General features: G+C 34.5%; 1 protein-coding gene across 1 annotated transcript; it reads right to left on the reverse strand.

The window, feature by feature from the left end:
• Positions 1 to 15058: 15058 nt before the first annotated feature.
• LOC308640165 (disintegrin and metalloproteinase domain-containing protein 5-like) lies at positions 15059 to 121593 on the reverse strand (the record flags this gene model as incomplete). The annotated part of the gene is made up of 21 exons (XM_081312175.1): positions 15059 to 15235; positions 15280 to 15551; positions 44767 to 44878; positions 45483 to 45569; positions 57234 to 57453; positions 58188 to 58278; positions 60332 to 60530; positions 74334 to 74429; positions 93237 to 93426; positions 98906 to 99042; positions 101403 to 101465; positions 108244 to 108325; positions 109184 to 109347; positions 109538 to 109609; positions 114340 to 114408; positions 115213 to 115390; positions 116913 to 116989; positions 117099 to 117177; positions 119793 to 119848; positions 120756 to 120835; positions 121539 to 121593. The coding sequence occupies 21 exons, from the start codon at positions 121591 to 121593 to the stop codon at positions 15059 to 15061; spliced, it is 2556 nt and encodes an 851-aa protein (XP_081168301.1).
• Between the last annotated feature and the right edge of the window lie 12778 nt (positions 121594 to 134371).

Genomic DNA, 134371 nt, shown 5'->3' on the forward strand with positions numbered 1-134371 from the left:
TATGGAAATTTATCAAGCTGGTAGCATGTAAGTTAAACACACATAAGTGAGATGATCTCCAGATGATAAAAACAAGCAAATGGAAGATGATTTTTAAACATAGTAGTAGCATTTGCTCCAAAGGAAATGAAACATTTATTTGTACACCTTAAAATATAAGCTGAAGGTGAAAAAGGTAAATTATAAAATTCTAATGAAAGACATAAAAAAAACCCCACAGAGATGGACAGACTGTGTTTTGGGGGAGGGAAAACTAAAGATGTTGATTCTTCTCAAATTGACCTACAGATCTAACAATTTATAGCTCAATCCTAGCAAGTAGAGTTATTTTTTCTACATATGGAGTAGCTTTGTCTAACATTTATGTTAAAAAGACAAATCTTGAAATATAACATTGTAGAAACCTTGAGAAAGAATACAGTAGGATCACTGTAGTCTATATAAATATTTAATGAGCAAGCAGAGTAAAGAAAGTGACATTATAGAACTGGACACACACCTAGAATTGGACAGAATAAACAGCACAGAAATATATCCACACCAATGTGCCCAACTGATTTTTGACAAAAGTGCCACAATATTTTCTTTTAATGTTAAAAGACTGCCTTTTCTATCAAAGTTATTGGACAGTTACATAACCAGTCAAGAATGAACCTTGACACAAACCCTGCACACCTTAATCAAAACTGTCTCAGACACAGAATTAAACAGCATGCATATAACCATAAAACTTTTAGAAAAAAATAAGTTGTCATGAAATAGTCTTACTTTCTAATCAGTACTTCACAGGCTGAGAGAAAATACTTCCGACAAAAGCATCTGACAAAATGTGGATTTAAAATATATGCATATAATAGCATAATAGTTTTAAAAGGCAATCAATCCAGTTAATGAAAGAAAAACATAAATAGACCTATCTCAAAAAGTGACATGCACATGAGAATATATCCATCACTCACTAGCCATTAAGAAACACAAATCAAAACCACACACGAGATACTGCTAAATGAGAGAAGCTAATATTTTCTCTCTGTGTGTGCATAATTAAAATGCCAAATGTTGATAATTATGAAGAGCTCTATCCCTCATACTTTGGTTGTGAGCATATAAAAATTCTATAGACATTCTGGAAAATAATTTGGTATTTTCTTAAAAAAAATCACCAAAACACACTTTTATTTACCACTGGATCTGGTAATCACATCCTTACCCACATATCCCAGAGAAATAAAATTTTACATCCACACAACTATTTGTACATGAATATTCTTGGAAGCATTATTTTTAATACCATAGCTGCAACAGCCAAGTCACCTCTCAATAGGTAATATCCTCTCTTCCTCAGAACATGGGGAATACACTAAAGTGAGATTAACTAAATCTGGGAAAGTAGGTGTTTAAAAATTCAAATTTTAAATAAATGTCAACTGAGATTGTTTACTTTTTCCTGTCTAAATTTTGATAAATTGTCTTTATCAAACAAATGATGGAATTTTGGGGCATGAAACCATTATAGAATTGTAAAATATTTTGGTTTACATATGACTAGTAATAATGATTCTCCATCCTTAATATTTGTAGATATTTTTATTTTTGTTCTAGAGAGTTCTTACTTGGGATTATTCTCACTAATCCTCTCAAGGGATTCAAGGTTGGTCTTGTAGATTGTTTTCCTATTCTTTTCTATGTTTCTGTCTCATTAATTTCTGTCTTTATCTGAATGGTTTCCATTCTATGTTATGTGTAACCTCTCTATATACAGTATTGCATTTTGTACAGAAGGCAATTAATTTAATGGTAACTCAAATTAACCTTCTTACTGCTGGGTTTTGACTTTGGGTTAGAGGGTTGAGGGTGATAAGGTGGACCTCCCTCTAGACTTTAATATTTTCTCTTAGTAAAATCTTTTCTTATCTTAGATGAATGCCTGGGGACTTAGCAAGATGATTCCACCAGACCTCAGCTGATACCCAATATATCCCAATAGTGTCTGATATTTATATCCCTATTTCACTCACAACAATTCAGCACATAGGTGTAGCCAAATTCACAGTCAAGCAAGGAAGCACGGACTAAGGACATAAAACAATTAACATAAAGGAAGACCTCTTCAAAAATCTATAATTAGGTATACTGTAAGACCCAGTGATTCCCAACTCTGGGTATATAGCCCAAGAAATGGAGTCAATATTACAAAAAGGCCCCTATATGCCCATTTTATTGCAATAATATTGATAATAGCTATGATATGGAATCAGCCTAACTCCCCTTACAAAAGAAAAACGGAAGAGAAAAATGCAATTTGTGTAAATGGTGGAATATTCAGATGTCAACAAAAGTAAAATTCTGTCTATCAACAAAACAGATGCAAGCGCCATCAGTTCAAACTGTCATCACTGGACCTTACCTGTAAGCAGTTTTTAATAAAACATACATCTTGCATGCCCTCTCTGGGTGCTTTCTTTGGTCTCTTGGCAACCCATTCCACTACCCTAGCAAAGTGGGCTGCAGACAGTACACCCCCACATCTCTGACAATGTGCCATGCAAGTTTCAACTGCTTCAGTGTCTCTGAACTCAGAACTCAAGTTCTGCTTCTTTCCAACGCCTATGCTGTAGTCCAGATAGTATCCCCCTACAGAAAGCCAAATTGAATGTGAAACTCACTTTCTATACCCTCTTTCCAATCAGCCTATTGTAACATATCTCTTTCATTTTGTTCTGCTTACTATTGCATAAGGTAAGGTGAACCAAACAGACTATAGTTACTATATTTTTAATCACATTATCTCTCAGTTCTGATATAGTAAAAGAATCTGATCCATCACTCTCATTTGCCTCTTACCAATCTGTTCAACCAAAATAAATATCTTACACACTTATTTTCTCACATATTTCCAAAACCTTCTAGCTCCCGAAAGCCTTTTGGAAACCATTCACGTTTCAATGATTCACATGTGAACCTACTTAAGATTCTGTGCCTGTTTTTGCATCCTCACACTCACCATTCTGGTTTTTTTCTCTAAAAAGATAGTCTTGTGCTCTATCACGTACAATTTCTCAGTATGTCTGAGCCCCTTGGCCCACTTTTATTTCCCCACCTCAAACTTCTCATATACCTAGATCTCTCCTTTTTCTTCTTCTTGTTTTATTTATTTATTGATTGATAAATGATTTGTGATTTCCAGTAAAGTGAAAGTATCTGTTTTATTCAATATGATTTCCAAGAAATTTGCCATATTTGCCTGGAGGGGGAGGTGTTTGTGATCTGTTTCCCCAACAACATTATAGAGTATAAAGTGTCCGTTTTCTTGCCAACACTAGCACCTTAACCAAATTGAAACACAGAAAATATCAAAACTTACCTTAACAAATAAAGAATTTTCTTGTAATGATCCCCACTTGCTGTATGAAAACACTGGGAAATTTGGGGCTAAATATGACCTATTTCAAACAAACATTGAAATTTCATCATATTAATATCATTAATAATAACTTCTAGAACAGTGAAATGAATCAAGATTTACTTTCAATGTTTTTAAGTCCAAATATCTAAACTAAAATAGACTCACCTGTCTTAATAGTGTATTATCTACATAAGAAAAATTTCAAAACAAAAGTAACTACTATAACCAGGACTAGTATGGAGCTTTGATGAATTCAGAATGATAAATTGTTCAATGCAAACTTACATGCAATAATAGGAATTTCAGATTTCAAGAGACTTTTATTTAAGATCCACCTTCAATAGATACCATGGGATAAATATCTTAATATTTGCTAACACTTAAAAATGGGTTAATCTCCTATTTTTTCATTAAATAGTTTTCATGAAATTATACTATGATTAAAACAACCTTCAATTCCTCAGTGCCCTAAAAAGAACAATGAGTGTTCATGATTCTCCTGGAGTCTCAACTTCTTTCTGGAATCTAGGAAAGTCATGCCTTACCCTTAAACATGCCTTTTTGTAGCAAGAATGCAAAAGAAGCTGTGTAAGCATATGTTAGTCCTAAAGCTTAGTTCACAGGGGATACTGGTATTTTGCTCAAATTTAACAAGCCAAACAATTTTTGTGGATGCACTTGACAAAAAGTGGTGGGAGGTATTATTTTCCCATGGGATGAAATGAAGATTAAGCAGCAAGCTATCAGGATTACAGGCACCAAAACACATTTCAAGGCCAGACTAGAATAGATGCTGGGGCACTCACAGACTTCTTTCTTTCCCCCTTCTCTCTTTATATTTATTTCATTTTCTCTCATTCCTGACAAATTTTTCTTCTCAATTTAGAACCAAAACTGTAATTTTCCCAATGCAGAAAAAAATCGTTATTTATCAGTTTATTCAAGGAAACTGAATGAATGTATAGATTCAAGGAAAATATCTAAATTTAGGTGCAAGATCCTGGATAATAAATAATGGCATGAAAGCAGAGTCACATTTTTGTATCTGTAAAGCATGCAAATGAAGGTAGTGGAAATAGGATACAGACGTCGTATTCAGGGGAAAAATATATGTTAAAAGAAATCTAACATAATTATAACACTTCAGTTTTCAAGTTTATTCACCTTAGGCCCTCAGAAGTATATTTTTTACTCCTACATGAAACTAAAAAGGAGTCTGGCTTAAATAGCAAAGGGATAATTGATCACTAAAAAACCAATATTCCGTGTAAGGAAAATAAATAAGAAATTTACAGCTACTTTCTATTGAAGTAGCAATGATTTAAGAGTAAAATTAGAATTTGAATGAAAGTTAATTGATTTCAAAGGAGATCATTTCAAGAAAAATAAAATGGGCATTCTAAATCTGAAACATATCACACTGAAAATTTTTAAATTAATAAATATATCAAAGAGATTTTGGTGGCCAAGAACTGAATTGGTAAAGCATAAATACTTCAAACTTCACACATATGCATACACACACAAATATAAACAACAAAACATGTACTGAAAAATTCACTTAAAATGAACTTTTAGAACAAAAAAATATATGAATGAATATGATTCATGAGGTATTTTTCAATGAAAACAAAAGGAAAATTTGCAGAAACACACCAATTCAGAAAGCATTCTATGCATTTATTTCAACTGAAGAAAATAATCTGCAAGTTTTCTGACTAACCAATATCTATCTGGGTCTGCATAAAAGTTGCAATATCAAGAAAAATAAGAAGCACTATATTTTCATCTGAAGTGTATGAACACTTTTAGTATGACTGAAGGACCATTATGATACAAATTCAAGATGTAAGAAACATAAGTGGGAAATTCTAAAATCAATCAGACAAAATATGAATAGAACTGTTGAAATGAAAATTAAATTTTTATAGCAGTAAATCCTACAAAGAAGGCAATCGATAGACTGGGCAGCATAACTGCAACATGTAGAACAAATCAAAGGGTTAATATACACAGAAAATATAATTTCTCCCAAGCTGATTGTAAAAAAAACTAAAAAGAAAAATAAATTATATATTAAAAATAAATATTTCAAAACCAAGGGAATAAAAATAAAGCCACAAAGAAAAAGCTAAATCTAGGGGAAGGGTTCAATTAGAATGGTGGACAAATATTTGAAAACATATAGCATGCTCTTAATAAGTAGTGAAAAAAAAGTAGGGAAATATATCTTGAACTGTTTTACTATGAAGTGGAATCCTTCATGTATTAATTGGCAATAATAAAAGAGTAAAATTGTGCATTTGGTTGAGGATATAGAGTAGAGATAGCTTTGAATTGTTAGTGGCAGTCAGTATGCACTTCTTCAACTAAAATATTTGCAGAGTATGCCACACATGAATGTTTTCTCATTTATGACCTAACAATTTCACAGGTGCCTCCAAGGAAGTCAAGAACAAGAAAATGACATCCACAGACAACTTTTCTTGGTATTGTTGTTAATCAATTGAGTGAAATTAATGGACATCCCTACAAATATTGGTGGATAAATAATAGGTAAGACATATTGATTTGATGTCTACATTATGCACTGAATATAAATGAACTCATTTTGTATATATACATCAATATGAACCAATCCTAAATAATGATCTTACATAAAATGCTACATACCAAACTACCAGAAAACTACAATATGCACAATAAAAAAATAAGCAAATATTTGTCACTTTCTGGGTAATGTGAGGATAGATTCAGTACTTTTACTAACCTCAACCAGATTTGGTGTAGGATTCAAGTGAATTTTGTCTGACCTTGAATGAGACTTATAGGGTATTTTGGCTGCAATCCATGTGACACTGCTTCCAGGAAGTTAGTTCAAGTATATTTTCATGGCAATGGTAGACAAACTTGATGGGAAGCAGAAAATCACAAAGGCTGTTTTCAACCCTCTGTTTGTGTCAGCTAACACTCTTTGAACAAATTAAGTAACATAGCCACAAATGAGCTAGTTAATTTTGGGGGCCAACAACTAAATTGAAAATGCATGATTCCTTATTGAAAATGACTAAGACTCTCAAGAGAGCAATAACAGAGCATTCAAGGAGGTGGCTGTAGATTGCATTTGCAATGTCCTCCAAGGCCCATGGGTTAAATGACAGGTTGCCAGGCTATAAGCACTATTGGAATGTGGTAGAACTTTTAAAAGAGTTGTGGTTATTGTAGGAGGCTTTGGGTCACTGGGTACATGGGAACTTTGGTCTCCTCCTCATTCTCTCTTATTTGCTTCTCAGCTATCAGGTAAATGGCTTGCTTTATGATGTGCTCCCTGACACGATATGCTACCTTGAGAAAAGATATTTTGGCACATCATGCATTATTTTGGACAATTAAACTGGTACTGACTTTTCAGAAAATAATTGGTCATAATTATATAAAATATTATAATTATATAAAAATATTTCTAGAACTATTAGTGCATTATAACATGTGAGTAATACACAATGCCTGCCCTTAGAGATTATTGTGAAAATTAAATAAGTATATGTAAATTGTTAATTTAATCTGTTTGGCAAGCAGTATGTGCTTAATAAATGTCAGCCACTTTTGTCATTGTTGCTATTTATTATTGTCATTTTATTGGTACTTCTTGATCTGGCATCCCATTTCTTGATGTCAAACCTATAAAGCAAAAAATGTATATAAGAATTTATATATAAGGATGCTCACTGTAGGGTTCCAGAGATACATTCCCTGAAAATAATATTATCCATGATTCTACATAATGTGGAATGTTATCTATTAAAGAATGTCATGCAGAGGATAACAAGATATACATTGCACATTATTAATAAAATCTACCAGTTTCAAATTAATGTAGATGTTTGTAGAAAAACAAACTTTTCTGTCCATTTCTATGTGTTGTTTTAAAGATAGAATTTAGAATAGGAAATTATTGAAGGTTATGTACAAAGTTAATGCCATTGGTTTTCTAATAGAATAGAAGGAGAAAAGAGAATTTAAGAGATAAAAAATGATAAACTGTAGCAAAATGAGAAAAACATTATTGTGAGGTGCAACAAAATGTGAAAGAACTTAAAAAGAGTGAACTTCAATTCACAGCAATTCATGAATGGAAAGCATAAAATCAGAGAAGAATTGAAGGGCAAGTATCTATATTGTAACTTTGGAAGTAAAAACAAAGGAAATATGTGATTGGCTACCGTTATAAAATTTTCTTTTAGTTCCCTTGTGGGAAGGTCCCTGATCATATAATTATGCCTTACTTGAGCACTTTAGATTCGCTGGGCTTAAGTTTTATTTTGCCAACACTGGTATTTACAAAGAATGACCCACTTTAAGTTGTAATTATGTGTACAACTTATGGCTATTTTCATGTTCTATCTGATTTCTTTCTTTTTCTTTTTCTTTTTTTTTTTTTTTGGTTGAGGAACTTCTCAGGCCTGATCTCCATTTTAATTTTTATTTTGACAAGTGTAATGTGAATTAAGATGCTTAAAAAATATAAATATGTAAAATGATCTCTACAGGTAAAAAAATTAAACAGACATAAAAAGGCCTTTGATTATTGCACTTCTGCTTACATTTTAAGGAGTAAAATAGAATAATTCTCATTCATCAAACATGCATTAATATTTCTATCATTAAATTAGAATTTGGCTAGATTATTAAATCACAATTAATGTTTGAAATTCAAGCCTAACATTAACTCCAAAGCAGATACAATGTGTTAAAGAAATGAAGTATTTATGCTTTTATTTAAGCTCAATTTAGGGCGTTGATTATAAAAACAACTGTATGAAAAGAAAAATGGACACTTACTGTTTTTTGAGAGAGAGAATGTATGTTTTCTCCTCAATAGTGATACTATAGGTCACCTGCAGCAAAGTATTAAAAGAGAAAATAGTCGTTAGAAATTTTAGATCCTTAAAAGTAAAAAGCTAAGATTTTTTTATATGTATATACTCTTTCATACATATGAATTATATACTACACACCTCAAAATTGAAGTTTATGACAGAATTATTCATAACTAAATTTAAATTCAATCAAGGAGTATAAATCTATTTCAAATATAAGTGCATTAGCCATTACCCCTTATTGAATTTTAAATTAAGTTTATGTTTAGAAATGCTGAATACTCATTAAAGAAAATTTAACTTTTGCCATATTTCCACTTTGCAGCTTCCAGCACAAAAAGTTGACAATTTCATAAGAAAATAAAACTTCACCATATGATTGAAGGCATTAGGCACAAACACTGCTTATCTCCCTGTCCTCTGAGAATTGCTTCAGCTAAAGAGATAGCTTTGCAATCTATATTTGATTATATGCAAAACTTTGCACTTTTATTTACACACACACACACACACACGCGCGCGCGCGCGCGCGCACCCCTCACAATAAGTTACAACTGTCTGGGACAGCCATCATTTAATCAGAGGTCTCTCCACGGAATGGGGCTTTTTTGTTGAGTAACTCTTAGGCAACACACCTGGATTTCTTTTTTATTAATGCAGACACACTATATCTTTTGACTGAAGAGTTTATTTCATTTACATTTAAACTAATATTAATAGGTAAAGACCTACTATTTCCATTTTGTTCATTTTGGCAGATGTTTCCTTCTTTTGCTATCATCCATTTGATGATATGCTCTAATAGTATGCTTCAACTCCATTCTCTTACTTTATGTATTTACTATAGATAAGGATGAAGCATGCATATATTATAGTTTGGGCTTATTGTTGCTCTCATTGCTTGGATTCATTTAAACCACATTGAGTTGAGCCTGTTGCTCTTTCCTTCTGTGGTCATGTACTGCGTGTATTTGTTGTGCAGATCCATGTAAATACTTATGTCATTTTCTAGAATGCTCATTCTGGTTTTATCTTCTCTTTCTGAACATATTTATTGATTTTTGAAAACATATCAGTGTACTGAGTTAATATAATCATCTTTTTCTGGTATGACGTTATCCTTCCCTCCAGGGAGAGATAACCTACTTGCTCATAATGTTTTGCAATTGTTTGCTATTTTCAATGTTTTCATATTTTTGTAAATTATAGAACCTATGAATCTATAATTCGTATTTCTTAAACTTCATTTTTCTCTACATCTATACTATATAAATACATTTTAAGAATTGAGATTAGTGAATTCTGCAATTAGCACAATTCTGTAAACAAGATATATATTGTATTTTCTGAAGTATTTTCTAAAGCCTTTAAACAATTTGGCTGGAAGACTTATGGGAACAACTTATTGCAATATTAAATTTCTTACTGAATCAAAAGAAACTTATTTAAAACTTATTTAAAACAAATGCCAAGATTTATAGCAAACTATGATGATAATTGCAGAAAAAATTTGATAGCACTTAAATACTCATTTCCAATGTTCTACAAATTGGTAAAAGTCAATATATAGTTATGAGTATCATGATTCAGCTATATTCCTACTAATTGTCAATGTAACAATTTTTTATCATGCACCAAAACAGGGGCCAAATCACTAAATTTATTTATAGATTTGCATACATTTTTACTTTTGTACTTTGGTTCATTTAATTTTTCAAATTTTTACTGGACACATATTACACATATTTATGAGGTGAGCTGGGGCATGTTAAAATATATATGTGTACAATATGAAATGATAAGATCAGGGAAGCTGGTATACACACCATCTTAAACATCTCTCATTTCTCTGTGTCAGAAATGTTCAACATCCTCTGAACTACCTATTTTAAAATATAGTATTAATTGTTGTCAACCATAATTCTGCTGCTGTGCTATAGAACATTGCAAGTTATTTTTCCTATGCAGATACACTTGTGTGCCTGTTAAGCATCCTTTCTCCACACCTTCTCCCTAATGTGTCTGTGGAAACAACTACTTAGCTTCCCCCTATAAGTGATTGTGGTATGTTATTTTCTGAGTTTGACTTATTTCAATTTCATAATGTCCTTAACATGATGCATGTTGCCAGAAATGACAAGAATTCATTCCTTCTTACGAGTGTATTATAATCTATTTTATATGTATATCACATTCCCTTTTCCTTTCGTCTGTTGATGAATACCTACACATCTTGGCAATGGTAAATAATTCTGCAGCAAACATGGCAGTGCATATGCCCCTCAAACATACTGATTTTCTTTACTTTGGACACAAATCCAGAAATGCTGGATCATATAATAGCTCTATTTTTCCTTTTTTAGAAACTGCTTATAATGGTTAATTTGAATTGTCACCTTAATTGGATTAAGAGAAGCCAATGATTAAGAGGCTTATGGGTGTGTTAATGAGGGTGTGTCTGTGAATGACTGGCATGTGGGATAGCCAAGTGAAATGGAGAACCCTCTCCTAAGTGCAGGTAGCCCAAACCAATAGGATGATGGGTCAGCTGGGATAAAAGTTGGAACAACAAGGAAACAATAGCAGAAGCAAGCTCCATTCTTGAATGACTTCTTGATTGCTGCTGCATGGTCACTCTTCCAAAGCAGACTCTGCCAGTGATTCTCCAGAAGTCTTTGGTCTGGGACAAGGGTGGCACCATTGATCCCTCTTGTTCAGCCTCTTGGACTGCACATCTACTGGTTATTCTAGCTCTCCAGCCTCAGATGGCCACTGTGGGCTATACTGCTTCTGGTAGCATAAGCCAACCTAATAAATCCCCTTTTTATAATTATACTTCTTGTTGATTTTGTTCCTCTAGAGAACTCTAATACATTGCTGTACTCTTTTCCATAATGGCTGAACTAAACTATATTCCCACTCACAGTATATGAGTTTCTCCTTCTCAAAGCCTCACCAGAATTTGTCATTTTCTTGTATTGAAAATAGTTGCCTAATTTGGGAGAAGCGAAACACCATTATGGTTCACATATGCATTTCCCAATGATTAGTGATGTTGGACGGGTTTCTTACATACTTGGTTATTTGTATATCTTCTTTGGAGAACTTGTTTAGATCATTTGTCTATTGTTCAATCTAATTATTTGGTTTTTCTGCCAAGTAGTTTGCATTCCTTATACATTCTGGATATTAACCCTTATCAGAATAGTTTGCATATGTTTTCTCCCATTCATTAGGTTGTCTCTTTTAATTTTTTCTTTTACTCTACAGAAGCTTTGAAGTTGGATGTAACTCTGTCAGTTTTTACTTTTTTATCCTTTGCTTTTGCGATCATATCCAAAATATCTTTTCCCAAAACAATGACCCAAACATTTGCCTGTTCATTTTCTTTGGTAGAATTATACTTCATTTTTGTTGAAATGACCTTATTACATGCGAATAGTTTTCAAATTACAATGCTTTTAGTCAATTAAGATATTTATTGTTAGAAAATTACATAATTTATCTGGGCACTATCATTGTCCTGTAATCTATTTTCTCTGATATTAATTTACCCACTCTTGTTTCCTTGTTTTGGGGGAATCCATAATCTATAATTTGTATTTTCAGTATTTCAAATTTCAGCCTACTCATAACATATTTAAAAGACAATTTTTGTAAGTCGTTTTATTTTTCCATAAAATATAATAACCTTTACTTGCAAAGGTTACATTGTACTTAATGAAATGTATTATATTTATAACACGTTTATGATATTTATAATACATTATTATATCATAAGCCTACTTTCTCACTGCTTTTTTCATTTTTTGCATATCATATCTTTTCCACCTCTTTTTTCTAATTTATCTTGTAATTTTATATTGAGATTGGGTTTATCAATATGAACTTTAAAGTTTCATATAAACACACATATCCATTTAGCACATTTGTGTTATCAAAATTTGTGTGTGTTTGTGTGTGTACACACGTTTTTCTGGCTTGGGCATAGAGTGATAGTAGAAGCAGTGACACCCAGTAGGAATTATCAGCATTCTCTGCATACACAGAGTAGACTCCAAACACCATTCTCCATTTCCCAGTAATAGGAAACATACTTTGTAACTGACACATGACTAAAGTCCAGTTAACGAAGTAAACTGGAATAATGAAAAAAGAAAACCTGGGAAGAATCAAAACCATAAAATAAACACAGGGCATATATAGATTAAAAGGGGGTAGATTTAAGTCAAAGTATTTCAAAAATTTGACTTTGTAATTAAAGATCTCACAATGTAAGCTCCAGGTCTAGAAGGTCTAAGGAGTAAATTGCAATGAACATTAAAAATATTGTGAAAAAAAATGTTAATCTTAGAAAACGTCTGGGAATACAGAAAGAGCATTTCGCAACAAATTTTTGGAGGCAGTACAAACCAAATATCACAACCAGACAACTATATGATACAGAAGTAAAATATTTATTATGATTATAATTCCAAAGTCTTAAATAAAATATTAGCAAATTAAATCCAACAAATATAAAATTTATCATGATAAATGGAAGTTCATTATTATAATGGAAAAAATGACTCACTACATCAAAGACACACACACAGCATAATGTCTGAAAATAAAACCTTCCTTGAATTAATAAATGTCATTTATTAAAAATACAGACACTATCACTTTTATTCTTGACATTGAAATTCTCCCTACAACTAAAGAAAATCAAAGCACAAAATAAAGAAAGAAAAAAACATGGATGAAATTGATGAACTATTAACTCATATTTAATGTCATTTGGGAGCTTCTCATTATTACTTATGAAATAAAAATGAAAAAAAGTAAAAAAACTCCTAAGGATAGGAAAAAAGGGAAAAAATTAAGCTCTTTTGTAAATAATATGTACGTAATACATAAAAAGTCAAAAGAAACAGAAACCTACTACTATTATTAACTATTTAAAATTCTTATTTGCAGTATTGATATATACAGTTACATACACAAATATATGGTTTATTTCTATACATTATAAAATAAACTTTAAAAATACCATTTTACATAGTGTGAATAAACCTTAAAAATATGCAGACTTGGGCTTGGATTGTGGCTCAGTGGTAGAGCGCTTGCCTAGCATGTGTGAGGCGCTGGGTTTGATTCTCAGCACCACATATAAATAAATGAATAATATAAAGGTTCATCAACATCGAAAAAAATTTTAAAGCATATATGCAGTCTATTTATAATTGAAAATACAAAACATGACGGAGAACAATCAAATTAGACAAATACATACAAAAAATCACATTCATAAATGAACTTGATATTATTGAAATTTCATTTCACTCAAAAATTGACTTGTAGATTGAATATTATCTATTACAAAATCCCAGGAAGCTATTTGTAAAATTGGGCAAGACAATGTACAAGATTTACATATTAAATAATGAAACAGGCAAAATAATTAAGAAAAGAAAAAGCAGAAAAATACCAAATTTCAGAGACTTATGATGAAATGATGATAATTAAGGTAGTGTGCCATTTGTGTAAGAGTAACTATATGATTTGGAAAGAAGTGAAATGCATATCCTAAAAATATTTACCTGTGTACTCATTGATCCTATGCAGATGACTACCAAAGCCTTATGAAACGATGTACATGTCAAAAGTTTTGTAAAATACGTGATATTACAACCATATAAAGACTCAGATGATCATTATAAATGTGTATGTCCATGTGTAAATACTCACATACTTTAAATTTACTATCTTTAAAACCAAAGTGAATATTCACTATATTCACAATTGTTTGTACTGTCTAGATTTAACTTTGCAATGTACATCCTTTTTAAATGACATAATGTCCTTTTTCTGAAGGTTTTATATATACATATGGATGCCTATATAGCCATGAAGTTTTCTGGCTTTTATTTTTTTATTTCATTTTTTAAATTTTTTTGTATTCCAGTTTAAAATTGATACAAGGTCAATGTTAGCATGATCTCATGTAAGACCATACATTTAAATGTATATATTTTGTAAGAGTCCTGTAAATGGTACATTCCATTTTGTATTCCAAATATTTGGGGCACTGTTTTGTATTGTTTTGTTCTTCAGTTTTTGTTTTAAAATAATTACATATAATTCCTACATTACCTAAAAAAATTTAAAAAAAAAAACATTGTTCTCAAACTAAAACACTCCTTAGCATGGTAAATTAGAACACAAACAGAATTTCACAAAGGAATGTACATAAATTGATCTGGGCCATAGTACAGTAAAAATAAAGCATGGATAAATTTTATAAAATTGATTTCTTAATTACGTGTGTTTCTGTAACATCCTTACGGTTGGTGTGTTTGTCAAACTTCTCCGGCACTGTAATTTGCAGAAGTGATGATTTAGAGCCTGCAGCAAGAAAAAGCACAGGTCAATGTTCCCCAGTGGGGAGCAGAATCTTCAGTCTTTACTTGTCTCCTTTCCCTTCATCACCTTTTAAACTCCCAAGCCCCAGCATTTGCACATACTCCAAGCTCCAAAACTCCACCTTGCTGATTCCAGGTAGAAGATCCTGTGAGAGCAAGAGATTTGCTACCACTATCCAGAGACACTTTGGGGCCTGTTGACCTCAACCCTGAACCTAAGACCCCATCCCAGGGTCCTGACCCCAGGCAGACTCTCTCTTTCCCGCACCTCCACAGGAGATGCACCTCTTCTTATACAGGTCACATAAATGAGGGACAAATATCCCGGGTTTGCACGGAGCCTTCTCACCACCAGGGCTTAGGGGCCCTCAAGGATCAGAGCCTTGAAACAGGTTTGGCTCTACTGCATCCTTCACCAGTCTGTCTGAGCTTTCTGGAGCTAGGAGGCTGAAGCTCATCTTGCTAAAGGTCTCTGCTAAAGGCTGCCCTCGGATCCAGTTGGGCCCTTTACTTACTCTGGCCGCCAGAGGTCGGCCACGCCAGGCCTGAGAGGATTATCAGGAGAGACAGCATTGTGTGGTTAACCGGCCTGGCCACAGTGCTGGCGGTTGTAATGCAACGCCTGGGTCTCGTGGCCACCAACTGCTGGGCTCTTGCAGGGCGGGGTCAAAGGAATTCCGGGGGGAGCCGGACAGTAGTAAAGATTGGAGGGCGTGGCTGGTTTGTCCAGTCTTGAGCCAGGTCTGTGGATTGCAGAACCCAGCCTTCTACAGCCCCAGAGGTGCCTGTTCACATCTCCCCTGTACTTGCTAAAGCACACTGAGGCCTGCAGTTCTGTGCACTGGTGCCTTTTCCCAAAAGCTTGACAGTTACATTGTATTGCGGTGTAACATAAGGGTTTTATAAAGCACATTTTCTCCTTTAGATATTTGATAGGGAAGTTTTGGGTAGTGTTTGTATTCCATATCAGAGCTTTGTGGGCCAATGGGTAAACTACTGTATTAAAGGAAAATACAAACCTCAGGAAATTCACAATAGGTTTTGTAGTAGACAGTTGCTTATTATAACTATATCTACTACTGAATTTCTACTTCTTAAATCTCAGGTAAAAAAAAAAATAGACCCAAATGTCTGGCATGGTGGTGGATGTGTGTAATCCCAGGAGTCTGGAGGCTGAGGCAGGATTGTGAGTTCAAAGCCAACCTCAGCAAAAGCAAGGTGTTTAAGCAACTCAGTGAGACCCTGTCTCTAAATAAAATACAAAATAGGTCTGGAGATGTGGCTCAGTGGTTGAGTGCCCCTGAGTTCAATCCCCACTACTAAAAATAACAGACACCCCCCCCAAAAAAAACCAACTAATTATTGTGTTATGGTTAAGATGGATTCTAAGAAAACTAAGAAGTTTAAACAAAGTTCTATATATGAATGTATGTACAGTTCTCCTTTGGTGTATGTAGGGAATTGTTTTTAGGATCTTCAGTGGATACCAAATCTGTGAATGCTCAAATCCCTTAAATAAAATGGCTAGTATTTTCATATAACCTGCAAACATCTCCCTATATACTTAAAATCATCTCTGGATTACTCATAATACCTGATACATTGTAAATACATTGTAAATACAAATGTTGTGTAAATTGTTGTTATGCTATCACCTTTACAGAATAATGATAGGAAAAAAACACCTGATTTTGTTAAGAATATATATATATATATATTTAATATTGTAACTGCATGGTTGATTTAATCTACATATATGGAAACTGCAGAAACAGAGACCTACTACCTTTGTTTTATTCTTTTCATTGACTTATAAGCAAAAATTATAACTAAACAATGACGCTGTAAAAACAATTAAAAATCCACTTGTTCACTTTTGTACAGTTTTGTTTCTTAGAAAAACTTATGGCTTAAAGACATTAAATAAATAGCCAAAAGAAAACTTTTTCTCTATAAATACAGAGCTTACAAATGGAAAGACAGCAGAGTTAACATGGAGAGAACTTTCCTTTTATGGATTAATATTACAGTCATCTTGAATTGTTAAACCACGACGCAAAGAAAAGACCACCAACTCCAATTTTAAATCAGATTAAAACAAGCTTGTATTTGTGTACACTGGAACTGGCCAGGACTGTCTCGCCCAAAAACCCTGGGCTAGAGAACAGTACCCTAACTCTCTAGGAGCATATTTTTATAAAACAAAAAGTTGCAAAGGGAGGTGTCTTGAGAACTTACAGATAACAGGATTTTGACAAGCATAATACAAAGGCAGATATAGGAGGTTAATGATCTACATGGCTTAAAATTTCAAGGTAGGGAATAAATTTAGATCCCAACATCAGAATTTATGAGGCACTACTGAGGTGTCAGAGTTGGTTGTTATCAGGTCAGGGGGAGTCAGGATTTATGAGGTGTCGCTAAGGTTTTAGAGAGAGTTGTTATCTGGTCAGGAAAATCCAGGCATGGGTGAGTTCAAGTCACGGGCAGGAATTCCAAACAAGTTTAGAAATTGTAGTAATTTATAGTAAAACAGAAATTAACTTTTCATGACTTTGTGACGAGATGGCTCCCAATCTTAAGGTGGAATTAGGCTGGGATCAGAAGAATAATTTCAATTTTTTACAATTTTTAAATTTGTTTATAGTAACACTCTGTAGCAAAACATAAAAATTACCACCTTGACCATTTTTGAGTGTACATTTCAGAGGAATTAAATACACTCACATTGTTGTGAAACCATCCATCTCCAAAACTCTTTACATCTTATAAAACTGAAACTCAAACAATAACTCTTCATCTTCCCATTTTTCCCCAACAAATTTTCTTTCTGTCTCTGAATTTGAGTACTGTAGGGAACCTAACAATTAGGAATCAGACCATATTTTTCGTCATGTGACTGGCTAATTTTATTTAGTATAATGTCCTCAAGTTTCCTCTATGTGATGTACCCAGCCTAATTCCATCTTATGATTGGGAGCCATCTTTGGGTCACAAAGTCATGAGAAGTTAATTTCTGTTTTACTATAAAGTACTGCAATTTCTAAACTTGCTTGGAAAGCCTCCCTATACCTTGAACTCACCCATTTCTGGCTTTCCCTGACAATCTTCTCTGAAAACTTAGTGGCACCTCATAAATTCTGGTTTTCCTTGACCAGATAACAACCCTCTCTGAAACCTTAGCAGTGCCTCATAAATTCTGGTGTTAGGGTCTAAATTTACTCCCTAACTTGAAATGTTGAACATTTAGATCATTAACCTACTATCTGCATTTGTATTATGCTTGTCAAAATCCTATTATCTGTAAGTTCTCAAGACACCCCCCTTTTGTAACTTTTTGTGCTATAAAACTATGCTCCTAGAGAGCTGGGGTACTGTTCTCTAACCCAAGGATTTTGGGAGAGACAATCCCGGCCGGAATTACAAGCTTGCTTGAATTTGATTTAAAATTGGAGTCAGTGGTCTTTTCTTTGAGTTGTGGTTTAACACATGTTGTACCACTTGTCAAAAATTCTTCTTTTTTAAGGCTGTTAAAAAAATTGCATATATACATGTTTTATCACTTAGCCATAGGTAGATATCTCTTAGCTACTGTAAATACTATTTTTGTAAACAACTATGAACAAATATTTGAGACTCTGCCTTCAATTCTTTCAGCTATATTCCCTGAATATTATCAGAGTAAAAATGCAATCCATAGAATGGGAGACAATCATTTCAAATAATAGATAAGAGATTGAGATCCAAAATATGTAGGATATTCTAAAAACTCAAAAAGAAAGTACAAATAATGTGATTCCAAAATAGCTAAAGGATTTGAATGAAAATTTCTGTAAAGAAGATACATGTGCAAATAGCCATAAGCATTGGAAAAGTTGCTCAGCATTACTAATCTTTAGGGAAATGCAAACCAAAACCATAATAAATATCTTATATTCATATTCATTAGAATGACTCCTATAAAAAAACAAAAAGGACAGGGCAAAATCAGGCTACTCAAAGATGGGATAAATCCGAATCTGGCCACATCTTCTCTGAAACTCTTGTTTCTCACAGGCCTTGCAGAGAGCCCGGAGCATTGTATTTAAATTACAGAGCTCACTAACTAATTCACCTTCTTCTAGTTACCCTTGAGAATCCTCCCCAAATTCCTGTTTAGGTTCCCTTCTCTTATCACTCTGAATCTCTCCATCTAATTCAGCTGGTTCTGACTCAGGTCTTCCAGCCCATCTCAGGCATGCTCTCTGCAGACAAAGAGACTGGGGAAGGCCGGCTGAGGGCATTCTTAAAACTAGCGATCAGATCCACTGCTGACCATGTCATACTCTCTTGATCTGAATCTAAACAAGTTTGTATTAAGTCCACATATTCTCTGAGTTAATCGATCATGCACCTGAATATTTTGGCTGATTTGTATCCAGTGCATAATTCTCTGCCAAGCTTTTCCCAAACATGCACATTAAAGGAACCCTCTTTGGGAAACAATGGGCAAATCTCCAGTAACACTTCTAAAAATTGTGCCAGCTGAACGTTGTTTACTGGATTCCCTCTTTGCCTTAGCATAGTTTTAAGTATTGTGAGAAAGAATTCACTCTCTTTAGAATTAGTTCCCCATGTTTAACACCAAGCTATTAAAAACTCTCCACTCCATCCTCTCTTTAAATTGACTAATTCGAGTGTCTCCTGATTTGAGGGGCAGCCAAGCTCACCTGAAATTTCTCTCTCTGAATACCTAGCCAGTGGTCTAGGTTCAGGCACCAGATCTTGCTCCTTCATGCACAGTGAGTGAACAGTGAGTGAGCAGTTAATTGCTTTCAGGCTGTGAGCTGGCTAAGAAAATAAAAGTCAGAAATAATAAAGACAAAAGCATGAAAATAGTTTAAAAAGCAGGACTCTGTGGGTTGTTCAACCCAAGGGTCCAACCCCTAACAAAGAAGAAAAACACATGCTCTTTATTATATATGAAAAATGTTAAAAGGATTTATTGTAAAAGAAAACTTCTTCAAGGCAAACAAAAAACAAAGTTGAGCAGGAACAGGCTAATTGGAGCTCACCTACTTGCATGATATCATCTCTAGGCTTGGTATAGCTGGCACCACAAGGCTACTGAGCACACCCATATTTCTTCCACCCCAGGAGAGCAGGCATCTGAATTCAAAGCTATCTAATCCATAAATTCCACATCAGGCATGGACTCTACCTCATTAAGAGCAGCTACCTGCAAATAGGCATATCTTTCAGCATCATTGCACTGAAACATTCCCAGAAGCAGCAGACTCCAAGTCCAGGCTCTAGAGATCAAAACAGTGATTTATTTACTGCCCCTGTTGCTTGACTACAAAACATTCTAAACAAAATATTCAATGAAGATGGAATGAAAAAAAAGTAGGGGGAAACCAACAAAGAGAGGAACTACATAAAGAAAGTCAATCAAAAGAGAAACTAATACAAATTAAAACCAGAAACAAAACAATTACTGGGAATACAGATCATATCTCAATAATAATCTTGAATGTTAATGGCCTGAACTCAATAACCAAAAGACATAGAATGACATTAGATCAAAAAAACAAGACCAAACAATATGCTGTCTCCAAGAGACTCACCTCATAGGCAAAGAGACTGGAGATGAAGGTGAAGGATGGGAAAAAAAAAAAAAACAGTATCACTCACATGGATAACAGAAACAAGCAGGGGTTTCTATCCTCATATCAGATAAAGTGGACTTCAAGCCAAAATTACTCAGAAGGTACATTTCATAGTGTTTAGGGGAATTATACATCACAAGTAACAATCATAAATATTTATGCCCCAAACAATGGTATACCTACATACATCAAACAAACCCTTCTCAACTTCAAGAAGCAAACAGACCACACCACAATAATACTGGGTGACTTTAACACACCTTTCTCACCACTGGATATATCCTCCAAGCGAAAAAGAAACTATAGAATTAAATAATACAATCAATAATTTAGACTTAACAGATATATAGAGAGTATTTAATCCAGCAATGAGTGAATACACTTTCTTCTCAGCAGCACATAGTTCCTTCTCTAAAATAGACCGTATATTAGGTCACAAAGCTACTCTTAGCATATACAAAAAAAAATAGAGATAACACCCTGAATTCTATCAGATCATAATAGAATAAAAACTATTAAATCAATAATAAATAAAAAATAGACGCTACTCTAACACCTGGAAACTAAATAATATGCTATTGAAGGATCAGTGGAGAGCAGAAAAAATCAGGGATGAAATAAAAAAAAAAAACTTAGAAGTAAATGAGAATAGTGACACCACATAACAATATCTCTGAGACACTGTGAAGGTAGTGCAAAGAGGAAAGTTCATTGTATTGAGCTCATTAATTACGAGAATAGAAAGTCTACAAATAAATGACCTAATGTTACATCACAAAAGCCTAGAAAAAGAACAAATCAACATCAAAATCAGTAGAGGACAGAAAATAATTAAAACCAGAGCTAAAATCAATGAAATTAAAACAATTCAAAAACTGGACAAACAAAAAGTTGCTTCTTTGAAAAAGTAAATAAAATTTATAAATCCTTAGCCATACTAATAAAGAAGAGAAAACTCAAATTACTAAAATTTGTGATGAAAAAGGAAATATCATGAATACTATCAAAATACAGAAGATAATCAGAAACGATTTCATAAATTTATACTCTAATAAAATGGAAAATTCTGAAGACATCTAAAAATTTCTAGAGATATATGACCTAACCAAAGTGAATCAGGAGGACATACAATTTTAAACAGATCAACTTCAAGCAAATAAATAGAAGATGCCATCAAATGCCTACTAACTAAGAAAAGCCCAGGACCAGATGTATTCTCAACCAAGTTATACAAGTTTTCAAAGGAAAACTTACACCAATACTCCTCAAATTATTCTATGAAAGAGAGAAGGAGGGAAACCTTCCAACTCACTCTATGAGGTTAGTATCACCCTGATACCAAAACCAGACAAAGACACACCAAGGAAAGAAAATTTCAGACCAATATCCCTGAAGAACAAAGATGAAATAATACTCAATAAAATTCTGGAAAATTACATACAATAACATATTAAAAAGAGAGTGCACCATGATCAGGTGGGGTTCATCCCAGGAATTCGAGGTTAGTTCAACATATGGAAATCAATAATATAATTTATCATATCAATAGAGTTCAAGACAAGAATCATATGATTATCTCAATAGAGGTGTTATGGCTAGATCGCAATAAATCGCTGAGTCAATTTTAAAGGACACAGAACTATCTTTGTTCACTAGTTAATGAGCCAAAGGGCAGGCTGCATGTCTACACTCTTCCACCCTTTCCAGGAGTTAAAGCATACCTTTTATACTGCAAGGAAAGCATGTCAATGCTTTAATAAGTACATGATAAGTGGCTGTTTGATTCAAATCCTCAAATATTATGAGCTCTAAAATCATAAGCAGAAGGGAGAGTGAGTAAAAATGACCCTAGTTGACTACAAGTTAAAGAATGGTTATAATGTCTAGACAATCATTTTCTGACAGGGCATTTTGCCCAAGAAAAACTGGGAACAAAAAATAAAAATTTTACATTGTATAAGAAGAATAAAAGCATTTGCATTTCTAAGCAAAGTGTGCTAAGCAGGATCAGAATAGCAGAGACGGTGTTTTCTATGGGAGAAGCATTTCTTACATGACGTGGAGTCTCAGGGTTAAGTGGAGTCTGGTGTTTGCCCATATAGCCTGGCCCATAACAGATGCAGAAAAAGCATTTGACAAAATGTAGCTCCACTTCATATACAAAACACTAGAAAAACTAGGAATAGTAGGAACATACCTCAACATTCTAAAAGCTATCTTTGCTAAAACCAAGGCCAGCATCATTCTAAGTGGAAAAAAAAATGAAACCATTCCCTCTAAGAGCTAGAAGAAGACAAGGATGCCCTCTTTCACCACTTTTATTCAATATTGTCCTTGAAACTCTAGTCAGAACAATTGGACAGAAGAAATAAATTAAAATGATAGGAATAGGAAAAAAATAACTCAAACTATCACTGTCTTCCAATGACATGATTCTATATTTAAAAGACCCAAAAAATTCCACCACAAAACTTCTAGAATTAATACATAAATTCAGCAAAGTAGCAGGATATAAAATTTATACCCATAAATCAAATACATTTCTATACATCAGTGAAGAAATCACTAAAAAATAAATAAGGAAAGCTACTCCATTGAAAATAGCCTCAAAAAAATAGAACATTTGGGAATCAATCTAACAAAATAGGTGAAAGATCTCTACAATAAAAACTACAGAACACTAAAGAAAGGAATTTTAAAAGACCTCAGAAAATGCAAAACTCTCCCATGCTCCTAGATAGGTAGAATTAACATTGTCAAAATGGCCATAAAACTAAAAGCCTTATAAAGATTTAGTGCAATTCCTAATTAAAATTTCAATGACATTTTTCATAAAAATAGAAAGAGCGATTATGAAATTCATTTAGAAAAATAAGAGACCCAGAATAGTCAAAGCAATTCTTAGCAAGAAAAGTGAAGCAGAAAGCATCACAATACCAGACCTTAAGCTTTACTACAGGGTCATAGTTTTAAAAAAATAGTATTGTCACCAAAATAGACACATAAACTGATGGTACAGAATAGAAGACAAAGAGAGAAACCTATATAAATACTAGACAAAGGCACCAAAAACATACATTGGAGAAAAGCCCCTTCAATGAATGGTGCTGAGAAAACTGGAAATCCATATGTAGCAGGGTGAAATTAAATTAAATTAAATTCCCATCTCTGTGCCACCTCAGATACAGCATTAGTCTCCAGGGTATATAAAGAACTCAAAACCACCAAAAACAAATAACTCAAGCAATAAATTGGCTAAGGATCTAAACAGACACTTCACAAAAAAGAAACACAATTGATCAACAAATATATGAAAAATATGTTTAAATCTTATATAACTATGTATATATGTGTGTATGAGTATATGTATATGTATATATATATATGTATCTATGTGTATATATCTATATCTATATCTATATATATCTATATATATCTATATCTATATATCTATCTGTATATCTATCTATCTATTTATTTTCCCTCTGGCTACCACTTTGTAGTCATACACCACTGTCAATCGCCAGCAACAAATCTTCTCTCTGTCCATACAGGTTTGCTTTTACCAGAATGTCATACATAATACATATATATTTGAGACTCATTTATGTTATCAAGTGGTTCAATTGTTCTCTCTTTATTATTTCTAAGGAGATTCCCATCAAAAAGATGTACAATAATTTGTTCATTCATTCATTCACTAAAGGACTTTCAGGTAGTTTATAGATTTGACAGTTGTGGGAAATAAAAGTGTTATAGACATATTCACACAAAGTTTGTGTATGCAGAAGTTTGTTTTGTGGGTAAATACCTAGAGATGAGTTTGATGTATCATATAGTATGTGTATATCTAATGTTATAAGAAGCAAACTATTTTGCAAACTGGCTTTACCAGATGTGCTTGCTTTCACATTTGAACCCATTATGTGAGTTCTGGACTCTGCCCAGTCAGTTCATATTTTCACCACCATATGATATAATCAGTTTTGTTATGTTGTTTCATTTTTCTCTGTCATATGTTAGGTTGTAGTTCTATCCCATTTTGGTGTATATTTTAACTTTTTATGCTGAAATAATAGTAGATTTAAAGACCTAAAAAGAACATATGAGAGACGTCCCATATAATCCTTACTCAGCCTCTCCCAACTTTAAAATGTTCCTTTTCTACACTATCCAAACTGTGAATGGCATTAGAAAAACAGGCAAGACTATAACCAATTGCATCAATGTATGTGGAGTCATCTCTGTGTGTATATGCATGTTTGTGTGTTTAGTGCTATGCAATCTTGCCAAGTTTACATTCATGTAATGACTTCCACAATAAAGATGCATGATCATATAATCATTACATTGCTCCCTACATTACCCCTCATGGATATATTAAGATCCTTTTTCCACATTCCTAACTCCTGGAAACCACTGAACAGTTCTCTGTCTCTTTAATTATGTGATTGCTTGACTGTGATTTAAATGGAATCACAAATTCTGTATCCCTGTGAGATCGGCTTCCTTTTTTCTCTTGTGTAATATCCATGATGCACATCCAAGTTTTTCCATGTTTGAATTATCTTTAGTGATAACTAGAACTCCCTTGTGTAGATATATCAGAAATATTTCAGCCATTCACTTACTGAAGGACATTTGTAGGTTATCAATTTTTAGCTAATATAAATCAGTTTGTTATGAATATTTACAAAGAAGATTTTACTTAAAATTAGAATTTTAATTCTCTGGGATATATGTCTCAGAGTAAAATTGCTGGATTATATTTTAAGCTTTTTACTGCTCAAAAGAAACTATTTTGCAGAGTTGATGTTTCCAACAATGACACACGAATGACCCACTTCTTTGCATTCTCACCAACACTTGTTGAAAATACTAGTATTTGTTTTAGCCATTCTATTTGCAATGTACTCATGTTTCTTATGGTTTTAATTCACACTTCCATATATGTGATGTGAACCATCTTTAACTGTTCATTTGTCATCTTTTTCATCCCATCTAGGGAACATTTTTGCATGTATTTTACTATTTCTAATTGGGTTGTGTTTTTTAAATGTTGAGCTTTAAAAAACTATGCTTTACAGATATGTATTTTGTTGGATGTGTGATTTGCCTATATTTTCTCTAGGTCTCTATTTTTTCTCCAAGAGTTTTTAAATTTTTATTTAGAAGACATTGCCTTTTTTCTTTTATGAAAAAGGCCCTCAGTTTTTGTGCTATGGCATTTCAAAAAGGTCTAGCTTTAGGGTTTACATTTAATCACATGCTACATCTTGACTTACAATTTTTTTGAAAAGTGAGCAATCAAAACTGTTTTGTAAGTGTCCCTTTACTCTAGTAAAACCTTTTGAAAAAGTGACCCCTCATCTGTTGAGTTGGTTTTCTACCTCTGTCAAAAACTAATTAGATATATTTGTTGGTGTACTTTTTCAGTTCTCTCTTCTCTTCCATTTATCTGTGTGTCATTTGACTTTTTAAGTCCCCATTTTCACTTTGAAAAACAATTCTTCTCACTCTGTTCTTTATTTTCAACATTGTTGTGGCTATTCTAGCATTTCTACTATCTCTATACTTCATAGAATCAGTTTCCCTATGCTTACAAGAAACCTTACTGTGACTTTGATATAAATGGTACTGGTGCCGATCACCTTAGTATTGAATCTTCCAGTGTTTGAATGTGGCATGTCCCTATTTAATTCTTTGATATTTTTTATAAGATTATTGGAATTTTCACCATATATCTCACATGTGTGGTTATTTCATTATTTATTGTTCAATTTTCATTATAATAATTGTAAATTGTGTTGGTTTATTTGTTTTGACTTCCACTTCATTGGTAATATATAGATATACAATTGAGGTGTGTGTGTGTGTGTGTGTGTGTGTGTATGTGTGTGTGTGTGGATGTGTTTGTGTGTTAATTCTATATTCTGCAGCATACTTAATTTGATTTTTAGTTCTGAAATTTTATGTTTCTTGTGATTTTTTTAAGAGAGAGAGAGAGAGAATGAATTTTTTAATATTTATTTTTTAGTTTTTGGCGGACACTTTGTATGTGGTGCTGAGGATTGAAACCGGGCTGCACGCATGCCAGGCGAGCGCGCTACTGCTTGAGCCACATCCCCAGCCCTTCTGGTGATTTTTAATGAAAAAAAATTGGCTTTATGAGAAAATATTTCTATATATCACCATTAATTTTTATGCTATCTGTAGGAATATTTTTAAATAATCTTACATTTGAGGAAATTTCCCCTCAATAGCTAGGTTTTGAATGTTGTGTTGTAGATGATGGTACTATTGATAATTACAAATGCCTTTCAGTGTCATTTGATATGGTCTTATGATGTTGCTTCTTGGGCTGTTAACATTATGAATTACACTGAGTTTCTGAATATTGTACCAATCCTTTTTTTATATTTTTAATTTGTTCAAATTAGTTATACATTACAGAAGAATATCATACATAAATGGAGTATAACATCTCATTCTTTTGGTTGTACAAGGTGTACAATTACTCGGTTATGTAACATATATACAAATAGGGTAAAAATGTTAAATTCATTCTACTATCCTGCCTACCCCATTTTCACACCCCTCCCTTCACTTTCCTCTTCCTAATGCAGAGTAATTCTATTCTTCCCTCGTCCTCACCCCACACTGCTGTTATTGTATCAGAGAAAACATTTGGACTTTGGTTTTGGGGATTGGTTTATTTTGCTTAGCATGATATTCTTCATCTCCATCCATTTACTGCAAATGCCATCATCTCATTCTTCTTTAAGGCTGAGTAATATTCTATTGTGTATATATACCACATTTTTCTTATCCATGCATCTGTTGAAGGGCACACTAGGTTGGTTCTATAGTTTATTGTGAATTGAGCTGCTATAAACACTGATATGGCTGCACCACTGCAATATGCTGGTTTTAAGTCCTTTGGATATAAACCAATGAGTGGGATAACTCAGTCATATGGTGGTTCCACTCCAAGTGTTCTAGTGAACAGGGTTTCTTTTTGATGGCTCTAATGAGCAATGTTTATTTTTGTCTAATTTTAATTGTTTTAAAGAATGTGAATATAATAAAAAACATTCACTTTAAATGCACGAATGTTCATTTTAAATGTATGGATTTCTAATACCTTTATATATTGATAAAGGCATTTAAAACACCAATTGGAATGGTGCTGCTACACCCTTCTCCTCATTGCCACTACCTTATTTGGGGCCATGTGGTTCACCCCCAGCCTGATATTAGCAATAACTGTTCAGGAACCAAATGTCTAGGCATCACAGCACCTAATGGATCCAAAGTTTAGTCCTTCCCAGAGGTTAATTTTTCACTTAGTAGAGTAAGGTGTCCTGTGTGAAAAAAGTTTGAGAGGTGGGGGATAGGTGTGAGCTGGGTTTTGGACACCTGCAGTTTCAGACATTTGTTGGGAAGTTCAGGGAGGCAGTTGTGATCTTCTTCCATGGTGGTGTCACTTCCCCATCTCTCCTGGCCTGATGCCCGTCCCGTCCACACAGCATACAGCTTCTCAGTACCTAGAATGACCATTAACAGATCATAATGGATTTAAGTTAGAAATTTAAAACAAGATAAAAACAGAAAACATTTTAACACCTAGAGAATAAAAAATATACTTTTGAATGAGGAATGAATTATAGGAGAAGTCAGAGGAAAAATAAGAATATCTTAGAAATAAATATGAACAGAGATATATCAAAATGTTTGGGGCACTAAGAAACAATTAGAAGAGAGTTTGCATGGTATACTGTTTTCCATCCTTTTACTTTCAGTTTATTAATGTCTTTGCCCATAAAGTAATCCCTTATAAACAATATGTGGTTAAGACTTGTTTTTAATCCTCTCTGCCAATCTATGTCTTGTGATCAAATAGTTTAGACCATTTTCATCTGTTGTTGTTACTCAGAGGTAACTAAAATTTCCTTTCATTGTATTTCTAATGCACTGAGTGCCTACACTTAAAAAGTGGAAAGATTAGGAGAAGTAACCTAAAGTTACATCTGAGGACCCTGGAAAAAGAACAAGTTGGTTTCAAAATAAGTGGAAGACAGGAAATAATTAAGATCAGAGTTGAAATACATAAAATTTAGAATAATTAATACAAAGTATCAATGTGGCAGTGAGTTGTTTTTTGACAAGATTGAAAGTCTGATCCAAACTAACTAGTAGAAGAGAGAAGAACCATATCAAAAAAATTAGACATGAAAAAGTAGATGTCACCAGACACTTCTGAAATCCAGAGAATCATTAGAAAATTCTTAAAAAAAATTTATACTCCAAGAACCTGGAAAATCTAGAATTTATCTCCAAATTTCTAGATATATATGATGTACTCACATTGAACCATGAAGACCTAGAAAACTTAAACAGAGTAGTATGAAGCAATGAGACTGAAGCAGCAATTAAAATTTTTCCAACATAGGTGTTTTACCAGATCTGTAAGAAGAACCAAATCCAATCTTCAAAATATTTCATGATATAGAAAGTGAGAGAACACTCAAAAATTCATTCTATGAACCAAGTATCACCTGGATACCAAAATCAGAGGAAGACACATAAAGGTAAGTAAACTACAGAACAATATCCCTGATGAACATAGAGTCAAAAATTCTTAATATTGGTAAACTGCATTCAAAACCACTTGAAGAAATAAACACACTGTGATCAAGTGGCTTCTGCACAATTCACAGTAGCTAAGCTGTGGAACCAACCTAGATGCCCTTCAGTAGATGAATGGATAAAGAAAATGTGGTATATATACAAAATGGAATATTTTTCAGCAATAAAAGAGAATTAAAAATCATGGCATGGAGCTGGAGAATATGATGCTAAGTAAAGTTAGCCAATCCCCTCAAAAAACAAAAGCCGAATATAGTGGGGTGGGGGAGGGGAGCATGGGAGAAATAGATAACCTATAGATCAGGGCAAAGGGGAAGGAGGGGAAGGGAGGGGGCAAGGGGGTAAAAAAGATGGTAGAATGAGATGGACATCATTACCCTAAGTATATGTATAAAGACACGAATGGTGTGAATATAATTTGTACACAACCAGAGATATGAAAAATTGTGTTTTCTATATATGTAATAAGAATTGTAATGCATTCTGCTGTCATATATGACAAATTAGAATAAAATATTTTTTAAAAAGGAAAAGAAAAAAAGAAGGCAGAAGAACAAAGAAAATCTAGAGGAAGAATGCTCTCACTTCTTGGGATACCAGGATACCAACTAGGGCCCCCTTCTCGCTCCTGGCATAAGTCTGCATTACCCCTTTTTAAATAAACTCTGCTTTATGTGCTTGCCTGGGCATGTTTCTCTAATGTTATATTTCAACATGTGAGGAAGCAGGACTCATCACTGATAATCAGCAGTATGACTTCAATTTGACTTGTGGATAAAACATTTTTTGATTCAAACTATATGTCATCCATGAGGTGTTATGGTTTAATGTCAGAAATCTTGATCCTGAAATCCAGGACAGTCTGCAGGGGATGCCTCATAGCTGTCCTAATCATTTCAAACAAGGAGAACTAAGATGAAAATAGGAGAACAAACTGTGCCTACCACTGCCAATTATGTTCTCAGCCCTAACTGGGTCCTTCTGTTCTCTCCTTTGTGGAATGCTGAACAAATCTGAAGACTCCTGAAGCTCCAAGAATTTCTCAAAGCAAAGGTGTCTGTCAAAGGTAAGGATGTGTCACCTTTCTGATGCAAAGCACTAGTTAGAAAAATATAAGATCATATCTAGTGATAAAAAATATATCTTTCTACTTCCCATGTTTATCTCCAAAGCAGAGGAACCTATTGATAATTTAAGAAAAACAAACTTTGCCAAATGTGTAATACTCCATCCATCCCTTTTTGATGGAATTTTGATGTTTGCCCAGGCTTGGGGATTTCTGACTTGGGTAAGCCATTAACTCTATGTATAGCTGAGATACAAGATGTAGTGCTGGGATTCCTAAATCAAAGGCTAAGTGGCATTGCTCAACTTGTGACTTACTTTACTAAATGTAACTAGTGTTGTATGCATGGCCAGGATGCCTATGGGCCATGTCTGCCACAGCTTTTCTGGTGGGAAATTTCCACTAAATTAACCCCAAGACACACACTGAAGGTTCAGATTCCCCACTAGGTTCATAGTGTCCTTGAAATTAAAGGGCACCAAAGGAGATCTAGAAGATGACTCTCCTACTGGAATCCCATGAAGCCACTCTATAAGTTTGCTGAATTTTAAACTTAGCAACCCTGTTTCCTACCCCAGAGGAAGGAGATAACTTTGTTCCTGGGTGGAGACCATAGAGCAGTTCTACTATAGTAGGCCTTATCTCAGACTTTGACCAACCCTGATGTAGAATGGTTCACAAATGGAAGCAGTTAAATGGGTGTTGGAGCTTAAAGAGCAGGTTCTATAACTTCTTAGTCTCCAGATGTTATGCTTTGGGTCTGGAATGTCCCCCAAAAGCTCATGTATTGAAGGTTTGTTCTCCAATGCAGCAAGGTTCAGAGGGTGTGACTTTGGGGTAATGATTAAATCATGAGGGGATTGATTGGATCTGATCTCACTGATGGATTAACAGTTTGAAGGCATTATTAAGAACTGTAGTAGTGTTCCTGGATTTGTACAACCACAAAGTTCATAGTTCCAGATTTTCCAGGTCATGAACATGGAATTGGATGAGACACACACGAGACAGAGAAAGATTTATTGAAGCACAAGTACACTGCCTAAGAAAGGAACACCAGACTCACCTAGCGGGAATGGGACGCCCCAAGGGTCTGAGTTTTGTGTTCTTATATTCTGAATATGGACACAGGTCTCATATACAAATGGCTGGGTCCATATACAAATGAGGTGAAACATTTTGTCAAATCCTCATACTTTTCAAGTCCAATTACGCTAAGTTTCAAGTTTCAGTCACTGTAAGATCCAAGTTCTGGCAGTAGCTTAAGTTTCAGTTAGTGTCAGTTCTTCATTCATCCTGCATGTCTCCATCTCCCCAACCTCCATTTTCTACCCTGTTCCCTGTCCTCCTGCCTCAGGAGGTAGAACCTAATTGACAGAGTGGGTCTTTGTGACCATGCCTTTGGGGTCCCCAGCTCCATCCTCTTATCTCTGCATTCCAGCTGCCATAAGCTTGGCAGTTGTCTCTGCCACACTCTTCTGCCATGATATTTCTGCCATGGAGCAGTCAACCATGGTCTGAAACTGTGAGTTAAAGTAATTTTTTTCTTCCTTGACGTTGTTTTTTCTCAGGTGTTTGTCACAGAGACATAAAGCTGAGTAACACACAAGAGGCAATTGAAGCAGAATCCCTTCCCCCAAGCAACTCAGCAATGTAAGGGGCTGAAATAATGTTGCTTACCCAATCACTACAACCAGAGAAAGATAAATACAAGTCAGCTTCTATACTAACTCTTAGATATGCTTTACTATTCTTTCATGCTTATGTTGCCATATGAAAATAAATAAAGGGGACCTCCTAACCAAAAAACTCCCCAAGCATGAGCCTGAAATTCCCACTTTCCTGGAAATAATACATCTACCCTTCTAGGAAGCAGTCATGTACAGCATGATAAACCAAAAAGGCAATTTTTTCTTCAATCCAGAAAACTATATTGGAAGATCAACTTCAAAATGTTTCAGAAATGGTTGTAATATACCTTACCCCAAGCTTGGACACAAACTCCTCTTTTTCAAAATTTGAGGAAACATAGGCAAGATATTAGCAAAATAAGCCAGCAGAAGACGACTTGTGGATTAAAAAGTTGGGAAATCATAAAATTTCACTACCTGAGACTGACCAAGGAAAAATTGTTAAAAGGATTCATGTTTTGTGTCATTTAAGAAGAGACGCATTTACTGCTCAGTCACCTGAGCCTTTAGGGGAAATGATCTTGAATCCTCCATTTGAGAGGTCACAAGGTCTTGCCCTCTATGCCTCTGTAACAGTGGGGGTAGGGATGATCAAGCTCTGTCCTTTACTTAATCCCGTGCAATACCAAGATACACTCTCCAGGTATGCCTTTCATACTTCTTCTGGGTGGATAAAAGCATATTCCATCCAAACCAAAAAAGAACCAAGAGGTCACTAAAGGTTTATTATTCCTTAGTTTGAACTCTCTGAGCCAGGGTGGCAAAATAAGTCTCAGGGGCATTGAACATTACTTATCAGGACACACACAGTCATCAGGAAAAGTGCTTTGTATCAAAAGTGCCTTGGCAAAATTAACCCAAGAAACCTTAGAAGGCTGGTTAATGACTCTGGCCATATGAAGAGTCAGAATTGTCCCAGAACCTCTCTTCAACTGAACCCTTAAGAAAAGCACCACAGAAGATCACTTCTGACCTCAGACCTTGCCATTGATTCTATAATACAAAAGATTGGAGACAGGTACAAAAGGCTCTCTGGAATTCAGAAATCAAGTGGTCCTAGCACCTCAATCCAACCCTGTCTTTCCACAAATTCAGCCCAGGAACCCTATTCTATTAAAGACTTGGAAAAGAAACACATACTGACAGGTTACCCCGATGAGAGGGTCCTTTCCACATCCTCCTAAACACACTAAATGCTGTCATATTCAAGGGCCAACCATCATGGGCCCATTTATTAAAAATTTCATCTGTCCCTCTTAAGGTTTTACAGATCTATATAACCACATGCCACCGCAAAAAAAGAAAAAGATTCCTCTTCATGTGAGCCACATTTTCAAGTATATCCTAAATTCTTTATGTATGTATATCCTCTAAAAGGCTATGAGATGATTTCAGAATGGGTGCAAAATGTTATAAGTTATAACTGAATTTGTTCACTCCTCAAAATATCCTTGCATACTAAAAAATACATTTAGAAAATCATATAGAAAGTAAATTAATTCTTTGTGAATACTAAGTACACTGTCAATATTGCTGAAGTTTTAGAACATAAGTTGTCATAAGAATGTCAAACAGAATTATTAACACATGTGTACATTAAAAAAAGGTTTTTAAATCTTCTTACTCTGTACCAGCTATGGACTCACAAGTACTCTCTTCTACCAGAGTTTCATGTCTATTCCCATGCAACTTCTACATAAAACAAAGTGAAATATTTGTGATCAATGTGGAAAAAATTCTCAATATTAGTGATATATGTCTACTTCAAGAAAGAAACATGTCAAGGACATTTATTGCTTTAACATGTGAAGAATCCAAATGCAAATGGCCAGTTTCATTATATGCATAACCCAAAAGCTCTGGAATAAGAATGATCAAAGCAAAAAAAAATACTTAAGATATGCATTTAATATCTTATGTAAATATTAAAGTGATAAAAACAAATGTGAAATGTATAGGATTTACAGGATAGCATGATTTAGTGAGAGTAGTATTATTATACCTTCGTTAAATAATGGGTTGAGATGCACAGTACCCGTGTCTAAGTGAGGTCATACTTTACTAACACTGGAATCGAACCTGTGATCACAGAGTATGCTTTCATTTAATAAACATTTACTACTGTCTTTACTCAATGACATTCTCTTTTAGATAATAGAACACTCAAATATCAATTAAGAAAGCCAGAGAAAGGAGAGAAGTGAAAGTAATCCACAACCGCATATACATAAGTATGATTTTTCTAGTGATTTCAGAGAAAGACTGAACCCTCTCTTCAGTTAACAATGAGAAAATGATTTTACATTTTGAGTTTGAGAACTTATACCTATAAAGTGAATAAATGTCCCTAACTATATCTGCCTAACAGGATAGACCTTTAATGCTAACTACAGAATTACTAAACCCCATTCTTCCTAAATGCCCTTAAAGTATTTCACAACTACATAATGTTTACATCTTCACTGGCCTTTGACCAATTCAGGCGAAATTATGAGGAATAGGAAATTTTTCTTTCAGAAAACAAAACATTCTGATCTGGCAGCACCTTCACACCTGCAGCATTCCTCTCCCTTTTCAAATCCCAAAGCGCAGTGACTCTTCACAAGACGTTTTCTACTCCATCTTTGAAAATCTTTCTTAACTCTTCTGAGCATTTTAGGGTGGGTGACAGTGAAAGTACAAATGCTCTTTTATATGGAACTCCAGACTCACCTTGTTGGTTCAGAGGTACTGAAGTATTTGGTAGTTATTCACAGCACCTGGGAAATTTGGCCTTACTTCCTGTTCCTTTCTTCAGACATCCCAGCTCATCAGTATTTGAACAGCTCTAAGGGCAAGATACTTAGACTTGTGGGAGTGTAAACACAGAACAACTCAGCTGCTCCTCCACACTCCAGAACCCAGCAGATCTGAAACACACCTTATTTGCCTCTGCCAGAGGTAGCTTTCAGCCTCACCAAAAACCATGTCAAAACTTAATAGGGAACCAACCAACTGGGTATTCTGATTCCAGGAAGAATTGAGGATAGATTAAAGCTACGATTATCTTCTCAAATGCACCTCTATCAAAATACTGGAAAAGAAAACTCAAAAGGAAATTGAAATGCCCTCAAAGGCAGTGGTTTCCTGATATATGTTATACATCTAACCCTCTGGAAGATAAAGGATCCCAAATTTATAGGTCTATCCGTTTCAGTGAAGGCCAATTTCAAACCACTATTTTTAGAAGACTTGAAAAGAGAGGCAGCAGGGCACACAGTATAATACTTTATAGTAATCCCACTATAAAGATATGGTAACTATAACCTCAAGAGCAAAAATGAAACTAAATTATAAAACAATAATGATCAGTCTAAGTATTTTTAACTTATTATTTAAATTTAAATCATGTATGACAGCTAAGGAGCATAAATCCTGACATTTTAAATGATTCTGCTCTTGTGAGCAGGTGTGACCAAGCTCCAGCTCACCACTACCAAGGAAATTGGTACACAGCAGAAATAGAGCCAAGTTCAGTATGGCCTGAACCATAAAAATTTGATGAACATAAGAATACAAATTAGGTCCATGGCCAAAAAGGGATTATGTGGGTAAATGGCCCTGAAGTTGTTGTTTCTTTAGCTTCATGGTAAATCTACTTTTGGTGAACATATTTCTCAACACACTAAAACAGGTGTACAAGGAAAAGTGGTAGCCTTAAAGGGATTGGATTCAGTTCATGTCTGAGTTAATACCAAGTCAGAGTTTGTAGGCACTCTGAAGGAAAGTGAGTTGGTCAGACTATGGAAAGTAGAGTCAGACCTATAAGTAGAAGAAAAGAGCCTACACTCTGGGCTACACTTGGGCTGTGAGGCTGGATAGGTCTTGTTAGTATAAGAGGATGAGAGTCTTAGGCTGTTTCTCACCTGAGTTAGAGCCACTTCTGCAGGCAAGTTAGGAAAGATAAAGTAAAAACTGGTCCTGAAAACACAGAGACAATATAGTAGATAACTCAGGAGATTTGGGGCAAGGTGATTTATTTTTTTCATAGTTTCAACCCTTTAGTAGTGACAACAGAGCTGAGAGATTTTTTATCCTTCTTGATTCAAGCCAGTTTATGATGATAGATTTGGTACTTTCTTCTCTCTCAGATATTAACATTCAAGATAGTTAGGAACTGTTGCTGTAGAAGAAACCAAAACACAAAATTTAAAAGATACAAGTGATTCAAGATAATTAAGAAAATGAAAACTAATCCCAGAAAGAAAAAAACAAAACAATTACCTGTCACTTCAACTACAAATACTTTTAGTTTTTCTTTTTTTTATTCTATTTTTAGTTGTAGATGGACACAATACCTTTATTTTATTTATTTATTTTTATGTGGTGCTGAGAATCAAACCCAGTACCTCACACATGTGAGGCAAACGCTCTATCACTGAGCTACAACCCCAGCCCAGATACTCTCAGTTTTATAATACACATTGCTTCCTAAAATACCCTAAGTGTTTATTTGTCCATGTTTGGTACCTATTCAAGTCAATAAATGAAGGGCCATGGAAATTTCAATTCTAAATATGTGAAATAATTTTAATTTAAAATTAAAAGGAAAAAGAAGGCTAATTCTAACTATTATATTTTATATTAAATAAAAACATCAATATGCACATAAGTGCATACATACATACATACACACACACACACACACACACACACACACACACACACAAGGGTATATACCCATACACTGAAAGTTTTGAATAGTGATCATCCCTGGATGGGCCAGGATTGACCATGATTCATTTTTTTTTGCATACCTATATTTTTTAAAAATGTTTTTAATTTGTTTAAGTGTCATAAGAAGCAGAATGATTTAGATCTCACAATTTATTGAATGAGTTAGGAGAGTGAAGGTAGACAAGACTCAGGCAATTCGAGGTCTCTGGGTAGACCAGAATCTTAATACCATCAAAGCTAAAAGCATCCTTGAAAATTATGAATAATGAAACAAATTAAACATAACATGAATTCAATTACTTAAGTTAACTCTACTTAATTATAAACTTAAGTATAATGGTGAAAATTACAAAATATTTTTAAAACCAAAACAATATACAAAAAGCAGGGGTTTCTTAACAGTAACCTAGATCTAAAATCTTAATTTAAATAGCATAAAAATCAATGGAGATTGGAGAATGTTAGAATATGTGAAACATCCCTCATGTTAAATGTAGTCTTCAAAGCTCTTTAATTCTATATGATCACATTATATGGTTCCTACTTCTATCTCCATACTTTTTATACCTCATTCCTTAATATGACAGTGGAAAATTACAAAGAAAATTCTATAGAATAGTAAAAGAAAGTAAATTTTAAGATATGCTAAGGCTCAGGAAATCTACCACTCACATGTCAAGTTGACTAAAAACTAATAATTCAGGAAAGTTATAACTTGACACAAATTAGCTGGTAATTTAACAATAGGTTAAATTAAGACACAAAAGTAAACATTCTTTGATCAATCTCTTTTCTGAGAATTTATTCCAGGACCTAACTGGACAGTTGTTCCAAGATGTTTACATCCATGCAGAGGTATTTTTTATAGGATGTTTGTAATAACTAAAAACTGGTAATAGCCTAAATATTCATAACAGTGGACTTTTAAAATAAATTATTTTTATGTTACAAAGTGGTGATAGAGATCCATGTTTTAAGAAAAAGAAAGTTGTCTATAATATTCTTGAACAAAAGTATATCGTAAGGTCTTCTAATGTTTTACTTAGAAAAACATTTAAGAAGATGCACATATAAGTTGTTATCATACACCCTCTTTGGGTAATATGATCATGATAATTTAATTTTAATTCTCACATCTCTCAAGGTTTCTTAGATATTTTAGTATGTATTCCATAGTACATTGAAATAAAAAAATACTTTTTGAAAATAAGATGGTATTTGCCTGGCTACCATACATTCTTCTTGCATATGAATTTCAGAATCTTTTCCCAATTCTTCTTGTCTATGTCTCAAAAAAAAACATTTGGGTTTACATTAAATATTTAACCATATGAACATTATTGATTTGGGGAAAGAATAGAGTAAAAACTTAAAGATGGATTGTTTCTAGTAGTTTGGTATCACAATTAGTTCTGCTATGAATACTCTCCCTCAGTGTGTGTGTGTGTGTATACACACACACACACACACATTAATGGTACACACTAATTAATGGGATCTGGTGGATTATGCATTGGCTGAACTGTAAACAATTCTGAAACTTTCACAAATTGCTTTTGCACATTTATGCTCCCTTCAAGGGTATATAAAATTTTCAGTTCTTATACACATATGGTTTTTGTTAAAATATTAGATAATTGTTATAATATTAGATATCATGGTAGTAACATATTGTATTTTTAATTTGTGTCTTCCACCTGAATATTGAGGTTCAGAACATTTTAGTATGTGCATTGCTCAATCAAATTCTGTCTCTTTTGTAGTACATATTGAAGTATTTTACCTATATTTTTAAAATCAGTATACCTTTCTTTTACCCATTTTTTTGTAGGAGTTCTTTCTTGCATACCATTTATACAGAATGTGAACAAATATACATTTGTTGAATACAAGTATGTCTTCCAATCCTGTGGATAACGTTTTCACTTTCATAGCAATAAGTTTTAATGACTAGAAACTCCTAATTTCAACAAATCCATGGGTTTTCTTAATGGTTAATATTGTTTGTGTCTTACTAAAGGTAAAAATGATATTTGATATTTGCAAATTTTTATTTTAGATATTTTCTTATTTTATTTTTCACATTTATATCTAAAATAAAATTATAATGTTTTGGGGGGCACATATTTGAAGTTGTGTTGCATTGTGTGTTTGTGTGTGTGTGTGTACAAAGATTTTCAGATAATAGTCAAAAATTTTTTTCAATGAAATTTTTCAACCAACCACATACTAAAATCATACTTTTCATACTGAAATCTCTCTTTTGTCATAATTAATTAAGCTTAAAATGTTAGTCTTTCAATTTATAAAAATAGCATATTCCACTAATCATTTTTCTTTAATGCTACTTCACATTGTATATCTTTCGATGTGTACATGTGCTGAACATACTTCCATAGATTTCTAGATATTTGATGTTTCCAGGTATTTGGTATAACTTATATTATTCAAAATGAAATACTCGAAACTACTAAAGTATACAAAATCCTAAATGTTCAGTTCAATTTCACAATTGTATACATAAATGAAACCACAAGTTGGATTATATATAATTTGTTATTAGTACTTCAGAAATATACTTCACTATACCATTAGGTACCATTTATACCTAAAAGTGCCCCTTATTCTATCTAGAGATTAGTTTTGTCTTGAATCATTTTTTATATAACATGAATAATCCCTTCTTGATTCTGGCTTCTTTCCATACTATGTCATTGAAATTTATCTTGGTTGCTACACCTAAATAATGTTTGTATGTTTTAATTACAGTACAGTATTCCATTAGATAAATGTGGCAGGATTTATATATTCATTCTTCTGTTGAAAACTTTTGCACATTATGAATAAATCTACAATAAGCATACTTATACTTTCAATTTAAAAATCACTCATTGCTATTGGAGACAGAGGAATTTCTGAATCATAGGTTCACCCATTAGCTTACCTAGTGCCTCCCAGATTGAAATTCACCTTTATATGTGTGTTCTGCAATTTTTAATGGGATCTCTTTAAACATCATCTCAGTAGAGGGCATCAAGGGGTATTGCAGGAGGATAGAGTACAAATACAGTCATCATCTGCAGCATGTAGATCAGCAATATGAGTGTGAGCACGTGGAGTGCTGCTCTACTCAGATGCATACCCAGAAACTGGAAACTGCTGTCTCTATGCTCCTTTTCATGCCACTCACATAGTTTTGTCCATCCCTTCATTTTGAGTCTACGAGAGCCTTTAACTGTAAAGTGAGTATTTTGGAGTTTATTTGGATCGTGTTTTTCTTTCTTTCTTTTGTTGGTACATTCATTCCTTTTGATTGGGTAATTTAATTTATGTTCATTTAAGTGAATTATTTTACATAAGGACATAATGATGCCTTTTGTTAATGTTTTTCTCTGTGTTGCAGCTCTTTTGTCCTTTTTTTCCTTTGGCGTTATTCCTTTGGATCTCTGGTCTAATTCCTAGGTCTTTGATCCATTTTTGAGTTTTGTTCAGGGTAAGAGATAGGGGTTAAATTTCATTCTACTACATATGGATTTTCATATAAATCTTATTCATCTATAAAAATGATTAGGTTTGCTTTTTTTAATAACCCCCCCATAATCTCTATATCAGAATGTATAAGAATGGCATAGTTTGTTCCTTAAATATTTGGAGGATGTAATCATTTAAATTACTTTTCCAGTTCTTTACTAATATCCTAATATGTAATTATTTATGTGTCTTATTTGCCACGTGACTTTGTAGTACATCCCATTGGAGTGAGTGGAGCATATTACATACACTTTTCAATGAATGATGAGTTTGCTATTGTGATTTATTTAATTAATCAAAATATAAGTTAAAATGATTATGCAAGGGTTGGCTTAATTTGACTTGGCTTTTGTGTCCTGATGCATGCCCAAATATCAACTTTGTAAGAAAATTTAAAATTATAGCATCCAGATCTTTAATGATATCATTGAATTAATATATATTCCCATAAATGTTAGGGTGAGTGCAAAACACCCTTCCTTCAGGATAGGATAGGGAGGGGGAGATTGAGAAATGAAGAAACCAAGTTTCATTGCTTATAATTATAAAATAAACTCTAGTGAGAATAACAAAGAATATTATGAATAAATATAATTGTTTTTAAAGGAACCATTTTATGTGGTCCCTAGACAATGATCAAAACATAGGTTGCAAGGTGATTTATTACATTGTTCCATACTCACTTTTCAGTGGGGGATGACTTGATGCTGCTAGTGGTAGTGTTTTCTTCTGCCATAGATCTATGAAATCAATAAATTTATTTAAAAGTGGAGAAATTTTTAAGTTCTTTTAAAGACTGTTCTTCAAGCAAACAATATCAAATATGTAACATGTCTTTTTCCAACATAAAACAAAACTGGCACAATCTCATTATTGAAGTGAATGCTATATCAAGCATCTTGCTTTGCTGGTTGGCTCTTTTCACCTCAATGTGTACTTATTCAAGCATTTATGCCATAAGCCCATCTGTATAGGAAGGCCCCTGTACTCTATGGTATTTCTAATTCTTAAGATCAAATTAAGCCAAAACTGTTAAGTAGCACTCAAAAATTCAATTAATTAAAACATTATATGGTACTCCATATGGCAAAATCCTGCAAATTATGTAAGGACACTCAATATTAAATATACTAAAATGTGTGTGATTCTTTATAGTTAATATGGTGATTTCACTTATTCAGTTGATGAATCCAAAAGTTTTTGATACATTAGAAAGCCATTATCATCTTATACTCTAGGGAGTTAGTTATACAGAACAGTTTGAAGTACATAAAAATTAAATCACTTTCTCAAGATATCAGTTTTACATTCAAGATTTAGAATTTGTGAACAAGTTTTCCAAAGCTAAGAGTTATATTTCAGATGACATACAATACTCTTTCTGACTCTGAATCTAATATTAACCGCCATACACGTGATTTCTAGTTAAGAAGTGACACTGTAATAAATATCATGGAAGCAGGTTCAAAGATCTTATCTCTAATTCAGAAAGAGATTGTGTTGTAATACAGATATCGTGTTGATGGCTGACCTGAGAAGCCACGTTTAATAAAACTATTGTTAGCAAGTTCCCTTGAAATGCAGTGTCACCTGTTCTTCAAAGCCTATGGGCAGTATGGCTGTTTTTACAGGATCAAAAGGCTACATATACTTCTAAGATATTCTCGGCAGCCATGTTTCCTCCTACAGGGATACTGGTAGTAAACTAAATGATTCTAGGGTTGAACATTTACTGGAAAACACACAATGGACATCAAACCAATTTGAATGTGTCTCCAGGTCTCTCCTTATGTTGCCTTACCTATAGTCATAGTCATTTCTGATAAAACACAAATAGTATTTTCTCAATTTGTTTACTGTTATAAGAGTAAATATATACAAGTACATACCTGTCAGCTTCACTTTCCTCTCTGAAGCATTGCTTTCTTATTTTATCCTGATTAATTAAAAGGGCAATAGTAATGATAAGCAGAGGTACGGAAACGTACAAACTGACTTGAAAGTATTGTTTTTGTGAACTACCAGGACCTCTGTCTGAAGATTTTCCAGCTAGAACAGAAAATATCAGTTTGAAATTAGGTCAGAGATTTCAATAACCAAATGAGACAATGGAGAAGGCATTATTATCAACATTATTCCCAAACCTCAAACACCTCCTTCATATTGACTGTGAATAAAATAAAAAACAAAAAAATGAACTAAGTATATAAATGTGCTGTTGGGAATATTTTACTGATATTTTTGATTGCTCAATTTTTACACTATGTAATGTTTTCTTAGATTATATAATATTTGCAAACATTTACTAAATTATTTTCCAGTTTGTCAATTCACCTTGAAAGTCTTGCCATTTGTCAGCTTCCATAATGGTGTTGAGCCATTTTCATATTTGTTCTGTTTCTCTGAAGAAACCTTGATAGTAGTACAGATTTTGGTACTGGGAAGTAGGCTGCTATTCTAACAAATGCCTAAAAATGTGGAAATGACTTTGGAACTGGAAATGGGTAAAGGATGAAGTAGTTTAATAAGCACCAAAAGAAGGGGTTAGGGCTACCACCTTGGATGGTGAAGGTGACATTGCCATGCTAGTGAACCTGGAGAGAAGAATATGAACCAAAATGGAGTTATTTGAGAAGCCATAAGATCCAACTGGATGACAGAGAGCCTACACACAGATGAACATGATATCTTTATTTTATTTTTATGTGGTGCTGAGGATTCAACCCAGTGTCTCATGCATGGTAGATGAGCATATTACCTCTGAGCCACAACCCAGCCCCTAATGATTCTTTTTGTTTATAAAATGAGAGAAGATAACTTCTTCAGACTATATATGTACAAGATAACTAGTATTGCTGCCAGACTTAGAACATATGTTAACATATGAGCCTACCATACATCCTTAATTTTAAAATGTGGAAATATAAGGTTATTCTTCTCTAATTTTTAATAACATGGAGGATGAAAACAGAAAAGGGGAAGATACAATAAAACAGAAATTTATCCACTCTTTCTTCAAAAAGATTATGCTAAGTGAAACAAGCCAGATGTGGAAAGGCAAGTATGACATGTTCTCCCTCATATGTGGAAGCTTAAAAAAAAAGTCAAACTGAATATAGAATAATGAATAGTAGAGGTTGGTAAGAATGTGGTAGGGAGAGGAGGCTGGACAAAGAGAGGTTGAATTTTATCAGTGCTTATTGTATGCTCATGTGGCTCTATAACACTAAGGTACTTTGGGAGTGTTTAAAAGTGACAAGCATTTTAGACCTGCATAACCTAGAAAATGAAGTATGCAAAAGACCTGACTGACAAATAGCCCTTCTTCCAGTACAAGCCTGTAGATACAAAGTAAGTGCACATGTTTTGTAGACCTGAAAAATAAATCTTGACCTTGCTGCTTCTGTCAAATAAAATCCCAAGAAATCCAAGCTACAATACTTTCATTACAAAAATATTTTACTTGGTGACCTCACTTGCTTTGAAAGCACTTTGCTGTGCTGACACCAGCAATCAAAATAATAATGGCTTGATATGGAGTAGAGTTGCAAGTCAAAATAAATTTTACTGTTGAAGTTTATTCAGTTTTGCTAATACATAAAAATGAGGGTGTCTTAAAAGCTAAAAGCAATTCACAGAAGTATATTGGAAAATAAAACAGAAAGGCTAAAAATATATGACTACATCACGGAACAAAAAGTTATTTTTATTTAATATAAGAAATGTCTAATTATTCCTATTTATATATGTTTTTTAAAGTCTTATATTTGTGTGCCTTAAGAACATAGCCAGCATAATGGACCCAGTGAAGAGTTTATTAAAGTTAAATTGAACATTGGAGGACTTTCTTTTTCTCTTTATAAAATGCTACTATATCTTTCTCAACAATAAGATTTGTTTATGTCATAAATAATTATCACTAATACTGTTCACTAGTCCTATTATGCTTTAAACAACAAATGTAAGCAATATATAGTAATATATAATCATTTATATATCTACTTTTTACTCTTTGTGAAAATAATATATATATATATACACACAGATACACACACACACACACACACAGTCATACGTAACATCTTAGCTTTTCTTTTAGCCTGATACATAGTTGGATATGGCTATATATCATCTCTCTAAAAAGTTAATCACCTTATAACAACCAACTACAGAGAAGTCTGACTAGGACTTGCATGATTTTCTTATAAAATCCCAAAAGGAAGGGGGATACAATGGACAGCTCACCAATGTTCCCAGTTAATTTGAATGAGTTTGACATACCTTGTAGAACCAGGGGATGTCCCCTAGTTTTATGCAGTCTCATCTTTTTTTTATCTCAAAATACTACTCAGGTACAGCAAGGGTGAAATGCAAAAGAAGAAATTTCATAAGACTACTTTGGAGTCACATGGCAGGAGAAAGACAACCAAGTATCAAGTCAATAGGAAAAAAAAAGACAGCATGAATCCCAGGAATATTAATATAACCATGACTAGTGAAACATTTGAAACTAGGAATATCTGAGACAATTAAAAGTGAAAAATTTGAATTAACTGGTCAAAGTATATGCAATGAAATTTCTACTTTTAAATTTGCCTAATATTAGGTACACTTTTTTATTCATAAACAAAGTCAGTGCTAAGACGGAAAGAACATTACAAACCTACAATTTCAGATTTTAAAAAGTCTAACAAATAAAATAAAATAAAGCCATATCTGTTGACATAAGGTTATCTGTGTAATCTAACTTCAAACAAAATATTAAGGACACCAACCCATTTTAATTTCATGTCCATCATCAACACTTCCAAATCCTCCAGCCTTCTTTGCGCAGTCAGGAGGGGTATATCCTTCCTCACAATGGCAATGGTTAAAATTGTTGCAAACCTGGAATAATAAAGATAGCTTTCTGTAAAGACTGATAGCCTATGCTTAATCCACAGAGCATCTCATTACAAAGAATTTATCTTAAATAAACAAATTCATTAAATTTTCCCTGATGCATGCCATATAACATATAACTTCGGTTGCCAAATCAATTTTTTAAAATTCTTTTAACTTTATTCATAGCCAGACACAAATACCTTGTAATTACTAACAATATACCACTAATTATAATTTACTTGCTAGTTTCACAGGACAGCCCATACTAAATTAAACTAGCTAGCCTAGCAATAAGATTCTAATGACATTTTTAAACACTTTCTGCCTTCTTTTTATAAAAAAAATAAGATCAATTTTTTTTTACAAAATGACACAAACACATCCACTACAAACACTTAGTAAACATCTTATACATCCAGAATCATCTTTTACTTCCATAATGGTTTTGCAAGTTTCTTAACACTACAAGTTTTAAGCTATAAATTATAGACTATTAAAGAACACCTTATAGCACAAAATTACCAAAAAAAAATCATTTTTTAAATCCCCAATTGTTTATTGAATTGTTAATAGCATGCTGCTTAAAATGAACACTAAAGTTACTTACCCCATGGTTATCACAATTTCTAGTAGCATTGCAAGTACTGTCATCTATAATGAACCGAACTTCTTTACACTGCATATTTTCACAATACTAAGGCAAAGCAAAATAAAGTAAAAAATATAAGCAATCAGATTTTGTGCATAATAACACATAAGAAAATTTCAAGAAAATCCCAGAGTTCATATTACCCAGAATTGGCATAAAAATCCCTGAGTACTCCATAAAGTAAAGGTAATTGTGACATCACTGAAATAGTTATGTACCTTTGAATTATAAAGATAAAAATCATATGCAAGAAGTTGGAGTTTTTGTCTCACCATCTAACACTAGAAGTACTCTTCTAAAGATAAATGATGAGAAAATCATAATTATCTCAGAAGCATTTAACAATACCCATGCTTGGTCTCCACCTGAGACCATTATATCAAAAGCTCTGGGAACAGGTTCAGACAATTTTTACAAGCAGCCAGGGTTGAAAACTAAAGGTCTTCTTTTAGCAATAGTAATCTTCAATTGAATTATTCATTTACCAATAAGAAAAACGTTTGAATCCATTATAAAAAGTAAAATCAGCAAAATTTGATTTTTTCAACTGAAACACATTTAACAAAATAATATCCAGAAAATCCCTAACTCTGGAGAAATATGAAAATCAACATCAAGTAAACTCAATGGTCCTTAAAAATATTCAGAAAAAGAAGTTCTCTCTGAGACAATTATAATCAAACTGTCAAATGTAAAAAAAAAAAAAAAAAGAAAGAAAAGAAAAAAAGAAAAAAAAGAGTAAAATTTTAAAACATCAAGAGAAAAATGTATCAAGCCAAATAAAAGCAGATTGCTCACCAAAAATTTTGCAGGCCTGAAGAGAATGGAATATTATATTCAAAGGGATAGAAAAAAAATAAAGTCAGCCCAGAATATACCGAGCAAAGTTAGCCTTCATAAATAAAGAAGGGGAGGTTAAAATGGTGGGCTAGAGGGAGGCAGCATTCTGTGTCACTCCATGATTCAGATCTCACCTAGTCGAAACACTGCATCTCTGAATGTGTTGGAAGACCCCTATACAGCTGCTCTCCACAGATATCATCAGAGCTGTGAACCCAAGCAGGGCTCTGGGCCATAGCATTCCAGGATGCTGAGCATTTGAGGAGGACTCCAGGCTCCCAGCACCCAAAGCCACACAGGGCTTGGGAGCGCCTTAGCAGAATCACCTATCAACACATCTGCAGATCTCCAAGACTTTGCTCCACTCCCACGCAGGTCACTCAGCTGCTACGTACCACGGAGCAACACCATCACCTGGCTCCCCCCCACACGCATCAGATACCAGAGCACCGCCCATGGGGGGTCCAGTGTGAGAGTTTCCTCAGTTGAGAATTGCTAAGGGAGAGGGACACAGGGCTAAAGTTAGAAGCCTACCGGAGAGACCAGGAACTGGGAAATCTCCAGGCAAGATAGGGAGATAGTACTGGGCGCTCAACTCATATGAGTGGTCCCAGAAAGAGACCAGTGAGGTGCAGTCTCCCTGCAGGGACTGGAAGGTGCCACTCCCCACTTCCAGGAGCCCTGAACCAGGACCACTCTTCCCACCCTGGTTACCTCCACCATCTTGATGGCAGAGACACCAGCTTACAACAGACAACCCCACCTATTGGATGAGAAGAGAAGCAGGAACGATATGGATCTCGGAAAACTAGCAACAATCCTGGTTTTCTTCCTTCGAGATTTTTTTTTCTACTTCTCTCTTCTACCCCTCTATCCTCCGGCCCTCACATCCCCAACATATGTGAAACCAAGAACTGTTCATGAAGGAGGATTTTGAGGACTGAGTCATCTGAATAATGTAATATAACATAGAGGTGCTGTATATGCCCTTCCCCCTCTTTTCTTTTCCTTTTCCTTCTTTCATTTTTGTTTTCCCCTCCAAATTTTACTATTTCAACATTCTGTATTTTTCTAAATACATATGTGTGTTTGTTTTATCTTCCCACACACTTGCCTGCCCTAAATTACTTCCCATCTATTCTCTTGCTTAGATTTCTCTTTCACACTTCCTAAGATATATCTCTGTATCCTCACAACCTACCTCCTCAGCATATCATCTTATATCCCATCCCCAGTTCATTGTCCACCATCAGAAACTGTAAAATTGTTTTACAAAACTACTGATTATATTTTAGATAATAATTGAATCCAACATTTCTGTACATTGAGACTAAACTGTAAATGTCTTAATAACTACAAATTGTTTTATGTGGTATATTGTCAATAATGGTATCTGTTAACATTGTCCTTCCCCCAAAAATGAGAGGTCTTGGAACCCTACAAGAACGCTACAAACCTATAGGGTAAAAACAATAACACCCTAGACCCACAGAGCTGGAAAGGAAGACATACGAGCAACATGAAAAGATAAGGGAAGAAAGTGCCCCAGACAAATCAAGACACCACATCATTGGAAACCACAACAGAAGAAAGACAGAGAAGGTGTTCAGGATGTACATGGTTAAAATGCTCTGTTAACTCAAGGAAGATATGAGAGAGCAAATATGGACAGTGAAAGATCACTTTGACAAGGAGCTACATAAACAAATGTAGGAAGCAAAAGATCACCTCAACAGGGAGATAGAAGCATCTATGTACATCAACCAAACCTTTCTAAATTTCAAGAAGCAAATAGACAACACCACAATAATGCTGGGTGACTTTAACACACCTCTCTCACCACTGGATAATTCCTCTAAAATAAAACTATATAAAGAAGCTATAGAACTACAAATACAATTAATAATTTAGACATACAAATTTATAATAGTTCTCCATAAATGACTGGATATATCTCAGCAGCATATGGATCCTTCTCTAAAATAGAGCATATTTTAGGCCACAAAGAAACTCTTAGAAAATGTAAATAATGATAATAATAACTTGCATTGTAGCAGATCAAAATGAAATAAAATTAGTAATCAATGATAAAATGAAAAATATAACTTACTCTAATACTTGGAGACTAAAAAATATTCTTTTGAATGTCCAATAGATAGCAGAATAGATCAGGTATGGAATAAGAAAAATACTTAGAGGCAATTGAGAATAGTGGTTTGACATATCAAAATCTCTGTGACACTATGAAAGCAGTTCATTGAGCTTATTCATTAAAAGACAGAAAGTCAAGAAATACATAACCTAACATTACATCTCAAAGCTCTAGAAAAAGAACAACAGATCAAGACCAAAAAACAGTAGAAGACAGAAAATAATTAAAAACAGAACTGAAATCAATAAAATTGAAACAAAAGAAACAATTCAAAAATTTGACAAAACAAAAAGTTGGTACTTTGATAAAATAAATAAAATTGATAGACATTTATTGAAGCTAAAAAATAAAGAGAGAGAGGACTCCAATTACTAAAATTCATGATGAAAAAGGAAATATCACAAGGGACAATAGTGAAATACAGATGGTAATCAGAACCTATTTTGAAAAGTTATACTTTTATTAAAGTAGAAAATCTTGATGACATCAACAAACTTCTAGAGACATGTGACCTACCCAAATTGAATAAGGAGGACATAAAAATTTAAGCAGATAAATTTCAACCAGTGAAATTGAAAATGCCATCAAAAACCTACAAAGAAAGAAAATCCCAGGACCAGATGGATTCACGGGATTCACAGATGAATTCTATCAGACCCTCAAAGAAGATTTAACATAAATACTCTTCAAATTATTCCATGAAATAGAAAAGGAGGAAACCCTTTCAAAGTCATTCAATAAAGCTAGTTATCACCCTGATACCAAAACCAAAGACACATCAAGGAAAGAGAATTTTAGACCTATATTCCTGATGAACATAGAAGCAAAAATTCTTAATAAAATACTAGCAAATTGCATATAAAATATATTAATAAGATTGTGCACCATGGTCAAGTGGGTTCATCCCAGGTATGCAAGGTTGGTCCAACATATGGAAATCAATAATTATAATTCATCACAATAAATAATCACATGATTATCTCAATAGATGCAGAAAAGTCATTTGACAAAATACACCATCCATTCATGTTCAAAACACAAGAAAAACTAAGGATAGTAGGAACATACCTCAACATTGTAAAAAGTATATATGTTAAACCCAAAGCCAACATCATTCTAAATGGAGAAAAATTGAAAGCATTCCCTCTTTCACCACTCCTATTCAGCATAATCCTGGAAACTCTAGCCAGAACAATTAGAAGAAAGAAAGAAATTAAAGGGACACAAATATGAAAAGAAGAACTCAAACTATTCCTATTTGCTGAAGGCATGATTCTTTATTTAGAAGACCCAAGAAAGTCCACCAGAAACTTCTTGAACTCTTAATGAATTCACCAAAGTAACAAGATGTAAAATTAGCACCCATAAATCAAATGTGCTCCTATACATCAGTGATGAAATCTCCAGAAAGAGAAATTAAGAAAACGACCCTATTTACAATAGCCTAAAAAGATAAAATACTTGGATATCAATCTAACAAAAGAGGCAAATAAACCTCTACAAGGAAAACTACATACACTACACTAAAGAAAGGAATCGAAAGATCTCCCAATCTCTTGGATAGGCAGATTGCCAAAAGCTCTATACAGATTTAATGAAATTCCTATTAAGGTCCTGATGATGTTCTTCATAGAAATAGAAAAAGCAGTCATGAAATTCATTTGGAAAATTAAGAGGCCCAGAATAGCTAAAGCAATCCTCGGCAAGAAAAATTAAGGAGGAGGCATCACAATATATACTTCAAAGCAATAATAATATTTGCACGATCTGGGCATAAAAACAGACACGAAGACCAATGGTACAGAAGAGAAGACACAAAGACAAACCCACATAAATACAGCTATCTCATACTAGACAAAAGTGCCATAAACCATACAGTGGAGAAAAGATAGCTTCTTCAACAAATGGTCCTGGGAAACCTGGAATTCCTTATGTAATAAAATGAAGTTAGACCCCTATCTGTCACCCTGCACAAAACTCAACTCTACGTGGATCAAGGACCTAGGCATTAGACTAAAGACCCTGTGTCAGCTTAGGAACAAAATTCCTCAGCAAGACTCCTAAAGAGCAATAAGTAAAATTAAAAATCAATCAATGGGATGGTATCACATTAAAATGCGTCTTCACATCAAAAGAAACAATCAAGAACATGAAGAGAGAGCCTACAGAATGGGAGAAAGTCTTTGCCACCTGCACCTCAGATAGAACATTAATCTCCAGGATATAGAAAGAACTCAAAAAACTTAACATCAAAAGAAAAACCAACCAAAAAACCCCAAATAACCCAATCAATAAATGGACCAAGGAACTGAACACACACTTCACAGAAGAAGAAATAATAATGGTCAACAAATATATGAAAAAAAAATGTTTAACATCTCTAGCAATTAGAGAAATGAAATCAAATCTACACAGATTTCATCTTATTCCACTTAGAATGGCAATTACCAAGAATACAAGTAATGATAAATGTTGGTGAAGTTGTAGGGGAAAAATATACTCTCATACATTTCTGGTGGGACTGTATATTAGTGCAATCACTATGGAAAGCAGTATGGAGTTTCCTCAGAAAACTGGAAATGAAACCACCATTTGATCTAGTTATCCCACTGCTTGGCATATACCCAAAGGACTTAAAATCAGCATACTACAGTGATGCAGCCACATCAATATTGATAGCAGCTCATTGACAATAGCAAAGCTATGGACCCAACCTAGTTGCCCTTAAACAGATGAATTGATAAAGAAAATATGATACATATACAGAATGGAATATTACTCAGCCTTAAAGAAGAACGAAACTATGGCATTTGATGGTAAATGGATGGAAATGGAGATGATCATGCTAAGTGAAATAGGCTAATCCCAAATAACCAAAGACCAAATGTTCTCTCTAAAATGAGGATGCTGATTCACAACAGGCAGGGGGTAGGTAGGTTCACCAGATTGGACAGGGCAGAATAGAGGGAATGAAGAAAGGATTGGAATGGGAAAGAGAGAATGAATCCGATATAACTTTCCTATGTTTGTATATGAATACACACGCAGTAACTTGTCATCAAGTACAACAACAAGAATGTGAATTTATAATCCATTTGAGTATTGATATGTTAAAATACATCCTACTGTCATGTATAACTAAAAAGCATTCTTTTTTTACTTTCTAAAAGTAAAAAATAAAATAAAATCATTACTATGAAAAAAAGAAAAAAAATAGGAGAATCAAATAAAATTATAAATGAAAGAGAAGATACAACGACTGGGATCATATAAGTGTAAATAGTGACTACTATGAAATATAATCCATTTGGACAATTTAGAAGAAATGGAAAATCCTAGATACATAAATCTTACTAACAGAATCAAGAAGTAATAAAAAATCTGAATATCCCAGTTAATTACTAAAGAGACTGAATCAGTAATAACATGTGTCATCCAGCTCTGGCCTTTCCTCTGAAAGGTTACATTTTATTACTAATACCAATCTTTCTCAAACTTTTTTAAAATTTTTAAGGTGTGCAATATTTTAAATTCATTGTTTGAGGTCAGGATTTCTTTGATATTAAAGTCAGGCGACAAAATTATAAGAAAAAATTAAAGGTCAATACACTTCATGAAATCCTGAAGAAAATAATAGCCAATAGAATTTCCAGCACCATAATGGATCGTCACAATTATCAAATAGGATTTATACCAGGAATTCAGGGATAATTTCACAAATATAAGTCCATAAGTTGTGATACACCACATCAGCAAGAATAAGGAGAGAAATGATACATTGTCTCAATAGATGTGGGAAAAGCCCTGGACAAATTTTAACATCCTATCATGATTAAGAAAGGAGAAAAAAAAAGTTACACATAGAAGGAATGTGCCTCAACACACACACACACACACACACACACACACACACATACACACACACACACACACAAGGCCATATATGTTAATACTTACATCTAATATCATACTCTTTTTTTTTCTTTTTTTTAAATTTTTATTATTGGTTGTTCAAAACATTACAAAGCTCTTGACATATCATATTTCATACATTTGATTCAAGTGGGTTATGAACTCCCATTTTTACCCCGTATACAGATTGTAGAATCACATCGGTAGAGAATAGGAAAGGCAACAGAATACATCAGACACTAGTATGGCAATATGTAAAACAGTGGATGTGTAACCGATGTGATCCTTTAATATTTCTAATCTAACTCATCCATCATCCTAGCTCTGGGAAACTGCATAAACATCACCTGGGTCGTGACTCTTTGGGGGAAAATTGAAAACTCTTCTATATGATCAGGAAGCCAAGGTGGCAAGAGAATAGAAATTCATTAGATTAGCCAGAGGGTAATAAAGGGAAGGGAGGAGAGACAGGAATTGGAAAGAGTGGAATGAATCAGTCATAACTTTGCTATGTTCGTATATAAATACACAACCCGTGAAACTCTACATCATGTACAACCACAACCTGTCCAAAAACACTTTAATGTCATTTATATCTAAGAAGAACAAATTAGGTGAAAGAAAAAGAAAAAACCTTCCCAAGTCGCATAGGATCTAAACCCATGCCATCTTGTTTTGGGGTTTGCCTCTTTGGTACCCTGCTATCAAGCCTCTCTTTGTGAGTGGTTGGGAGAATGTATCCTAGAACTTAATTTTGCTGTTCATCTTGTTATATTATTTCATTCCTCCTAGCATCAGTGTGAGAAATAAAGAGAAAACCTGACACATACAAAAAAAAATCAGGAATCAGAATGCATAGTCTACTCACCACTTCAATTCAACATAGTTCTAGAAGTCCTATTGAGAGCAATTAGGTTAGAAAAGAAACAAAAGGGATGTATATTTGCAGAAAAGAAATTAAACTATCCCTGTTTTCAGATGACATTATGTTATATGGAAAAAATTCTAAAGACTCCACCAAAAACTGTTTAAATTGTGAACAAATTTGGTAAAGTCTTAGAATACAAAATCAACGTGTAAAAATCAGTAGTGTGAGTCATATGCTAACAACAAACTACCTGAAAAACCAATTCAGAGTTCAATCCAATTTACAACTGCTAAAATTAAGATTCTTAGGTGTAAATTTAACAAAGGAGGTTGAAGTCCTACACAAATTATAGAGCATTGCTGAAAGTATGAGATAAAGAAGTAGGAACATTTATATTTCATTTTCTCTCATCAAAGGGTTTCATCTCTCTTCTAGTTTATTCTTAATAGGTTGGTTTCTGAAAAACTTGAATGTAAGAGCTAACAGTACAAACAATGGCTCTGTAGCAACTAGAGCCAGCACTCAGCATTGCACAATATTTCCCTCTTGCTTACCCCAGTGATATATTCTGGACTACTCATTCTTCCTGAAAAGAGTATGGTCATGAACTGAGTAGGATGTCTATAGCCCCCAGTGTTAGTGCTATCTCCTTAATGACCTACTCCTACGATTTCATGGGTTTGCATTCCTGGGTGACTTTAGAACACAGAAAATAGAGAAGTGCATGTACAAAAGGCTCACTTTTAGCAGCTATCTCCCCAGAATGTGCATTTGAAATGTGAATATAGCACTTGCAATAGATCCTATTCTCGGTTTAGTGCAGAGAAAAAGGGAGATAAGTACCTAGAATCAGCATTGTCATTAATATGGAAAAAAATGGAAAACACAGTTACACCCCCAACCTTCCAGCTACCTATGAATTTTGGTTACTACTTTACCAGTGTTGGAATACTATTAGGACAGGGCACGTCCTAAGCTCCATGAGACCATAAAAAAACAGAGACAGAGGTCAGAAAAAACAAAAAATTATTTGAGAAAAACGTTAACGTTTCCCACTAAGTAGATCACTGAGATCCTCCTCCTACCTGAGGTGAGTCTTCAAGATGGGAGGGGTAGTTCTTTATCAAATATGTATGAATCAACACAGAGAATGAAGGTTAATGAGAAAATATACTTCAGTTAATAGAATAAGATAAAATTTCTGGAAATCAATCCGAGTTAGTGATATATGATGTATCTGACAAGAATTCAAAATAATAGTTTTTAAAATGCTCATCAAAGGCAGGAGAGAAAAGCAAGAATAAACTGAGAGTGTCAATTTAAAAATAGAAAGAATTAAAAAGTGAAAAATAAAAATTACAGATCTGAAGAATACTGTCGTTGAACTAAAAAATTCAATTGGGCATTCAATAGCAGATTAGATCATGTAGAATGAAGACCAACTGACATGAAGATAGGTCCCTGGAAGTCATCCAATCTAAGGATCAAAAATCAAAAGAGCAAACACAATTTAAGGGACTTATGAAAGACTGCCATTCACAATAATACAAGCATTATTGCTATACCTAAATAATAAAACAGAGAAAATACATATATATATATATATATATATATATATATATATATATATATATATATTCAAATAAATAATGGCAGAGAATGTTCTAGTCCTGGCAGACCTAGATCAAGGAAGATTACAAGACACTAAATAATATAGATCCAAAGTAATCTACATCAAGGCACACCAAAATCACAATGTATAAAGTTATAAACAAAGGGACAATATTGAGAGAAGGGGAAAGTAAATTAAGTTATATAAAAGGGAACCTCTATCAGAGTATTAGCCAATTTTCAGCAGAATTTTCATAGGTCAAAATGTACTGGGATGATATTTTCAAAATACTGAAAGAAAAAAGAAAGTGCCAAACAAAATATTACACCCAGTAATCCTGCTTCTCAAAAAATTAGTTATTTACAAATAAGTTAAAATATGGAACTACCATTTGCTAAGTATAAATTCAAGTACTTTGGTCAGTTAAAAATCTATAAAACAGTAATGTGTTTGGGTTTATAAAATGTGACTCATAAATTGATGGCATTAAAATATTTGTTATGTACTATCGAGAGACATTTAATCTTTGAAGGAGGAAAATACAGGCTGACCTCAATTGGTAAAGAGAAGGTACTCAAGAAAATTTAGCACTCTTTCCTGATAAATAAACTAGAGAGAGAAGAAAATTACTTAAATGAAATAAAAATTGTATATGAAAATCCAACAGTAAATAATGTAGTTGATAATAAAAAAATTAAGGTCTCTTAAGATCAGGAACAAGATAAAGATGCCTGCTTTCATCACATATATTCAACATAATACTAGAAGTTCTAACTAATACAATTAGGGATGAAAAAAATGGCATAGAAATTGGAAAGCAAGAAGTAAAACCATCATTGTTTACACATGATATGATGTTATATGTAGAACACTCTAAGGAAAACACCAAAAAATGCTATTAGAATAAATGCATTCAGCAAAGTATCAAGATAAAAAACCAACAAAAAATTTAGTTGCATTTTTATACACTAACAATGGACAATCTGAAAAGATAACTACTCATATAATTCAATCTATGACAACACCAAAAAGAAAAAAATACTTAGAAATTAACCAATGAAGTGAAAAACTGGGACTATGAAAACAACAAAACATTAGTGAAAGAAACTAAAGACATAAATATATGGAACCACATTTCACATTCTTGGTTTCAAAAAAATATTGTTAAAATGTGTATACTATTCAAAGTAATCTACAGATCCAGTGCAATTCTCATCAAAATTCCAATAATATACTTTACAGAAACAAAAAAATCAGAACTTAAATTCATATAGAGACTCAAGGGACCCAAGAGCAAAACAGTCTTGCAAAAAGAACAAAACTTACTACAAAACTACAGTGATGATAATAATGTGGTACAGGCCCAATGACAGAAATATTACAAATGGACTATAATAGGTCAAATAAGATATTGATCTCAATAAGATATACAAATGGCCAATGAGTACATGAAAAGATGTTTCATATCACTAATCATTATAGAAATATAAATAAAAGCTACAATGAGATAGCACTTCATATCCATTAAGATGTGTGCTATCAAAACAAGAAAATAAAAGGAAGAAAAAAACAGAAAATAAAAAGTATTGATGATAACAGAGAAAATGGAAGTCTTGTGAAATTTTCGCAGGAACATATAATGATAGTCATTATGGAAAACATTATGGTAGTTCCTCAAAAATATATATATACTTTTTACTATATTCAGTAATCCCATTTCTGGGTATATACTAAAACTAATTGAAATTGGGGTCTTGTCTTAAAAGAGATATTTTTATCCTTGCATTCATAGTGACATTATTTACAATGGCTAAACTGGGTGAGCCTCCAAATATCCATTGGCTGATGAATGGATAAAGAAAAAGTGACATATACTTACAATAGAATAATATTCAGCCTTAAAAAGAATGAAAGGAAATACTGATCACAGAACTTTATGCTAAATGCAACAAATCAGAAAGAAAAATACTGAAGGATTCCCTCCATGTGAGGTACCTGTAGAGTCACACTCATAAAGAAAGAACTCAGAATGGACCTGGGGGAAGGAGTGAATGGGATAGCTATTATTCTGTTCAACTAGTAAAGTTTTACAAGAGAAAAGGGGTCATGGAAACACATGGTAGTAATGGTTGTTCAACATTATGCAGATATTTAATACCACTAAATTATATACATCAAAATGTTTAAAGTGGGAGTCTTTATTATGTGTAATCTACTACAATAAAAATAATTGGGGAAATATGTATGGTTAGTATACTATCAAAATGAGTATAACCATAAAAATAACTATTTTAAAATAACTTGAATTTTTGTAGTTCTAATTACCATGTCAGGACCACACATGGTGCCATCTTCTACAAAGGTTTCATCTCTGTCTTCAGGAGTTTTGTAAGTGGTCAACGTATCATGAGCTGGTTTCCGGCCAGCAGGATATGTAGATACACATATTTGATCTCGTACATGTGAGTAAATTACAGAAAAATTTCCTCTTGAAATTAACTCCTTATGTGGCCATGTACAAACTAATTTTCCACATAGCATATGACTAGAAAAATAAGGGGAAAAATATCACTATTGAAATAACACAGGTAACTCAGAAAAATAAGTTAATAACATATGTTTTCTGTTGTTAGAAAATACCTAGCTGTGGCCTTCCCTATTTCTTCTAAATTGTTGACTTTCTGTCTTGGTTCCCTACCAAATGTGAAATTATAGCTTACTTTTAATTAACTTAGCATACAGCTAAGTTAAGAAGAATGTTTTATTAATGTAATCCTAGGTCTTCAGCATTTTTTTCTAAATAATAGTCTAAAAAATTACCAATGACTTACAATATGGCTCTTTTTGTTTATGAGGCAATTTAACAAGAGAAAAATGATTGTTACAGTCTGACAGCCCTTTTCTGCCTTATACTAACTTCTTAAATTTGAACAAGTGATCATTTCATTCAATTTTTCATACAAAAAAAATGGGATGAGTAATTTTTAATACACACATTTGAGATGTATAACTATATAATTTATGTCATAAATATATTATATATATGTAAACTGCCTAATAATATCTATCCCCTTGCAATAATAAATAGAGGTTTTTTATGATTACTTTTATATTATAGATTCTAAACACATGTTATTATAGGCAGTAAATAATATTGTTTAGCTCAGATAAAGAAACCCAGGCAAAATATGCCATTGTGTTTTGTACAGAAAAGTTTCTATAATTTTAGCAACCTATCACCTACATTCCAAGCATAATTGTAATTTTGTAAATACATACGGAAAACGACAAAGGCTCGCACCACAGTTTCCAAATCTATCAAGTCTGGAATTTATTTCCTCATAACAAGCAAATGAACCACCTCTAGAATCTAAAAACAACAACAATAACAACTTGGGTAAATTAAAATTCAGAATTTGTATTATATAATAGAAATAATGTATCTGCTCTGGAAATCATTATTTGATTCTGAAAGAGATGAATAGTTCCCCAGCATTAAAAGGTTGATGTTGTGAAAACTAGATTAAAAAGAGAGCTTCTAATTTTCTAATTTTAAGTTTGGTGGACTTTGTTCTATATTAAACAGAAAGTGAACAGAAAAATTATTATAAAGGTTCTGTAGTTTTAGGAAAATAAGCAGTGATGGTCCTATTTCTCCTAAAATGATTACTTTGTGTCTTAGTTCCCTGCGTATTGTAAAGATACACTTTACCTTATTAATAGAGGAATACTATCTAGAGTGTAATACTGATAACCGATTCAAAGATCATTAACTCTCTTTAACCCATACTACAGCCCCCATCCCTATTCCCTGGTATCTTAATAATCACCATATAAGAGTTATTGAATTTTAAAACTAGAAAGGACATCAATATTCATCCACTTCAGCTTTTTGATATATTTAATTATGTCTAGTTTTTAAATTGTGAAAAATTCAATTTACAATAGGTGCTCATCACTCTGACATGGTAAATTAGGAGTAACTGGAGATTGGAACATTTTAGGACAGACCCTTGATGACCATAGCTGCATCAGAAGTTACCAGGGTGCATAGTGGAGGGACAGAAAATGTCAAAGGACAATGACAATAGGAACTCCAGTAACCTACTGTGGGAATTCTCTTAGAAGAGATTCGGAGGAAAAGATGCATTTGTAACCCAGTAGGCCTAAGTCAACATTAATGACTGTTGTTTTGTTGTTGTTGTTTTCTTGTTTAGTTCTTTTGTATTGTTTTTGGTTTTGGTTTTCCTTTCCTTTGGTAGTTCAAAGATCCTTGAACAAAATGTACTTATTTTATGGCAGTTGTTAATTCCTTTATGTTTATAACTCACAATACTTTTTCACCATACTTCATTCCCAGAGCAGGTCTGTGATGAAGGTTAGTAGACACTTGTGTTTCTGCCTATGGGTGAGGAAGTCCATTAGAATGGTGTTCACATACAAGAACAACAGACTTTGACTGAGTTCCCCTAAAAAGTCCTTAGAAGACTCAGAAGAGTCAGTCTCTCTCTCTCTCTCTCTCTCTCTCTCTCTCTCTCTCTCTCTCTCTCTCTCTCTCTCACAACACTTCATGTTAAAACCTCCCTTCCATGTTCCATAGTCTGAGGTTAATTGCTTCTGGGATAGTAATTGTATGTGCTGAGGAAAATAATCCTAAGACTGAGATGCCATTTCACAAAACTTAAGGACCCTTTCTGCAGAAGATCTTTGTGTTAATGTTAGGTGGAAACTATCAGAAATTTAAGCCATGGTCTAGAACTGAAATGAGAGCCATACAAAAGTATATTCCAAAGACACAAAGCGATGTAAAAAGTTTGCTCTTGATATATGAATTTTATTGTATTATTATCATTATCATTATCATCATCATCATTTTATTATTTACTGCCCAAGGCAGTTAATCTATTAATTCCTTGGATTTATAAAAATCTTTGAAGTCTGCTAGGTAGGAAACTAAAATAAAAGGAGCACTGTCCTCTCCTTTTTTAAATCCCAAATATAAGATTTCTGAAACTAGGAAATTATGAGAAAGAGTAAATTGGGATAAAAATCCACAAATCTGGGAGATTCCAATATTGTAGGTAAACATGTTTAAAGGGACTTGGAAAGTTAACAAATTAGGAACACTAACTTAGGTTACTATGGATGACAACTGGCCCTAAGCATAGACACCAGATCAAAGAATTTCCATTATCTAACAATCAAGGTATTTTAGGAATAAATTGCTTGTCATTTTTCTACATTTGCTTATAGATATCGCAAGCAAAAACATTTTTGAAAGAATTAACGTCTGATGAGGTTAACACAAATATATACTAGGCAGGACTTTAAGTCATTAACAAATTATTTTTACCTTTTTATAGTATAAAATTGATTTTGGAATAATAATATTTAAGGAACTGAGAAAAAATTAAGTTCATTACCACTTCCGATTAAATTTTGACACTGTTTGTCAAAAGACCGACATATTCCATCAAAGCAGTAGCCTCTACCCGAATCACACTCTTGTCCGTTGCGAGAAAAAGTGTTTTCCACACAGTATGCATTTTTCCCATCACAAAATTCTTTGAAATCACAGAAAGAATCAAATGATTTCCTACAAAGTATATTAGCTGGTTTTATCTAGGAGAGGAAAGAATCATAAGAATAGTATCAATGATACTTAATTTTCTTTCTCTTTAGGTTCTAAATTCCCATTCAATGTTTTTCCTAAATTGTCAAAAGTAATTTTAAAAATGGAAAATCCCAGAGGCTTGGAAGGCTACGGCAGGAAGACTGCAAGTTCAAAGCCAGCCTCAGCAACTTAGAAAGGCCCTATCAAGGGCTGGGGATGCTGCACAGTGATTAAACCTCCCCTGGGTTCAATAACCACCACCCCCCACCGCAAAGTAAAAAGAAAAGAAAATCTCTTGTTATCTACTAAAGCATCACATAGATATTAACGAATTTCTTGTGCACATAAACAGTGGATAATGTTTCTAAGAGATGTTAGAATCTCAAAGATAAGCAGGCTGCTAAAATAGGAAGGAGCTAAAAAATTAATACAAAAATTCCTTGTAAGCCATTATGGCTATGGGCAGTTTCTGAAGTCTCTGTATTATCAATATTAAGAAACCAGCAAATATTTATGAAATGGTAATATACATCATAAATATTTTGAAAAATATTGATTTTAAAATAAGATAGTTTGAGGATACACAACATAAAGTTTATTTCATATATCATGTTGTAAACAACTAAGAAAATAATTTCTGCAGTTAGTATTCAGTGCTTATGATTTAGCTGATCTATTTCAGGGCTGCCTTCTGCATGCTTGATTGGGCAAAGAAACATTTAATCATCAACTCTGGAAACTGTCTTCTCATCAATATAAGCCTCAATTCCTCATCATTATCTTATTCAAAGTAAGTTTTCTAGTTTTCAAAGGTCCCAGAGGCCAGCTGATATAATATTCATACTTTTTCTTGAGCATTGAAAATTATTTGTAGCAAATATCACTGAAATTCTCCAAGTGATAGATGACAATAGAAAACATAGTATCTACTTGTGTCACCCAAACTTACAGAATTAACATTCAACTCAAAACCAATGAAAAAAATTTAAAATGAATAAAAGAATAATAAGAAAGTATCAACACTATTTTCCCACAACTTGCTTCCTTTTACAAATTTGTATTAATGAAAATTTTACTTTTATTCTATATTTTTCATACCTATGAATACTCAGTTTCTCAAATGCTGTCTGAACCAAGCTTAAATTTCCTACTACCTCCATGATTAATGAGTAGAGAGAAAAAAAAACATATGTGTTGGATTTCTTTCCTTGACTCTCTTGATTAATTTGATGTTGCTGGAAAATTTTAAATACTATTTTTGTTTATGACATTTTTCCTTCTAATTGTAGGGGTGGGGAAGGGGGTAAACATTTTATTCTTACCAAGACTCTCACTTTGTACATGTTATGTCTATTGTACATGTTTTGTCTAAATGCATGGTCAAAGTTTTGTCTCCTTCCGTAACTGGACCAGGAATGAGCAAATTCATTTATAACCTCTGATTGCCCCCACTACCATCTTGATTACATATTAATGAAACTACCATTATCTGTCAAAAAATCATAAGTTGAACTATGAAAAAAAATAAGTTGAACTATGTACCTTTTCACAACTGGATCAAGGGACCAATGTGAAATGTGTTTATTACCAAGTCTCGAAACATATTTTTTTAAATGTATACTTGGGCACAGGAAAATGTACTTTATTCAGTCAAAAATAATTCTACTTGGTGTAGCAATGACAAAGAAATTGGTAATCAATAAAACACTTGCCTATGATAGATAAAATAGAAACTAAATTTGTTTCAAGTCATATCTAATGTAAACAACTAACATTATGAGATGTTTAGTGATAAAAAAGTAGAACTGCATGTACTCATAATTAGATCTTATTTAAATCAAGGAAAATTTTTATGAATAAAGGTAATGAAATGAGTTAAAATTTTAAGAAACCAGGGATCCAAGATGGCAAGCTAGAGGGAAGCTGCATTCCTTATCACTCTGTGACATAGTATTCAAGCCATGGGAATACTGTTTCTCTTCAAGTTATTAGAGGACCCCTGACCCCTGCAGGAATCCCCAGTCACTGAGCTCACACAGATCATCCAGCTTCAGCGCCCACATAGGAACACCCAGGCTGTGCCCGAGCAGAACTCCCAGCCTCCAACCTGCACAGGACCCCCAGAAGCCACTCCCATGTAGGTCTCCCATCCACATGTAGACCCCCATCTACCAACATGGGGCTCTCTAATCACCTCCATCTTGGGACACTACAACTGCTGCCATAGTTGCTCCACCAGGTAGCCTGGGGACATGGGACAGGGTCTGGAGACAGCAACCCACCACAGCTCTACACACCACTGAGCTGCATCTCTGAACACGCTGACCAGTGACACCACCTTCCCCACCTTGACACCCCATCTCTGAAAGCAACCGCCTCCATCTTGGGAAACTTCTGTTGCCATCTTGGGTTATCCTCACTACCACCATCGCCATCTTTAGTTGGGGCAACTCAGAGCTTGGGACAACAGCTGGGGCCTAGAAGCAATATTAAGTTACCTATAGTCCCCCAACTCCCCCCTCCCCCATAGCCACTAACCCAGCACAGTGCTTGTGGCTAGTGGCCAGTCTGTAGCTTGCAAAGCCTGGTCCTGACCTGTCTGGTATAAAACTGCTCTCCATGACAGGTGTGCAGGCCCCATAATGCAGCCCACAAGTCCTCTGGAGAGAGAATTTCCTGATTGGGAAGTAGAAAGAGAGGGGGTAAGTGAGATATAGTATAGAGACTAAATTAGAGACTAGGAATTGTGAGGTCTACAGGAGATATATAAGGAGATAAAGCTAGGCACCCACAACACATGAGTGGGCCCCAAAGAAGATCCTTGGGGTGCACTATTCCAATGGGGATTGGAAAGTGCTATACCCCACCTTTAGGAGTTTCACCTCCAATACCAACCCTCCCACCCTAATACCTTCACCATCCTGAGGGTGTAGGTAACCAGCAAACAACAGACAACCCCACCTACTGGATAAAAAGGATAGCAGGAAAGAAGTCCAACAGAAACTGTCCTTTAATTTTCCTTTGAAATCAAATACAAGAGTCTTACAGGACACAAAATGTACAAAATCACAACAGATCTACATAAAGTCACATTATGATGAAAATGCCTATCATACAGAATATGGAGATAATTTTAAAAGCCACAAGAGATAGGAATCAGATTACATATAGGGGTAAACTAATTAGGATCTCTTCAGATTGCTCAACCCAGACCCTCAAATCTAGATGATCCTGGAAAAACATATACCAAGCTCTGAAAGAAAATGGATTCCAACCAAGAACCTTATATCCAGCAAAATTAAGCTTCAGATTTCATGATGAAATAAAAACCTTCCATGATAAACAAAAGTTAAAAGAATTTACAACTAGAAAGCCTGCACTACAGAATGTCCTTGGCAAAATATTCCATGAGAAGGAAATGAAAAACAACAATGAAAATCAGCAAAGGGAGGTATTATACTAAAGGAAAAACCAAAGTAGAAATCAAGCCAAGTTAAAAACCAATAAACAAAATGACCATGAATATAAACCCTTTCTCAATAATGACTCTGAATGTTAATGGCCTAAACTCATCAATAAAAAGACATAGACTGGCAAATTGGATTTAATAAAAAAAGACCCAACAGTATGCTACTACAAGAGACTCATCTCATAGGAAAAGACATCCCCAGACTGAAGATGAATCACATGGACTACAGAAACAAACAGGGGTTTCCCTCCTCATATCAAACAAAGGAGACATCAAGCTAAAGTTAATCAAAAGGAATAAAGAAGGCCATTTCATACTGCTTAAGGGAACCATATGCCAATAAGACATAACAATTACAAATATATCTGCCCCAAACAAATGAGCATCTATGTTTATCAAACAAACTCTTCTCAAGTTCAAGAGACAAAATTCCTAGAAAAAAGAACAAATCAACACCAAAATAGTTAAAATCAAGGCTGAAATCAATAAAACTAAAACAAAAGAAACAACTGAAAAAAATGACAAAATTAAAAATTGGTTCTTTGAAAAAATAAATAAAATTGACAAACCCTTAGCCATGCTAGTGAAGGAGAGAGAAAACTTAAATTACTAAAATGCATAATAAAAAATAAATATCACAACAGACACTACAGAATTACAAAACATAGTTAGAAACTCTTTGGAAAATTTGTACTCCAATAAAAAAGAAAATACCAAAGACATAGACAAATTTCTAGAGTCATATGATTTACCCAAACTGAATCAGGATGATATACACAAGTTAAAAAGATCAATTTCAATCAATGAAAGAAGAAAACATCAAAAGCCTATCAACCAAGCAAAGCCCAGGTCCAGACAAATTCACAGCTGAGTTCTCCAAAAGCTTCAAAGAAGAAATAATACCAATACTCCTCAAATTATTTCATGAAATAGAAAAAGAGTGAACACTTCCAGACTCATTCTATCAGGCCAATCTTACCCTAATTCCAAAACCTGACAAAGACACATCAAATAAAGAAAACTTCAGACCAATATCTCTGATGAACATAGATGCAAAAATTCTCAATAAAATTCTGGCAAATCAAATACAAAAACATATCAAAAAGATAGTGCACCATGATCAAGTGGGGTTCATCCCAAGGATGCAAGGTTGGTTCAACATACAGAAATCAATAAATGTAGTTCATCACATCGCATAGACTTAAAGGTAAGAATCATATGATCATCTCAATAAATGCAGAAAAAGCATTCGACAAAATACAACACCCCTTCATGTTCAAAACACTAGAAAAACTAGGGATAACAGGAACACATCTTATCATAGTAAAAGCTATCTATGATAAGCCCATGACTAATATCATTCTAAATGGAGAAAAATTGAAAGCACCACCTCTAAAAACTGGAACAAGACAGGGATGCTCTCTTTTACCACTCCTATTTAACACAGTTCTTGAAACTTTAGCCAGAGTAGTTAGACAGATGAAAGAAATTAAAGGGATACATATAGGAAAAGAAGAACTCACTCTATCACTATTGCCAATGATATCATTCTATACCTAGAGGATCCAAATAATTCCATCACAAAACTTCTAGAACTAACAAATGGATTCAGCAAAGTAGCAGGATATAAAATCAACACCCATAAATCAAAGGCATTTCTGTACATCAGTGAAAATCGTCTGAAAAATAACCTAGAAAAACTACTCCATTTACAATAGCCTCAAAAATAAAATAAAATACTTGGGAATCAACAAAAGAGGTGAGAGACCTCTACAATGAAAACTACAGAATGCTAAATAAGGAAATTAAACAAGACCTTAGAAGATGGAAAAAATCTCCCCTGTTCTTGGATAGGCAGAATTAATATTGTCAATATGATCATACTAACAAAAGCACTGTACAGATGTAATGCAATTCCAATCAAAATCCCAATGACATTCCTCACAGAAATAGCAAAAGCAATCATGAAATTCATTTGGAAAATCATCAAACCCAGAATAGCCAAAGCAATCCTTAGCAAGAAAAGTGAAGTAGGTGGCATCACAATACCAGAACTTAAACTATACTATAGAGCAATAGTAACAAAAAGGTATGGTATTGGCACCAAAATAGACTTGTAGACCAATGATACAGAATAGAAGACACAGAGACAAACCCACATAAATACAGTTATAGTAGACAAAGTTGCCAAAAGCATATATTAGAGAAAAGATAGCCTCTTCCACAAATGGTGCTAGGAAAACTAAAACTATACATGCAGCAAAATGAAACTAAACCCCCATCTGTCACCATGCACAAAACTCAACTCAAAGTGAATCAAGGAATTAGACCAGAGACCCTGCACCTAGTAGAAGAAAGAGTAGGCCCACAACTTGATCATGTCAGATTAGGCTCCTACTTCCTTAACAAGAGTCCTAAAGTGAAATAAAATAAAAAAAGACTCCTAAAGAAATAAAATAAAGAATCAATAAGTGGGATGGATTTAAACAGAAAAGCTTCTTCTCAAAAAAAGAAACAATCAGTGAGGTGAATAGAACACCTACAGAAGGGGAACAAGTTTTTACCGCATGCACATCAGATAAAGCAATAATCTCCAGGGCATATAAGAACTCAAAAAACTTCACACACACACACACACACACACACACACAACCCCAAACAACCCAATCAATAAATGGGCTAGGAAACTTAACAGATACTTTTCAGAAGAAGACATACAATCGAACAACAAATATATGAAAAAATGTTCAACATCTCTAGCAATTAGAGAAATGCAAATCAAAATTACTTTAAGATTTCATCTCACTCCAGTCAGAATGGCTCAATCCACAACAGCTAAATTGTGGAACCTTAACCCAATTAGTAAATCAATCCTCTGATGGCATTAACTAATGCCTGGGTAGGATGTGGCGGAGGGGGGAGAGTCCCTGGGGGTTGCCTTTGGGATATATATTTTGTATTTGGAGAGTAGTTCCCTCTGTCTCTGCTTTCTCGTCACATGAGCTGCTTCGTTCTGGCCAGCTTCACCTGGAGCCCCTGGGGGATGCAGCCACATGTCTGTGGTCTGAGAGCTGTGAAACAAACCTTGAGCCCCAAAATAAACGTTTTTGCCTTAAACTTTTTCTTATCAGATATTTTAATTAAAGCAGCAAAAAAGATGACTAAAACACCAGCTAAGTTGCTCGGGGCCTTGATAAATTGCAAGCCGGCTCTGAAATTGCAATCCTCCTGCCTGAGCCTCCCAAGCCACTGCACCCAGCTTATTGTAATAAATAACACTGGTTTATTATTAAATATTAAATCATACTTATATTCTTGAAATAAGCCCATATTTACCTTGTTAATATGTATTTTGGATTTCTACATATAGGTTCATGAGTGAGTTTGGATTCTAGTTTGATTTTTTTTTCATAAAAATCATGCACTGCTTAGGTTAAAGCTTCCATAACCTGATCATTTCCCCTGTAAACATTCTTACAGTGTTTCACACATGAGCTTTTAGAGACACCACATATCCCAACCATAGTACTGTACTAATTTAGATTCCCACCAGCAGGGTACAAAAAAAACTCCTTTCCCCTACTTCCTCACCAGCATTAATTCTGACTTGAATTCTTGAGGATTACACTCTAAACAGGGTGAGATGAATTCTCAGTGTTGTTTTGATTAACATTTTCATGATGGCTAATGATGTTGAACATTTTTTTTCATACACTTGGCCATTTGCACTTCTTTAGAAAATGTCTATATTAGTTACTATGTCCATTCATTGATTGGGTGATTTGGGTTTGTTTGCTTGTTTAGGAGAGGGGTTGTGTTCATATGTTCATATGTTCTTCATATGAATCCTCTTTTGGAAGAGTAGCTTTCCTTTCATGCCTTTAGTTGCTTGTTTTGCTCTTCAGAAGTGTTTAATTTGAAACCAATACCTTCTATTGACTTGATATTATTTTCTGAACTTTAGGAATTCTGTTCAGGAAATCCTTGTCTGCACCTATATGTTAGAGAGTTTCCCCTATGTTTTCTTTTAGGACTTGCAAAGTTTCTCATCAAATTCCTAGGTCTCTGACCCATTTTGAGTTCACTTTTCTGCAGGATGAGAGGGATCTCCTTTCATTTTTTTTACATAGGGTAATGTGTTTTCCCAGGATCATTTTTTACGTAAATTTTCAAAGGACACACACAAAACACATACACTTTCAGCACTTATGAATAAAATCCACAATTCCCCAAATTTTAGAAGAAGTCACTGGTTTCCTTATACATTGAAACTGGGTCACATTTTGTAGTTGAGTTAAAAAACAAAATGAAACAAACAAACATATATATTTCATGAACCACCACACACATTTTTAGTTATTATTCCCCTAAAGAATAATATATTAAAAATAATATATTAATATATTATTAATTATTATTATTGTTGTTATTAATATATAATAATATATTAAAATATATTTCCTTTTAAATCACTACTCCCTCTCAATTTCCAAGTCATTTTCCTTTTAACTCAGTGTTAGGACAGGAGATTACCCTTGGTAGAATTGTCGTTGCTGATGGAATTCACTCATTCATTCACTCATTATCTCAGTTTACTTTGTATTGTTATTACAGTATATAATTGACTGGATAATTAATAAGGAAAATATATTTGTTTTCTAGAAGGAGTCCAGAAAGTTTATGACTAAGGGACCTACTTGCTGCATCATCCCATGGTGGAATGTGGAAGGGAAAGAGGCAGGTGTGTGCATATGTGTTAATGAAAGAGAGGGAAGATGGAGAGGAGGAGGCTCAACTCAATTCTTTCATTAGAAACTCACTGCTGGGGTGTGGAACCCACTGATTATTAATGGAATCAATATATTTATGAGGTCAGAGCTGCCTAAACCTAATAACCACTTCAAGGTCCCACTTTGCAAAACTGCTGCATTAAGGATTAAGTTTCCAACCTATCATCTTTGGAGGACATATTTAAACCATAGCACCTATTGATATTTTTTAGGGACTACTAAATGCCAGTCTCTATTCTAGATATATGTCATATAAAGACACATTTCTAACTATTGAATGTTACAGAGGACCTATAGTAGATGTTATGCTAGGTGTTCTTTTTAAAGGTTGTCTTTTCTCCAACATGTGTTTTTGGCACATTTGTCAAGGATGATTGTATCTATATGTACTTGTCTCTGAATCTTCTATTCTGTTGGTCTACATGTCTTTTATGCCACTTCCACGTGGTTTTTGTTACTATAACTCTGTAGTGTAATTTTAAAAATGATATTGTGTTTCCTCCAGCATAGCTCTTCATGCTTGGAATCAATGTAGCTATTCTGATTGTTCTTTTTCTTCCATATTAATTTTAGGCTATTTTTTTCTAGTTTTGTGAAGAATGACATTGGTATATTGATAGAAATTTCATTGAATCTGTAGATTACTTTTAGTAAAATTGCTATGATAACAATGTTAACTTTGCCTATATGTGAACATGGAAGTTTTTTTCATCTTCTAGTATCTTCATTTATTAATTTTTCATTGTTGTGTAATTTTCCTTGTAGAAGCCTTTTATATCTTTCATTACATTTATTCCTATGTTTATCATTTTTTCTTGGATAATTTTCCTGACTTCTTTTTCAGATTCATTATTGGTATATAGAAAAGCAGTATCCTTATTTTATATCCTACTACTTTACTGAATTTGTTTACCTGCTAGAATTCTTCTAGGTATAGGTTCACATCATCTGCAAACGGACAATTTGAGTTCATTTTTTTACAATTTCTGTCACTTTTGTTGCATTTCTAGTCTCATTTAATTCTAAGAATTTTTAATATCTCCTCTAATCTCTTTAATGACACATTCATCACTTAAAAATGTATTCCATGCATTTGTGTAGTTTTAGTGGTGACCTTGCTGTTGATTTCTAATTTCATTATATCATGATCTAATAAGATTCAAGGACACATTACAACATTCTAATATTTGCTAAAACTTGCTTAATATGAACAATTTTTGACAAAGTTTCATGCAAGATGAAAAGAAAGTTTATTCAGCTGTTGTTGGATGAAGTATTCTGTAGATGACTGTTAAGTCCATTTGATCTATAATATATTATGATTCTGTAGTATCTGTTATGCCTGAATGATCTATTAGTGATAGAGGTATTGAAATCACCCAGAATTTATTTTATTAGCACCAATCTGAGGCTTTATGTCTAGTATGTTTATTTATCTAATTAGGTTCACCAATGTTTAGGGCATAATAACTTATTCTCATTGTACCTTCTTGTTGGATTTTCATCAATATGTATTGATCTTCTTTGTCTCTTCTAACAAATTTTGGCTTGAAGCCTACTTTGTTGAATATGGATGCACCTGTTTTCATTCAGTTCTATTTATATGGAATATCATTTTCCATTTTTTAACCTTTTAACCTATTAATGTCTTTGCCTATGAGGCAAACAGAGAACATCTTTTAGTGTATGTCTTTTAATTGAAGAACTTATACCATTTACTTTCAGTGTTATGATAGAGTGGTCATATTGATTTATTTCTGATGTTAGATTCAATTATATTTCTCATTTGCCTATCTACTTTTTTAATGAGACTGACCTCTCCTTCTTATTTCCTGATTTTCTAACCTCTCTTTGTTCTTTTTATCTTCTTCTGTGTGGAGGATGCCTTTAAATATCTTCTGCAAGTCTTGCTTAGCAGTCATTCATTCCTTTAGTTTCTGCTTATCTTAGAAGGTTTTTATTTCTTCTTTGATTATTAAGGACAGCTTTGCTGAATGAAGCAATTTTGGTTAGCAGCTGTTTTTTTCAAGAATTGAAATTATACCCCAAGCCCTACTAGGATTCATATTGAAGCATGAAAGACCCAAATACACAAAGCAATCCTCAGGAAAAAAAAATCAATGCTGGAAGTACAACAGATCCAACAGACACACATACCTATGGAGTAAAATAGGGAACCCAGCCACCATGGAAATCCATGTGGAGGTTTTTCAAAAAATAAAAATAGAATTACCATATGATTAAACTATGATATCCAAGTCAACATTAGAAGATAAATCTGCATGCCTATCTTTATTACAATATGATTCACAGTAGCCAAGGTATAGAATCAGGCTAGGAGATCATCAAAAGATGAATATAAGAAAACATGACAATTATAGACAAAAATTAAATATTATTATTTGCAATTAAATGTTTACAGCTGGACAACATTATATTAAACAAAATAAAGGAGACACAGAAATACAAGTATTGCATATTTCCTCATATACAATACTTTTTTAAAAAAGTGAATAAACCTGAAATAGATGAGAGACTACTAAAGAAGGTACAGAAGATCAGGGGGAAGTAGCAAAGAGAAAAACAAGAGAGACTAGTAGAAAGGTTGGTTAGGATTAAAGCATGAAATATGGTGGTTCCATTCCCAGCTTTCCCAGGAATCTCCAAACTGCTTTCCAAATTGGCCGCACCAATTTGCAGTCCCACCAGCAATGTACAAGTGTACCCTTTTCTCCACATCCTCGCCAGCACTTGTTGTTGTTTGACTTCATAGTGGCTGCCAATCTTACTGGGGTGAGATGGTATCTTAGTGTGGTTTTGATTTGCATTTCTCTGACTGCTAGAGATGGAGAGCATTTTTTCATGTACTTGTTGAATGATTGTATATCCTCCTCTGAGAAGTGTCTGTTCAGGTCCTTGGCCCATTTGTTGATTGGGTTATTTGTTATCTTATTGTCTAATTTTTTGAGTTCTTTGTATACTCTGGATATTAGGGCTCTATCTGAGGTGTGAGGAGTAAAAATTTGTTCCCATGATGTAGTCTCCCTATTTACCTCTCTTATTGTTTCTTTTGCTGAGAAAAAACTTTTAAGTTTAATTAAGTCCCATTTGTTGATTCTAGTTGTTAACTCTTGTGCTATGGGTGTCCTATTAAGGAATTTGGTGCCCGACCCCACAATCTGTAGATCGGAGCCAACTTTTTCTTCTATCAGACGCAGAGTTTCTGATTTGATATCAAGCTCCTTGATCCATTTTGAGTTAACTTTTGTGCATGGCGAGAGAAAGGGATTCAGTTTCATTTTGTTGCATATGGATTTCCAGTTTTCCCAACACCATTTGTTGAAGATGCTATCCTTCCTCCATTGCATGCTTATAGCCCCTTTATCAAATATAAGATAGTTGTAGCTTTGTGGATTAGTCTCTGTGTCCTCTATTTTATACCATTGGTCCACCCGTCTGTTTTGGTACCAGTACCATGTTGTTTTTGTCACTATTGCTCTGTAATATAGTTTGAAATCTGGTATTGCTATACCGCCTGATTCACACTTTCTGCTTAGAATTGCTTTTGCTATTCTGGGTCTTTTATTTTTCCATATGAATTTCATGATTGCTTTATCTATTTCTACAAGAAATGCCGTTGGGATTTTGATTGGCATTGCATTAAATCTATAGAGAACTTTTGGTAATATCGCCATTTTGATGATGTTAGTTCTGCCTATCCATGAACAGGGTATATTTTTCCATCTTCTAAGATCTTCTTCTACTTCTCTCTTTAGGGTTCTGTAGTTTTCATTGTATAAATCTTTCACCTCTTTTTATTGCCCTTCTCGGACTATTCCCTGAAGACCTTAAAAAAGCATGCTACAGGGATACTGCCACATCGATGTTCATAGCAGCACAATTCACAATAGCTAGACTGTGGAACCAACCCAGATGCCCTTCAGTAGATGAATGGATAAAAAAAATGTGGCATCTATACACAATGGAGTACTATGCAGCAATAAAAAATGACAAAATCATAGAATTTTCAAGGAAATGGATGGCACTAGAGCAGATTATGCTTAGTGAAGCTAGCCAATCCCTAAAAAACAAATACCAAATGTCTTCTTTGATATAATGAGAGCAACTATGAACAGAGTAGGGAGGAAGAGCAGGAAGAAAAGAATAACTTTAAACAGAGACATGAGGTGGGAGGGAAAGGGAGAGAAAAGGGAAATTGCATGGAAATGGAGGGAGACCCTCATTGCTATACAAAATTACATATAAGAGGTTGTGAGGGGAATGGGAAAATAAACAAGGAGAGAAATGAACTACAGTAGATGGGGCAGAGAGAGAAGTTGGGAGGGGAGGGGAGGGGGGATAGTAGGGGATAGGAAAGGTAGCAGAATACAACAATTACTAATAGGGCATTATGTAAAATTGTGGATGTGTAACCGACGTGATTCTGCAATCTGCATTTGGGGTAAAATTGGGGGTTCATAACCCACTTCAATCTAATGTATGAAATATGATATGTCAAGAGCTTTGTAATGTTGTGAACAACCAATAAAAAATTTAAAAAAAAAGCATGAAATATGCATGTATGAAATTGTTGCAGTTAATCACATTAATTTGAATAATTATACTATATGAGTTAATATTTATAATAAAGCAATTAAAAACAGATAAATAAAGAAGAAATGTAAAAATCATGTTTTCATCACTACCTATTTTTTCTCTTTTCATTCTGATCTAATCCTTATATTTGGGTATGTCTTCTTTCTCTTCTATGTCAATAATTTAAGCCACAGCTATTCTAATATTCACTACATTATATTGATATTATGTTTAATTTGCAAATGTACTTTGTAATCTTCATTTCATATACCTTTAATTCTATTTTCCCATTCCCTTCTTCTGATGCTCTCTTAATAAGTTAAGGATTGCAATTTTTTAAGATCATTTTCCTGAACTAGCTTTTGAATTATATAGTAATTTAATTTTAAAATCATATACTTTCTCTAATCTATGGATTTTGTTATTTACCTCATTCAGAATTTTTTTCTTAGAACCCAGTAAACTATGCTGGGTACATGTGGGAAATGACTTGGAACTTCTTTAAATAGTGTTAATAAAGCAGCAATGAATTATTGCAATAATACCTGAATGAATTGTAAAAGAAGAGACTATTTTATCTGAAGACAGTGAAGTAAATTTGTCCAATAAAACACTAACTTTATAATCCTATGTAACTTTGATTTTTTAAAAAACATGACTATAAGATCATTGCTACAGGCATGATGATTATAGAAAAAATTTAGAGGGTTCACAGGAAGATTCATAATGGAACATAGAAATGGGAAGTCAAGTTGGGAGAGTAAAAACATCAGACATATGACAGTATAGGAAAGGAAAGATTATTAAATGGAATAAAGTATGTAATTGGGTCCAATTGTATTTGAATATAATACAGAAAAAGGCCAAATGTGGTATCAATGTTTTCTATCTCCTTAAAACACACATACTTCAAGTAAAGAACATTGAATTATTATCAACTACAAATTACCACTTACCTTGCACTGTACTGTACAGCATTCTCCAGAGCCACATACTGCTGAGGGTTTTAACTTACATGATGAAGGATCACAGCAGTCTTTATGTGTACAATTCTGTAAAGGAATACTAGGTGTTATGAATCATACATAATTGAGTACCATCAAATAAAACTGCAACACAAAACTTTACAAACTACTTTTTTTCACATTTTTAGTTTTAGTAGTCTCATTTTTATATGATATTTACAGAAATCAACATTTCATTTAGAATTTTGTTAATGTGTTGTTTCTGTACATTAAATATAGCTTGAAAAAGAGAAAAAAATATATAACTTGAACAATACCACTATGAAGCCAAAACTTAGAGGAATATTATGAAGTACTTTATTAACTATCATTTTCTTTAAATATTGTATATTCCTGCATTTATTTTATTTTATTTTTTGTACTGGAGATTTAACACAAGGGTGGTTTACCACAGAGTAAAAAATTGAGGAATCTAAATAAAATGAATGCATTATATCAGTATTGATTTCCTGGTGATATGCTCTAGTATTATAAAATATTAAGATTTAAGATAGGAGAAACTGATCAAGTGTGCAAGGAATATTTGTATTATTTCTTACAACTCCATGTGACTCTACAATGTATTTTTAAATCTAAAGTTAAAACAGTAATTCAGAAGAATCAGACTAGTGATGAAGATTGTTTTAGGAATTTACATCTAATTATTGTGCTTATACTTTCCTTTTTGTTTACACACATATTAAAAGAAGGTCATGTTTAAGTAAGTCTAAAATAGCTCTAGTTACTAAAATAAATTTCTAAGCTTCAAAAATATTAAAAATAATAAATAAATGAAATTAATTATTCAATTGCATAGTCACATAAGGCCATTTTAAGTGCTCAATAACCATAGGTGGATAGTATTAGACAACTCATATCAGATATTGAACAGAATAGATGAACATTTCCATCTCTACATAAAGTTCTATTGATCAACACTCCCTAGAAGGCTTATGAATTGCTGTTTAATTATATCTAATGGTTTTAAATTTTTTAACTGGATGTATCATATTAGTTTTTTCTTTATTTATTTTTTCTGTTGTTACTGGAGATTGAACCCAAAGATGCTTAACCACTGAGCAACATCCCCATCCCTTTTTTTTTTTTTTTTTTTTTTTTGAGAAAGGGTCTCATGCACCTGCTTGGTGCCTTCATAAATTGCCGAGGCTGATTGTAAACTTGCAATCCTCCTACCTGAGACTCCCAAGCCTCTGGGATTACAGATGTGTGTCATTGCACCAACTTATTTATTTTACTGTAGTAAATAAGACTGGTTTATTATTAAATATTAAATCATGCTTATATTCTTGAAATAAGCTCATATTTATCTTGTTAATATGCATTTTGGATTTTTAAATATAGGTTCATGAGTGAGTCTAACTTATAGTTTAGTTTTTTTTTTCTTACAGTGTTCTTCACAAATTGTTTTTTGGTTTTTGGGGGGTTCTTTTGGTTTCAAGTTTACACTGGCTTCATAAAATGAATAGAGAATTGTTTGTGAAAACAATTGAATTATTACTTCTTTCAGTATTAGAAAGAATTTAACAGAGAAGTCATTCGGTGTACTTAAAGTATTTAAAATATGAATACAACTATTTAAGTAGTTATAAAACAACTCAGATTTTATTAATATAAAATGTCTCATCATATACTCTCTGGCTGAAAGTTTTGGTTTGTTTTCTCTTTTTCAGTCATGATATTGGTTGTTAATGCCTTTTCTTATTTGGCTTCATTAATTTTTTTTCTGAATTTTTTACTTTTTCAGTTCAAAGGAAGCAGATTTTCTCCCCAGGGTCTCTATTTCATAATAATGGTTGTATATGATGATTTTTGGTCTTTATTGTTGTTGTTCTACTTTTATCAAGTTAAATTTGTTTTTTTCAACACTTTGAATGAACATTTACTTTACTGGGTATTCTACCTTTTTCCCCTTTTCTAATATAAACATTTAAATATATAAATTTCCATTGAAATACAATACATACAATAAGTTTTGGCCTGCTTATGTTCTCCAAAGGCTTGACTTGGCTAAAGACTGAGGGCCAGCTGGCAGTAATTGGAACTGAATACTGAAATATTTGATATATTTTTATTGCCAAAAGCTTTTCAATAAAATAATACCAGTGTACACTCAGTCTCTTACTGTGTAATTTTAATATTTTGAAAAATTCCAAGACTAATTGGATATTTTTTAAGTTCCATGTTTAAAGATAATGTGAAAGCCCAATGTGGTGATACATGCCTGTAATGCTAATGACTTGTGAGGCTGAGGGGGAGGGCTGCATATTTAAGGCCAGCCTCAGCATCTTCATGAGGCTTCAAGCAATTTAGTGAGAATCTGTCACAAAAGAAGAAAAAAGAAAAAAAAAGAGGGAAAGGGGCTGGGTATAGCTTAGTGATAAAGTATCTCTGTGTTCAATTCCCAATACAGAAAAAAATAAAACGAGAGAGAGAGAGAGAGAGAGAGAGAGAGAGAGAGAGATAAAACAAAATATATTTTAAAATGATGTATACTGAGCAGCTGTAAAAAAGTATTCTGAACATTATAATTAGGTCATTATTATGTTGTTCAAATACTATATGTCTTTAATGACTTTTTCTTTTTCTTTTTTTATTTATATATGACATCAGAATACATTACAATTCTTATTACACATATAAAGCACAATTTTTCATATCTCTGGTTGTATACAAAGTATATTCACATCCATTCATGTCTTTATACATGCACTTTGGATAATAATGATCATCACATTCCACCATCATTTATAACCCCATGTCCCCCTCCTTTCCCCTCTCAACCCTCTGCCCCATCTAGAGTTCACCTATTCCTCCCATGCTCCCTCTCCCTATCCCACTATGAATCAGCCTCCTTATATCAAAGAAAACATTTGGCATTTGGTTTTTGGGGATTGTCTAACTTCACTTAGCATTGTCTTTTCTAACTCCATCCATTTATCTACAAATGCCATGATTTTATTCTATTTTATTGCTGAGTAAAATTCCATTGTGTATATATGCCACATTTTTTATCCATTTATCTATTGGAGGGCATCTTGGCTCCACAGTCTAGCTATTGTGAATTGTGCTGCTATGAACATTGATGTGGCTGTGTCCCTGTAGTATGCTGTTTTTAAGTCCTTTGGGTATAGACCAAGGATAGGGTTAGCAGGGTGAAATGGTGGTTCCATTTCAAATTTTCCAAGATATCTCCATACTGCTTTCCACTATGGCTGCACCAATTTGCAGTCCCACCATCAGTGTATGAGTGTACATTTTTCCCCACATTCTAGCCAACACTTGTTGTTTGTATGCATAATAGCTGCCATTCTGACTGGAGTGAGACAAAATCTAAGAGTGGTTTTGATTTGCATTGCTCCAAATGCTAGTGATGATGAACATTTTTTCATGTATTTGTTGATTGATTGTATATCCTCTTCTGAGAATTGTCTTTTCAGGTTCTTGAACCATTTACTGATTGGCTTATTTGTTGTTTTGGTGTTTAGCTTTTTGAATTCTTTATATACCCTAGAGAAAAGTGCTCTGATGTGTGAGAGGTAAAAATTTGCTCCAAAGTTGTAGGCTCTCTATTCACCTCACAGATTGTTTCTTTTGCTGAGAAGAAACTTTTTAGTTTGAGTCCATCCCATTTATTGATGTTAGGTATAGAACCATATCATCAGCAAATAGTGCTAATTTTAGTTCTTCTTTTCTTATGTTTATCCCTTTAATTTCTTTCATCTAATTGCTCTGGCCAGTGTTTCAAGAACTATGTTAAGTGGAAGTGGTGAAAGAGGGCATCCCTGACTTTTTCCAGGTTTTAGAGAAAATGCCTTCAATTTTTCTCCATTTATAATTATGTTGGCCTGGGGCTTAACATAAATAGCCTTTATGATGTTGAGATATTTCTGTTAACCCTAGTTTTTCTAGTGTTTTGAACATTTTGTCAAATGCTTTTTCTGCATCTATTGAGATGATCATATGATTTGTTAAGTTTATTAATGTGATGAATTACATTTATTGATTTCCATATGTTGAAACAAACTTGCATCCCTGGGGTGAATCCCACATTATAGTGGTGCACAATCTTTTTGATATGTTTTTGTGTTCAATTTGCCAGAATTTATTGAGAATTTTTGCATCTATGTTCATTAGAGATATTGATTTGAAGTCTTCTTTTTTTCATGTGTCTTTGCCTGATTTTTGGAATCAGAGTGATATTGGCCTCACAGAATGAATTCAGAAGTGCTGCCTCTTTTTCTATTTCCTGAAATAAATTGAAAAGTATTGGTATTAATTCTTCTTTAAAGGTCTTGTAGAACTTGGCTGTGTATCTGTCTGGTCCAGGGCTTTTCTTGGTTGGTAGACTTTTGATGGCATCTGCTATTTTATCACTTGAAATTGATCTGTTTAAATTCTGTATATCATCCTGATTAAATTTGGGCAAATTATATAACTCTAGAAATTCGTTGATGCCTTCAAAATCTTCTATTTTATTAGAGTACAAGTTTTCAAAATAATTTCTAATTATCTTCTGTATTTCTGTAGTGTCTTTTTTGATATTTCCTTTTTATTGCATGTTTGTGATTTGAGTTTTCTCTTTCCTTCTCTTTGTTAGCATGTTTAAGGGTCATGTTTAAGTTTTCTCTTTCCTTCTCTTTGTTAGCATGTTAACAATTTTATTTATTTATTTTCAAAGAAACAACTTTTTTCTGACAATTTTTTCAATTGTTTGTTTTGTTCAATTTCATTGATTTCAGCTCTGATTTTAATTATTTTCTGTCTTCTGCTGCTTTTGGTTTAGATTTTCTCTTCTTTTTCTAGGGCTCTTAGATGTAATGTTAAGTCATTTATTTGTTGACTCTTCTTTTAAGGAATGAACTCCATGAAATGAACTTTCCTCTTAGAATTGCTTTCATAGTGTCCCAGAGATTTCTATATGCCATATCTGTGTTCTCATTTACCTCTAAAAACTTTTTGATCAACTCCTTGATGTCTTCTGTAACCCACTGCATAGTACATGATCTATTGTAGAGAAGGATCCATGTGCTGCTGAGAAGAAAGTGTATTCTCATTGAAGGATGAAATATTCTATATATGTCAGTTAAGTCTAAGTTATTGATTGTATTATTGAGTTCTATAGTTTCTTTATTCTTTTGTTTGGAATAACTGTCCAGTGATGAAAGAGGTGTGTTAAAGTCACCCAAGATTATTGTGTTGTGGTCTATTTGACCCTTGAACTTGAGAAGAGTTTGTTTAATGAACATAGATGCTCCATAGTTTGGGGCATATATATTTAAAATTGTTAAGTCTTGTTGCTGTATGCCCTTGAGCAGTATGTAGTGCCCTTCATTAAACTTTCTTATTGACTCTAGGTTGAAGTCTATATTATTTGATATGAGGATGGAAACCCCAGCTTGCTTCTGCAGTCCATGTGAGTGATATGATTTTTCCCAACCCTTCACTTCAGTCTATGGATGTCTTTTTCTATGAGTCTCTTCATTGCAGCATATTGTTAGGTCTATGTCTTTTGATTGGTAAGTTTAGGCCATTAATATTATTCAGGATTATTATTGAGACATAATTTATATTCCCAGCCATTTCTGTTTATTTTTGGTATTTAACATGACTTGGTTTCTCGTCTGATTAGATTTTCCTTTAGTGTACTCCCTCCCTCTGCTGATTTTCATCATTGTTTTTCATTTCCTCTTCTTGGAATATTTTGCTGAGGATGTTCTGTAGTGCAGGATTTCTAGTTGTAAATTCTTTTAACTTCTGTTTATCATAGAAGATTTTTATTTCATCATCATATTTAAAGCTTAGTTTTGCTGGATATAAGATTCTTGGTTGTTGGCACCCACTTTCTTTCAGAGCTTGGTATATGTTGTTCCACGATCTCCTGGCTCTGAGGGTCTGCGTTGAAAAATCTGCTGAGATACCAATTGGTCTCTCCCTATATGTGATCTAATTCCTCTCTTTTGTGGCTTTTAAGATTCTATCCTTATTCTGTACGCTAGGCATTTTCATTGTGTCTTGATAGATTTGTTGTAATTTTGTACATTTGATGTCCTATAAGCCTCTTATATTTGGTTCTCTAATTCATTCTTCATGCTTGGGAAATTTTCTGATATTATCTCATTGAAGAGATTGTGCATTCCTTTGGTTGAAACTCTGTGCCTTCCTCTATCATAATAACTTTTGGATGTTCAGTTCGTGGTTTCTAACTATCTTCACTGTGTAATCAACTGTATTTTACAGATTGTATACTTTGTCTTCATTATCTGATGTTCTTCCAAGTGATCTAGTCTGTTGTTAATGCTTTATATTGAGTTTTTTATTTGATTTATTGTGTCCTTCATTTCGAGGATTTCTGACTGGTTCTTTTTTTTTTTTTTTTTTCCAGAGTATCTCTCTCTTGAAGTAATCTTTTGCTACCTGTATTTGCTCTTATTTCATCGTTGGAGTGATCAATTTGTTCCTGTATTTGCTCATTTAGGTCATTCTTTAATTCACAGATCATTTTAGTTATGAACCTTCTGAACTCCTTCTCTGACATCTCATCAACTTCTCTACCCATTGGTTCTGTTATTGTAGTGTCCTGGATTGTTTGGGGCACTTTCCTCCCTTGTTTTTTCATGTTGTATTTGTCTTCCTTTATTGTAGTGTGGATCTGAGATATTACAGTTTCTTACCCATATTTTGTAGTTCATCCTTATCCGATATTTTGTAGTACCCGTACAAATTGTCTGTACCTCACACCTTGATGCTGAGCTTCCAGACGCTACTTGTGTCCCTCAATGAATGCTACTGTATTCTGGGTCTGGGACCTGCTTAAGTTGGGATGAGTGGATCTGGGCCTCTGGGCTTGACCTCCCATGGTAGTCCACTGGTCAGAAGGGGTGGTCCTGTGCCAGTGGCTAGGCTCTGGTGGGTGTCTGTTCCACTGGGGGGAGGGGCCTGCTGTGCACCTGAGACCCGCACAGACTGGTGTCACTTTTTCTATTGTTTATAAATCTACTATGCTTGTATCTTTTCTATTTTTCTCATTAGTGAAGTTTTGCTGTAAAATATTTTTAAACTATATTTACATGCATTTAAATATGGAATTAGTGTGTGTTCCAGTGTGATGGACGGAGTCTGTTGTGGCTTTGTAGGGGCTTCAATTTTCAGGAATATTTTTAGCTGGTTTCTAACAAACACATAATTTAAAAATAAATTCTATTAACTTAAAATTAAATAAATTTTATTAAAAATAATGTGGGAAATATTGAAATTTATCATGTCTTAATTATTTTTATACATTTCACTTTTAACTGTGCTCTTGAAATTATTCCTATTATCTATTTTTGGTACAAATACTGTATGATTTCTTGCTTCTGCTGGTGTCTTTCCAACTCTGAAATCAATAGTATTGCACTTGTCAGCTGAAATCAACAAGTTGAAAATTTATAGAAAAGCATTTTGCAAATGCTATAAATCAGGGCTTAATTTATGGATTTTTTAAAATTGTCTTAAGGCTGATGGTGAAAGGTTTAGCTTAATAAATATAATTCATCAATGATTAATATACCAAATATAAAAATAATAAATTTATCCAAGAAAGAGCTAACTGGAATGTGTCTCCATTTATGAAATCATCATTGTGTCCCCAAATTAAATTCTATCTTAACACAAATACAATGTTTTGAAAAATCAACAAAAGCATTCTGGAAAAATCAGTTGGCTCTGTGGATTTACAGTAGAAAATGTTTTATGTTTTATTATTGCTTTTAACATTATGAAATAATTCTCTTCATCTCTAAAATACATCTTACTTCAATTTATCTGATGACTGAATACATTTTTTATATGATAACTACATTTTATATAACTACATTTGGTTTATGTTTGCCTAATTTATCCTTTATCATTACTTTCAACAGTGTATGCTCTTATATATAAAGTATGTCTCTTATTAGTAGAAAACAACTGGATTTAGTAGGGATTTTTTTGGGGGGGACAAAGGTACCAGAGATTGAACTCAGGGGAACTCAACCACTGAGTCACAACCCTAGACCTATTTTGTGTTTTATTAGAGACAGGGTCTCACTGAGTTGCTTAGTGCCTCGCTAAATTGCTGAGGCTGGCTTTGAACTCCCGATTCTCCTGCCTCAGCCTCCCAAGCTGCTGATATTTCAGGCATGTGCCACCATTGCACCAAGCCAATTTATTAGTTTTTATCTGTTCAATCTGACAAACTTATTGCCTATTATAATTCATATAATTACTGAGAAACTTTGATTCAATCAAACATCCTTCTATTTTATGTCTTCTAACTTTGTGTGCATATATGTTTTTACTTTCTTTCCTTGCTTGAATTTTTGCATTTTTCTTCTTTATCAAGTTAAAATTTATATATATAACATGTTGTTAACAGCTTTGTCATTTCCTCATGTTTCTAACAAGCTTCCTTAAGTATAATGAAATTTAACGCTTTTAGTTTCCTCTTGTATAATACAAATACCTTAAAATAAGGTCCTCTTCAATTATATGCTACTGGTGCCTTGCAATTAATTACAACTTTAATTATTTGAAGTAATTAATATTTTGCATATTATGCTTTCAATTAAACTTGTCACACATTTACCCTTTTACTTTTTCACTTCTACTTGTATTATCATTCTTCCATCTAAGATTATTTTCCTTCCAGCAACTGGAAATTCTAGAAATACCTTTAGTATTTCCTTTTAGTAGCATTCTGCTGGTGATGAGTTCTCTCAGTTTTTAATTCTGCTGAAAATAACTTTTATACCTTATTTCCTAGGTAATATTTTCATGAGGATGATATTTTAGAATGGCTGGTAATTTTTTAACATTTTAATGATATTTTATTGTTTTCTGGATTTGGTTATTCATTCTGGAAGATTCAATCATGAATATTATGATTATTCCTTTTAAAATGATGTATTTTCTTGTTTCTTTTAAACTTTCCCTTTCTTAGAAATTACTAACTTTGAGGTTCTCCCAAAGGTACTCCATAGACTCTGCAAATGTATTTTTGTGTCCAAAGATTATCATGAAGGTATAATATCAAGTCCTCTACATGTTTCTTTGAGTGAAGAATATGAATACATATGTGGCAAAGAAGGAAGAACATCCTGTTATATCAGAAAGTGAAACAATAACAAAGTTAAGCACACATTCTTGGGGGGAGTTAAGCACACATTCTTGGGGGGAAAAACTCATCAAATCAAAACAGATGAAGAACGTTTACAAACAAACAAAATCAAAACAAGTCCTGAGAGCAAGATGGCAAAATAGAGGCACTAAACAAAGGAAGAATGTAAAACTCTGCAAGAAAGAAGTGCCAAATCATATTTAATGGAGAACCCAAAAACCTAACAAAAAACTTCTCAGTAGAGGACCTAAAGACCAGAAGGGCATGAAATGCTGTATTTTGATTCCATAAAGAAAACAGCTACCAAGCAAAATTACCACAGTCAGCAAGGCTGACCTTTAGAATTAAAAGATAGATACCTTCCCAGATAAGCACAAAATAAGAGAATTCATGACCATTAAAACAGGGCTGGGGTTGTAGCTCAGTGGTAGAACCTTTTCCTAGCATGTGTGAAACACTGGGTTTGATTCTCAGCACCGCATAAAAATAAATCAATAAAATAAATGTCCATCAATGTCTAAAAATATATATTTTTTAAAAAAAACAGTATTATAGTGGATGCTGAACAGAATCCTATGCCAAGAAGAAAGATAAGCATAATCATGAGATCTTGTAAAAAAAATACATTCCACTGGAAAGGTGGAGAGGGAAATAAGAATTAAGAAAGGACAAAAATTATCAGTACAGTAAAACATCAAATCTCAAAGAAAAGAGAAAGAAATTTAAAAAGAATATTGAAAACAACCAAAAGAAAATCAACAAAATAACAGAAACAAGTCCATAAACTTTGATAATAACTCTAAATATGATATTAATTCCCCAATTAAAAGACATAGAATGACCAAGTGGATTATAAAACAAGACCCAAAAACATTCTGTCTACAGGAAATTCACCTCTCCTGTAACAACCTACACAGATTCAAAGTGAAAAGATGAAAAATTATATTACAAGCAAATGAAATCTGAAAGCAGGCAGCAATAGTTAACATCCAAAAAAAATAGATTTTCATACAAAAAAAAATGGTAGAGGACAAAGAATGTCAGGATATATTTACCAGAGGAACAATTCATCAAGATAAAGTGATTATAAATACATATAAACTGAACATTGTAGCACCCAATTTTATAAAATAAACACTACTAACAGAGAGATTAGCTCCCAAACAATAACAATATTAGGGAACTTTATTGTCACACTCACCAACACATAGAGAATATAGACAAAAAAAGAAATCAACAAGAAAATTCAAAGTTAAATTATTAAGTATAGATTTAAAAACTTAACAGACATCTAATGGCTGCAGAATGTACATTATTTTCATCAGTACATGGAAATATTCTAGTATAGAAAATATATTAGGTCTCAAAGCAAGATTTAATATTTAACAATTTAATAAGATTCTGAATCTTCTCTAATCACAATAGTATAAAACTACAAATCAATGGCAAGCAAAATTGTAGAAACTGAATACCACACTTTTACATGAACAGTGAATCATTGAAGAAGGCAGAGGGGTACTTCTCCATTATTTACTTCAAGAAATTGAAAAGTTTCTATTCTTAATCTAAGGTTTTGGATCCATTTTTAATTGAAACATATGAATATCTACTTTTCCAGCAGCATTTGCTAGAGGCTGGCTTCAACATATATTTTTTAGCACTTTTGTCAAGAATCAAATGACCGTGTTGTTTTCTCTCTGTATCTCCTATTTTATTCCATTGGCCTACTAGTCTATTTTTATGCAGTAACATGTTGTTGTTGTTGTTGTTGTTGTTATTATTATTATTATTATTATTATTATTATTTTATTCTCTGTAGTAGAATTGGAAATTGGTATTTTAGGGCCTCCAACTTTAATCTTTTTGCTCAGGATTCCTTGGCTCATATATATGCAGATGCAATGACTTCCTGAATAGGTGTCCTAGAGTTAATAGGTCTTCTGTAGCTCAAGAAACAATACCAAGAGAGAATGGTAGCAAGTACCTTTAATCCCAGTGACTCAGGAGGCTGAAGCAGGAGGATCACGTTTGAGATCATTCTCTGCAACTTAGTAAGGCCCTAAACAACTTAATGAAACCCTGTCTTAAAATAAAAAATAAATAAAAACCACTATGGATGTGGCTCAGTGGTGAAATGCCCCTGGGTTCAATCCCTAGGACCAAATAAATAATAATAATAATAATAATAATTAATAATAATACTGAGAATCAATAGTATGGCATCAAATTGAAAGGAATCCACAAAAAAAAAGGAAAGAACAGTATGAAGATAGCCTAATGAGAGAGAAAAAATATCTGCAGCTAATCTTATGAGAAAGTATTGATACCGAGAATATCAAAATTACTCAAAAATTTGGTACGAAGTATATATATATATATATATATATATATATATATATATATATATACACATACAAGTATATATGCATATGTGTGTGTATTATAAATAAATTTAACAAGTGTTCAAATGAACTAAATAAATAGAAAATTTTTCAATAAATGGACAAATGAACTAAACAAACATTTCTTAAAAGTGCAAGTGGAGGTCCTGGTCCTCTGAAACGTCCTTTGGCTGGGAATCTGCATTTGTCTCATCTCTTCCCATTTGAACATGGTAGGAACTAAAGCAGACAGTGTCCCAGGCACCTACAGAAAAGTAGTGGGCTTCTCCAGCCCCCAAAAGGTCCTTGGTTTCTCCACCTCTGCTACTAAGTCTACATGGCTTTCACCAAGAAAAGCTGAAAGTAAGTATGCAGGAGGAAATCCAGTTTGTGTACATCCAATTACCAAGTGGCAAAAAGGAATTGGAGAATTCTTCAGATTGTCCCCCTAAAGATTCTGAGAAAGAGAATCAGATTCTTGAAAAGGGAGGAAGAAGTGGATTAGGAAGAGCAAAGAGAAAAGTATGTCCTTTGCAACCTGACCACACAGATGATGAAAAGAATAGAACTTATTTATCTTTGAATAACATCTCCTGTTTACTCTGGTATTCTAGGGTGTAAATTTGCATAGACATGTTTGTTCATAAGCTTTGATGAATAGGCATTTAATTTAAAAAATGAGGCTAAAATGTATTCAGAAGCAAGTTATGAAATTGGAGAATTTGTAAAATTACAGTTACTTAGGTTAATATTCAATTTAATGCAGTATGTTGGTTCTTTTACCTGCTATAAAGCTTCTTATTCTTGCCACCATTAAATCAGTGCATGATGTTCCAATTTAAAAAAAATGTACAATGGCTAATAATTCTATAAAACAAAATTGAGCTTCTTTAGACATGATGGAAATGAAGATCAAAACTGCACTGAAATGCATCTTATTCTGAATGACAAGCTCCAAGAATACAAACAAAAATACATGCTGGAAAGTATGTATTGAGGGAAAAGAAATCTTATACACTATGTAAAATTTATACAGTCACTGTAGAAATCAATACACATGTTCCTCAAAAACTGAAAATAAAGACACAATATGATCTACTTATGCATTTCTCAGTATTTATTAAAAGAATTAGAGGCAGCATAGTTTAGAGATATATACAGATCCATGTTTATAGCAGCACAAATCACAATAGCCAAGCTATAAAACACCAGTCTATGTGTGTGTCACTTAATGAATGCATAAAGAAAATGTGAAATATATACACAATGGAGTTTTATTCAGTCATAAAAAGAATGACATTATGCCATTTGAAGGAAATGAACACCCTAATGCTAATTATGCAAAATAAACCAAACTCAGAGCAAAAAGTATCATATGTTTTTCATCATATGTGGCATGTAGAAGGGGAAAAAAAAGAAAAGAGACTCCATTAAATTAGGAAACTTGTAGGGTAGATAAAAGAAATCCTGGAGAGGGAGGAAGAAAGAATGGGAGAGGGATTGTAAAGTGAAGTTGATCAAATTATGATTTTATGTATGTACAGATATGCTACATGTATAGTCTCATTCTGTATAATTAATATGCATCAAACATAAAGAACTATTGATAAAAATTTAATAGAATCATATACATGAGTAAGAAGAGGCTATCAAAAAAGATCAAAAGGATTTTAAAAATAAACAATGCAATTCTTAAGAAGAAACATATAGTTATTGGCAGGCAATATGTAGGTTGAGCTTCACATGACATAAATCAATGTAAAGAATTATTAACCTATAAATATATACTTAATTGACAATAACAAGATAGAAAATGACTTTAAATTATTCAGTAAAATGCAAATCAAGAGAGATAATAATACAAAGTAAGTGAAGAAGAAGATAGAAGAGGAAAATCACTTCTAGTATAAAGTCTTCATCAGCAACAATGCAAATTTTTTTTAAAAAAATCATGAGTTACTCAAGTCTTCCAATGAAAGTTTAAGATTGTATTCTCCTCAGGAGATTACTGCCACTAATTTTTCCATTATAACAATACTTTTTATCCTTCATAATTAGAAAGTAATCTCTGGGAATATACTGAAGACATGTCAAATATTCTCTAAGTTGTTTAATCCAGTTAGTTTTATTATCAATTGATGGACCTTGCTTCATTACAATTTTGGGCTGTGCATTATGGTGATTTTTCTGATCATGTCATTGTTTCTGTGCTTTTTCTCTTGTTAAAACAGAATTCTCCCATTTTTTACTATCACTATAGAAATATGCTTTGTATTTTATTCAGTATGTTATAATCCATTCGTATCTATTTTGTGTGCGTGTGTGTCTGCCTGTGCACACATGTGCTAAGTCCATTTGGGGCCACTTAAAGTTTATTCAAGCAAGCTCTCTATGAGCACTTCCTTTCATTTCTTGGTTTCAATAGAATTTTTTTTCTTTGATTGTTATGGTTTGGATATGAGGTATCCCCCTCAGAACACCTGTGTTAGTGTAGAAATGATAACAGGTATTGTAAGAGCTGTAACCTAATCAACCCATCCTAGTTTGAATGGACTGGCAGGTGGGTTGTGCCCAAAGGAGGTGAGTCACTGGAAGTAGGCCCTAAAGGATTAATCTTCCATGTATCCCCTTCCCTTTTTGCTCTCTCTGCTTCTTGGCTATCATGTCCTGAGTAGCTATCCTCTGCCATCCTCTTCCATCATGATGTTCTGCCTCACTTTGGGCCCAGTGCAATGGACGTATCTCTAAAGTCATGAGCCTAAACAAACATTCCCTCTTCTGAGTTTTTCTAGTCAGGTATTTTGGTTACAATGACACAAAGTGAACTTGCAAAGAAATTGTTATCAAGAAGTAGAGTCACTGATGTGACTAACCTGAATATAAAGTTTACAAGAATTTGGGGATAGTTTTTTTGGCAAGAGTTTGAGAAACTTTGGAGAAGCAGGCTGGAGAAGTCTTAAAATTTTGTAACCAGAGCTTAATAGGTGATTCGGGTGGGAGCTCAGAAGACCATACAGGTAGAAATGTGGATTGTGCTTAAGAAGTTTCAGAGGAAAATGAGATTTCTACTGGGATCTGCACTAGAAGTCCCTCATATTCTGGCAAAGATTTTGTCTATGGGCTAATTAGTCAGTTGAGAAAATTTTAAGGCAGCTCAGTATCCATGCAGTGGTATAGATTTTGCTGGCACCTTTTAAGCAGATTTACTGTGAGAAATAGGAACAGAAAGCAGGGATAAATAAAGGATATTAAAAACTTGCAGTTTGACCTGAAAAATGCATGTAAAACTGGAACTGAGAAAATGATGGTTTTTGAAGAGATTTACGGCCACTAAAAACATATTAAATACTTTCTCAGAGACAATACAAAAAGATGGCTGAGGACATCTCAGGAATTTACAAGACCATACCTATTGTAAGCTCAAGGATGTACAAGGGAAAATGCCTTTTAGAAGATATGATGAGTGCACCCTTCTTGCACAGGGGGACTAGGAAGTTTTATCACTGTGCTCAGATGCCCAGGCATTCAGAAGCTGCTTCAGTCATGATCCCCAGGGGTTGAGTAAATTCACAACCTGGAAGAAGAACTTTGAACTATCCTTATGGGGCTTATTTTTCAGGGATGCAAAATTCTGAACTTAGGGATTATTGAGGTTTCCACTAAGATTTCAAAGGAAGGCCTAGGAGGCCAAGCAAAGTGTAGCAGGAAATCCCTGTGGGTTTCCCATGAGAATATAATGCCTATAGCTCTGAAGGTAAAGCCAAAGCTTGAATGCAGACACCAAGAATAAAGAAATGCCAGTAACATAGACTGTATACCAAGAAAAGCTGCTGGCTGCAGAGAAAGCCAGGCTAAGAAAGAAGGCTATGAGCACAACTAGCAAAACCAAAGGAGTGGGACTTCCCAAGCCCTTTGGAGAATACATCTCCTTGCCATGTGTCTTAGACACTTCACAGAGTTATTGGGACATGTTTGCCCAGCTGGTTTTTGGTCTGTTTCCTTAGATATGAGTGTTGCTACTCCTACTTGCTTTCAGATCTATTTGCATAGAGTATCATTTTACATTCTTTCACTTTCAGTCTGTGCATGTCTTTCTTGGTGAGGTGCATTTATTACCATTATATGGAGTAGGTACTAGGGATTGAACTCAGGAATACTTGTCCACTGATCCCCAGACCTATTTTGTATTTTATTTAGAAATAGGGTCCCACTGGCTTTTATCTCATGATCCTCCTGACTCAGCCTCCCAAGCCACTGGGGTTACAGGTATGCACTACCAGAAGTGTATTTATTGCATGTAATAAAGAGTTAGATATTATTTTTTAATCCATTCCACCAGTCTGTTTCTTTCAATTAGAGAATTAAAGCCATTTACATACAAGGTTATTATTAAAAAGTATGTACCAATTCTTGTAATATTTGATGATTTTCTATTCCTCATTTCTAATCTACTCCTCTAGTGATCATTATTCTCTCCTATGTTCTTGTAATTGTGTATGTGTCCTTCTGTGTGTAAGAATCCTTTAAGTAATTTCTTCAATACTATTTTAGTGACTATTAATTCCTTAAGTTTATGCTTATCTTGGAAGTATTTTATTTCTTCTTCAATTCTGAAGGATAGATTTGCTGAATATGGTAATTTAAGTTGTCAGTTATTTTCTTTCATGGCTTTTTTCTTTCATTTTGTGCCCTTCTGATCTTCAGAGTTACATCTCATAAATCTTCTGGTATTCTGATGGGTTTACCTTTATAAATAACTTGGTGTTTCTCTCTTGCCAATTTTCTTCAGTATTTTCAATTATTGCATTATAATTATACATAATGGTGGAATGTGTGGTTATTTTCATATATGCACAATATAGCAATATAAATTTGGCCAATATCATTCCCCAGTGTTTTCCCTTTTCCCTCTATTCCTCCTTCCCCCTAGTCACTTTACTTCACTCTACTGATCTCCCTTCGATTTTCATAAGATTCCCCACCCCCAACTTTTCTTTCCTTGTTCTCATCTTTCACAAATGAGAGAAAACATACAACACTTGACATTCTGAGTTTGGCTTACTTCACTTAATATCATCCATTTTCTTGCAAATGACATAATTTCATTCTCCTTAATGGCTGAATAAAACTCCACTGTGCATATGTACCACATGTTCTTTTTACATTCATCCATTAACATCACCAATGTTGATTCCATAGTTGGTTATAGTGAATTATGCTATTATAACAAGGATATGCATGTATTACTAGATATAATGATGCTAATTCCTTTGGATAAATGCTGAGGAGTGGTACACCTGGGTAATATGGTAGTTCAATTCCATCTCTTTGGGAAACCTCTATATTGATGTCCATACAGGTTGTACTAATTTACAATCCTACCAGCAGTGTATAAGTGTCCTTTTCTCCCTACATTCTCACCAATTTTTATTATTACTCCTATTTTTGTTGATTTCCATTCTAACAGGAATGAGTTGAAATCTCATTGTAGTTTTGATTTACATTTGCCTATTTACTAAAGATGTTGAAGATTTTTCAAAATATTTTTATAGTTGTTAATGAACATTTATTCATTTATTTATTTTTTATTTATATGTGATGTTGAAAATGGAACCCAGTGCCTCACACATACTAGTCAAGTGCTCTACCACTGAGCTACAACCCAGTCCAAAGCTGTTGAACATTTTAAATATATTTATTGACCATGTGAATTTCTTCTTTTTAGAAATGTCTATTTGATTAATTTGTCCATTCATTTATGGCTTCAACTTCATAGCTTGTTATAGGCTTTTTAAGGTTTTCTATATCTTCTTGGTTCAACTTTAGTATGTAATATGTGTCTAAAAATATTTCCATTTCTTCTAAATTCTCCAATTTATTGGAATATAAGTTTTCAAAATAGATCCTCATGATCCTTTAGATTTCACTGATTTTTATCTATTGATTGCCTATTTTCAATATCATTGATTTTTGCTCTAATGTTTATGTCTATTTTTCTGCTTAGGTTGGATTTAGCTTTCTATTCTTTTTGCAGTTTCCTAAGTCAGAAGCTTTAGATCATTAATTTTAGATCTTTCTTCATTTCTAATATACAATTATTCAAGCTGCCTGGGTAGTTTGGCCCTGGGAGACCCAGGAGATGCAGCACCTGGCTGGGAAAATTGCATACTACTGTGAGAGTATAGTTTTATGATGGTAGAACCATAGAGATGATGTAACTACTGGGTACCAAAGCAGCATGCACTTTTTCAGTGACTCTGGTTTCAAGGTACCACAGTGCTCTAGCATTGCATTATGGAGAACAAACCACAATGTGGGTTCATGGACTGCAATATTGCAGAATAATCCTTTATGAAACCTGAAGGTGTTGGAAGCAGTAGTGTGAGCCAGTGGGAGTCTCTTGCTTACATTTTACCTGAAAGGAAGAGTTGCTCCTGGTTCTGAGATGATACCAAGTGGTATTATTTTGTAGCAGAGACAAGGTATTTCCTTATAATCTCTATGTCGTCAAACTGAATACCTGTGCTCCACAGGGTTTTTGCCACTGACCTCCTTTTTTTTTTTTTTTTTTTTTTTTTTTTTTTTTTTTTTAAAGAGAGAGTGAAAGAGGAGAGAGAGAGAGAGAGAGAGAGAGAGAGAATTTTTTAATATTTATTTTTTAGTTCTCGGCGGACACAACATCTTTGTTGGTATGTGGTGCTGAGGATCGAACCCGGGCCGCACGCATGCCAGGCGAGCACGCTACCGCTTGAGCCACATCCCCAGCCCCACTGACCTCCTTTTTATAGGGGGTTACAACCATTAGGCAGGTTTGATTTGCCAGCTTGCTGATGTCCCTCTATTATCTTTCATCCTTCGGTATGATTTTTGACTTATATTTTTATATTTTAGACAAATAATAGATTTAATTTGAGAATATTTTAATTAATTTTATTTGAAAATAGAACAATTTTCTGTATATATTATGAAATACATTTTGCTGTTCTATTGGATATAGTCTATTTTCTTTGGGGGTCTTGTAGACTTCCCTTACTGCTGTTGTTAAGAGCATGTTTTTCAACAGCTTAGATAGTCTTTGTGGTCATTAAATTTTTAGCTGATACACTAAATAATGTCTGAAGGCAAACATTATTTAAGAAACCTATTTGTTCTCTTCAAAAAATAAAATTATGACATATAAAGATTTCCATTTTCTCCTCCAAAAATGCCCTTTTTAAATCTTTCTTACTAAAAGATAAAGGATTTTTTTGTCTTTTCTTACTATTATACACAAATATAAGAAACTGAGAAAAATTTGAAAAAAAAAATTCTACTAACCTTTGAAGTGCCACAATCACATTCTTCAGTACCTTCTATTATTCCATTGCCACATATTTTCCTTTGTGCTTCTACCTGAACTGGCACATCAAAAGGATTCTTCTCAAGACATGAAAGGCCATGTTTTGAGGTTAAATATTTAAAATTATCCACACTACAAGTGCTGAAATCCTTTATACCAGCAGCATAGCTAAAATATAAAAATATGGGTATGACAAAAATCATTGCTGTATATCTCTAGATATTTCATATTTTTGGAGAAAAATTTCAAGAGCATTCATTTATTCTTTGTTGAAAAAGTAAGTACACTTCTAAAAACATCAATTATATTGCTAATGCTTTAACAAACTTTTATAATTCCAACAAGAAAAAAAATTAAAAATATATATATTCTAAAAATTCTTTTCTGCCATAAATAAGAACCAGTGTTGGTGACAGCCCAATATCTGTAAGGGATTTATCCTGGGGCTCCCTGTACTCTAGACTCAAATATCAAAATCCACAAATTCAAAAATCCTTTAAATATATATGAATACATAAATTTTAACATATGTATATAAATAAAATCTCCTATGGCCTTGGAGTTTTTAAATACAAGGACTACATCATTCTTATTTCCCTTTCTAGTGCCAAAGAATTGAATTTTAAACTTTTGGCCTTAATATTTAATATATTTTGTATACTTAATTACATTTTGCTGTTTCTGTAAATATAAGAGTGTTAGTGTTAATATTAAGAGCATATTTTTTGCCCTTCATAATTTTAAATTTTCAAATAAAAATTGGTTATAGATTTATCATTGAGAAAAAATGGCATAGACTTATTTCCCTGCTTCTCTTTGGTAAGTATAAACTTTGAAAATAATGCAAGAATCTAAGAAGAATTCAGAAAAATCAACTAATAGATAAACATGTTTGGACTCATAGGACAAGAGGAAGGGCATAGTACCTGGATATATCTCCACACTGAATAAAAGATGATCCAAGTTTAATATTTTCAGAATCACAACCTGGCAACAAAAGGTTGCTCAGATAAATTCCCTCTATCCCAAGACCAAATGTAAATCCCACTGAAAGCACAAGGTAATTCTGGCACCACCAGAAGGAGAGATCAATTAGAATCACTGCTTATCCACTATGGGTGAGATTGTACATTAATTAGTACAACTACTACAGAAAAACACTGTGGTTCCTCAGAAAACAAAAAAATAGAATGACCATGAGATTCAGAAATCTCACTACTGTGTATATACTCAACTACTGTGTCAAAAGTCATCAGCATGGTGTTCATAATAGAAGAAAGATCAGCATATCAAAATCTCTGGGACACTATGAAGGCAGTACTAAGAGGAAAGTTTTTGCACTGAGTGCATTCATTAAAGAATAAAAAGTCACTTGTAGACCTAACACTTCATCTCAAAGCCCTAGAAAAAGAAAAACAAATCAACACCAAAAGCAATAGAAGACAGGAAAAAAATTAAAATCAGAGCTAAAATCAATGAAATTAAAACAAAAGAAACAATTGAAAAAATTGACAAAACAAAAAGTTGGTTCTTTGAAGAAAAGAAATAAAATAGGTAAACCCCTGGCCATGATAACAAAGAGAAAAGGAGAGAAAACTCAAATTACTAAAATATGAGATGAAGAAGGAAATATCACAACAGAAACGCTTGAGGTATAGAAGATAATTAGAAACAACTTTTAAAATTTATACTCTAGTAAAATAGAAAATCTCAAAGACATCGACAAGTTTCTAGAGACAGATGACCTACCCAAACTGAATGAGGAGGTCATACAGGATTTCAGCAGATCAATTTCAAGTAATGAAATAGAAAACACCATCAGAAACCTACCAACCAAGAAAAGCCCAGAAACAGATGGATTCTCAGCCAAGTTCTACAAGACTTTTGAAGAAGCATTAACACCAATACTCCTCAAAGTATTCCATGAAATAGAAGAGGAGGGAACCCTTCCAAACACATTCTATGATGCTAATATCACTGTGATACCAAAACCAGATAAAGACACATCAAAGAAAGAAAATTTCAGACCAATATCTCTGATAAACATAGATGCAAAAATTCTCAATAAAATTCTGGCATATCAAATACAAAAACATATCAAAAAGAAAGTGCACCACTATCAAGTGGGGTTCATCGCAGGAATGTAAAAAAAATCCACCGGAAAACTTCTAGAACTAATAAATGAACTCTGCAAAGTAGCAGAATATAAAATCAACACCCATAAATCAAAGGCATTTCTGTATAGCAGTGACAAACCCTCTGAAAAGGTACGAGGAAAACTACACCATTTACAATAACCTCAAAAAAAAATTCTTGGGAATCAATGAAAGAGGTGATAGACCTCTACAACAAAAACTACAGAACACTAAAGAAAGAAATTGAAATTGAAATATACCTCAGATCTCCTCTACTCCTGAACAGGCAGAATTAATGTTGTCAAAATGACCATACTACAAAAAGCATTATACAGATTTAATGCAATTTCTATTACAATCCCAAAGACATACTTCATATAGAAATAGAAAAAGCAATCATGAAATTTATTTGGAAAAATAAGAGACACCGAAGAGCTAAAGCAATCCTTAGCAAGAAAAGTGAATCAGGAGACATCACAACACCAGAACTTAAACTATACTACAGAACTATAATAACAAAATGACATGGTACTGGTACCAAAACAGACTTGGAGACCAATGGTACAGAATAGAGGACACAGAGACAAACCCACATAAATACAGTTATCTCATAATAGACAAGGGTGCCAAAAACATTCACTGAAGAAAAGATAGCCTATTCAACTAATGGTGCTGGCAAAACTGGAAATCCATATGTAACAAAAATGAAATTAAACCTCCATCTCTCACCTTACACATAAATCAACTCAAAGTAGACCAAAGACTTAGGCACTAGAACAGAGACCATGCACATAATAGAAGAAAAAATAGGCCCAAATCTTCACCATGTCGGCCTAGGATTTGACTTAACAAGATTTCTAAAGCGCAAGAAGTAGAATTAAGAATCAATAAATGGGATGAATTCAAATTAATCCTCAGCAAAAAAAAAAACAAACAATAATGTGAGGAGAGAGCCTACAGACTTCAAAACAATCTTTACCACATGCACCTCTGATAAAGCATTAATCTCTAGATATATAAAGAACTCAAAAAACACCAAAAAACAAACAACCCAATCAATATATGGACTAAGGAACTGAACAGAACACTTCACAGGAGAAGAAATACAATTGATCAACAGATATATAAAAAAGTGTTTAATATCTTCAGCAATTAGAGAAATGCAAATCAAAACTACTGTAAGATTTCATCTCACTCTTGTGAGAATGGCAATCATCAAGAATACAGGCAACAATAAACGTTGGCAAGGACGTGAAGAAAAGGGTACACTCATACATTGCTGGTGGGACTGCAAATTGGTGCAGCCAATATAGAAAGCTGTATGATGATTCCTCACAAAACTGGGAATGGAACCAGCATTTGACCCAGCTATTCCACTCCTTGGTTTATAACCAAAGGACTTAAAATCAGCATACTACAGCCACATCAATGTTTATACCAGCTTAATTCACAATAACTAAACTATGGAACTAACCTATGTGTCCCTCAATAGATGAATGTATAAAAAAATGCGGTATATATACTCAATGGAATATTACTCAGCTCTAAAGAAGAGTGAAACTATGGAATCTGCCAGTAAATGGAAGGAGTTGGAGAATCTCATGCTACGTAAAATAAGCCAATCCCACATAACCAAAGGCCAATATATGGATGCTAATTCACAATAAGGTGGGGGGCACTAGGGAAGAATAGCATTATCTTAGATTAGGTAGAAGGAAGTGATAGGAGCAGGAGAGAAGGGGATGTGGGGATACTAAAGAGAGTAGAATGAAACAGACATTACTTTATGTGTATATGTGACTACATGACCAATATGATTCTGCAACATGTATACTCATAAAAATAAGAAATGATATCCCATCTATGTATGATATAATGCATAAATGCATTCTACCGTCATGTATTAATACAAATTTAAAAAACAAAAAGAAAGATCAGTAGAGTAAGTGGATCATGGGAAGTGAAAGGAAAAGATACTAGGTTGAGATGGATCATATTATGTCATGTGCATGTATACATATGAATAGGGCATAATGAATCCCACTACTCTGTATGACCATAATGTACCAATAAAAATAATAATAATGATAGCAATAATAATAATACCTGTACTCCCATGTTTATTAAATCACTATTCTCCACTGCCCAAGATATAGAATCAATCTAAACATTAATCAATAGATGAAGTGATAAAGAAAATATAGCATATTTTTGCATTGGAATATTATTCAGCTATAGAAAGCATGAAATTCATTTACAATACAGGACATTATGTTAAATGAGTGACGCATAGGAAGGCAAACATCACATCATCTTATTTATTACTAGAATACAAAAAAAAATATGTCATAGAAGTTCAGAGTAGAACAGTGGTTACCAGAGGCTGGAAGAATAGAGGAAAGGGGAGAGAGTAAAAGGCTCATTAATGAATACAATCTTACAGTTAGATAGAAAGAATAACTTCTGATCCTCCCTGGCATGGAAAGGCGAATATAATGAGAAACAATGGATTCATATATCTGAAAACACTTAGAAGAGAGGATTTTGAATGCTTTCACCATAAATAAACAATAAAAGTCTAAGATGATGAATATGCCAATCACTCAAATTTGAACAATGCCCAATATAGGCAAAACATCATGATGTACCTCATAAATGTGTACAAACACTATGTGTCAATCAAAATAATAATAAAATAAATATCAAGAAGAAAACACAAAAGGCAAACACTACAAATGAAAATGTTGTGTTGAATGTACTGTTGTACTATGTTGGCGAAAACTAAAACTAGAGTAACCATTATTGTAAATAGTCTGGAGGTTCCCCCAAAAATTAAAAATAGAACTACCATATGACACAGAAATCCCACTACTGGGTATATATCCAAATGAAATGAAATTAGTTTGCTGAAGAGATATCTGCACTCACATGTTTATTGCAGCATTATTCATAATAGCCAAGAATATACAGAATCAACTTGTGTTCAATGGATACATAAATTAAGAAACTATGTCATATGTATATGAAAATACTACTCTGCCAAAAATAAAAAACAAAATGTCATTGGAATTTTAATATGGATTGAATTAAATCTGTAGACTTCTTGGATATTAAAGACATTTTAATGAGAATTTTAATGAGCAATGACTGTGTTTCCATTTATTTGTGTCTTCTTCAAATTCTTTCACCAATGTATTATAGTTTTCAGTATATGGATCTTTCACAATAACTACAATTTCAAAATTTACATTGTTTGATTATAGAGGGTGTCCTTGAACTGGTCACAAGAAAAAAATACAATGCAGATTCCAGCAAACAGGAAAGATGAAGAGTATAACCAGACATAGAATGCTGACAGCACATGGCCTATTTTGGTAAGTGTTCTATTCACATTTGAAAAGAAATTTAATTCTAAAGTCATTTTGGGTAGTGTTCAATCATTGCAAATCACTTTAATTTGATTAGTACAAATATAATACTAAAAAGACATATAACAAATAACATTATCTTACATTGCTTTTGGTGTCATTGTGCATGTTTCTCCTGAGCAATAGCAGTGGGAACTATTATCATAATCCAATCCAATAGTAACTCCGAGCAACTGAACAATAGTGACAGCAAATGACTCCCAGGATAAACCCTCTGAATACTAAAAACATGAAGAAAAAAAAAACTTTTATTAAGAATTATGATGTTATAAAATAAAGCAATATTGACTATAATGAAAAATCAGTATATTTAAAGCTCATTTTTAAACTTATTAATGTATTCAAGGCCCCTGTGTAGATGTAAGTTATAGTAGGGTTATATAAACTTTTCATGTAGACTTATTCAACCTGAATTGTTGAGAGCCATCCATGGGCTATGTGTGGACTACACTGGCACCACAGCCTAGTGAATAGGCGAATCTTGTGTCTGGGAATGTCGAGTGGAAATTTCCTCTGGACAAGACCACCCAGCTACATTGTAAGTCCTATTCAGCCCTGCCCCAGGTCCCACACAGCATGGGAGATGGGGTGACCTGCTGCAGCCCACAGCCTCTCAGAGATGGGTATGACCTGCCAAGATGCCAATCAATATGCTGACTGCCAGACATCACTAAGCAAGACTCTGCCCCTAAAATCATATCCCTGCCTTTGATGTACTGTCTTAAATAAGCCACAGGAGCCATTTTTTAGTTGTCCAGCTCCAGCTCCTGTGTGGGCTGAACCTATCAGGTGCTCCATCCTTTAAAACTTTAATTCTGACTCTGTCTTTTGTTCTTTACTAATTATTTTAGATTTTAAGTTCTTCAGAGGTTTTATTCCTCTGAGCAGGCAAGAGTTCCCTGGTGAGGTGCTGGCCACCCAATGGTAATGAATGAGTCAAAACAATAATTAAATTATATTTGAAAATACTATTAATTGCTGACAACCCAAGTGATCCCAGCAAATCCAATGACCTCAAACATCACATTGGCATTATTTTAATATTTCATTTTAATAATCAGTTTTACATTCCTTCTCTCGTAGGCAGCTTCTAAAATGGGTCTCAATCATCCTTGCCTCATTGTATTCACATCTTGTGTAATTCTACTCCAAGATTTCATTAATGCATTGAACATTCCAGTCTACCCTCAAAGGAGAGTTAGTTATTTCATATTCTGGAAAGCTGCTGAACCCATGCAAGCCCTCCTTTCCCATCCCAGCTTCTGATTAAAATTACTTAAGAAAAAAATGGGAGTACAGGAAATATTTTTTTACCAAACCTTGCACACTCCATTTCTTCTACTCTCCAAAAAAGAAAATATTGTTCACTTTTGATTGGTAAAAAATACAAATTAGCTAGGATCCCAAGGAATCTCAAGGAAAAAAAATAATATATAAAATACATAAAATTAGTACAAGCACTAGAAAAGAGAGCAAAGCAGATCCAAATTCACCCTTCTATACTCTATAGATCATGAGACAAAGATACTGAAGATTATGTTTCCTGTGTTTTTGTCAGCAAATTATTGACAGTTGTAAGGAAGAAGAGATTCTTTTCTTCTCATATACTGTTGCTTTTGTCAGCCTTGCCCAACCAGCAGCATTTTGGCTCTAAAGTAGAAGTTTATTCCAGTAATTTCAGCTAAATTTAGGATCAATAGTTTCACAGATATAGCGCCTTCCAGTTCTATCATAACCCATCCAATCCTAGATTTTAAAAGTAGCAGTAGCTGGAGACACCACTTCTGCCTCCACTGGCAACTTTTGAAAAACCCACAAGTAACATCATAATCAATGACAGAAACTGAAAGCTTCTCCTCTGATATCAGATACAAGGCAGGGATATCCACATTCACCAGTTCTCTTCAACATAGTGTTGGAAATACAAGCAAGAGCAATCAGACAAGAAAAAATAAATAAAACACATCTAATGGGGGTTTCAAGGTGGAACAAGTTGGTTGCTCCATGGTACAAAACCAAAAAACAGATAGGCAGCTTCTCAACAAGGTGGGTAAACAAAAAAGGGAGCAGAGAACTTTACTGTAATTTAATACTCAGCATAAAGAATATTAGGGACTCAGGAGGTTGGATATAATTAAATAAGGAAGAAACCTCCAGTGCCACCTCCACTGCCACAGTGGGAAGCAATAGCCAGTGCAGTGCCTCCACAAGCAAAGTGAGGGGATAAGGGAGAATTAAAGGAATCCACATTTTTAGGAAGCCGGAATCATGTCAGGATATGAAGTGTTTAGAGGTCAAAGACACAGCCCAACTGAACTGAAAGGCATGATGCACAATATCCTTGTGCAGGAAAGAACCTGCATCTCTCCCAATTGTGTGCAGAGGACACAGGAAAGAACCATTTTGCAGTCAAGGAATTGGGGCCGGCAACTAGGGGAGCCAATTCCTAGCAAACCTGAATTCGGTCTGAAATACAAGCCTGGGAAAATCACACTGCAGGACATACAGTGTACTTATGTAACCAGGAGAAAAATCAAACATGGAAAGGGGTTTACGTAGAATACTGGTTGTGGAAACCCACCTGCTTTTGCCCTTCCACTCCAATATGGCTGCTTGCAGGAATGGCTGTGAGAGGCATGCCTGGCTGGGAATTTGAAAGAGCAGGGACAGAAAAATGAAATTTGAGTTTGAAGACTGAACCAGAGACCAAGAAACATGATATCCACAGATGACAGAGTGGCCTAAGAATTCACTCCTTCACCACATGAGTGGAACCCAGGGGAAATCCCTATGGTGCAGTCTTCCAGTGTGGACCAGCAATTTCTGGGCCCTAGAGGTGCACTGATTTAAAATCTCCAGACCAACTGGCATTCATCAAAGTGCCTGGAACCTACCTAAGCCTAAACCACCTCCAGGAGTTTCACCTTTGAGATTACCTCTCTCACTCCAGCAACCCCTGCCCCCAAGGGTGGAGGCAAGTTTCAAATTCCAGACAAGCCCATGTAACACTGTTGAGAAGGGAAGCTGATAATATTCTGAACTCCAAAAACAAAAATTCCTTAATTTTTCATTGAGATCCTTTTTTTCCTTTTTTTCTTTTCTCTGTTTAATTATGATCTTAATGATTCATGGACCTTCGCACATATGCATATTTGTTTTTTTCTCATTTCTAGCCTATTTGAAGCCAGTTATTTTTCATTGACCAGTATTTTGAAGACAAGGATGTTTGATTATTTTATTTTTATTTTTAATTTTTAAAATTTTTACCTATGTATATTTTTTTCTCTCACTAATCTGTTTCCCTTGATTCTCTTTCTTTCTTCTTTTCTGCTAACAATCTCTACTATTCTTTCTTTCATTGTAGCTTTAATTTTTTACTTATATCTTCTCTCCTTCTTCCTCATAAACATTACAACCTACATCACTTCTACTGTCTCCCTATCCACCATTTGAAATTGTAAACTCTTTTGCAAACTTACTATTTTATTGTAGGCAATAACTGATCATGTTATTTCTGTTCATTGTGACGATTCACATTGTAGATGTCATAGCAGGAGCTATTTGGATTAATGCTGCATATTCTTTGCATTGGTTGCTGCTATTATTTGTATCCACCCTAAATGGTGAGGTACTGGAAACTATCAGGGACACTATAAGTCCACAAGGCAGAAACACTATTATGTCAAGTCCACATTCATAGATAGGTAGACATACAAACAACATAAAAAAGCAAAAGAACAAATCATCCCAAATAAATCAAGATGCTCTAATAACAGAATCCACTGACACCACACTGAAAGAAATGTCAAAGAAAGGTGTTTAGAATGTACATAGTTAAACTGATCTGCTAAGTAACAGATGATATAAGGAATGAAATCAGTATATATTATTCCAAGACCACAAATCTAAGAGGTCATCTTGGAATAATATATACCCAATCTCTGAATGAAAATGAAAGCCAGCCAAGAATATTACACCAAGCAAAATTAAGCTATAGAATTGATGAAGCAATAAAAACCTTCTGTGATAAACAAAAGTTAAAAGAATTGACAACTAGAAAGCCTGCATTACAAAACATACCTAATAAAATATTACATGAAAAAATGAGACATAAAAGTGTAAACCACCAATGGGAGGAAGTACAACTAGAAGAATAGTCAATCAAAGAAGAAACTAATTCAAACTAAAAACCAAAAATAACTCAAAATGACATAGAATAAAATATTTTCTCAATAAAAACATTGAATATAAATGGCCCAAACACATCAATCAAAAGACATAGGCTAGCAGATTGGATTAAAAAATGAGATGCAACAATATGCTGTCTCCAAAAGACTCATCTCCATAGATAATGACATCCAGACTGAAGCTAAAATGATGGGAAAAACATATCATTCACATGGATTTTGTAAACAAACAGGGTTTATTATCCTCATATCAGATAAAGTGGCCTTCAAGCCAACGTTAAACAGAAGAGACAGGGAATTATACATCAACCAGACATAACAATTATAAATATTTATGCACCAAACAATGGATAATCTACATACATCAAACAAACTGTTCTCAATTTCAAGAATCAAATAGACAACAACACAATAAAACTGGATGACTTTAACAAAACTCCCTCACCACTGGATAGATTCTCTAAAGAAAAACTAAAAAAAAAAAAAGAAGCTATAGAACCCCAAAATACAATTAATAATTTAGATACAACATAACAGATACATATAGAAAATTTCATCCATTAGTGAATGAAAACCATCTAAGTAACAAATCGATCTCCATAAAATAGACCATATCTTAGGCCACAAAGAAACTTTTAGCAAGTACACCAGAAGAGAGAGAGAGAGAGAGAGAGAGAGGAGAGAGAGAATACCTTCATTATTATCAGATCATATGGATTGAAATCTGAAACCACCAATAAAATAAACAATAGAACCTACTCCAATACCTGGAGACAAAATGATATCATATTGAATGACCAATGAATAGCAGAAGAAATCAGGGATGAAATTTTACTTAAATATAAATGAAAATAGTGATACAGTATATCAAAATCTCTGGGACACTATTTAGGCAGGTCTAAGAGGAAAGTTCATTGTATTGAGCTCATTCACTAAACGAATAGAAAGTCACCAAATAAATAACCTAACATTATATCTCAAAGTCCTAGAAGAAGTAGAACTAATCAACACCTAAAGCAGCAGAAGACAGCAAATAATGAAAATCAGAGAAGAAATAAAGAAGCTGAAACAAAAAAAAAAAATAATGAAACAAAATGTTACATCTTTGAAAAAATAAATAAAATTGGTAAAACCTTAACCAACCTAATAATGTGAGAGAAAACTTACTAAAATTTATAATGAAAAAGAAACCACTGAAATATCAAAAAAATAATCAGACTATTTTGAAAATATATACTCTAATAAATTAGAAAATCTTGGAAGACATTAACAGATTTTTAGAGACATATGACCTACACAAATTGAATCAGGAGGACAAAGAAAATTTAAACAGATCAATTTTAAGCAATGAAATTGAACATGTCATCAAAGCCTACCAGCAAACAAAAGCCTAGGACCAGAGGGATTCTCACCTGAGTTCTACCTGACCTTTAAAGAAAACTAACACCATCCTACTCAAATTATTCCATGAAACGGAAAAGGAAGGAACACTTCCAAGTTCATTTGATCACCATGATACCAAAACCAGACAAAGATGCATCAGGAAAGAAAACTTCAGACCATTATCCCCAATGAACATAGATACAAAAATTCTTAATACAATACTGGCAAATTGCATACAAAAATATATTAAGAAGATAGTGCACAATACTCAAATGGGGTTCATCTCAAGCATGCAAGGTTGGTTCAACACACAGAATTCAATAAATGTAAACATCAATAGACTTAATGACAAGAATTACATGATTCAATAAATAGATGCAGGAAAAGCATTTGACAAACTACAGCATCCATTCATGACCAAAACACTAGAAAAATTAGGGATGATAGGACCATACCTTAACATGGTAAAAGCTATATATAATAAACCCAAGGCAAACACCATTCTAGAAGGAGAAAAATTGGAAGCATTTCCTCTGCAAACTGGAACAAGACAGGGGGACCCTCTTTCACCACTTCTGTTCAACACAGTACTGAAAAACCTACCAGAGCAATTAGAAAAAAGAAGAAAAGAAAAACTCAAATTATCCTTATTTGCTGACTATGTAATTCCCTACATTTAGAAGACCATAAATCTCCACCAGAAAACTTCCAGAACTCATAAATTAATTCAGCAATGTATCAGGATATAAAATCAACTCTCATAAATCATTCCATTCCAATATATCAGTGATGAATCAACTGATGGAAAATTATCCCATTCGCAATAGCCTCAAAGAAAATAAAATATATGGGAATCAATCTAACAAAAGAGGTGAAAAACCTCTACAATAAAAACTACAGAACACTAAAGAAAAAAATACAAGAAGGCCTTAGAAGATGGAAAGATCTCCCATGATTTTGAATAGGCAGAATTAATATTGTCAAAATGGCCATGCTACCAAAAGTACTATCTATACACATTTAATGCATTACTATTGAGGTTCTGATGACATTCTTCAGAGAAACAGAAAAAGCAGTCATGAAATTCATTTGGAATATAAGAGACCCAGAATAGCCAAAGCAATCTTCAGCAAGTAAAGCAGGAAGCATCAAAATACCAGACTTTAAATTATACAATGGTATAGAAGATAAGACATACAGACAGAACCACATAATACAGTTATCTCATACTAGACAAAAGTGCCATACACATACATTGGAGAAAAGATAGCCTTTTCAACAAACAATGCTGGGGAAACTAGAAATCCTTGTGTAATAAAATAAAATTAGAACCCTGTCTCTCACAGTGAACAAAACTCTTCTCAAAGTGGATCAAGGACCTAGAGAAACTACACATAATAAAAGAAAAACTAGGCCGAAATCTCCATCATATCAGCTTAGGAACCAAATTCCTCAACAAGACTCCTAAGGCACAATAAGTAAAATTGAGAATTAATAAATGAGATTTTATAAAATTAAAAAGCTTCTTCACAGCAAAAGAAATAATCAAGAACTCAGAGGTATACCAATGGAATAGTACTCAACCTTTAAAAAGAATGAAAATTATGGCATTTGCCAGAAAATGGATGGAACTGGAGAATATATGCTAAGTGAAATAAGCCAGGCCAAAGTACCAAAGACCGAATGTTTTCTCTGATATGCAGAGGCACAATGGTGTGGGGGTGGATAGAATAGAGGTATTTGAGACTAGACAGTAGGGAATAAAGGGAGCAGAGATAAGAATGATAATAAATTGGACATTATTACCCTATATGCATATATGATTGCAATTTGGTGCAATCAATCTGGAAAGCAGTATGGAGATTCCTTAGGAAACTTGGAATGGAACCACCATTTGAAGCAGCTAACCTTTTCCATCTATATAACCAAGGTACTTAAAATCAGCACACTATAGTAACCAAACCAATGTTTATATCAGCTCAATTCACAATAGTTAAACTATGGAAGCAACCTATGTGCCCTTCAATTGATGAATGGATAAAGAAACCATGGTGTATATACTCAATGGAATATCACTCAGCATTAAAAGAGAATAAAATTATGGCATGTGCAGGTAAGTGGATGGAGTTGGAGAATATCATGCTAAGTGAAGTTAGCCAATGCAAACAACCAAAGGCCAAATGTTCTCTCTGATAAGTGGATGCTGATCCATAATGGGAGGCGGGGGACATGGGAAAATGGAGGAACTGTGATTAGTCAAAGTGGAGGGTTGGGGAGCTTGCATGGGGGCAGAAAAGATGGTGGAATGAGATGAACATTATTACCCTAGGTACATGTATGACTGCACATATGGTACTATACTACATCTTATACAAGCAGAAAAATGAAAAGTTGTGCTGCATTTGTGTATAATGAATCAAAATGCATTCTGTTGTCATATATACCTAATTAAAATAATAAATTTGTCACTCAAAGAAAAAATACAAGTAACAATCAATGTTGGTGAGGATGTGGGGAAAAGGTGCACTCATACATTGGTGGTGGGACTGAAAATTGGTGCAGCCAATATGGAAAGCAGTTTGGAGATTCCTCACAATACCTGGAATGGAACCACAATTTGACCCAGCTATCCCACTCCTCAGTTTATATCCAAAGGACTTAAAAACAGTATAGTACACTGATGCAGCCACATCAATGTTTATAGCAGCTCAATTCACAATAGCCAAGCTATGGAATCAATCTAGGTTCCTTGAACAGATGAATGGATAAGGAAAATGTGGTACATATATACAATGGAACATTACTCAGCCACAAAGAAGAATGAAATTATGGCATCTGCTGATAAATGGATGGAAATGAAGATTATCATGCTAAGTGATGTAAACCAATCCCAAAATGCCAAAAGCCAAATATTCTCTCTGATATGAGAATGCTGACTCACAATAGGTGGTGAGAGGTAGGAGTGACAGTTCACTGAATTGGATGGGGGAAATAGGAGGAATTAAGGGGGGTCAAAATGAGAAACACAGTAGAATGAATGTAACCTAGCTGTCCTATGTTCATATGTGAATACACAAGCATTGTAACTTCACATCAAGTACAATCACAAGAATGGGAAGTTATATTCCATGCATGTATGATATGTAAAAATACATTCTACTATCATGCATGACTAATAACAACAAATTTTTAGAAATCAGACCTCAAAACAATTAAAAACATTATTTTCAATGGCACCAATAATCCAAACAAGTGCTGACGGTTACTTCTCAAATACTGGTTGAGAGATAACCAAAAGCAAAGATGGAGAAATAAAAACAAGTGTCTAGGAAGTGTCAGATTATTCTTTAAACATAGTAAAACATAACCTCATAAAATAGTAATATTCAATAGTAGATCTTTAGTACAACTTTCTGCTCCCCCCCAAAATAATGCAATAATATACTAATTACCTATTAAAAATACTATTTTTTAAATAAATAGTATATAATGTATACCAATAATTAAACTAGAAAATCAAAATTAAAGGATGAACCTAAAATTGCAGTGGTTATATAATTAATATTGAGGACTAGCATACCAATGTTAAAAAAGTTAAAATTTGAAAATTTGACTTACAAAGACCAAATATGCTTTTTTAAAAAAAAAATCTGATATTGAGGAGCAGATGGACTTTCCAATATTATCTTTTTAAAGCTATGTTTAAAGTTTAATCTTAGTGTTCCCAAGTACTAATATAAAAGCTATACAAGAATTTGTAAAATATTAGCGATATATTTATTCATGATTTAAAATACTTAGGAAATTTTGAACATAAAAATAGTGGAAGCAAATTAGATAATGATTACATACCAGAACAATTCCTGCATCAAAATTATTTTCACATACTTTTCCTGGAAATGTAATACCTACAGAGGCAGAATGTTTCACAAAGCTAAAAAACAATAAGTTTACTCATAAGTGTATTTAAAGTAGTATTACTAAAGATAATAGTAAATGTTATTGAATATTTACTGTTGTCAAACAACATGCTACCCTCAATTACGCTTAATAAACTTTTTTTCCCAAGTTTCAATGTTAAGAACATTTCAATATATCAATTTTGAAACATCTAGAAATATAAAGGATGAGACTTAATAATTTATGCAAAATGCCATTGCACTAATGTTATAGTGTTCATTCTGGTTCACTTTACACTTGCAGCCTAAAAATTCAATTTTCTCTGACCTAATTTTTAATTATTCACTAAAGATGAATAGATATTTTTTATATTAGAGCCTAGATAGTATAATTTAATATATTCATTTCATTAGAAAATAAAAATATAAGAATTAATTAGATAAGTGACAAGAATAGAGAGATATGATAACAGGTAGTAAATGCTTATAAGCCAAAGGAAATCAAAGAAATTGTATCGCTCATGCTTAAGCTCTTTTAGTTATTTCATTTCCTTTTATGTGATTTTACTTTTTTCATTATTGCTCAGTTTTTTAATTTTATTGTGGCAGTAATAACATCCAGACTCCCTTCTCATCAAAATTTCAAGTGTTCATTACAGTACTTTACAAATATTGTACATTTGGTAGTTTCATATTTTTCAATAAAAATTTTAAGTTTATCTCATATTAACTTGATGACAAGGACTTTAGCGTATGTTTTTTCATATCCCATGACATCCATCAAATTAGTGAAACAACATATATATGTGAAACATGCTTATTTTCCTTATTAACATATAAGGTAACCTTGGCTTATCCCTTTAGTATTATGAAATGTAAAACACTGTACTTACGCAAATAAATATGAAATGTTATTATGAAATTTAAAGTTGTCATGTTTCCAATTTAAAAATCTAAATAACACATTCTCAGGAGCTCCTACAGTAGAAATTTTGTTTTTATATGACCAGATTTCAATAGAAGATAGTATGATAGTCAGTTTTAACTGGGCAAGCATCTAAGGGTCAAAGATAAATGAGAAATTTTAAGTAAATTTGAAAATTCAATTGAACTTTTATAAAAGCATATTTAATATGATATTTTGGTTACAGAAAGTCTTCAAGGGCACAACAAGCTACTATACACATTAATTCATATTACCTATATTTTAAAAAAATATATAAATGAAATAATTTTTTAAAACTTACAGTGTTAGCAAGGCCAATGACATGAATGACCTTCTGTGTTACAGTCTTTACATCAGAGCCCATATAATCAAACTGAAAAAGATAAATTATTTTTTAAAATGAGTTTATGTTTATGTTCACTTATAATACAACACAGTGAATTCTCCTTTATGTATAATGTACCAATAAAAAATTTAAAAAAACTGGTGGATGTAATTAATATATCACATCCCTTCCAACTGTAATCTAGAAAATAATGATACATCATGAATAACAAAAAATTCAATAACATAATTGTAGCAATGTTCAATGCTCTTAACATTGGGAACAAGATGGTAACCAAGGTGCTAGGTCTATTACATTCTCATACAGACATGAATTCAAACAGCTATTCATGTACCAATCTAGCTTCACAAGAAGATGAGGAAGCGAGGTAAGAGACCACAGTGTTTGGTTTTAGTATAATAAAAGTGAGAGAAGAGCCAGGCGCAGTGATGCACACCTGTAATCCCAGCGGCTCCAGAGATTGAGGCATGAGGATCACAAGTTCAAAGCCAACCTCACCAAAGCAAGGTGCTAAACAACTCAGTGAGATCCTGTCTCACTATCAGCCCTTGTAAACTGTAATTTTCAAGGACTCTTTTCATCAGATCTAAATATTCAAGTTTTCCCCACCAAAAAGAAATGCTAATCATAAACCTTGACATTCTTTATAGACTGTAGGATTTGTACTCATTTTCCCATTTTTATTTCTTACATTTTTTTAATAGAAAAGGATAAATTTCTTGATTAATCTCACCACAAGTTAATCAATTTTATTAGTTTTCTACTGTACCAAGCTTCAGATTTCAAATGATTTCTCTTTTTTTCTATATCCATAACATGTGCTCCCTAACCTTATTTCCTGTATTCTACTTTCTTTTGGTTTACCTTCTTCTTTTCTTTCTATTGTCTTGACATAAATGTCTTGATTATTTATTCTCACTATTCCTATTTTCCCAGTACTCACTTAATGGCCAGTGAAGGCTTTAACTGTGCTTATGAAATTGATATTAATACTGGACACATATTTTTTTCTAGTTTCTACTCTTGTCTCTGATCATGGGTTATTAAGAAGCTTAATTCCCAAAAGGCATGAATCTTTTGATGATGATGATGATGATGATGATGATGATAATAATAATAATAATAATAATAATAATAATCTTTTTTGATAATACTTTCTAGCATAAATCCACTGCAGTAAGAGAACACATACTATAAACATACTAACACTTGGTTATGGTTAATTATGGCTATTATGGTTGGCATCACATGTGGCCAATCAGAGTGGTCTTAGGCCACTATAATGCCTCAGCAGTAAGAACCATAGCAATATGGACTTTGGACATAACCAATGCTGAGCTGGTCTCAGCAGGCCATGGACTTCAGTGTGTGACACAAAATTGCCACATTCCTGGCCATAAGCATGACACAGGAGCTTGGGGCTAGAGTTCTTCAGTTCCTGACCACAAGACAATGATTGTGGGTGAGGTATTTGGACTACCCTTTCTCCAGGGAGACGTTTGTAGGCACAGACTACCCTTTCTAGGTCCCCTCCCCAAATTCATTTTGAACAACACATCAACTACAGGGTTGGGACAAACCTGGGCTTGGGCTGGACAAGTTGCAAAAACAACTGACCATGGACCACAGAGCTGGAGATCCTGTAGGAATCCTGTTCCAGAAGCTGGGCAGCTGCCTATCTTTCCCCCACCTTCCGTGGAACCTCTCCATTTTTCTTAGCTCCAGCCCTTGCACTTTGACTGCACCCAGGATTAAAATCTTAGACTCATTCCCCATAACTCCACAGTCACAGTGCTGTCTGACTCTTCATTTTACTTCAATTCTGGGTTCCTTGGTGAAGACTGAGTGTTCAGGGAGAGGCCAAACTACTTTAGACTAGACGAACCAAGAATCCAGGAAAGGCCAGTACACAGAAACAAGAGGGATTCTACTGATGACCCTCAACCCCACTTGATTACAAGAAAGGGTGGAGTTGTTTTTTGTTTGTTTGTTTGTTTTTTAAGAATTGAGGAAGATGGCAGAGCAGATCTAAGTAGCAAACCCCAACCCCTCACAGTCCAGAAAGGAAGCAGTGAAAGAACAACTACCTAGTGGGGTTATGACTGGACAGGTTGAGACTTGAAGTTTGGTTACCAGAGAAGAAAATATGAACAAAATTCCTGAACCCCGAATCTTGACCAGGTTGGGATCAGATAAAAGGAGTAACAAAGAAAGAAAGAAGAAGAGGAAAAGCACATAAGCTAACTCCCTTAACAACAGTTCAAAAGAAAAGCAGACCAAGTTAAAACATGATAGGTTAAGCAAATACAGTGAAGAAGATCAAGCAGCTTAACTCAAATTGGGTTCTGAAAGCTATGCTGGGTACGACAACCATTTTACAGTGACCACAGCTAGCCAGCAACCCTAGAAGAAATTAAATCAATACAGCTTCTCCCCACCTTCAGACAGTAACAAATAAAACCAGCAGGAATACCTCTGAGATGGCATATCTCAATGATGAGTCTAAAAGAAACTTGCAGAGATAACTACTATCTGAAACTTACTGGACCCCCCCTCCCCATCACAGCAGACAAGGGGAATAGGAAGCACCAGAGCTGAGAGCTCATCACTCCCAGGGAGTGTTAGCCCTGACCAAGCACCCAACACAACCTGCATGGGAGCTCAGACAACCACAGCTGACATTCCATCTTCATCAATGAAGACAGATAAAAAGCCCATGAGCTACACCACACAGAGGCTTCTGTCACCAACAGAAAAGAAAGAAAATGTGGTGCATATATACACATTGGAGTTTTATTCTGTCATAAAGAATAAAATTTATGGCATCTTCTAGTAAATGGATGAAACTGAAGAACACCATGCTAAATGAAATAAGCCAGACCCAGAACTCAAGGGTCAAATGTTTTCTTTTTCTTTCTATTTTTTTCTTTTTTTGGTACCAGGGATTAACTCAGGGGCACTTGACCACTGAGCCACATCCCCAGCTCTATTTTGTGTTTTATTAAGAGACAAGGTCTCACTGAGTTGCTTAGAGCCTCATCATAGCTAAGGCTGGCTTTGAACTCACAATCCTCCCATCTCAGCCTCCCAAGCTGCTGGGATTATAGGCTTGTGGCATGATCCCAGCTCAAATGTTTTCTCTCATTTGTAAAAGCTAGAACAGTCTAAGGGAGAGAAAGTGAGGGAATCCTATGGAAATAAAACAGACTTCAGTAAAATAGAGGAAGTGGATTGATAGGGAGATAGGAGAGATAGGGAAAGAAAAGATTTGATAAGCTGTATCTTCAATTTTTAATATCTGATTGTTTTGTGGATCTAAATCCACTGTTTTTTTGGGCATGGTGGTTCATGCATGTAATCCCAGCAGCATGAGAGGCTGAGGTAGGTGGATCATAAGTCAAGGCAAGTTTTAGCAATTTAGCAAGGCTCTAATCTTACTTAACAAGATTCTGTCTCAAAATAAAAAATAAAAATAGGGCTTTGTGATGTGCCTCAGTGGTTAAATGCCTCTGGATTCAATGCCTGGTACTAAAAAAAAAAAATGAATCCATTGTTTTTTTGTTTTGCTAACCACTTTTCAAGGTAAATTATTTCCTTATGGATTATGAGTTCATATATTGCTGATACTAATCTGTAGAAATCATGAGGTAACCTTCTTAAAAGCTGCATTTTTTTTAATCATCAATGTCATCAGTTATGGGCCAGAAATTCACCTGGGATTCCTTGGCCAGCTTCTCTCAAGGTCATACACGAACTTTTAAAAAAAAAAAATTTATTCTTTTATTTTCAAGAAAAAAATACAATTTTCTTCCATCAGACGCCCTCAGTTCTTACCAATCTTGGAAAAAATGTAACCTCATGGATTAATATATAATCAAAATCTAAATCTATATAAGATTTGAAGTATAGTCATGAATTCTCAATATGAGAATTTTGTTCATTTGTTTTTCTTTTCCTTTAATATATCTAGAACTAAGAAGAAAACAGATAACTTGTTTTCTCCCTTTGCTTGAAAGAAGTGGCATATTTGTTGTGTAGACTTCTCTTCCAATTAGACTAATGCAGTTAAATATTACTATTAGGTAGGGGTTGAGAGTTTTGAGGGAGTTGTAACATATCTGTTCCTGGGGGGTATAATCCTCTGATAAAAGAAAAGTAGCCAATTATTTTTAAAAAGAGTGCTGGGAGCCCTAAGACTCCAGAGGCTGAGGCAGGAAGATCACAAGTTCAAAGCCAGCCTCAGCAAAAGCAAGGCGCTAAGAAACTCAGTGAGACCCTGTCTCCAAATAAAATACAAAATAATGATGGGGATATGGCTCAATGTTCGAGTGCCCCCTCTGTTCAATCCACAGTGAAAAAAAAATTTGAAATAACAGAAAGATCAGTAGAAAAAAAGGGAAGGGAACTTGAGAAGGGGGGAGGGGAGGAAAAGGGGAAGCCCTGGGAACTGAATCAGAACAAATTATATTTCATGCTTTTATACTTACATCAAAATGAATCGTATTGTCATGTATAACTAAAAAGAACCAATAAAAAAGTAGCCAACAAGCTTCAGGAAATAAGATGCTTATCTTGCAAAAGTAACAGATTCTATCTATATACAAAATAGATTAACAAAAACTGCTTACATATATTTTTTAAATGAATTAATTAAAATGCAAAATAAATGGATGAAATTTTTCACAGTTATCACTGAACTTAAGTTAAAGATAAATGTCAAATAATTTGAAAATAATAATGTATAAAATAGGACATACCAGATTTTTATCCACAACAATATGCAATTCAAGATACCGAGGGAATAATGATGAGGCATATTCATTTTTCTGAAAAACACACAACATGAGTGTTGAGAAACTTATGAAACTTTACATTGCACTGAAATTATATCCAGAGATAACAATGTGTAACTGCCAACTATAATGTCAGGTCCAGTTTACAAATAGAAAATTTATGTACTATTCAGAGGATTACAGTTCAAAAAGTGTTGTGATAGCAAGAGTTTTCAGTTGGACTTTCCAAGCTATGGATCTAGGCATCTTACTTTTATAATAATTAAAATGAAAATGTAGGTCTATAATCTAGAGAACTATTTTTCTTATTCTTGTCATAATTATTCTACTAAACATTTATGTGGGCACATTTTCTACTACCAATTTTTAAGAAACTGCTTTTAGTTTAGAAAAAAATTACTAAAGTTTACCATCAGTGGCAGTTCACTACAGCCTGTTGTGTTATTTGTGGCAAGTTTATAGGTCTGTGGAGGAAAAATTCATCACTTTGTTTTACATGTACCTTATGTAAATCACAAAAATTTTCCATTTTGAATTCTCTTGAAACAAAGACTTATGTTTTTATCTAAATTATCTATAATGGAGGACACAGCATATTTTATATTATTTATGTATAGGCCCATGAATGAAAATTAATGTTTTTAGTCCTATATTCACATCTCCCTTTTTTCAAGCATGCCAATGAACACAAATTCATTCTCTAATAATTTTAACAGTCATACAGGTCCTTCATGAAAAGTAAAATAATGATAACATTTGCAAGTCACAAATTCAGCTCTGAAATCACTTCTTAACAAAATTATATGAATAAGTGGAAATAAAAGAGTTAACACTTACAGGTATAGCTTTTTTTCCTTCATGTGGTGACTCATCAGACTCAGCGTAAATGACTCTTTTTCCCGAGAGAGGAATATTAATTTGATTACTTTTTTCTTCATAAATCATGTGTATAAATCCTGATAGAGCATCAATTGGTTCAATTCCATATGAAACATCTTTGAATTGCATTATTCCCCTGAATGTTAAAATAATTCAAAGAAAGTCTGAAATGATTCTACCAAAACTATAATTCCAATGAGAAATTTTGGCCAGAATTGTTATTTTTTATTTTTTATTTTTTTTAAGATTTCAATGTCACCTTTTTCAACTTTATTCCTTTGGTCTTTGAGGTTTCATATCAGAAACAGACTACTACATCACAATGTATTTTGCTTTCTGTTACAAATATATTTAATTATTTTACCAAAAGCAAATAGTGGCATGGATTTGTGTTCTTACACAGGTGAGGGACCCCCTTTCTAGTGTGTAGATTTTCAGAGCATATCTGCAGGGTCTGTTAGTCTTGGGTCCCTTTTCTCTGAAACACTAACTCTGATACCTAATGTTCATGTGTGCTGAACTCAAGATACTACATGTCTAAAAATTATTGCATGCAGAGCCAAACTGTCTATTGGTCTAAGGTGTTGTACAATTGGCAATTATTGTAGAAAATTAAGAAATAGGTATAGACTGAGGAGTGGGATATAGCTGGGTCAAAGGTGGTTCTATTCCCAGTTTTCCAAGGAATCTCCATACTGCTTTCCATATTGGTGGCACCATTTTGCAGTCCCACCAGCAATGCATAAGTGTGCCTTTTCCCCCACATCCTCCTCAACACTTATTGTTGTTTGTATTCTTAATAGCTGCCATTCTGACTGGAGTGAGATGAAATCTTAGAGAAGTATACAGCCACATCAATGTTTATAGCAGCACAATTCACAATAGGTAAACTGTGGAACCAACCTAGATGCCCTTCAGTAGATGAATGGATAAAGAAAATTTAGCATATATACACAATGGAATATTACTCAGCAATAAAAGAGAATAAAATCATGACATTTGCAGGTAAATGGATGGAGTTAGAGAATATAATGCTAAGTGAAGTTTTAGCCAATCTGAAAAAGCCAAATGCCAAATGTTTTCTCTGATATAAGGAGAATAATTCATAGTGAGGTTGGGAGGGGGGCATGGGAAGATTAGAGGAATTCTAGATAGGGCAAAGGGGTGGGAGGAGAAGGGAGGGGGAATGGGGGTAGAAAAGATGGTGGAATGAGGTGGACATCATGACCCTAAGTACATGTAAGAAGACATGAATGGTGTAAATATACTTTGTGTACAACCAGATATATGAAAAATTGTGCTCTATGTGTGTGATATGAATTGTAATATATTCTGCTATTATATATAACAAATTAGAATTTTTAAAAAATTTAAAAAGGACAAAAACAGAATTTGGGCAAACTAAAAAAGTTATGGAGAGACCAGCACTCCCTAAACTCCAGACTCATCAAAGTCAATAAGCAGCAGATCCTTTTGGTATCAACAAAGCCTCTCATCAGGAAGCAAAGCTGCTAGGGTCCCAATGCGGTTTTATTAGTTATTCTGATTCATCCTTAGGGAATTGAAATAAAGTTGATTATAGAGTGAGAAAACATATATGAAGAATTAATTTGTAATTGAAAGAGTGGCAAATTGAATATCTTTAAATTATGAACAACCTGAGTCCTGAACAAGTGTTGAGTGTCACAAGAGAATTTATAAAACCTGCAACATATCCATTATAATTGCAGTTCATCTGAAAAACAAAAATACATAAAGTAAAACAAGTGGATAAATTTATTTTTAAAATTTACTTCCAATTATGACATTTATATTTATTCATATTAAAAAATCCTAAGACTTACCTGAGCTAACAAAGGCTCAGAATGTTCGGTGCCATTTTTGTCATAAGAATAAATAAGAGATGATGGAGATAAAAACGATCTAGGCAAAAATAAAAACAAACTCAAATGAAACAGAAAAAGTAGAAAACATACTCTTCATATACAAGTTGTCTATGGGTTGAGGAATTCAAAGTTTGGCCAATCAACTGTTTATAAACTATTCTCCAAATATTTCCAACTAGAGTTATAATACTAAAATGCAAGTTCATGAAAAAACAAATCACTAAACATATAAAAGTAAAATCATGTAGGCCCCATTTCTAGCATGGAACTTTCGAATCTTTGTCTTTATTATTCATTGATTTCATATGTTACTCTTGAATCTCAAAATTGAAATGTAGCATTAGGACTAAATTTTAAAAGATTTGTTTTCTTTCACTACAAATTCATATAAACTAAGCTTAGCTATGCACCAAATTCATTTAGATATTGGTTACATTTTCTTTTATTCCTCTCAGTAATCATTCAAAAACTTAACACCACTCCTATCAATCATTCCAGAAACTCTCCATGTGCCAGTCCTCACTCCTTCACTTCCAGAGGATTACTTCTTTTTATTTAAAGCAGTTCTTTAGGGGTTGGGGATGTGGCTTAAGTGGTAGCGAGCTCGCCTGGCATGCGTGCGGCCCAGGTTCAATCCTCAGCACCACATACAAAACAAAGATGTTGTGTCCGCCAATAACTAAAAAATAAATATTGAAAAATTCTCTCTCCCTCTCTCACTCTATCTTTAAAAAAACTTCTATTGTCAGAAGTTGAACATGGCATTTTCAAGTCATTACCATCCTAAATAACTCTCCCTTGGCCCTTTGCCCTATATTTTTCAATTCTTAACAAATTTTATCAAAAGAATAATTGTTATGATTTGGATGCGAGGTGTCCCCAAAAAGCTCATGTATGAGACAATGCAAGAAAGCTTAGAGGTGAAATGATTGGGTTATGAGAGTCTTACACTCAATCAGTGGAATAATGCCATAATAGGGATTAACTGTGTGTTAACTGTAGGTAGGTAGGGTGTGCCAGGATGGTGGTAGGTTTTTGGGTTCATGGCTTTAGGATATATAATTTGTCCCTGGTGAGTATAGCATTCTCCCCATATCTATCTATCTATCTATCTATCTATCTATCTATCTATCTCCCCCTCCCCCCTTCCTAATTGTTGTGTCTGACCTGTTTTCCTTCCCCACAGTCTTCTGCCTTGATGTTCTGCCTCACCTCAGCACACCCTCCCCCCACCAGAATAGAGCCAGTTGTGTATTACTGAGACCTCTGACACGTGAACCCTCTAATAAACATCTCCTCCTTAAAATTGTCCTTGTCATGTCTTTTGGTTACAACAGTGAAAAAGCTAACTAAATCAGTAGTCTAACACATATACTCCACTTTGTCAATTATTAGTCACCCTGAAACTTCTCTGTAAAATATTCATAGTCATGTATAGGTCAAATCCAAAAGATTTAAAATGCACTGCCATATTCCACTTCTGACTTCTATTTGAAAATCAGGACCACTCAGTCCAATCATTTAATTTACATTCACTTCATTCTTCTGCTTCTCTTCCTAATTCACTGGCTGCTCCAGTTTCATCTTCCATGTTAGCTACATTTTTTTTCTACCTTTCACAGAAATATTGGTCTTTCTCTAGGCTTAGACTTTAGCCACTAATCTGTTCATAAACATAACTCTCATCAAAAATATCAATATAGCCAAATTATCAATTACTGGTAAATCTATATCCCTATGCCTTTATTTATCTGTCCAGTAGGAAAAATCCACTTGGATATGTTATAAGCACTAAAGCTCACTCTTTCCTCATACAAATATCTCCCTTGTTCATATTCTCTGTTCATATCCCTCATTTGGTTACATCATAAGCTATCCACTTACTTGAGCAACAACTAAATTATATCTGAGGCTCCCCACTGTTTCTCAGTCGTTCTATCAAATCTGTCTTGAGGTTCACTGAATTTTTCTTTGCAGTGCTATAATTGGTGATGCACCACCATCACTCACCTAAACTATTAGTTATGTTATTAGTCACCCTACCTTTGGTTTTTCACCCCTGTAAGACTCAATTTGACTCTACAAGTACATGAGTAAAGCTATTTTTGTCTCCCAATATCCTCAAACAGACTCCAACCTTATTTTTCAGAATCTGTTACCTCTATCCTTCAGAAAAATTTATTATTTAGTAATTCACATTGACTTTTTGCATATCAAAAACAACAACACCACCACTCTATCTCACATGTACTTATTTTGTAAATGATTTTCTCTATATATGGAATGCCAGCACCATTCCCGCACCCCATTCCTACTGCTGTTCTTCACATAGCTAGCTATATATCTTCTCTCAATGCACAAGTTATCTCTTACCTCTTTCTAATAAGATTTCTTTGATTTCCAAACAATACGACTTATACATTTATCATAATAAAATACTATAATAAATTCTTTTCTCTATTAATGTATCTCCTTGAACTATACATTTGACTATGTATCATATTTTATTCTTTTTTCTGCCTAGTACTTTGCTCAATACCCAATATACAATAGGTATCTATATATTTGAATTGAAATGATTCTAATCATAACTAAGTTTTACAATAAAGAAACCAAAGAATTAAAATTTGAAAAGATGAAATAAATACTTACTGCTTTTTAAGATGAACAAAATATGGTTTTCCTTCTATTGTAATGATATAAGCAACCTATAACAAGAGTATCCAAAAATTTCAGTAAGATTTATAAATAATATATGTTAAATTATGTACTTTTTAGTACTTATATTTTTTTACCATACGATTTATTTTTATTTTTTTTAGTCATACATAACAGCAGAATGTATTTTGACATATAATACATACATGGAATGTACATACATCAGTCATAATGTCTATTCTATTCTGTTCCCCTTCCTATCCCCCCTACTCTAGTACTTATATTTTAAAATATTGACAGAATAACAATAATATGTAACCATTTTATTTGCTTCCCTAGGTGTATATCTGAGGATTCAGGATCCTGAACCAGTAATAAAGCACCCATTATTTTGCATCATTACTTTTCTGGGGGAACACTTACCTAATGTCAACTGTTATCTTTTGACTTAGAACCCACCAGTTCACCCATGCCAAAGACAAATTTCATGATTCACCTCACTCACATTACCTTAATCCTGTCTTGGGGGAAATTCAGTTTTGTTACCCACTTAATTTCCATATTTGTAGATTCTTATCCCTAAAGTCCTTCATCTTCAAAGAAATAAAGTCTCATGCATATTCACACACATTGAAATGTTCTGCTGTGAAACTATTCTAAGCTGATATCTCTGCCTCCTGCAGCAGTGGTGTCACATTAAAAAGGCAACTTAACATAATCTAAGGTTTAAAAATATTATTCCCAGGTCAGTAGAGTACAGGGAAGGGAGCAGGGGGAAAGAGGAGAGGGAAGAAAAAGTAGAAATACTTTATCTATTATTGAGACCTCTTATAATTCAAGTAAATTATATTCCATGCTTTTATAATTATGTCAAATGAATCCTAATGTGTAACTAAAATATAAATAAAATTTGCATATATAATAATATGATATAATAATTATATAATCCCCAATTACTCTATTTTCTCGATGGTCTTTTGCATCTGTTGATGAAATCCTTTCAGGAACAGTGGTGTGAAGAAAGCTTTTGTGCGACTCTAAAAATAAAAATAAGTGATTTTATTTTAGAACCTGTGATTTTACATTATTCATTCCTAAGTCTATTTCTGCATTTCTTTCTTTACATTAAATAATCTACACATCTCTTCCTTTCTACCATTTTTCTAGTCATTTTTATCTCCGAATTTCTAAACCCTTTCTTGTCAATATCTCAAGTTTTATTCTCTCTCTCTCTCTCTCTCTCTCTCTCTCACACACACACACACACACACACACACAATTCAGCAGTTTGACAGGGAGCTAAAGTACTTAGTACCAAATTAGTGTTGTGACAGGAGCAGAAATGAGAAAACAAACTGGTTAAGAAAGGGAGGTCATTTGCAGGAAAGCATGTAGATTATCAGATATAGGAATAATCTGCAATTTCCAAATTAGAAAATCATTGAGTTTCTTCATGGTGATTAGCAGAATTTTGTATGGGAAGGTGGGTGAGGGAGACACAGTTTTGTCCATTTTGCCCATAAGAACGCTGTCCCAGAGAAGTGAAAATATTCCACCAGAGGCAGCCTTTCTGGTTTCACTTTTTGGTAGAAGCAAGAGGCAAGGAGAAATCGCGTGGGAGATCATGGAGCCACACATCTGGCCTGGATCTGGGATGGGAAGGGAGAGCCCCCCGCTAAATGAACACAGTCCACACTCAGAAGCCCAGGCTGGGAGAGGGGGACAAGTCTGTGCACTCACTGCGGCCTGCGTGCAGCCCACCAAGTCCCGTGAGAAGCAGCACAAGAAGTAACATGGCTCCGGTGTCATGGAGCCCCTCTGTGTAACAGCAGTTGAGACGTTGAAGCAAGTGCAGGAGCAGCTCGCGCCAGGCAGCGGCAGGAGAAGCACCACAGGAAGGCGATCTGAGAACGGAGAGAAGGAAACCTCTGCGGAAGGACGCGCTGCTGGTGGCTGCTGAGTGCTGCTAGTGGGCGCCTGAGCGCCCTGAGAAGGCTTTCAGAGTTTTGTTTGTTTGTTTGTTTGTTTGGTTTTTTTTTTTTTTTGAGATTCAACAAAGATATTTAATTAATTTATTTGATACATGGCTATTGAATTAGTAAAGCATTAGTGTAAAACCAAAATAACAACTTTTCTAAGAGAGACAATGTACATCACATTAGTCCAACACATTGAGCACAATTCAAGATGAAGTGTTCAAAAATTCAAGAGAGCCTTTGCCTGGGTCAGGGAGCCAGATCCCTGGAAACACTTTAAGGCTCCAAAGCAAAGTTTTCAATATGATTTAGTGACAGTGACATAGGAGAAATAACTCAAGAATTTGTTAGAAATTAACAAAAATCTCTTCATAATATTGTTTATGGAATTTTGTATAATCACATCCAGAAAAAAAAAAACTGGCAGGTAGATATGATCAGCATTATGGCGACCTATGAGTTGTCCATTGGTCTTGTTTATTTTTAGTGGTGATATCCATTGAAATCACTGAGAGAGAAAAGATATAACCTAACAATTATAGTTTTGTTGAAATCATCTCTATTTTTTGCACTGGAGATTTGAATTTTTTTTTTTTCAAGCTTTCGGTGCAGTCTGATTACAAAAATCTGTGAAATATGGTATATTAAGAACTATGTAATGTTTTGAACAACCAACAATAAAATTAAAAAAAATTTAAAAAAAAAATGTTGTACATACCCTTGCTAACAACTATAGTTTCTTTCTGATTTTTAGGTGAACCCAAGTGAAAACTTATATTAAAATGCAAAAAATTCACATCACATAGTACAGAGAAGCAAAAACCACTTGCTTTAAAATGAATCTCACAAAAAATTATAATTTTCTGATAGATCTTTTCCTGTCATCTTCAAAGACTGTCAGTGAAACTTTTATTTTCATCATTTTTCAGCAAAAAAAAAAAAAATTCTTAATCATTATCAAAAGAATTTAAATTTGAGATACCCATCTGTTGCAATTTTTAGAGGCTCCAAACACCCGTCCTGGAGAGAAACCTTGGTTTTGAGCTTCAGTGATGAAACAGTGGTCTCCTTTGTGCAATCTGCTTATACTGCTGTTAGGTAGCAAGTATTTCAACCTTCAGTCAAGAGCCTCTTGTCCTACAAGACACTCATTATTCAAGAAAAAATATCATCTACATTTAAAAAATGAAAGAACAGAATCTGTGCTCATGCAAGTGTTTTATGTTGTATTTTTTTAATCTCTAATGCAGAGGCTCTGCAATCACCAGAATTGCAATTTTTTTTCCTCTCTGAAATAATAAAGGGACCACTTAATTATCATCTCATGGTCATTTTGCTTGTGACGTGCAGATTTTGAAATCCAATAACAACTCTAATGAAAAGCATTTCTTCATGGCCACAACCCTTTCACACCTGGACTATCGCTTTCAGAAGATGATTATATGGTTGCTACAAGGTCACCATACAAGGCCAAAGTTACCGTCAGATGCCTGGATTCCCCACAAGCACCTTACTAACATAATGCAGAATGAATGGCTCCAGAGGTTTACAAAAAGAGACTATTTTTCAATGTCCATTAGTGCTTTGAAAAGACAATTTCAAATAACATAACACTACAATGAGGTTAAGGTAATGGACTAACCTTCTAAAATGTTAACCAGCTTGTAGTTTGAATTATGTAATGTTTTGAACAACCAACAATAAAATAATTAAAAAAAATGGTAAAAGAAGATGAAACTAATACTTTACAGTAATTTTCACTGAAGTAAATGAAGCAAGGCTTACATAGGAGAACCTAGAAGAATACAGAATTCTACCCATCAATTTGCTTCAAACGACAGCATATGTTGTGTTTTATTTTGAATTCTTTGATAAATGAATGTTTATCCTGGGATCAGTGGCTCTAGGTGAATGGCAGATTGCAGCAGCAATTGCTTTCTTACCAAGAGAATTATCTTAAATCAGATCTCCTTTGTTTGATGAAACCTAAATTGCAGGGGGAATATTTAAACATCTAAGGAGAAAATCCCTAGATAAGTTAACACATGGCTCCAAGATGCATTTAGCAGAACTAATTGTCTCTATTATTCTTTTATTCTGGAAGCTACAGATAGAATGTATAAGTGAAGTAGCAAAATACTCTATCATTGTGCATTCTCTGATAAGGGACAGTAAGCCACCAAAATAGTAGATTTACTTCAAGTGGGTGCTGGGACCAAAGAGACAATTACATCTGTAGCAAGTCCAGCTAAATAGCTGGATTAAGAATAAAAACTCCTTTGTGCTGTGCTTTTTTTTTTTTTTTTTTTTTTTTTTTTTTTTGTGAGGCTGAGAAAACCTGGAATCTGGTTCCTCTGTGGAGTACCTGTGGTACTCTGCACTCTCGACTCAAATATATCAAGAAGACTGGCTAAGTGACTGCACATGTGTGGTCCTAAAGAAAGTGATGGTAAAACCACCATGATAAAGAGCTCAAGGGCAGACATTCCTGCATTTGACTCCTGTCTTTGCCACATACTAGATACATAACCCCAGGAAAGGTCTTATATCTCTCTAAAGTCCTTTTAAAAAATTTGATTAGCTTGAGAATGATAAAGTATAATCAAGTATCAAAAAGCCATCTGGGGCTGGGACTGTGTCTCAGTGGTACAGCATTTGCCTAGCACACGAGAGGCACGGGGTTTGATCCCCAGCACCATATTTAAAAAAAAAAAAAAAAAAAACTAAAACAAAATAAAGGTATTGTGTCCATCTACAACTAAAAATATTAAAATAAAAAAAAAGCCATCTGGCAACCTATCAGACATTTCTCAAGCCTTTCCAGGAGAGTTCCTTGCCTCCCCAGCCCACTGAAACTATCTTGCCTGAGCTTCTCCTTGACACTGAGCCCAGTAGCTCCATTCAAAGCCTGCTGGGTTCTAACAGGATGCCTCTGCAACCTCTAACTCTGCTGGTCATTCCCCTCTTTGTGAATCACCTCCTTCCCTCAATACAGAGAGAAAAGCAGACACATTTACAGAAGAGAAGCCACTGTTCTGGGAGAGACAGTAGCTGCCTGAGTTTCTTTCACCTCTTAGAACTTGGTTTTTGGTCTTCCTGACTCTAGGTTCTAAGAATGTCTCATTGAGCTGCCTTAAAACATCAGAGTTTAAGCAATGTTAAAGCTAAATGTTCAAGACAAGTCAGAAAGCCACTAAATTTTTCAGGTTAAGACAGTACCTGGTGAGGATTTTGTTTAGATGTTTTGGTAAAACCGTCACTTTTCGATTTATTTCCAGTTGTAGTGAGGAAAATCAAATATGCAAGTGATTAAGTTATGATAACAGCTAGGTAGCCTCCCATTATGTTCCTATACATCCAAACCATTGTGCTAGAACCAGGCAAAATGCATGTTTGAAAACAAACAAAATGTTGCAGAGGCTGTGACTGGTTGAATTTCACAATTAGATACACCATTACAGTAGCTATTGAAGGCAAGACACTCCATAAAATAATCCCTGATCAAATAATAAATTTACAGAAATATCTTCTGCAATATCCCAAGTTACTATTGCTACACTCTGTGATCCCTCAGCCCCCATGTTGTGGAGGGGGCAAAATTGCAAAGTATGCAGTACAGGGGGGAAATAAAGAATGTCCACATGCTTCTGCCCCTTTCAATGCTTTATTCACTCAAATTAATCAATTTCACTCTATAAAATCTTAAGAAAACATACGATCTTTAATGCTAGGCACTGCAACAGACATAATGAATTCACAGCAAACAATTTTAGATTACTTCTAAGGGCTGCAAAACACACTTAATCTCCACTGCTGTCATGTATTTAAAAATAATAATATAAAATCAATAAAAGATATAAAAAGCACACATACACTTAATCATGACAGGCTAATGACAGACATTCCCTCTGCATACTAAGTTCAAAAGTCTTAAGTCTTAGGCTTTGAGTCCAGCAGATGCACACTCACTTAGACTGCGGTGACCAGGTCTGGAATCAAGGCAGGCCTTTCCTGGCATGAAGTGGAAGACTAGTTGAGGAGAGGGTCGGAGGGAGAAGTGTTGTGGCTCTCATCAAGGTCCAGCAGAGGAGGGAGAGTTTGAGAGTGGTGAGGATCTCACAGAGGATCAGGAAACAATGACAAGTGACGGGATGTCAGGTCCCCATCAGGCTCTCCAGCTCCAGTGCATCAGAGGGCAGCCTTGTTTCGGCTTGCTAGATCCACTACTCATTAGCTCTATGATTTATACTAAGTTTGGGGGCTTTTGACCCCCCTTTCAATTCTTACCAGCTACCACTGGATTTCTCCATGACATAATTTACCCTGGGATCAGATATATCTAGTCTGGTGGTCTCCACCCTGATCTTCTCCTTTCCCTCTTATCAGGTGAGGATACCCTGCCAGGGGCTACACTCTGTTATCAGGGTGAAGGGAAATAAGTAACTTGTTTGAGGCCAAACTGGAGCACTCTATGGGTGTGCCTGGTAAAACTACCTGTTTCAAAATGGAGTTTTTTAAATGGACTTGCTTAGGCTCAGGTCTAAGGCCATCTTCACACCCCAGTTTTTATTTAATTAGCCCTTTTGAAGTTCTGCCTGATTTAGAGGCAGAAGCCTTTTGATTTCCTGGAGACCCTAAACTTTGTTACTTTGCAAGCCCTAGTTCACATCATAATAAGTACTACAGCTATATCCTTGCATTGCCTATATTTTGGTGTTAAAAAAAAAAAGAAAAGAAAAAGAAAAAAGGCAGAAAGCTTGTTTATAAATTGAATTTGAAATTACTTGGTCATTTTGCAAATCTAAGGGAGGTTATTAGCAGAAAAGCAGTAGCAAATCAATTTTAAAAAGGGCCAAGTAACCAAGAAATAAAGACCTAATAGATGGAATAAATTGGATGGGCATAACTGCTTAATGAATTAGCACACTGAAAAACATAGAAAGGAACAGGGAAAGACAAAAAAAATAGAAACACAAAAATAAAATTAAGAGATAAGGAGAATTGAAATATAATTATCAATATCTAGATAATAGCATTTTCAAAAAGGGAAAAAATCAAAATAGAAGGAACTATTTAAAGAGATAATAGGGAAAGTTTTGTAGCTTTAAAATATAAAAGAATAGAAAGAGAGTGAAAAGAAAAGAGTGAAAAGAAAAGAGTGAAAAGAGATTATGAAGTGGGCATTGGTGAAAAAATTAAATGAAAACTAAAAAGGCATGACATTTTAAGTGACAGCAAAGAAAAGTTCTAAAATCTGCCAGAGAAAAAGAGCAGTTCACAGGCAGTCAGTATAGATAGGTAAATCCAGTCAGGTTGGATCAAGGAGGCCAATTTTGAGCCCTGGAAGTTGTGGACTTTCCTTTGTCCACCCTTACCAAGAACCTGCCCCTGCTCCTGCTCTAACCTGTTGCTAGGGTAACCTGTCCCAGGAATTGCCCCTCCCTACAGGAGTTATGAAAGTTGTTCATTACTGTCTCCTGGGCTGCTTCCTGCCTGGATCACTCCACCTTGGCCCCTCCAGCCCATCTGCTTCTCACCTACTGGCCATCCCACCTGGGCCAAGCAGGAAGGAGAGAGATAAGGGGAAGAAGGCAGAAAAACAAAACAAAACAAAACAAAAGTCTAGGATGTATAAAAGAAGCAGGACACTCTCACTTCTTGGCATACCAGGATACCAGCTATGGCCCCTTCACTCTCCCAGAGAGAAGTCTGTATTACTATTTTTTTAAATGAACCCTGCTTTCTATACTTGCCTCAGCATGCTTCTCTAATGTTCAGGCTTCAACATGTGGGGAAGCAGGACTCCTCATGGATAACTGGTGGTATCAGAATAAAGTCCCTGGGAGCAAATGGGAAAGCTATCTATGCCTAAGGAGAGGAATTTGGTTCAAAAGCTCCAAACAATGACATGGCTGAAGCTTGTGTGTGTGACCTGCTCTCACACATGCACAACGAGGCACACTTTTGCTATCACGAAATTTTGGTGGAGTTAGTTTTTTGTGGTGTTGATACTGCCAGTTACCAATGACGAGTTCTGCTCCCTCAAATGTTAAAGTCTGAACATTAGAGAAGCACGTCGAGGCAAGCATATAAAGCAGGGTTTATTTAAAATGGAGTAACATAGACTTCTCCCGGGAGGGAGAAAGGGGCCATCGCTGGTATCCTGGTATCCCCAGAAGCGAGGTGTTCTGCCCTTTTTATTTGTCCTAGGCTTCCTTTGTTCTCCTGCTTTTCCCCCCTTATTTTCTCCTTCCCCATACATGACTAGGCCCAGGAATGCCCAGGTATGCTCGGTGGGATGGCCAAAGATGAGAAACAGGTGGGCTGAAGAGGGAACATGATGCAGCCCAGGACCCATTAATTAACAACTTTATAGCTCCCTTTAGGGAGGGGCAATTCCTGGGACAGGTTCCCTTAGCAAAAGTTTGGAGCAGAGGCAGGTTCTTGATAAAGGTGGAGGAGGGCTCTGAAGGAATTAGCATTTCAATCCCTTGGGGGACAGTCTCCAACTTCCCAGAAATCACTCAAAATTGACCTCCTTGATCTGACCTGACTGGATATGCCTATCTACACTGACTGCCTAATTCTGCTTCAGTACTATTAAAATCTTGGTCCTTTCTCCCAGATGCCAATTCAATAACAAGGATATGGTTTGGAGAAAATGGAAATAGGAGGTTTATTGCTTTGCTAGCTAGGAGAAGCTCAGGGAACTCCTGTCCCAGAAGCTGTAATTCTCCCATAAGAGAGAACAGAGGTTTTTAAAGAAGCCATTCAAAGGCTTTATTCTAGGTGTCCTTGTAAGGGGATTGTGATTCACTTGTTCATTTGGGGAAGGGAAAAAAGGAAAAAAAAATCCACTTCAAGATAAGCCTCAGGGGCACTGCAGCAAGGGCCATATTCAAAGCATGAAGTGGGCCACTGTTACATTGGGAGGGGCTGGGTTGCCGGGAATCCAGCCCAGGCCCTCGCACATGCTAAGCACATGCTCTACCACCAAGCCACACCTCCACCCATGAAAACCTGCTTCACAGAAGCATTTAGAGTGGTGACAGTAGGAGAATAAATGCCAGGGCTGCTCTATTGGAAAGTTAGTAATGATGTTGTTTTTTAGGGACAACAGGTACTGAAAGGTTAATAAAATAGGTACTTGTCACTGCGTTTTTCTGTATGCTTAACAAAACACTGTTGAAATCCTGAGAACTGTTTGCTAATCTTGTTCCCAGAATATGCTGTCCCCAAATGCCAAACTGCAGAATGCACTCCCTCACTCCCAAACTGCCCACTCGCCCTGACCCGTCAATGAACTTCCCTACCTGCCCTCTCCAAGAAAAGTATATAAGGTCTGCTTAAGCTGTTCTCAGGGCTCTATCTCTCTTTGCTCTAGTGAGCTCTGAGCCCCAGCATGCTGGTCTCCAATAAACCTTCCTTCTGTTGCATGAGACAGTCTCTTGGTGGTCTCTTCCTCCGACGTTTCGACAGTCCCTTACAGTACTAGAATGCAAACATGAATTAACAAGTTTTTAGCTGATTCATTTTACTTTGGAGAGTGACACCTGATCAGTGACTTTCAAGAAGGAACAATAGGAATATGGCTATTGGTTGCTCTTTCTATGGCCTTGAAGGCCTTTGAAGGTGACAACTGTAGCAGCTTAGTGTCTGAAGGTGACTCAGAAACCTGCTTTGGGTTCAGCTTTTCTTCAGGAAGGAGAAGCCCATCTGAGATACCTGACTAGTTCCCTGCAGTCACAAGGCCTGGCAGCCTGGATCTGCCCAGCCCCCCATCTCTGTCAGAGTTTGGGATGATGTTCCCAGTGCTGGGTCCTCAAAGTAAATGCAGCCAGGCCTCTTTCCCCAAATGTGAGGGAGAATGAGGGGACAAGACAGAAGGGGCAGAGAATAGAAGCGGTGAGAAAGCCAAAAATCAAGGTCTCAGTAACAACAGTGGCAGTAGTAGCAGGGCCAAGAACCAAAGCAACACCTTCCCGAAGGCCACGCCTTGGAGACCCAGATGAAGCAGCTCTCCCCCCAGTGATCCAAGGGGAGAGATGGATTATTGCTGGCCTAAACATGGTGCAGACGGGCTGACACATTTGGGGCTAGGGCCCATGTGCAAATCTATACTTACACATGAAACTGGGGAATGCTGTGCCAGTAATCATTTCAGATATGCCAAATATTAAGCATGTACTCACAACTGCACTAGGCAGTTTCAGTGACCCTGACAGCTGAAGAATTTCCCTGGGGTAAGAGCTCTGGGGCTGGTTTTATAGAGCAGGGTTGTTGCAGGTGTTCTCTCACAAGGGTCACTGCCTTTGCAGAGCTGTCCCATAACAGCACCAAGGAAGCAATAATTGGTTCCTGTGAAAGAATCCAGCCAGGAAGAGGACTGCAAGCTGAGCAGAACTGGGGGCCTGAGCTTGCGACTCTTTCCCTTCTGACTCTCAGCTTGTTTGGGGAAACAGAAGTTCTCCCATTAAATTCCAGAGCATCTCTCTTTTTTTTTTTAACCTGCACACACAACAAAACCTCAAACACTCAGAGCACACCTTTTTGAACTAGTGAAGCCTTAAAATGAAATGCAAGCACACAATTCATTTCCATTGCCTGTGGTGTTCAGAGTTGACTTTTGAAAACCATGTATGCCAGGACATTCATCAAAACCATTTTCAAGGAAAGCTTCATAAACTGCACTGTTTGGGGTTGGGGGGATTAGTGTCAATGTGGGGGAGGGGGGAAGAAGTCATAGAAGGGGATTTGTGGCATTGGGGAGAAGGTTCTCTAGCACAAACTTATCCTGCTAGCCTATGGGACTTATTCTGAGAAGTGCAAGTGAAGAATGATGGCCACTGTTATATCTAGATTGGCAAGGTGTTAATTACTCTGTAGGTTTTAACTTTAAATTATTTAAGGTTATGCTGCACTAGTATTCCTTAGAGGAAATTGTCCTTAAAGCTAGGAAAGGGAATAGGCATGTTTTTCCTAAGACTATTAAATAGAAGCAATTGAGTCTGTTATACTAAGAGGATGAGTTGTTTTTCCTAATTTTTTTTTAGTTATTTATTTGTAATGTGGTGCTGAGAATTGAACTCAGAGCCTCACGCATGCCTCACGCAAGCACGTTACCACTGAGCCTCAACCACAGCCCCTAAGAGTATAAATTTTAAGACTGCTTTTCTTTGTTTGCATGATTATTCATGCTTAGAGCACTGTATATTATTTTTCCTATTTCAAGAAAATTTAGCATTTTTAAAAGAAACCAACTTCCCATTTAAAATTGTCTGTTAACTATGAAAGCTGTATACTTGAGTCATTTGTATATCTCTTCATACTGTAATGGTCTTTCCTTTGTTATTGACTGATACAGTACCCTGATTACAAGGTTATTTTGTACTTGTCTTAATACCTTAGTACAATAACAACTGCTTAAAAATAAAATAAAATAAAAGTACCATGTGATATACATGTATCTTGTACAATGATGATTACTGTAATCAAGCTAATTAACATATCCACCCACTCATATATGTGTGTGTGTCTGTGTGTGTTTGTGTTTGTGTGTGTGTAGTGAGAACACTTTCAAGCAGAACAATTAAAAACATTTTTTTAGTTGTAGTTGGCCACAATACCTTTCTTTTATTTATTTTTGTGTGGTGCTAAGGATTGAACCCAGGACCTCACATGTGCCAAGCAAGTGCTCTGCAACTGAGCCATAACCCCAGCTCACACAGCAGCAAATTTAAGCATACAACAGAGTGTTATTCACTGTGGGGACCCAGTTGTAGGACAGATGTCCAGAATTGGCTCATGCTGCATCACTGAAGTTTTGTACTCTTTGGGTAACAGCTCCTGTTTTCCTAAACCCCGAGCTCCTGGGAACCACCATCCTGCTCTCTGCTTTTACAGAGCAACTGGTTTTGATTCCACACTTCATTGAGGTCATAGAGCACGACCTTCTACATTTGCTGTTTTCACTTAGAATAATGTCTCCTAAAGCTCATTAGGGTTTCAAATAACAAGATTTCCTGCATTTTGAAGGCAGAATATTGTTCTGGGTGTCAAATGGTTGACATGTTTTTGTATGTGGACATAATCTTAAAACACCAGTTAAGAAAATTAATGAGATTTTTTTCAGAAGTGAATTATGAAACATTATTTTTATTTGTTTTAGTACCAGGAATTGAACCCAATGGGGGTTAACACTGAGCCATATCTCAGAGCTTTTTGTTTGTTTGTTTGTTTGTTTGTTTACAAATTTTGAGACAGTCTTTGCAAAGTTGTTTAGGGCCTTGCTAAATTGCTGAGACTGGATTTGAACTTGCAATTCTCCTGCTTCAACCTCCCAAGCTCTGGAAAGTAGTATAGAAATCCCTCAGAAATCTTGCAATGAAACAAGCATTTGAACTAGTTATCCCACTCTTTGGCATATACCCAAAGTACTTAAAATTGGCATACCATAGGGATGCACCCACATCAATATTTTTTGCACCTTAATTCACAATAGCTAAGCTCTGGAACCAACCTAGGTGGCATTCAACAGATGAATGGAAAAAAATACACATACATACACACAAACATTCACACACACAGGAATATTACTCAGCCATAAAGAATGAAATTATGACATGTGCTGGTAAGCAGATGGAACTGGAGATGGAAACTCACATGCTAAATGAAATAAGCCAATCCCCCCCCCCAAAAAAAGTTTGAATGTTCTCTGATATGTGCATGACAATGCACAATAAAGGGGTGGGGAGGGAAGAATAGACATTCATTGGATAAGACAAATGGGAATGAAGGGAAGGGAAAAGGGATGAGAAAAGGAAAGATAGTAGAATGAACCAGATGTAACTTCCCTATGTTCACGTATGGATTCATGGCCAGTGTTAGTCCTCATCATGTACAGCCAAAATATGGGGAGTTATACTCCATGTACCTATAATGTGTTAAAATGCATTCCACTGGCATGTATAACTAAAAAGAACATAAAAACTTTAAAATTCATCTGCCAGAGGCTTTACTGGGGCCTATTCTGGATCACAGGGTGGGCAGTACATGGAACAGCGGTGTCAGAATGGCCCAATGAGCGTAGGAGGAATTGTGTGGTCCGTGACAGGAGGGTGGGTCTGTGCACATAGTCAGTTGCCTGCCTGCTGGACCCCATTTTGCACTGCCATGCCAGTCTGCACAAGCTTACTGGGCTCGTCTCTCTGAGCTGTCACATATGGGAGAGTTGTTCCTCAATAAAGAGTGGGGGCATCAGAAGTACTTCCACTGTGGGTGGGGACATACGGAGTAATTGTGTCCTAGAAACCTCCTTGGTGCCAGGGACTGTTGCAGTGGTCAAGCAGAGTCTTCTGGGCAACCAAGACACCTGCAGGGACCGAATCAGGGGGTGATAGAAGCAGCATTGGGTGGTGGGGTGGGTGAAGAGACCCCCACCCCCAGACCAAGTGGGGGTGGGGTCTCTTCACCCTGGAGCCTTCCTTTGACCAACCACCTTGGCCCAAGTCCTTTCTGCGTCACAGGTTCCATCCACGTGTCACAGGTTCCATCCACATGTCACAAAGGCTAAGCTCCAGTTCAGCCTTTGGTCCAAGGAGGAGCTGGCTTCTCAGCCAAGCTGCTCTGTGCTGACTAGCATTGGACTACTGTCGGACTTCTGCTAGTGACTAGCCCCAGTGCCCTCCATGGACGGTCTTTTGACCAGGTGCTGCCACAGGCTGCGCCGCAGGGCCCTGGTGGCCCAGCAAACTCCCCTCCGCCTCGCCCGGGAGGCTCCCTCTCCTCACAGGGACCACCCCGCTGCACCTGCCGCTCCCCCCAGCCCTGCCAGCAGGCGTTTCCTCCAGGATCCCCGACCTCGGGGGCCTCCTGCTGCTGGCAGGGACAGAGGCCCGCTCCTCTGTCGGAGGATCCTGCTGCCCGCGTCCTGGGGGCCGTTCCCCCAAAAGCCAGTACTCTCGCGGAAGAACTCCAGGATGTTCAGCCCCTCGACGACAGCAGTAAGGATCCCCCCTCCTGGGCGCAGGCCACTCCTCCTGCCTTCAGTTCCTCAGCTCATCCACCAAGCTGAGGGGCCCCTGACAGCTGATCGCTGCCCTGCTGTTACATCTAAGGAAGCTGAGCTCAGGGCCCAGGAACAGCGAGAAAAAAGCAAGAAACATCAGGAGGAGGAGCAGGAGGAGGAGGAGGAGGGGGAGGAGGTTGAGGAGGAGAAGGAGGAGGAGGAGGAGCAGGAGGAGGAGGAGCAGGAGGAGGAGGAGGAGAGGAAGAAGGAGAACCTGGAGGAGGAGAAGGACGAGGCGGAGGAGGAAGAGGAGGAGGAGGAGGAGGAGGAGGAGGAGGAGGAGGAGGAGGAGGAGGAGGAGGAAGAGGAGGAGGAGGAGGGGGAGGAGGAGAAGCTGAAGGAGGAGAAAGAAGAGAAGCTGGAGGAGGAGAAGGACGAGGAGGAGGAGGAGGAGAAGGACGAGGAGGAGGAGGAGAAGGACGAGGAGGAGGAGGAGGAGGAGGAGGAGGAGGAGGAGGAGGAGGAGGAGGAGGAGGAGGAGGAGGAGGAGGAGGAGGAGGAGGAGGGAGAGAGGGGGGGAGGAGGAGGAG

The sequence above is a fragment of the Spermophilus citellus genome (genome assembly GCF_964194105.1).
Source record: "Spermophilus citellus genome assembly, contig: SCAFFOLD_283, whole genome shotgun sequence".
Lineage (NCBI taxonomy): Eukaryota > Metazoa > Chordata > Mammalia > Rodentia > Sciuridae > Spermophilus > Spermophilus citellus.